At 39.8% G+C, this 144,179-nt stretch overlaps 1 protein-coding gene and 1 pseudogene across 8 annotated transcripts; one reads left to right on the top strand and one right to left on the bottom strand.

Annotated features, from left to right (window-relative positions):
- Window positions 1–30,448: 30,448 nt before the first annotated feature.
- MME (membrane metalloendopeptidase) lies at window positions 30,449–126,205 on the bottom strand. Of its 7 annotated transcripts, none has more exons than XM_080806735.1 (23): window positions 125,993–126,205; window positions 121,262–121,428; window positions 120,493–120,528; window positions 93,014–93,175; window positions 91,976–92,056; window positions 91,794–91,889; window positions 91,558–91,676; window positions 89,789–89,854; window positions 78,040–78,174; window positions 75,642–75,743; window positions 73,669–73,805; window positions 73,466–73,559; window positions 72,198–72,326; window positions 71,339–71,437; window positions 68,922–69,002; window positions 67,509–67,612; window positions 50,667–50,725; window positions 44,489–44,608; window positions 42,834–42,967; window positions 41,923–41,988; window positions 38,848–38,943; window positions 38,460–38,536; window positions 30,449–30,892 (listed from the first exon to the last, which is right to left on the bottom strand). In XM_080806735.1, the coding sequence occupies exons 2-23, from the start codon at window positions 121,416–121,418 to the stop codon at window positions 30,793–30,795; spliced, it is 2,250 nt and encodes a 749-aa protein (XP_080662861.1). In that variant the 5' UTR covers window positions 121,419–121,428; window positions 125,993–126,205; the 3' UTR covers window positions 30,449–30,792. The 7 variants fall into 7 exon arrangements, with proteins under 7 accessions (XP_080662861.1, XP_080662863.1, XP_080662865.1 ...); XM_080806737.1 differs by lacking the exon at window positions 125,993–126,205 and adding an exon at window positions 125,723–125,854; XM_080806739.1 differs by lacking the exon at window positions 125,993–126,205 and adding an exon at window positions 125,677–125,705.
- LOC308350544 (divergent paired-related homeobox-like) lies at window positions 64,472–65,043 on the top strand (annotated as a pseudogene). Its single transcript has one exon. The product of its transcript is annotated as a divergent paired-related homeobox-like (transcript).
- Window positions 126,206–144,179: the final 17,974 nt, after the last annotated feature.

Raw genomic sequence — 144,179 nt, 5'->3', positions numbered from 1 at the left:
TAGGAATTTCAAGCTTATGATTAGCTTCACTCGGGGCACCTGGGTGGCTCAGTGGGTTAAGCCTCTGCCTTCGGCTTAGGTCATGATCTCAGGGTCCTGGGATCGAGCCCCACATCGGGCTCTCTGCTCAGCGGGGAGACTGCTTCCCCTTCTCTCTCTGCCTGCTGCTCTGCCTACTTCTGATCTCTCTCTGTCAAACAAATAAGATCTTTAAAAAAAAAAAAAAAAAGATTAGCTTCACTCAACAAGGAGCAGTGGGATTTGCAGGTAGTGAAAGGTTGCATCTCCAGTTGAAGGATGCAAATCTAATTGAAAGATAAAACAAAACAGGCACATTTGTTTCAGTTTCAGCCTGGGGATTGCTAGTTTTCAATCTTTGGGTTAAAGATCAAAGGGCATGAGCCCACAGTCAACAAATTCCATCCATCACTTGGAACTTCAGCTCAGTTTTTTTTATTGCCTAAAAGGGAAACAGAAAAACAGGTACCTGAGGAAACTTAGTATAAATGACAAAGGCTAAAAAACACACAAAAAATAGACAACACGAGGAAACCGAACATGAGAACAGAGAAAGAAGAAAAGATATTGCATCTTTGAAGCATGGGCATGATGCTGTTATAACGGGAACATTAAAAAACCCAGCTCTCAGAAATTAAAAAACACGGGATGCCTGGGTGGCCCAGTTGGTTAAGAATCCGCCTTCAGCTCAGGTCATGATCCCAGGGTCCTGGGACTGAGTCCCAAATCAGGCCCCCTGCTCAGAGGGGAGCCTGCTTCTCTCTCTGCCTGCCAATTTCCCTGCTTGTGTGCTGTCTCTCCCTCTGACAAATACATAAATAAAATCTTTTTTCAAAAATTAGAAATTAAAAATACTATAGCAGATATAAGAAAATTTTAAGATTAATGTTATAAAATAGAGAAAAGCTCCTATGAAGCAGACTATTAGTTTTCTAGGGCTACCATAACAAAGTACCACAGTCTGGGTGGCTTAAACAACAGAAATTTATTTTCCCACACTTCTAGAGTCCAACAGTTGAAGGTCAAGTATCAGCAGGATTGGTTTCTTCTGCAACCTCTTTCCTCAGCTTGTAGATAACCACCTTCATGTTCACATGGCATTCTCCCTCTAGGTGTGCCTGTGTCCAGATTTCCTTTTCTAATAAATACCAGCCACATTGGATTAAAGCCCACCCTAATGACCTCATTTTAACTTAATTGTGTCTTTAAAGGCGGTATCTCCTTGAGGTACTGGCCAGGAGGACTTCAACATATGAATATTTGGGGAACACAATGCAGCTCATAACACAGACCAAAAAGACTTAGAAATAGAAAACTGGAGAGAAAAGTCAAGAATGGTAGAGAACTGGGAAAGAAGATCCAATATTTGAAAAATATGAGCTCCAGAATAAAAGAACAGAAGAGAAAGAAAGAAGAATAAGTCACCAATGAAGAAATTTAAGAAAAATTTTAAGATCCAAGTTACAAGATTAAAAGGTGCTTTATAGCAGGAAAATGGACGAAAATAAATCCACACCAAGATAATTATCAACAAATTTTAGAATGCCAAAGGCAAAGGGAAGACCCCATAAAAATGTAGATGGAAAAGTTCAGATCATAGATGAAAGACTAAGGATCAGAACGCTTTCAGCCTTCTCAAAAGTGATACTGAGAGCTAGAAGATAGTGGAGCAGCACCTTCAAAAATTTGGAGAAACAAAATATTTCCTAGTATGAATTCTGCATTAGGCAAGTTATAGTCAAATGGACAGCAGAATATAAACATGTTCATATAAGTCAAGTCTCAAATTTTAATCTTTTCAGTACTCTTTCCCAGAGTTTCTTGAGGGTGTATGTTCCACCAAAATTAGAAAGCAAACAAAGAAAACTACAGATAGAGTAGTTGTTCTCATTCTTGGCTATCCACTGGAATCAACTGGAATGCTTTAAGAAATACTGATTTTTGGGTCCCATCTCCAAAAGTTCTGAGTTAATTGGTCTTAGACAAGACAGAGGCATCAGGATTTCTTAAAGTTCTGCAGATGATTTTTATGTACACTCAAGGTAGAGAAGAAACAAGAAACAGGAAGGGACTCCCCATGGTGATAGAGAAGAGATTCTGAATCAGAGTTCTACACTGAGAGTAGAGTGCAAACCATCTATGATGGAGCAAGTAGGAAAACGCTAAGAGAAATTTCTTCAAATAGACAAATTTGAAATAGTATCTACTGTAAAGTATAGAAAGAAGGTTTGGATAACTGATGGAGAGTTTGGTGTTGAATTCGTGATATATAAGAAACTAAACAAATATAAAAACTAGAAAACTATTAACTTCACCAACACAAAAAATATTTAGGGAAGGAAAAGTTATCAGAGCCTACTACATGACTCAGTCATGGAAAAAACTTATGTAAGCTCAGAGTATTGGTAAGGAGAGAGGAGAGGAGGTGTACAGGTGTGCAATGGTATATGTGTGTGCAATACTTGTGCTTACCTCCTTTATGGTAAGAAATCAATATTTAATGGTTAAAAATAAAATATCAAAAAGCAGCCATACAAGTGTGCTATTTAGACAGGCAAAATTCTGAAAGTTCTCCTGGAGAGTGGGAAGTAGGTTGGGAGGCTAGAGGATTGTTTTTTCTCATAACAAGTTTTGTAAAACTATTTCATTCCTGAAACCACATACATTTTTAACTTTTATTAATGTAAAAATTAAAATATACAAACATCAGAAGGATGAAAAAAAAGGTGAGATAAACTACTGAGGGATGATAGAGACAAAGATGAGAGCAGACCAAAGCTAGATCATGCCTTGATTTAAAAATTGGTATCAGGGAGATCGACCAGATCTTTTTACAGAGAGCTCTTTGAGTTGAGATGCCAATAGGGAAGACTTATTTCAGAATGAAAGAACCTTAATTTCTTTCAAGGTATAGATCTGTTCGAGATTTCCTTTAAGGTCAAAGGATTTTACCAGAGATAAGAGCCATCTATGACTTTTTATTTAGATTCCACATATAAGTGAAACCATTGAGTATTTTTCTTTCTCTATCTGGCTTATGTCACTTAGCATAATGCCCTCAAAGTCCATCCACATTGTCAGAAGCTACAGGATTTCCTTCTTATGGCTAAATAAATATTCAATTGTATACATGTACCACATCTTTATTCATTCATCCATTGTTGGACACTTAGGTTGTTTTCATATCTTCTGTACTTTATCCAAAGAGAAACAGGGAGATATTAAGAATTATACACAGGACTGCTATGTATAGAATAGATTAGAAACGACAAGGAAGAATAAAGAAAGGCTCCTGCAACAACCATGTAACAGAGGCTTAAGCTAAGGAAGAGGGAGAGAAATGGTGAGCTGCAGACGATACAGGACATATTGGAAGGCAAAATCCATGGGACTTAGGACTTCATGAATGATTGAATGTGGGCAGTAAGGGAAAAGGAGGACAGATACAATGTGGTACAATGTGGGTGCAGCAACATGAATGTCAGCACCGTTCTCAAAGATATGAAGAGGGGCAGAGTCCAAGGGAAAAAAAAACCTTTAGTTCCATTTTGGGCATATTGGGTTTCATATGAGAATTTAATAGCCAAGTGAGAATGTATGCTCAAATTTATGTGATTAGACATCTAGAGAGAGAACTGTACAGGTGACATAAAACTGAGAGTCTTAGATAATAGTTGGAAGCATACATGTAGAAAAGGTTGTGAAAGGAAGGTATAGAGAGTAAGAAGAAAAGATACTCTTAGAACCATGAGAATCACCACAATTTAAGAAATAGAAAATTCAGTGGCTGAAAAAAGAAATGGAAAGAAGTAGTCCAATAGGCAGGAAGAAAACTACAAGACAAAGTATTTAGAAGGAAAGATCCAATTAAGAGGGACAGAAAAAATATAGAAGAGTGGGAATAATTAATAGAACAATATACTTGAGGAAATGAGACGAGAGCTTCAGATAGAGGAGAAGGCATGCAATTCTAAACTACTGTGCCACAAACTTTGCTGAATTCCAATATGTTCCCTATCTTGAAAGATCTGACTTAAACCACTTGACCTCAGACCCCACAGCCTATAAGTATCCCATCTCTTACTTTTCCATTGCTAAGATTCTGTTCATATTTGGGGGTGTTCAACTAGGGGAAATTTTAGAGATATAGCAGAAAACAAATCATTGAAATTTAGAACTTCTCAGCACTTCTTAGTTATAAAACCTCTCCCCTAAGGACGAGGTTAAACTATTTGCCATTTTCCAAACTCATTTTCACTCCTCTTTGATGGATGGCTCATTATAGAAGTTCCTTCCATCTAAGCAGTCTTTCTGCCGAAGTCATTGTTTTCCATCTTCACCTCCCACAAAAAACTCGCTTATCAACATCTGTTAATTCTGCCTCATAAAGAGCTCCCAAGTTCATGTACTCTTCACTATCACCACAGCCACACTCATCCAGCTCCCCTGGGCCTCTGCAATAGTATCGTAATCCTCTGCCAGCGCTTCCCACCACTGCCACAGAATGGCCACAACACTGATATCAAGAGAGAAGTTTACTTATGGCTGAAGATTATTGGACAGATACTCTTGCTATCCCAGTTTCCTCCTAGTTGCTCCCAAGACTGAAGAGATCAACATTTTGGTTTGAACAGAATTACTATGAGCAATGAAATTAAATCAGTAGTTTAAAAACTCCCAGTAAAAAAAAAAAAAATCCAGAATGAGACGCCTTCACAAATGTTCTACCAAACATTTGAAGAAGAGGTAGTACTTTTCTTCTCAAACTATTCCAAAAAATAGAAGAGGGGGGCACCTGGGTGGCTCAGTGGGTAAAGCCTCTGCCTTTGGCTCAGGTTATGATCCCAGGGTCCTGGGATAGAGGCCTGCATTGGGCTCTCTGCTCAGCAGGGAGCCTGCTTCCTCCTCTCTCTCTCTGCCTACCTCTCTGTCTACTTGTAGTCTCTAGAAAAAAAAAATAGAAGAGGAAGGAAAACTTCTAAACTTATTTTATGAGGCCAGAATTACCCTGATATTAAACCCAGAGAAGGACACTACAAAAAAGAGAACTATAGGTCAATATATCTGACTAACATAAATGTAAAAATCCTCAACAAAATATTAGCAAACTGAATCCAGCAATATGTTAAAAAATCACTCAACCACAGTCAAATGAGATTTATTCTCAGGATACAAGGGTGGTACAATATTTGCAAATTAATCAGGACGATACATCACATCTACAAAAGAAAAGATTAAAACCATATAATCATTTTAATAGATGCAGAGAAAGTACAACATCCATTCATAACAACCTTCAACAAAGTAGGTTCAGAGGGAACATGCCTCAACATAATAAAGGTCATATATGAAAAACCCATAGGTAATATCATCCTCAATGGGGAAAACTGAGAACTTTTCCTCTAAATTCAGGAACAAGACAAAGATGTCTACTCTCACCACTTCTATTCAACATAGTACTGGAAGTCCTAGCCCTAAAAGAAAAGAATAAAAGGCATCTAGACTGGTAAGGAAGAAGTAAGACTTTCACAATTTGCAGATGACATGATACTATATATAGAAAACCCTAAAGAGTCCACCAAAAAACTACTAGAAATGATATATGAAATCAGTAAGGTCACAGGATACAAAATCAATATACAGAAATTTGTAGCATTTCTATATACTAATAATGAAATAGCAGAAAGAGAAATTAAGACAGCAATCCTATTTACAATTACATCAAAAATAATAAACTACTTAGGAATAAACTTAAACAAGAAGGTGAAAGGCCTATATTCTGAAAACTATAAAACACTGATAAAAGAAATTAAAGGTGACACAAATGAAAATATATTCCATACTCATGGGCTAGAAGAATTAATATTGCTAAAAATATCCATACTACCCATGACCATCTACAACTTTAATGCAATCCTTATCAAAATACCAATAGCATTTTTCACAGAACTAGAATGAATAATACTAAAATTTGTATGGAACCACAAAAGACCCTGAACAGCAAAATAATCTTGAAAAAGAACAAAATGAGAGGTATCACAATCCCAGATTTCAAGATATATTACAAAGCTATAGTAACCAAAACAGTATGGTTCTGGCACAAAAACAGACACATAGATCAGAATAGAGAGCCAGAAATAAACCCACAATTATACGGTCAATTACTCTTTGCAAAGGAGGAAAGAATTTGTAATGGGAAAAAGATAGTCTCTTTAACAAATGGTGTTGGGAAAACTGGATAGCTACATGCAAAAGAAAGAAACTGGGCTACAATAGACAAAAACAAACTCAAAACGGATTAAGCACCTAAATGTGAGACCTGAAACCATAAAACTCCTAGAAGAGGGCATAGGCAGTGATTTCTCTGACATCGATTGTAGCAACATTTTCCTAAGTATGTCTCCTAAGGCAAAGGAAACAAAAGCAAAAATAAACTATTGGGACTACACTGAAATAAAAAGCTTCCCCACAGCAAAGGAAATAATCAACAAGAGTAAAAGAGAGCCTATTGAATGGGAGAAGATATTTGCAAACAACATATCCAACAAAAGGTTAGTATCCAAAATACATAAAGAACTTACACAACTCAAGACCAAAAAAGCCAAATAATCCAATTTAAAAATAGGCAGAAGTTATGAACAGATATTTCTTCAAAGAAGGCATCCAGATGGCTAACAGACAAGTGAAAAGATGCTCAACATCACTCATTATCAGGGAAATGCAAATCAAAACTACAATGAGATATTACCTCATACCTGTCAGAATGGCTAAAATCAAAAAGAAGAGACAACAGGTATTGGCAGGATGTGGAGAATAAAGAACCCTTCATATACTGTAGAGAATGCAAACTATTAAACAGTACGGATGTTCCTCAAAAAATTAAAATAGAACTACCATATTATCCAGTAATTATACTACTGGGTTTTAACCCAAATACAAAAACACTAATTCAGAAGGATACATGCACCCCTATATTTATTGCAGCATGATTTACAATAGCCAAATAATGGAAGTAGCACAAATGTCCATTGACAGATGAATGGATAAAGAGGATGTAGTATATATACACACAATGGAATATTACTCAGCCATAAAAAAGAGTGAAAGCTTGCTATTTGCAACAATATGGATGGAGATTGAGAGTATAATGCGAAGTGAAATAAGCCAGTCAGAAAAAGATGAATACCCGATGATGTCAGTGATACATGAAATTTAAGAAACAAAACCAAAGGGAAAAAGACAAATCAAAAAATAGGCTCTTAACCATAGAGAACAAACTGATGGTTACCAGAGGGGAGGTGGGTGGGGGGATGGGCAAAATAGGGGAACGACTCATGATGAGTATTGAGTAATGTACAGAAGCATTGAATCGCTATATTGCACACTTGATGCTAAGGTAACACTGTATGTCATCTATACTGGAATTAAAATTTATTTATTTATTTAAAATTTTTTTTAAAGATTTTATTTATTTGTCTGAGAGAGGGGGGAGTGGCAGGCAGAGGGAGAAGCTCAACTGGGAGCCCGACGAGGGACTCCATCCCAGGACCCTGGGATCACGACCTGCACTAAAGGCAGATGCCCAACCGACTGAGCCACCAAGGCGTCCCTGGAATTAAAATTTAAAAAAAGAGATCAATATTGTGATGCATTGCAGATGCAGATGGTGTGTTTCAGACACACCCTATAGGAAGCTCTGCACTAAATTCTCAGTATGTTAGCCTTTTAAGCATTTAATTTTCTTGAATCACCCATTCTTAGCCAGGTGTCTATCACATACTGAGTACCTTATAACTGTTGTTGAGTTGGTACAAACTCATTCCTAGAGCTGGTATCTTGAACCACAAATTACTCATGTTATGACAAGCAGAAGCTTTGGGGGAGATATAATAAAGCCTACTTCCAGAGACCATCTTTAGAGATCCTCTCTCTCTCTCTCTCACAAGGCACCTTTTCAATCTGACCTGGAATTTTACTTGTGAGTTACCCGGCATATCACCTAAGGCTTCTGGAACCTACTCTGTGTTCTTACACATGTCTATCCTTTCTTGTGTGATATCCTCAATGCAGGATCTCGTTCATCTCATTTTTGCCTTAGGAAATTTGCTGATGCTTTAAAATCCAACTAAATGTCACCTCTTCACTTAAAATCTTTTCCAAATGACTCTCTCCTTTTTATGTTTTTCTAAAGTACTTTGTTAATAGTCTGTAATGGAGACTTTTAAAAATCCTGTTTACAGCTGACAGTATTCTTCTTCTTCTTCTTCTTTTTTAAGATTTTTATTTATTTATGTATTTGAGAGAGAGCATGAGCAGGAAGGAGAGGAAGAAGTTGGCTCTCTGTGAGCAGGGAGCCCGGGGGGCTTGATCCCAGGACCCAAGGATCATGACCTAAGCTGAAGCCAGACGCTCAGCTGACTGAGCCACCAGGCGCCCTAACAGTATTCTTCTTACAGAAGAAATTGGTTTTCTTTAGGATAAGGTCTTGATAATCCCCCAAACGGGTAAAAGGAGAGCGAGAGATCCGGCAATTAAAAAAGTTGCCCAACTGCTGTGCATGAGACGTAAGCAAGAGTATGCTGAGTGCAGCGAGTAAGGGGTGGTATTGGGGGAAATGATAGAGTAACCGGCAGAGTAGCCTAAAGGGTTAGGATAGGGACTTCGATATTGCATTTTAGGATGTTGTATCATTATGATGCATTTCTGAGGATTTAAATATAAATAAAGATTTAAGATAAAGATTTATTATAACTAATTATTTTAATTATAAATTAATTATAAACATTTATAGTAACAAATCATAATAATTAAATTAATGATAAATTATTATTTTATAAATTAATTATAAATCATTATTATAAAATATATTATAATATATTATTATTTAAATATATCTTTAAAGGTAAAGATGAAAGGTAAAGATAAAGATTTAAAGATAAATAAAGATCAAGATTTAAGATAGGGCTTTTAGGGGCACCTGGGTGGCTCAGTGGGTTAAAGCCTCTGCCTTCAGCTTAGGTCGTGATCGCAGGGTCCTGGGATCGAGCCCCGCATCTGGCTCTCTGCTCAGCGGGGAGCCTGCTTCCTCCTCTCTCTCTCTCTGCCAGCCTCTCTGCCTACTTGTGATCTCCGTCTGTCAAATAAATAAATAAATAAATCTTAAAAAAAATTTTTTTTAAAAGATTTTAAATGTATACCACACATTTAAAAGCCTAATGGATGTAAGCTTCATTTTAGTCCATTTGTTTTTGGGGAGGCACATTTGGCTTGAAAGTTGTCAAAATAAAGATGCACTCAGAAGACAGAGTAAAAAATAAGGCGGCAGAGCAGAACACGGAGGCTGACGGTGTTATGAGTTACGGGACAAACATGGGGATTTAAGTCATCTTCTCTAGATCTCAAGGGACAGCAAAAGCCTTGGCTGCTCTCTGGGTTGCAACTCAATCACAAAAGTTATCTATAATCCATTTTAGATTATAGATGATTATAGGTGATGTGTATAGTCCCTGGAGGTCCCATTGAAAACTGCCTCTGCTATAGTCATGGATCTGAGACAACTCAGAGAAGGAGAGCTCTAGGCAGAAAAGCAGTGTATGTCTGTGATAGTAATTGTGAATGTCACCTACTGAGCTCTTACTCCCGTGCTATACATTGTACTGCTGTTTGAGAGAACTTACATAGGTCTAGCCATCACAATATTCCATAAACTTCTTGTAGGAATGTTACACTTCTGTGAAATCCCTTTGCCTCAAATGCAAGTTTACGAACAAGTTCAAGGGTAGGTTTTATGAGGGCAGAAATGGTACCTGTTCTGTTTAACACTGTATCCAAGGACAGTGCCTGGCCTGCTCTATAAATAAAAGAAATATTTGTTACAGTAATGAAAAAAAAATTAACAGTTGCTCAGTAAATTTTTAACTAGTTTCTTGAATAATGCATTCTAATGATCTGGAACTGGAAGAAATGTCATTGGCGGCTGATGAGAAATAAGACACAGAAAATACAGAATATGCTGATCTGTGTAACCTGTTTTTAAAGTTGCTTTTTCTTTTCTGGGTGCCAACTAACCTCACATGATACACAATGAAAGCATGGTTATCTTAAATCTGTGTTTGATACTTTTCCAATTAATTCACAAATGAATTTCAGTATTTGCTAACAGATTGAATTGGGTCCACTAAGACACAGCCTTGTTTTCTGTGCTATTTGAATTCTATTCCCTTTGTGCTTTAAACCAAACTAGAAATGCATATGAAAGTATGATCTGAGTTGGGTTGTTGGAGGCTACTCCTAAAGGCTCCAGGGAAAGGTATCTAGGAAGTGCGTCCTTGCCCGCTGCTTTTCATTCCCCAGGTTTTCAAAATCATAACCAGCCTGCACTTAGCTGAAACTTAGGACTGAGTTTCAGTAGTTAAACACCTTCCAGTTTCTGGGAAGGATCAATTTCCTCTGTGACTTGAAAACATGTGTGTTAATTTCACATGCATGAATCTTGAAGCACACAGTTCCAGAAGGCATTAACATTACTTACCAGACTAAAAGCTTTTATTTTTATGAGCAATTAATGTAATTAAATACTTGGTTACATCTGATGGCCTCATTTTCCAGATACACGATCAGAGTAGAATAAATACATATCGATCAAATATTGCATTACTTTTGCCCTCTGAGTTTTTGAGTTTTCCAAGTAATTTTGTGTTATATAATTTGCAGCTGTTCTCTCGTTGCCCTATATACTATTAGTGTTTACTGTTTTAGTTTCCAGGGACATCCGTAACAAAGTGTCATGAACTAAGGTTAGTTCCTTCTGAGGGCAGCGCAGGAGAATCCGCTCCATGCCTTTCTCCTGGCTTCTGGTGGATTGCTGACAAATGCTGGTGTTCCTGGCTCATAGATGTATCACCCCAATCTCTGCCTTCGTCTTCATGTGTCATTTTTCCTATGTGCATGTTTGTCTTGGCATCCAAATTTCCCCTTCTTCTAAGGCACCGGTCACATGGGATTAGGGCCCTCCCTAATGAACTCATCTTAACTTGATCATCAGCAAAGGCTCTATTTCCAAATAAGGTCACACTCACAGGACTGTGGGTCAGGACTTCAACATCTTTTGGGCGGACACAATCCAGCCCATCACGGTGGCACAGCATTGTCAGGGACTGTTGTAAGGCAAGGTGAGTAAGAACTAGAAATTTCTTTGAACCTTCAAGCTGGGCCCTGAAGGGGCAAAGTACAAGGCCTGGAGGGAGAGAGACAGAACACTTCACATGCTGTGGGAAAAGAGATTTACTGTGATTCCTTTGATTGCTGTCTAACACCTGAACCCAACACAAATAGAAAGGTTTTTCTGAAAGAGATAAGTAGTAAAAAGGAGCTGAATTTCAGTCCTATCTATGCTGTTTTCCCAGCTAAGTAACCTAGTATAAGCAAACCAACTTCTGGGAAAGCCTCTCTCTTGTTGTCTATAAATGGAAGATCTAATAGCTTGAAGCTTCAATGAGATACTCTATGTAAAGTACCCCAAATTGCATCTATAATTTAGCAGAGCTCAAAAATAAGTCCTCCCGGGGTGCCTGGGTAGCTCCGTGGGCTAAGTGTCCAACTCTTGATTTTAGATCAGGCCATGACATCAGGGTCATGAGAGGGAGCCCCACAGAGAGCTCAGCACTAGGCATGAAGCCTGCTTAAGATGCTCTCTCTCCTTCTCCCTCTGCTCCTGCCCCCGCGCAACCCCTACCCACTGCATGCCCTCTCCCCCACAGGTCTTCCTTATCCTTTTCCTGCCACGGGAAATGTGCTTCTGTGCCCTAGGACACGGCCGCCAGGCACAGTTCTGTATGTGAGGGCTGGCCAAGGCCAGAGGGAGGGTACTGAGGAAAGTGATGGGTGACAAGGGTAGGGCTCCAAGAACTTTACTTATGCCTTAGAACATTCCTGATGGGAGGGGAAAAAAAGATACAAGAAACTACACAAGACTAGACATAAGAATGTCTTATCGAGGAAATGAAGAGAGAACTTTGAATCTAGGTACAATGGACCTCATTCAGTGAGAAGAAATAAAGCAAGCCTGGGGCTCTGTTTGTTACGGTTCACAGTGATATACCATTCCCCTTATTTAGTCACACTGAGACTTCTCAAATTTCAGTGAAATACAGTGTTGGACTTTAACATCATCTAGCCAGCTCCCTCAATTTAGAAGAGAAATTAAAGCATGTAGAGACTAGGTACCATGCCTACGGTCACAGCCTCCTTCATGACAGGTTCCCTTACCTCCAGTCCCATTCTCTTTCCTTCTGGAGTTGTTAATAAGCAACAGCAATAAAATCATTTTAATTTTCTGATTGTCAATTTCTCTCTCTAGATGTATAAGTGGGATTTGATTTTCTGCTTTCTTTTCCCCACTTCTATCAAAATGGAGTTTTTTGTTGGTGCTGAGATGCTCTGTGGTTTAAGCTCAGATTATTTGAAATAGAATTCATTACCTTGGGAAGCTTGAATCTTTTCCTCTCCTTGCAATGACTCTTCTTTTTTTCTGTAAATAGTCTTCTTGACATGGTTTATTACTATGTATTCCAACCATTCCTCTAGCTATTCTTACCATTTGATTTTGATTTTCATTAACTACCAGGTGTTAGGCAGCTGCTCTGCTCATTTTGGGTTCATCCTAATTTTCGAGTTCCTTCTTTATTAGCCTGGACTGTTTTGTAGAGGCTATCTTTAATGGCTTGGCCCAATTTCAAATTACAAAATAGGTTTTAATTAGTTAGATGCTTGCCAAATCCAGTTGATTTCAGAATGAACCATGGTTTTAAAATATTTTTCATTATTTTTCATCACTGGCCTTATATGATGACTTTATTTGTAATCTTGGATTTAAAAAGAAGTTATCTCATAATGATCAAGGCTGGGAATGCCAAATAATTCTAAATTTGTTTTTCATGGTGCCTAAGACACAGGCATTCAAACAAAGGGATTATTATGTTAGTTTTGTATTTCCTAATGTAGCTGGTATCTTACAGGAATTTATTGTACACATAACCAGTTTTATTAGTTTCCAGAAAGCAACAGTCTTCCCCCAGTAGAACCAAGTAGAACCTTTTTAGCCACCAGGTCAACTTGTGGTGATAGACATTTTGGAAACCTATGTGGCCACAAATATTGTTTTATTTTGACTGTCGCATAGCATATTGGTAAGTCTATTAAAAATTTCTTGGACAGGGGCACCTGGGTGGCTCAGTGAGTTAAGTCACTGCCTTCCGCTCGGGTCATGATCTCAGGGTCCTGGGATCGAGCCCCACATCGGGCTCCCTGCTCAGCAGGGAGACTACTCCCCCCCGCCCCGCACCCCTCTGCTTGCCTCTCTGCCTACTTGTGATTTCTCTCTCTGTCAAATAAATAAATAAAATCTTTAAAAAAAATTTCTTGGATTGATGAAGTCTTCACCAGTCCACTTCATCTGCCCTGACCTTTCTACCTGACTTATCAAGGAAGATGTGGAATCCTAAGAAGTGAGCAGTGTAAATTGGTACCTGCCTTGCTGGCCTGAGTCTGGTTGAGGAGCCGTGTATTTTCCTGCTCTCTACTCAGATCCCTGGGCATAAAATCATTTGGAAGAAGTGCTATTCTTTTCACAAATCCCTCAGTAGTGTCTACAACTGTGTTGCCCTTACAGGTAATGGAGCAGATATATATACTTTAGTAACAGTTCTCTGTGGGGAGCTCATGAAGGATAGTGTGAAATATTGGTTGAGCAAACTCCCTGATGTTTTGTAGGAAGGGTTCAACCCACTGAATATCTTTGGATCAGAGACCAATTAGTCTGATAACCCATGTCATTTTTAAGGTATCTGCTTCCTCTTTTCTTGTACCTCAACTAGTATAATGTTTCCACATACCATTAAATCCCCTTTCAAATCTCTAGACACATTTAAATATGCTTCATTTGCTCCCATGATCCCATTCTGAGAACACTCAAGAACCAACAAGTTTGCTGGCCCGCATTGCTTAACTAGCTCTTGGTCTCCTCGTCATGTTAGACTACCCTTTCTACCAATCCTATTCTAGCCTCTACGATTTCCCAAGTGAGTGTAGTGACTCATAGGGTGACTATTTTTAAAGAATAGATTGTTCTAATATATGTTCCATTCCGTGGGAGCTCTGCATGATGGAACCCATAGAGCCATATTGGAATTTCTTTGGTGAGAATGTGTAGAACGATTCTTTGGAGGACCAATATTCTATCAATATAGTGTTAAGGTCAATAGGATATTTTAGACTTGAAAATGGCTTTGGCTCCAAACTTGAAACTCACATAAACTCACATAAATTATATTTCATGTGGAATCGAAGTGTATTTCAGTATGTTTGATATGAAGTAGGGTGGAGTTTCTGAAAGTAAGGATATCCAAAGTCTAGGAAGCTTTTAAAATGCCTTGGTTTTGCCCTGCATGGCTCCAGCAGCCCAGCCAAAGCTGAGAGGCCAAGCCTCACCTCTGTGCCATTCCATAGCCTGGCTATTATTGGTAATGCTGCTATAAACACCAGGTGCATGTGCTCCTTTGAATCTGTATTTTTGTATCTTTTGAGTAAATACCTAGCAGAGCAATTGCTGGGTCATAGGGTAGTTCTAGTTTTAACTTTTTGACAAATATCCATACTGTTTCCCAGAGTGGCTGTACCAGTTTGCATTCCCACCAACAGTGTAAGAAAGTTCCCCTTTCTCTGCATCCTCACCAACATCTGTTGTTTCCTGTGTTGTTAATTTTAACCATTCTGACAGGTGTGAGGTGTTATCTTATTGTGCTTTTGGTTTATATTTTCCTGATGTTGAGTGATATTGAGCACAGAAGCCCAAGTTTTGCAACTGTCTCCAAGGGGCCAACCCCAGATCACCTGGTCTGGAGGCCAGAAGGCTTTAAGATCAATTTGTGTGATATAGTACATCAACGAAATGAAAGATTAGGATCATACGATTATTTCAATAGATGGAGCAAAACTATTAGACAAAATTCAACAATGATTTATAATAAAAACTCTCAACAAAGTTGGTACTGATGGAAAGTACCTCAATACAATGAATGAAAAAGTCATATATATTAAGCCCACAGCGGACATCATACTCAACAATAAAAAGTGGAAAGCTTTCCCTTTATGATCAGGAGCAAGACAAGAATACCCACTTTTTCTACTTCTATTCGACATAGTATGGAAGTCCTGGTCACAGAAACTAAGCAGGAAAAAGAATAATAAAAGCCATCCAAATTGGAAAGGAAGAAGTAAAACTGTTACTATTTGCAGATGACATGATTTTATATTTACAAAACTCAGAGGACCTGAATAGATTTTTTTTTCAGAAAAGATCTACAGATGGACAACAAGCATATGAAAAAATACTCAATGTCACTCATTAGCAGGGAAATGCAAACCAAAACCATAATGAGATGTCACCTCACACCCGTTAGAATAGCTATTATCAGAAAAAAAGAAATAACAAGTGTTGATAAAGACGTGGAGCAAACAGAGCCCTCATGCATTGTTGGTGAGAATGTAAATTGGTGCAGGCACTGTAGAAAACGTGGAGGTTCCTCAAAGAATTAAAAAGAGAACTGCCATATGCCCTTGCAATTCCTCTTCCAGGAATTTATCCCCCCCAAAATGAAAACACTAATTCAAGAAAAATGTCTGCACCCCTATATCTATTGCAACATTATTTATAATAACCAAGATATGGAAACAACCAAAGTGCCCATCAATGGATGAATGGATAAAGATGTGGTGTACATACATACAACAGAATACTATTCAGCCATACACAGAATGAAATCTTGCTATTGGAGACAACGTGGATAGACCTTGATGGTATTACACTAAGGGTATTAAGTTAATCAGGGAATGACAAATAACATATAATTTCACTTAAATGTGGAATCTAAAAAACAAATAAAAATAAACAAAACGAAACTCGTAGATAAAGAGAACCGGTGGTTGCCAGAGGGGAGTGGAGTAGAGGGGTGGGCAAAAATGGATGAAGGGCATCAAGAGAAAAGAAATTTTAACCTCTTAACTTTCATAAAATTAGGACCAATATTGTAGAATGGTGGCTATCCTGAATCCTTCCTATCTGGCATATGCTACAGTTTATACTTCACGGCGTCTTTCACACAATTGCAGGGGACCAGGAGTTTCAGTGGACACCAGATTATAACTGATATGTTTAGGGCTGTTGCCTTCCAAAGCTCTCAAAATGATTGCCGTGGAAGAGACTGTGAATACTCATGAATAGGAATGAGCTCTCTACACTTGTCAGTCTTGTGACTAGTTCTGGTCAATAAAATGTGAGTGAAAATTTTGGCTTTCACTTCTAGCCTTGGGTGCTCTGTGTGATTTCCCCAGGAGCTCTCTCTATGTCCCCCCACCTAGTCCATCTGGTGCGAAGCAAAGAATTCCAAGATGGTGGATAAAAATGCTAGAAGGAGCCAGAAAACAGTCAAGAGTCAGAGAAGAACACCCAGGAAAAATGTCCAGCTGCACCATATATCAGGTGAAGGAGAACAAAACTTGGATTGTGCTTTCCAGTTTGGGAGAATCTTCATTACAGGAGCTAGCATTGATTACCAGGGCATGTTCAACTGTCCTTGGAATTTTATTTATTTATTCATCTGAGTATGAGCTCTGGGAGTTAATATGAGAGAAATGGCTGCCAAAGACAACAGCAAATTTCTTTATTTTACTCTAATTCTCTTTTGTCATATTAAAACCTGAATAGGACTGATTTCCATACTGTCATATGGTTTGTAGTGTATGACATCTCAAGTTTAAGCCCACAGTTTCCTTCTCGATAGATGTTAGTCTCACAGTGGCTGCAGGGTCCCTGACATTGTATCATATAGTTTCTCTGGGCACTCATATACAAATATTTAAATTTTGTTTCTTCCTTCCAGAGATGGACGACTTTCTAATGGCTCCTCCTATTTGTTAGTACATAGGCAGAGCTGCTGTAACAAGCAGACCCCATCCTCCTAATAAAATACACTCAGACTCAAGCCAGATAGAAGTTTCTTTCTCATTTAACAGTCCAGAATAGGCCCAGAGTGAGCCTTCCCACGGACCCAGAGTCTATCTCTCTTGTGACTTTACCTGCCCAGACTGAAACTAGCTCATCGACACATCCGTATGTTCCAGGATGTACTCTGGAGTGCAAGCAATCTCCTTAAATAATAAGATCCGGAAGCTGAATACTTCGCTTCTGTTCACATTCTATTTGCTGCAACATAATTACATGTCCAACCAGTCCTGACCGGAAAATACAGTCTCTAGCTGAGTAGCCATGTGCTCACAAAACTCAAAAATTCTGTCATAAAAAGGAAGAAAAAAAAAGGAGAATGGGCACTGGGACACAGCAGTTTTTACCTGACAAATCACACTGGGACATTAGGCTACATTTCAGTAGCCAGAAGGGATCTGATTGTTATATTCTGTACTACTGTATAGTAACTATCTTTGCAGAGGAAAAGCACGGACATTCCTTGAAATAATAATCAATACATTTGTTATCGTACAGCAACCTTATATTTTTCTCATTTATATTAAGCAACTAATGCACGGAAAATGCCCTTTCCTGCAATATGTTTAAAGTGCCCTTTTGTGAGCCTCCATTGTATTTACCCTAGGATTTGGGGAGCCTAAAATAATTTCTACCAACCAATCAGAGCGGGTCCCAGTGGTAAACAGATGGCACACACATACAGGCGCCAACCAGCTCAGTATCAGCCCTGTCTAGGGGTGGGGCATGCTCATCAAGAAGTTGTTTAGAGTGAAATGAAGAGCCTAATGAAAGGTAATTATCCTAAGGGAAGTGAGAGGTGAGATTTTAAAGTTTTTTGGCAAAAATAAAATAATACAAAAAACAAAGGGAAGAAAAGAGAGAGAGAGAGAGAGGGAGACAAACCAAGAAACAGACCCTTAACCATAGAGAACAAACTGCTGGTCATCAGAGGGAGGGTGGGTGGGGGGATGGGTAAAATAGGGGAAGGGGATTCAGGAGGGCACTTACTGTGATGAGCACAGGGTATGGCATGGAACTGCTGAATCACTATATTGTACAACTGAAATTAATGCAACAATGTGTGTTAACTATGCTGGAATTTAAGACAAAATACAATTTTTAAAAAGTTTGGTTTAGGAGAAAGGAGATCCTTTCGGTACACTATCACCGAGAATGTTGCCACTAGTTCTGATTTGAGTCTTATGTCAAGAGGTCCTCAATAACAAGGCAAGTAAACACTATCAATATATCTTTATTTATTGTATAATGAAAGCATGTATTCTTTATTTATATTTTCCCCCTTAAAAATAAAAGTCTTTGTGGGAGGTAGGAACATAAGGTGTCAATCACATGGTAGCTGCCGCGGTGGAAAGATTCTGCACCGGAATCTCTGGCAGTAACAAGAGAGAGAGCCTGCAGCTTGTATGCTCATGCCCTCGGTGTCCAGCATCAGCCCTCTGGGAGCCTTATCACTGGGAAAAGGTAGCCACGTCTGTCCCTTTCATGGGGATTAGCAGAGCAGTAGCCCCCTTTGTGGGTGCCGGAGCACAGCTAGTGCATTAGGAATTGGCCTGAACAGGAAAAGTTTTCGGAGAAACCTGGGGCCAGAGAGGAGGGAGTTCTTGAGTGGCCGAGCATGCTTGACTTGGTTTGACAAGGAACATGAGTGTGGTCCTCAGAGGACCACAGAGTACATTTGGGAGGCAGTTGAGATCAGGAATTTGTTCCTACATAATGAATGGAAGTTAAGACAAAGGGAAACTGGTGACACTTTCTGTCCCCCCCTCCCTGCTTTATAAATGGTTAATGTTCTTGATCTGTTGTGTCTAGTATTTGCGGCCTTACGTAACAGAGCTCCAAGCCTGCTGCCTCACTGCTCTTGGACTTGTCACTGATTTGCCCCGATTCCCCGAAGAGGGAGGAGCTCCCACACAGCATCCTTTCTCTTCAGGGAACAGGGGACGCTGAAGTTGAAATTAAATGAGCCTCCTCCCTAAAATATCTTCCCCCCCTTCCCTTCAACTCTGTTTCTTTCGTGTTTCCTTGACCTCCCTTTGAGTACCATTGGCTGCTTCTGATTCAAAGCTCCACAACAGACCGAGAACCACACTAATGAGCAAGTCTCCCTTGTTCTAGTCTTTTGTTACAATTTTCTATTCTAATGATGTCTGCTTAGCACTAGCCTTACCTCTTAACTTTAACCTGTTCATTTTATTTTCATTTAAATTCAGTTATTCAGTTATTCAACACGTAGTACATCATCAGTTTTTGATGTAGCGTTCAATGATTCATTAGTTAGTCACATATAACACGCACTGCCCATCACATCACGCGCCTGAATAATGTTAATCTGGCAAAATGTTATATAAGTCACTTCATAAAATGATTCAAAAGAGGGTTTGAGATTGACTTAGTTGGAATATATCGGAAATATTTTGACAGGCGTGTTTGGTGGTAGAAGGATTAGGTACAATGACATACACTTTACTCATGGTCTCCAAACAGGAAAGAACTTGATTGCTGCACTGTCTGGATACTGTACCAAGCCCAAAAGGTACTGTGGTGAAGAAAACAGACATGAACTCTCGTGTTGGTTCCTAAGTGGCTGGTGTCACATTAGCACAATCCCCTTTCTTGACAGAGAATCAGGCTTTAAATTTCAAATGCACTTACAATGTGTAAACTTTTTAGTCTGGAATTCTATGTCCCCACAATTGGGCTGCAAACTACTTTGAGAAGTGAATTTTCCTCTGGTTAATTTTAGACTCTTTAAATTTCGGCTCTTTGAAGAACTGTCCCATTTATCAACTTTGACTCAAGTTGTTCTCGTCTCTTGGAATTCTTGCCTTGCTATTTTCTCTTTAAAAATCTGTCTGTCTTGGGGCACCTGGGTGGCTCAGATTGTTAAACATCTGCCTACAGCTCAGGTCGTGATCTCCAGGTCCTGGGATCCAGCCCCACAAGGGGCTTTCTGCTCAGCAGAGAGTTTGCTTCTCCCTCTGCCTCCTCCTCTCCTGTCCCCCACCCACCCCACTCATGCTCTTTCTTTCCTTCTCAAATGAATAAAGAAAATCTTAAAGAAACCTGTCCATCTTTAAAACCTAGTTTAATGATGCATCTTACCAAAGACGTTGCTAATGATTGCAAATGGATGTAGTCTCATTCGAACTCCTTTATCATTTCTGTCACGACTAGACCCTATATCATAGTTAGTCTGATGTCAGTTAACCTCCCCATGTTGCCATTGCATAAATCAGAGGAAGGCACACCTTTCTCAACACACCTTACATTCATCGATTGGAAAACTGTGACATGTTAGAGTACTAAGAATATTAGAGCCATCAGTGAGAAAAGTTACAAATACACAAATCCGTTATATCTAAGACATATAAGAAGCCCCCTAGATTGTGTTACTTCAGAAGACCCCCCTGGTTTCACTTACTACATTTCACGTTGCCTTCAGTCATGGCCAGTGGGTGCTGGTAAACGATGAACAGCGGGATCTCTGGGAAGAATCCATCAACCACCCATCAACCGAACAGCCAATCCTGACTTGCAATGTTGGCTGATCTGAACCTTCCAAAATGGTATTTACCGGCTCACAAAATTCATAAAAATGTAAAAATCAGCTCTTACCAGCTGGTCATAGCTGGCTCCCGCATGCCACAGGCTGGGCTTTGTTCATCGATTTTTCTTTCTACAGAACTCAGCAAGAATGAGGAAGCCCTGAACAACACACATATGGAACTTACGGGTATTGGATGTTGAGAAATCAGGAACATTCTTGGTGTTGCTACCAAGGACAGCGTGCACTTGCCAGTGTGACTACCTCCTCTTTAATTTTAATGTTTGAGCACTGGGGCAATATGTCTTTTTTATGACATACTCCTGAGGCTGAAGTGTAGAAGTTTCTGAGAACGTAGCAATTCATTAGCTTGCCCTAAGGTAGAAATAATACCTATAAATAACCTTTCAGGAAAACCAATATGCCAAGTGCACTAAAATCTCAAGGCTGCTTTATGATTAGTACTTCCATGGTCCTGGGTTTCTATTTTCTCAAAGCTTTGCCTAAACAATTTCTATTTTAGTTACTTTAGTGGATAAAGCCATAAATATTTTCCCGACGTATTAGTGCTTATACAGGGAAGGCCCTGTTGGTAGTTAATTAGTTTGCATGCTGAGATGAAACGTGGGTGATAGGCAAGGCTTGTTAAGTGTCAAACACCTAATCTCTGTAAGGTGAATTATGTTTATTTTATAAAGGCCAGTGTTTCAGTCTTTGCATGAGTGAATCAGGTATGACATCATATTAGTGGGGAATAATGAAAATTTGTATCTAGTTATTTCAAACTGATGTCATACCATATACTTCACTACCTAGTAACAGAAATAGTTTAAGTATTCTTTGATTTTATAAAGTCGTGTGTATTTGCCATTAGAAGATAATATCTGAGCGTAGCACAATGTTAAAAAACGTTAATTATTGTGAGGTATCATGTAACTTGCAATATTTATTTCTACCGTATTTTCTACAGCTGCTATAACAAATTACAATCTGTTTGTGGTTGGAAACAACACAAATCTATCATTTTACATTTCTGTAGGTCAGAAATCTAACAGGGGTCTCCTGGGGCCCAAATAAATGTGAACACAGGACTGTGTTCCTTCTGGAGGCTCTAGAGGAGAGCCTGCTCCCCTACCTTTTCCACTTTCTAGAAGCTGACTGCATCCTTTCGTTTGTGTCCTTCTTCCTCCGCCTTCACAGTCAGCCACACCTGGTGGAACCCCCATCGCTTCCCTCTGGCCTTCGCTGCCTGTTTTTGTTTTTAAAGGCCCTTGTGATTACATTAGGCCTGTCTGGATAACCCAGGATAATCCCACCCTCCGAAGGTACGGTAACAACCTCTCGCAACTATGAATTCCCCTTTGCCCTGACATAGTCACAGGTTCTGGGGGTTAGGAAATAGACCCCTTTGGGGACACAGATGCATTTACATTTTTACGTTTACTTCGGAGTAAACGAAGTTTCGAAGGAGTTCAACAGCTTCCCCAAGGTCTCTGGGCCAACGCCATTTTCTGAGCAAAGTGAAGAGGACTTGCCTAAATCGTTTTCCCCCGAATTATCGTCTCACTCAAATCTCCAATTTTGTTTTGAGTGTGTTCTTGCTTTCACTCTTTACTTTTGAAGAAATCCTCTGCTATTTAAAGTTTGCAGGTTTTGTGCTTTTTCTGTTTCAGGAATGTCTAGTGAGGAAAATGGTTTAAAAGGGATCAAGTAAATGACTCACCTAGAGCAACATGAAAGACAACACAGGAAGAAGAAAAGACAAAATTCTAGTCTTTTAGCTAAAAGCCCTCATGTTTTTAAAGACCTACAGGCTTCATTAGTGTTAAGAAGTCAGAGGTAAACCATCAAGGTATTGGGGAGCCAAACGCTTGCTGTGTAGCCATTGGGCTGGTCTTTGCTTTGACCTTGTGTGTCCCTGGGTCTCTCTGGCTCTCTCTGGATTCAGATTTTTTCCATAACACTGTGCCCTAGTTCCTCTGCACGATGATATCTTTCAACATCTCCAAGGAGTTTGGTTTGCAAAATATTCCATCTGCCTGCCTTCTGGTTTTGAAAAGGCTTTGATCTCAACTCTGATTTTGACTCTTAGACAATGGAAATTCAGAGAAATAGTTATTTGTTAAGTGTGATTTAGCAACAGGACTGGAACTAAGAGTAGAATTCCAAGTTTCCAGGAGTGGGAGTAATATCCTGATCATACAACTTCTAGCAAATGCAAGAAATGCACAGGACTTCTTTCAAAGTGGAGTGATAATGAGAAAACTTTGAAAATAGTGTAAGATATCTGAAGCAATAAGGGAAGATTTCTTTCAAGAAATGCTTACAAGACATGTCAAAAAGTGAACGGTGAACAATGGATAGCTGTGTCAACAGTCTTACAGTGCACAGTCCCCCTAGCAGCGTCTGTCTTCGCTGGTGTCAATGTGGACTCCTTATTCGTTGGTTGGCTAATTTTCTGTAAGAGATACAATTACTTAGCCACTATACTTCCTTGCCTTCTTCTCCAACTGACAAAGTCCCATCCATCCTATCGAGTGTAAAATTTAAGTGTTACTTCTTCCAGAATGCCTGGCATGCTAGGAAAGAAAATGTTTCTGAATTCTCCGAGTTTGTTTTCTTATTATCTCTTGGCACATTCCACATTCAGCTGCATTTATTTGTGTACAGTTTCGATGTCTCTACTATATTAAAAGGCCAGCTGTCTTATTTATTTTTATCTTCTAGTGGGCCCAGCAAAAGATAAATAGGCCTTTTTCTGTGTGAAAAGGTGCATGATGCTTCATCAAGGAAGAAGTGAATGGATACAGCGAACAAGTGTAGGGCCAGCCAAAGACTATTACTTTGTCTTGTTCTTCTTTTCCAATTATTTTTATTTTTGTTTCTAACACAGTACCTTGAACAGCAGATGTTCCAGAAGTATCTATAGATATGACTTCAAAATACTTAATGCCCTTTTAAAAATCACAATGGCTTTTGTAAAGCCAGAAATAATTGGAAAAAAAACATTATTTTTCATTTATTTTTCTTAAAGGGTGTGTTTTGGGAATTACTAGCTACAAATGGGTTTATTTGGATGGGCTAAAATGCATTTTATAGTGATAGAGAGAGTTTTGATAGCAAATTTATGTAGATTTTGGACTTCCACATACCCTGGTTTGGTCCCTAGCCTTATCATTTACTACCTGTGTGAATTTGGGTAAATTAGTTAAACCTCTGTGAAACTCATAAATTCACCGTCTGTAAAGCAGGGGTACCAACATTACCTCACAGGTTAGTTATATTAAGTGGAAACTCTATACGTAACTTGCTCCCAATAAATGGTATTATTTCTCCTCCTTTCTACCCTTCTATTATTGACTTTAAGTCTGCTTAAATAGTAAATCTAACTAAAATGCATGTCTTTATTTTGATCACACAAAATTAAAGTTGGCACTTATTCAAAATTTAATATGTACAATCTAATCCAAACTGAGATGTCTTACAAAGCATTTAAGAAGCATCTAGTGTTACCAGTGTTGTGGACATCTGCTTCTTTTGCTTTCTCTCTTAGGAATGGTGATTTCTTTTCTTTTGGAAAGCTACCCTTCTCTGAGGATAGGGTAAGGGGATCAATGATCATAATTTCTACAACGTCACCACTTCCCCATGCCCTCTCTAGGGAGGTAGACATGTTTCCAAAATGGGCTTTTTCTCTAGGATTTTCATGGGGTTTTCTCTAGGATATTAGATGTGGCCTATAGTTCAATCCTGTGCTTCCCCTGTGAAGGAAGCAGAGAATTTTTGAGCCTGGGCATGGTTGACCATCATGGCTTTCTTCTGGAGAAAGGCAGCTGGCAACGATAAGGTAGGCACATGAAAGAAGGCTGATTACTCAGACGTCACCCCCATTTGGTTCTGCGGATCAAGAAAATCTCTAGGTTTTGAGATACCACCTCACACCAGTCAGAATGGCTAAAATTAACAAGTCAAGAAATGACAGATGCTGGCGAGGATGCAGAGAGAGGGGAACCCTCCTACACTGTTGGTGGGAATGCAAGCTGGTGCAACCACTCTGGAAAACAGTGTGGAGGTTCCTCAAAAAACTGAAAATAGAGCTACCCTAAGACCCAGCGATTGCACGACTGGGTATATATCCTAAAGATACAAACGTGGTGCTCCAAACGGGCACGTGCACCCGAATGTTTATAGCAGCCATGTCCACAATAGCCAAACTGTGGAAAGAGCCTAGATGTCCATCAACAGATGAATGGATAAAGAAGAGGTGGTATATATACACAATGGAATACTATGCAGCCATCAAAAGACATGAAATCTTGCCATTTGCGATGACGTGGATGGAACTAGAGGGTATTATGCTTAGCGAAATAAGTCAATCGGAGAAAGACAACTATCATATGATCTCTTTGATATGAGGAAGTGGAGATACAATGTGGGGGGGTTGGGGGGAGGTAGGAAAAGAAAAAATGAAAGAAGATGGGATCGGGAGGGAGACAAACTATAAAAGACTCAATCTCAAAAAACAGACTGAGGGTTGCTGGGGGGAGGGGGGACGGGAGAGGGTGGTAGGGATATGGACATTGGGGAGGGTATGGGCTATGATGAGTGCTGTGAAAGGTGTAAACCTGGCGATTCACAGACCTGTACCCCTGGGGATAAAAATACATTATATGTTTATTAAAATAAATAGATTAATTTAAAAAAAAAGAAAATCTCTAGGTTTGGCTAAACTAGCATGAGTGTGATCTTCATCTACAGCCAAAGTCAAAAAGAAACACATGTAAGCAGGGAGTTACCTCAGATTCATTGTATCCTGCTGTCTCCTCCCTGTTCAACCTCTAAATTTTATTATCTGACCCCCAGGTAAATCATGGCACCTCTCAGGTAGCATTTAGGTCCAATCCCTATATAATTTACTGGATACTGTTTCAGTCATAGGCTATAACCTTAACCTTGGCCAGGATTTGGTAGATGGAAGGGTGTTGTATGGCGGCAGACCTGGTGGGAGAGAATGGCAACATTAGCATCCTCAGGGGGAGTAAAGACCAAAAGATCTCTGAAGCACATGGTTTGTTCTCAGGGAGCCATTCTGAGCACAGTCAGTGGAAGGTCTGAAAATTCCCTTGCTCGGTGTCAAGCAGTGTATATCAAAGCCACCTTGGGAAACAGATCTGGCCTGTTGTGGGGGAAGGAGGCTCCTGACCAAAATCTACTTCACTGCATTCCTTGGGTCTAAGTTGCCCGAGCTACCAAACTGGACAGCTTCTTAAATAAATGAACACATCTTAAATTCAAAGGAATTTGGTTTCTTTTTTCCTCTCCCTTCCATCTTCTCTCCCTTACTTTTTCCTTTCTTCCAAGTAACATTTTTTTTAAGATGAATTTTAAGGTGTAATGTTTTCACCTTATAGAAATATGTAAAATGCAGAGGAAAAAGGAAATAAGAATCACCTATAATACTACCACTCAGATAGTCCCTATTAATTTCTGGCACATATTCTTCCAACTCTTTTCTATGCAACAATATTTTAACATAATTGAAATCATGATGCATTTCTCACATTGCATCCTCTTCATATTTTCTTTGAACAAATCTAAACATTTTCTCCTATTTTACTTTTTCCTTCCTATTGCTTTGATATTAAAGGTAGAGCTGCCATAAACATCTTAGCATCATGTCTTTGATGCCGTATTTCAGGAGACACAGAGCATTGATAGCATGTGTTTTGAAAGATTTACACCAAGGTAAACAGATAATCCAGATACTGTACTTTGTCCCATTTTTGTCTTCCTGCATATAGAGAAAACTTTTCAGATGCATTATAATTTGATATGATCAGATCAGAGATGACAACCAAGTGCATTTATAGGAGTTAACAGATGCTAACATGTCTGACACCTGAAAAAAGTATCATTAGTTTCTCGGGAAGAAGGAAATTCAGAAATATAAAACTCGGTCACAATTGCTAGACTTCCAGTCTTCCCGCACTGTTCAAGCCGAGAGCCCATCATTATTTCTGGCAAGAGTCTATGCTCATTTTTCTGCCAGGCTTCTCCCGCACAACCTAGAGGATCTGCTTTGTTGAACAACAAAATAGAAGCACAGTAGTTTGGCTACAAAGTGGAAAATAACAGTAGTATTTCTCATGTTTTAGAGGAAATGCAAAATACAATGGAGTTAAAATTAAGACAGTGTTAAAGAAGAGATAAGAATGCAATATACCTGTGCCACTTTGACAAGTCACAGGTGGCTCCTCTCTTCACCTGATTAATCAAGTCCAATCCTTCAGCCCAGGGATGGTACACAAAGACAACTTGCGTTTCTGCCTAAGCCATCATCTGGTTATGCCTGTGACTCTCTGTAACACTTGGCAACCTTTTCACTGAACTTTTGCAAAGAAATCAGACCAGAAAAGCATGGTATCTTTGGAAGAATGCAATGGTTTATGCAAGAAAACATTGGTGAAATAGTTTATATCCTTCATTTTTAAATGAAGCCTGCAGGAAGCGTAAGATGGCAGGGACGAAAGCTCCATTTTGGCCATAACATTTTTCAAGGGGAGGCTAGAATAGGCAGAAAAGCAATACTATGAAAAATGTTTGTTTTTATTTGTGTTTTTGAGACTGGAACTGATAAAACTTTCAGATTTTCCATCTTTGACGCGGGGAGTCTTATTTCCAAACTCACAGTTATCTTCTACTTCGAGAATTCCCTCTGTGACAACAGGAATAATAAAGGCGTTAGAGAAAACTAGTAAGAGCAGCGTGGACCCAAATGAGACCAAACTTTAGTCCTTGTCTTTGAGATACAATGTGGTCTAACTAGACTCAGGCATTTACATGAGAGTGCTGAAATTATCTTACGCAGTGGTTCTTCACTGGGGGACAGGTGACAAGGAAGGAAGTACTGGACACATTCTCCTCTTGTTGAGAACTACTGATAGACTCTTCTTTTATTTCATGTGGGAAAAGCAAAGGCCCAAGAGAAGGGATCAAATGCCCAAGGTCACTTTGCCATTAATGGCAGATAAGTCTAGAAGACTCTTCTCCCAGGATGGCATCCTTTCCACCTCACACCCAGAATCTACATGGACGCTGCAGCATGGAGGCAGATTCCTTACCAATGAGAACTTCTTTCTCTGCTCATTCCTGAGTTATATTGGCTCCCAACCCTTAATGTCTCAGCTTCTCAACTCTCTTCTTGACCAGGATTCAGCCACAGTGAAATGGATTTATGTGTGAGATTACAAATAGGCCTTACCTGATGGAACAACTCCAGGTGATTGGAACTGGTTGAGAGACCCACACAACTCAACAACGATGCCATATACAATTAGTAATATCCTCACGTGTGAGGGAGGGGGAGGTATTGGTCTTTTCACTTGGGTGTATCCCTTATTCCCAGGAAATCTGACATTTCTAGACACAGGAGATCCAGGCATTAGAAAGGCTTTTTCTTTCTTTTTTCCCCAGAAAATTTCACTCAAGTCCTTCCATAAAGGATGGGAGACTGACGTTTTAAAGAGTGGGGGAACTTGGTATCTTTTCGTAATTTGTACTAGTTGTTCTTCAGCTGCTCTGACAGGATAGAAATTGAATGATTCAAAGACAGTTGTTTTCTTCAGAATTGGACGCTCCTATTGCTGTAACCACCAGTCTTACTTGTGTTTTCAGTTTCTTTAAGGAAATACATCCATAAGTAGAATTTGAATTATCCATAATAATGGTGGCAGTGATATAAGAAGAAAAAGATAAGGCTATCCACGGCTAGTTTAAAACTGTATTTTCAATATTTATAATAACTTGATGAAATATTTGTGGAAATGAGTTCATTAAAATCTCAAGTTAAGAAAGATGGGGAAGTGCAAGTATGTAGGCTCATAATCGCACCATTTGTAACAGCCCCAAACCGGAAGCTTCTCACATGCCTATCAACAATGGAATGCTTCCATCAGAAAGGATGAATACCCAACTTTTGTAGCAACATGGACAGGACTGGAAGAGATTATGCTGAATGAAATAAATCAAGCAGAGAGAGTCAATTATCATATGGTTTCACTTATTTGTGGAGCATAACAAATAACATGGAGGACAAGGGGAGATGGAGAGGAGAAGAGAGTTGAGGGAAACTGGAAGGGGAGGTGAACCATGAGAGACTATGGACTCTGAAAAACAACCGGAGGGTTTTGAAGGGGCGGGGGGTGGGCAGCTGGGGGAACCAGGTTGTGGGTATTAGGGAGGGTGCGAATTACATGGAGCACTGGGTGTGGTGTAAAAACAATGAATACTGTTATGCTGAAAAGAAATAAAAAATTAAAAAAAAACCCCACAATGGAATGGATGAACTGTCCTATAATCACACAATAGGATAGTATTGAGTAATGACAATGAGAAATCCATAGTCGAATGCAACAATACAGATGAATCTCAAAATGTAACACTGAGTGAAAGAAGCCAGATACAAAAGAACACATGCTCATCGATTAAAACAAATGTATGAAATTAGGAGTCAGGACAGTAGTTGTCCTTGGAGGAAGGAAGTGGTGGTTGGAAGTACTAAGTACTAAGTACTAAGGCACTAGTAATGTTTTGTTTTTTAAAGGTGCTGGTTGCAGGGCTGTGTTCAGCCGGAGAAAGTTCACTGAGCTGTAACTTACGTTTAATGAAACTTTTGTGGATACATTATATTTTCATAACTTTTAAAAAAGGTAAATGGGCATTTTTCAAGAAGCAAGAAAACTAACCCATATTTTGAAGAATATGGGTTATTCTTGAAGGAAGTAATGAGGGAAGTAATGAGGGAAGTAATTCCCTCATTTTCATTTTTTTAGGAAAAACAGGGAAAATGCCTCGTTTGTAAATTATTAGTCAAGTAATGAAATTAACCAAACTAGCCAAAAGGACAGGGAAAGAGGAGGAGATAAAAGCCTCAAGAGATGAGTTCCTGTCAGGGACTAGACAGTGTCCTCCCCGAACTCTATGCGAGTTAGTGTTTCAGAAGCAGTCTGTGTGAGGTGGGGAAGCCTCTCATTTATATTCAGAAATGCACTTTCCAAAGCTGGACAGCTGGCACAACAGTCTTGGTGAGTAATGGGCTCACAATTTCAATTTATTATCAAAATATTTCCATCAGATGACACACCTGAAAAGATAAGGAGATGCAGAGCTACACAGACGCAGTGTTGTCCTTTTATCATAGCCCTCAGGGACAGAGTTTATTTTGAAAATCTCGCTTTAGACAACTGTCCAATGACAATTTTTAACCCAGAGTTTGTGCTTAAAGCTTTTTATCAATATGATTGATAAGTTTAAAAAGTCTCAAATCTTCCTTTGTACATCACTTTACAGATCTTGGTCCGTAACTATTCATCTGTCTGAAACGTCAATATTCCATGATTACTTATAATAATAATTACTTAGTCATAAATGTAGTTAATTATTAAATATAAAAATTATTATTTATACATTACTACAAATCTCTTAAAAAGATCAAGTTTTGAGAGAGAGAGAGAACAAGAAATTGCTTAGAAAATTGCAGGGAGCCCCAAGAATCTCAGTATCGGTGAAAGCAGGTACAATGAAAACCAGTTTCAGACATTCATTTTAGCCCTAAGAGTAGCTTAAAATAAAATGATCTCAGAATGAATAACTGATGATTGGCAAAATTGGTTTAAAATTACTTTAAGTCCCAAGGCCCCAAGATGTGTAAGAATTCTTTGGAAGAGTTCTGTAGGAGCGAAATGTTGCAAATAAAAGTAAAGATAAGTAGTTAGGCAATGTGTTTTTAACCCTCATGCCGCAGCTGTGCTGCTGGAGCCAACTGTATGCTTCAATCTCTTTAATCTCCCTTTGATTAGAAATCCCAGTTTACATCGAGTGTTTAACACTGTTTTCAAACTGGCAGATCATATGAGGAACGGAAATGAATGGTAATATCTTCAGAGATCAAGCATTATTTACACAGTGAAAAGTGATTGATTTGATAGACACTGGACCCCCTCTCCTCTCTCCACACCTTTTCCAGAATAACCTAACTTCATTTCTAATATGATGCTCTGTCATCTCTGTGAATTAACCCCATGTAATTACAGTGACCTCTGTGGACAGAGTTCCCCATTTCTGTGGTGTTGGCAAGTCTAGCCAAGGGCCACACCGCTTTTTCTGAAGATCACCAAACTCGGCATTTCTTTTCTGGATTCATGTATGAATTCTTGCGGCAGTGAAAGGCCTCTGAAAACTCAGGGGAGTTCTGCAAAGTCCCAATAATCCTGTGAAACAAATAAAAATCATCGTCAGCATTTGATACTTAGGCCTATGCCATGTAGGAGCTCTACAGAATTTCTTCATGTAGGCCTATCAAAGGAATTTGGAATTTACAGCCTGAGAGGAAAAAAAAGTTCTACTCATTAATAGAATTTTTAAATGGACAGGCAACAACGTACAGGAGCACAGATTTTGAAGACTGTGTGGCTTGAAGCCTGGTTATGAGTTGTATTTATTTAGTGCCTCTGTGCTTCAGTTTCCTTTCCTGTAGGATGCATATAATAGTAACCTGCATCTTAAGGTTGTCATGGGGGAGTTAATTTACAAACACCCTATGCATGTTGTAAAATAAATGAATAGTTGATATCCAGAATTGCAGTTATTAGAAGAAGAGTTTGGTCAAAAATAAAATCACGATTTTTCATTATGTCTTGGAAGGGCTCACATGATAACTTAAATATAATGGACTTTAAATAGATATTTGTTGATCTGATCTAATAAGGAAGATCATTCTTTTCTTTTTTTTTTTTTCCCAAAAGAACTTCATAGGTACCAGAAACTGGATTCAGCCTGAGTTAACTGGAAAGGACTGGCAAAAAGTCAACATCTTCTTATCTCTGACCTCAATGGGCAAAAACAACACTGCCTGACCCACTGTCGGCACCAAGCGGCATTTGAGGGGAGAGATAGGTCAGTACAATGATGCAGAAGTCATGTTTTCCCATCAACCCCAAGCAGCTCCCTTCCTTCTCTTCCCGCCGGGACCATCCCACCACACCCACCTTGGGTTGGGAGGAAGGGCAGGGAAGCAAATAGACGAGGTGGGGGGAAGACCTTGGGCAAGGGACAGGAGAGTATGTTCTAATTACTGAGCTCTCCATACATGGCAGGTGTGCTAAGTATAAATCTTTGCAGTCTTATCTCCTCTGACCCATTCTCCACACAGCAGAATGATCTTTAAAGTTTAGGTCAGATTCCCTAATTCCCTTACTTAAAACCTTGTAGGGGCTTGAATGAAATTCAACTCCTCTCCATGGTCTCCAATGTTCTGATGGCTCTAGCCTACCTTCCCGGCCTCCTCATAGTACGTTTCTTTTCCTGTTTCTCATCAGGCTCAAACGACACAGACCTAGTTTCCAGTCATCAAACCAGCCATTTCTTTCCCTCTTCAGGGCCTTCTGCTCCTATGGACCAATACTCTGGAAAGTTGCTGCCCAATGACTCCATGATCTACTCCTTCTCAGCTTTCATGCCTCTACTTAAATACCTCTCCGCAAAGGCTTTCTTCAAAGAATGTCCTAATTAGTTCCTCTCACCAGTAGTAGCCCTATCAGTTCACAGTGATTCGTTCTCCTTCTTGACTTTGTGACATCAGCTTACTCCGTAATCGGAGAGCAAAATCCTGTGCATCTCTGGCTCCCTGCTGCCCTCCCCACAAAGCCTCACACGGCGCTGTGTATATTGTAGGACTCAGCACATACTTCCTGAAGAAACGAGCCTGTCAGTTGGTCATGGTGATTACATATATAGGAGGAACAGGACATTACAAAGAAAAACACTGCTTAGCATTTTTGTGTTTATTTGCTACTATGGGCCAACCATGAGAAAAAGTAAGCATTTCTTTTCTTTATCCCCATTCCAGGAAAGACAGATCTGTATCTAATTTCTAAAAGTCAGACTTCTTAATGTGTCAACCATTACCACATCAACTATCTCTCCATCCCCAACATCACAACGTCCCTATCCTTCAGGGAGAATGTAAACTTTGTTGTTGCATGGGTTTTTGTTGTTGTTGTTGTTGTTGTTGTTGTTTTTAGTACTCCTAGAGGAGTCCTAAAGATTAACAGGAATCCTCCTGGTATGGGAGTGTTGAGGTAGAGTGGGGGTCAGATCTCTTAATCCCCTTGAGATGGAGAAGACAGACCTCCCCAAAGGTGAGGAGGGGCCCAGAATGGTGGGCTGTATGAATGACAAAGACATGCCTCCCACTGTGAGCAGGGCCCTGAGAAGACCTCTGAGAGGATGGCGTGTAATGTGGGGCAGACTGAACTTCAAGAGCAGTGGTTCCTGAGGCCCTTGCCCATGACCACCAGAAGGAAATGAAGCTCTTGAACTGCAGAAATATCAGCAGGGACCATCGCAGGCTGGAGATAACTGGAGGCTAATTCCCTAGTTTCTGGGTCTTCAGATTCCCGTACAACCCTAAAAAGGAACACACTGAAAACTACTGAAATTTCTTACCTCCAAGCTTAGGGTGGGAGCTTGGTTGAATTAATTTGCTATAATAATAATAATGATGATGATGATGTGTCAATTCTTATATCTGAAAGTCCAAGAACAAATTCACTTGATGCTTGGTCAAAAGTGGTCATATATGTAGGAACAAAAAGGCTTTTTTATTTTTAGTAATCTCTAAACCCTACATGGGGCTTGAACTCACAACCCCAAGATCAAGAGTCCCCCGTACTACCAACTGAGCCAGCCAGGCACCCCAAGGAATAAAAAGATTTTAGATATCAGGAATTTGTATTGGTCTTTAGTCTTTAAAGGTTCTGGGCTCATGGACTCCGAGACAGAGAGAAACTTTGTTTCTTTTAATTCAATCCCCTTCCCACTTCAGGAAGCCCTATATGCTGGCTGAGTGACAGCCATCACGGCGGCCTGACTTGTTCCTCAAATGGAGCAATAAGCTCCCTGATGGACAGGGAAAGCATCTGGGATCTACATACTGGCAGAAATGCTCTTTTCTGTTTTCATTTTATTAAACTTTTTTTTTTTTTAAAGGATTGTATGTTAGATATAATCACATGGGGTCAAGTACTTCAGTAAAATGTCCAAACCCATGATTTAATTCTACATTTGTTAAAAAAACATGAGGGGAATGGAAAAAACAAAACAACCCACACACCTCTAAGAAGGGAAGTCTTCACAAAGCACCCATGGCAGTTAGCCGTGTAGCAACATTCAACCTAATGCACACTGACCTCTCCATTTCCATTCTAGCTCTTCTCTTTCCATCCAAAGGCTTCACTTAAGATCGTTTGGTGCTGAATAATTAGGTCAACCATGTACCAGGACTTCACTGACCTTCCTAGGATTCTGATTAATGTCTTATTGTTTACATTAATTCTTTGCATGGATGACATAAATAATCTATTTCAGAAAGTGGATACATTATTAATCAAATGAATCCCTTCTCTTAAGAGTGAAGTCAAATTTCATTAATATTACATAAAAGACTTCCATGAATTTCATGCTATATGAAAACTATGCAGTGTTTGTGTTCATGATAACAAAAGATAAATGGCTTTTATTGGTTATTTCTTAAAGTGATTTACTTGAAATTTTGACTTTCTTATATAAAATGTTTTATTGTACTGTTGTTGTTTATTCCCTTGGCAAATAATCACTTGTTTTAAAAACATCTAAGGGATATGGAGCTGAACTTCAGCTGACCAAGAAGACTACTCCTGATTGTACTTAACTGGATTTTTAAATTACTGAAGGAGCTTTTTGCAATTATTTGGTCTTCTGACAACCCTTTGTTACTTCTTTTAAATGAATGGCTTGGTTACAAGGTTAACTAGCTGCATTCATAAATAAACTATCCAATCTTTATCCCTAACTGTCGTTCATGATTTTGTTAAAGGAAGGTCCCATTGATCAGCACATGCTCCACTATAAATTCACAAAGAAACAAATGCCTGAATAGATTCCCAGATGTGATCTGAAGATTAACAAGTGCTCCAAGGTTCACCAAAATTGAAACTGACATTTACAAAATATCAGAGACAATGTTAATATTTAAGGCAAATAGAGGAAACATGAGTGTTTCAAAGAGTAGATTTAGCATACACATACTAACTCATGGAATAATGGGGAACAAAATCACCATATGACCAGAAAATGTCTACATAAAACGCCAGAAAGAATATCTTACAAGTACTAGAACTTAAGCTGTGGAAAAAATATCTCGCTTTATCAGTGGTGTTAGTTCTATAAAGTCCCCTTTTATTCTGACTGGAAGATAATATTGAGCAACTTAAGCATCTCAATGAGCACTACTTTACTATTTAGTATACATTGGTATCACTTTGTCCCTTTGGACATGCTTTAAAAAATGTATCAGACCCTTATATAATGTTGAGAAGTATTACATCTGGATAACTTTAGAGACACATCTGTAGATTAGATGGTCAATGTGAGCATGACAACCATTCCAAGTGGGGATGGCGAACAGAAACTGAATTTCCAAAAAGAAGTCATTTAAATTGTGAGTTCAATTTCTAGCACATCAAGGAGAAACATTTTTATTTTAAACACTAAAGTTTTAGAAGTTTATCTGAAGTACGTAAGACTTTAGTTAGGAGGAATAAAACAATTACAGCTCAGACCTAACAAGTGGTTTTAGAGATTCAGCTTTATATCAAGTATAATTTGCCCTCTGTTTTCATACTGTGGTATTCAGGCATAAGGTTACAAAATCTCCCTTTAGTTCAGAAATGTTTCTACACAAACCACTATGCACAATTTCTCAATAGCAATTCAGCGTCTATTAGGTTTTAAGGCTCTTTAAAAAATATGTTTTACTTTGTACAGCCAGGAAGCAGCCTGTTTCCAAAACTAAATGTAACCTCAACCTTTTGCCAAGGAAATCCCTTTACCTCCAGAGAAAATAATAATTTCCTTGACAAAAGGTTGGCATTCCATTTACCCTTTTTAAAAAACAACACATACTTTTCTTACAATAAACAAAAAATAGTCAGAGGCATCTTTTGCACAAGAACAAAGAACATTACAAATAAAGCTGCGAATAATTTTACATATTTTATAATAAAATAATATGTATTTTTACAGAGAGCAAATTTTACATATTTATAATACAGTTGTTTTCAGTTTAAAACTGAGGGTAGAAAACAGTTACATATTTACCTATTTATCATTTAATCAGTGATCAGTTACTGACATTCTGAACTATCCAGATGTAAAAAATGGGCACAAAAAGCCCCTGACTCTCAGGTAATAAAAACTGTTGCAAACTCCATATATTTACTCCTGGGGATTCTTATTCTGTTCAGACCTTTTTTTTTCTAAGATTTTATTTATTTATTTGACAGACAGAGATCAGAAGTAGACAGAGAGGCAGGCAGAGAGAGAGGAGGAAGCCAGCTCCCCACTGAGCAGAGAGCCTGATGCGGGACTTGATCCCAGGACCCTGAGATCATGACCTGAGCTGAAGGGCTGAGGCTTTAAGCCACTGAGCTACCCATGCGCCCCTGTTCAGACCTTTCTTATCTAAAAACAATCCTAGCTCTAATTTCCAAACATATATATGTAATAAATATTTTTTCTATATTAACACTAATCCTCTTAACTCGTAGGATAATTTAATCCTAATGTAAAATATCTAGAAACTGAGACACAGAGGTAAAGCAACAGCTTATAAATGGCAGAGCCCTGGGTGGAACTCAAGTGTTACTTCAAAGCTTGCGTTCATTTTTCATCCACCATTCAATTATGAGGATCTGCCTCCTGAGCTAATCAGAATGAAGGAATGGGATGGCAAAAGGCAGGCTATGTAGTAACAGAAAAGAGAACGAGGGAAGAAACAAACAGGAAAACCCTAATAAAAAGCCAAAATGAAAAGTCAAAAAAGCATCACCATATCCCCACTGGTGGCTCTTTAGTGCAGAAATAAATAGCTCTCCATAGTCTAGCTTTTGAGGATTTCTCTAAGCTAATAAATACTAAAATACCAACTAATAGTCATAGCAATAGTCTGTGTCATTTAAGAAAAAAAGGCTAGGTTTTGTTCAGGATACAGTGTTAATAAGGTAATAAGGCAGAAAATGTATTTTAAACAGAGAAATTTTAATCCAGTGGTTAAGATAAAAATGTTAATACTCAAGGGACAAATTTATCAAAAACTTTCAATTTGCAAGCCCCATTCTCTCAGGATATGCCAGGTGCATCAGGTATTATAATAATATTACTTAAATTCATTAGGTTTTTGTGCATATATGTGCTTTAGTTCATGAGGCTATAAAGGGAAGAGCTCTGACCAATTAGACTGTTATCATGGTTTATGTGAGCTTATAATAATTGCCCTCTACTGCTTCAGAACTAGATTCCTCTATTTTCTCATCTGAAGACTTTAGTAAGGAAAAAGACAACTTCTAAAAATGAAAACAAAAAGTTACTTGGATAAACTGCAACGGGAATTGATCCAGTGACTTTTGCTGCTCATTATCTAGAAAGAAGTTAATTTGACTTTTCTAGCAAGACTGAATTTACCTTGGATCACATACTTAATGGGCGTACAATAAACAGTTGTTGAGTGAATAAAATTTGAAAGAACAGTTAAGGCAAATACTAAATGATGGTGATTACGATGGTGATACTAGAACAAGCTGAGTAAACTCTTTAATTTGTAAATGTGCTCTTTTATTGTTTCTTAATTGAATGTGGTTTTTCCCCAGGAGTGAATGATCCCTGCAGTATGTGTCCATTCATTTTAGGAAGGGCTTTTAAAACTCAGCCCATTAATTCTCTTTTATTCTCAAACTGTTTTCCAAACCACTCTACGAAATTTTAAGTTTGTTTTTTTAGAGTTCCTGCCTGAGAAATGTTGTTGATCAGTAAATCAGTGATGAAATGTTAATATTATGTGGGAAGGGGGAGCATTAATAATTCAGTCCTAAATTGGATACATGGGGATCCAGGATTTAACACTGGAACAGTGGTTAGAGTGATTGTCTTTCAATACAATGCTCTCTTAGATTTTCTCATCTCCAAAGGACTTTAGATCTCTTGTAACTCAATCGTTCACTCTACAGAGCATTTCACTCTACAGAGCATTTCTCTCTAGCATCCTTGATGGGCTGTCCTCTGACCTCTGCTTCAAGGTACTCTCTTCTGGAGTTCTGGGGACAACTATGTTATGTTGGACAACGTCTAATTAAACCACATTTCTCTTGGGACGCCTGGTGGCTCAGTGGGTTAAAGCCTCTGCCTTCGGCCCGGGTCATGATCCCATGGTCCTGGGATACAGCCCCGCATTGGGCTCTCTGCTTAGCGGGGAGCCTGCTTCCCCCTCTCTCTCTGCCCACCTCTCTGCCTACTTGTGATCTCTGTCTGTCAAATAAATAAATAAATAATCTTAAAAAGAAAAACAAAACACGTTTCTCTTTATATGTTGAATGGAAATCTTTCTTTGGAATGGCTACTCATTGGTGCTAGGCCTAAACTTTTCATAGGCTCTTAAAAATGTCTTTGTGCTAGCTTTAAATAGGGCCACTATTCTCAGGCAACGTCTTTATTGGAATCCATCAAGCACGAAGCATAGGTCACGTACATTCTGAGGCTAAGAGCAGCCAAGGCTCTGCTTATGTAAACATGACATTTATCCTGCTGTGTTCTGTTGATCCTATCTGTGACCCTCAAAAGGAAAAAAAGAAAACAAAACCCTGAATTTCTAAATTTTATAGTCAGAGTTACAAAAAGTCAATTTCAGAATGTGGAAGTAATGGAGTCAATGTCGGAGCAGCTGGACTGCTGCTCAAACCCACGCACCTGAAATTCCCTGGACTGTGAACATCTGTTTTAATGGAGTTGACAGCATATTCTGGCCTGTAGGTGCCACACCACACCTAGGGATAGGAACAGAAAAAGGAAAGTAGTGTGCTTGGGTTCCATCGACGAGTATTTGTGTGCAAAAATTAAATTGGAATTCTGCATTTCTCAACCATTTTCTCTTCAAATAATGTTCAGTGATAGGCAACCAGGAACATAATTACCATTACTACGAGCTGATAGTGTTTTATAAACAGTGAAAGTCAGTCACGTCAAATGCTCTGCCACAACTGATTAAAACAAGAAAACTCAGCATGCAATATCTAACTAACTATGAAATTGTAACTCAAAATGATTTCGTATCTATCAATCAAGAAAGATACAATACCTGGGCAAAGTTCAAGAAGAATAGTTGTTTGTGGTTTAGGTCAAGTCCAGGAAGTAATTTTTCTTCACCATTCTTTTTAACATAATTCTGATAGGCCTAGGCAGTTAATGAAATGGAAACATGATGTTTATAATTTTCTAAATTCATGTATAAATCTGTGCAAAAGACCATCCAACCCACTATAATAATCTATTTACATATGGCAACCTACAACTGGTTCATGGATTAGAAAGAAAACCAGAATTTATTTACAAATGCTCTGAAAATGTCAATGATCAGTCAGTGTCAGTTGAATGAATGGATGACTTATATAAATGATAAAAAACTTATCTAAACATCATTCTGTAGATAGATGGATAAGTCTTGCCAGGTGGAAGAATGAATTGCCAAGGGAGTCATTCTGTAATTGCCATATTTAGCTCAGTTACTACTCTTAGAAAAAAAAGATTTACTCCCGACTTTGAATGATTCATGCCAAAAATCAAGGGATTCCTTAAGATCTCTTAAAAATTAGTATCCTATGATTCTAAGCATGAAGATGAGTAATTGTGGTGGCACCCCTGAAGATAGGATAAAATGGACTAAACCTCAGTCACATTAGGAAGAAGGAATTTAGGTCACTTGGACGTCAGAAAGTGTCCTTAATTCTTAAGGCTCTATGAATATTATTGGAAAATGCAGTTTTCTTCTACTAAACATATTTAAGGAATTTACAATAAACTTTCTGAGATGTGTTACTTCCAATTTAATACAAAGGAAAGTGATCAATTTGATAAGCAGAAGATATACTTCATGTCCTCCGCCTTGCCATTAACACAGATTTATTGAGTCTCTATTATGTAAAGATACTAGGAACATGGGCAAGACTTGAGCCTGCTCCCTCCTGGGGAGCTCACAATCTAGCAAAGGGGACAGGGTATTAGATGCTATGATTTCATGTATAAAAAATTATAATTTGCAGGGCACCTGGGTTGCTTAGACGTTAAGCATCTGCCTTTGGCTCAGGTCATGATCCCAGGGTCCTGGGATGGAGCCCCCCATAAGACTCCCTGCTCAGTGGAGAGCCTGCTTCACCCTCTCCCACTCCCCCTGCTTGTGTTCCCTCTCTTGCTGTGTCTCTCTCTGTCAAATAAATAAATAAAATCTTAAAAAAATAAAATAAAATAAAAATTATAATTTGCTTCTATAGTAAGTCTGTACTTGTTTTAGGTGAAGATCATCATGGAAGTATCATCAAACTAGATTTTGGTTGCATTTACAGCAATGATTTTTAATCTGTCTGAATATTAGAAATAACTGCGGGAGAATGAACAGTGCCCATGCCTTCCACTTCCAGGCAAGATGGAGTGAGAGGGACTGGATTCACCTTTCTGCTGCAACAACAAATGATGGACAAAATATATGCGCATGACACTGGACATCAGGCATAAAAAAGAGTGATTGCTCTGAGATGGTAAACAAATAAGGTAAGCCCTATAAATGTCCCAGCTTATTGCCTTAAGCATTTCCAGGCTACAACACAGAGAAGGGAAACTCAACTGGAGCCCAAGGGACTGCCTGAGTTGAGAAGGAGCTGAGAGTTCAAGGACACCAAGGACAGGGTCCTAAAGAGAAAGCTGTACAGGAGAGGATCTCTACAGATCAGATGGGCCCCTCAAGATTCACAAAGTAGGTCTTGCCTCAGCAGTGGAGAATAATTATCCCTAGACTGAGCACTACCCTAGCCCCTCTAACAAGCTGTAAAAGCAAGGTCCGGAAGGATCAAACCATTTCTGAGGAATTTAATTGTGTCCAAGTATAAAGCTCAAGAATATTTGTAGGGAAACAAAAGTACCTAGCACCCATCGAGGTAAAATGCACATTGCCTGGCATTTAGTCAAAGTATTACCAACCATTCAAAGGAGCATCAGTCTACCACCCCCCCAGGATTCTGCTGGGACTCACTCTTGTCAACTTTGCAGGCAGCTGAATATCCCAAAACTCACACTTTGATCATCCATGGTCACTGCCAAGTTACGGGCTCTACCTGTCATCTCTCCCACAATGCTCTGAAGCTTACCCTTTCCTGGCCCAACCACTGCCTCCTCCCCTCTAATCCATACATTTCTATGGTGGACAAGTAATCTTATATCCTCATCCACTGCACAGAATACTCCATCCATCCTTGTCTTAGAGAAGCCTGGTTTTTCCTGGGGCACTTTGTCCCCTGTACCTTCTCAAGCAGATGGTGTTCATTATTCCAAATGTCAACTACCTCAGCATTGGAAGAAACACTCAAAACTACCCTCACTCCTTCTTGTTGCTTCCAACACCATTATTCCTCTACTCATTTGTGAAAATCCCTACTTTTTTTGTGCACATGGCATCAACTAGACCATCTTTTAATCCCTGCTCCAATTATCAAATAATGACATATTTTATGGAGGGTTCATAGCTGTGTCTCCAACACTGAGAATAGTGCCAAACACACAGTAAAGTCCTCAACAAGTATTTGTTGAATGCAAGAATGTATGGAAGGCTAAATGAGCTTCTAAGGGATGTTCCATCAATACACTCCTCTGGGTGTAACAGTTTGGATGACCACAAGGCCGTGCGTTGGAGCTCTATCACTTTAGTCTCTCACCAGGTCGTTGTAACTGAACTGTGGTTATGGTTTCCAAAGATTGTGTCACCTGCTGTGAAACTGAGTGTCCTATTTAATACACTGGTCAACAACTGAAAAAATCCTTTCGAGGAGGCCCCTTTTATTAAAAAAAAATTATTTTACAGCTCATTTCTTAGGAAAATGTTGCTTCCTCTGTGGAACTTGCATTGCCTCCTCATTTCTGCTGATATAACATTCCAGGTTTCCTCTTCTCAGCTTCTCAGAAGCCTAAACTGTTCAGCTCAATCATAATCATACTGCTCTTTCTGGCCAGCACACTTACAATCCCCTTTTCCCACATGTATTTTCTACTTTCTATTCATTGTTTACTACCTACATTATATGTGCCTTTTGCAAAAGGCTTTAAATGAATGAGTAAATAGGATATTATCACTCCAACCACCAAAATGGGAGAAAGCGTTATTACTCACTCTGTATGCTTGGCCAATACCTCCATTATCAGCAATATTTTCTCCCAGCGTATTAATTCCATTGAGCTGTTAAAAAACAAAAGATGCTTAAAGAACCTTACCTGTATTAGGATTGTTAAGAAGGCATCAATGATGCACTTAAGATTGGATATGTCCATTTTTTCAAAACATAAAAACAGAAATCCCATATGATCCAATAATTTCACTACTAGGTATTTACCCAGGGGAAATGTAACTACTGACTTGAGAAGATATATTTATTTACTGCAGCTTTACATTAGCCAAGTTATGGAAGCAACCTAAGTGTCTATGGATAGACAAATGGATAAGGAGGAAGTGAAACACGTGCACACATACACACAATGGAATGTTACTCAGCCATAAAAAGGATGAGATCATGCCGTTTGAGATAATGTGGATGGACCTAGAGGGTATTATGCTAAGTGAAATAAGTTAGACTGAGAAAGACAGATCCCATATAGCTCCACTCATAAATGGAATCTTAAAAAAAATGAATAAGCAAACAAAAAGCAGAATCAGAACTATACATAGAATATGTATAGAACTATACAGAGAATAAACTGAGGCTGCTGGAGGGGAAGGGCCGGGGTTGGGGGCGGGGAATGGGTGAAGAGCAGAGGGAGATACAGGCTTCCGGTTATGGAATGTTTAGGTCACCAGAATAAGAGCAGAGCATAAGGAATGCAGTCAACGATACAGTAATAGTGATGTATTGGGACAGATGGGAGCTACTTTTGTGAACATAACACAATGTATAAACTTGTCAAATCATTAAATTGTACACCTGAAACTAATGTAACATTATATGTCATCTATACTCCAGAAAAGAAAGCAAAAGCGATAACAAAGACTGAATATATCTGAAACTTTTCAAGAGAATTCTAACGTACGTGCTGTCCACCTGCTAGGTCCCAGGAGAAGTTTCCATACTGGTACACCATGCACTGGGATTGGGCTTTAAAATTATTTGCTGACTGTTGTGTCCACCAATCAACGAGGTCTCCATCCTTGTTAAAATTCCTGCCTGTAACAAAATGATTTAAGTAAAAGGGGAACTCATTACATCAAGAATTATGGTTAAGATATCTTTAATTCAAAAGGCATGGACTTAAGATTGGATACGTCCATTCTTTAAAAAGTTAAAAACAGAAATCCCATATGATCCCACTGTGTGAGAGAACACTCAAGCGGACAGGTAACAAAAGGAACTGTTCCCCTTTCTCATCCTGTGTTGATGAAACATGGACTGTGAGGGCCTGCGTTGCTTGTGGGCCCTAGTATTGATCCAGGGTTTGTACCCACGTGGTTCCTGATACCTCAGCCGAGGCCACCAGTTAAGCCACCCCTGAAATCGTGCCTTGTTTCTCTTGGATGGTTTTCATATGGACCAAGTCTGTTTAATTTGATATTTTGAGATTGAAAAATACTATTTTTATTCTGCATTCATTTCATGTCTCAAACCCCTCATGAGACACTGTGGACTCAGAGTTTCCATCTACTTCAAGCACAAAGAAAGAGTCACTTTTCCTCCTGGAGCATTCCTGCTAACCCTCCTCGATCTTTCCTTTTCTTGAACTACAGTGCCATTATCTGCCACGTTTTAACACTTCATTTTATCATCCTTTTAAATAGTTACTTACGATATAGTGAACGAGAAGAAGGCTACAAAGGCAAACTACTTGGCCTCACATCCTGATTCCACTAATTCCTAGGTTTGTAACTTTGAGCAAGTCTTTCATGTGCCTCTACTTTTTTCCATTTAAAAAAAAAATGGAAGTGGTATTAGTCCCTATCCACGAAAATTATTATATGCTTGAATTAACAGACACATAGTAAGTCCTTTCCAAAATTGTACCGTTCCTGTCACCTTTTCTTTTTATGGCTCTAAAGTTAAGTCTAGTTAAGGCTTAATTATTTTCTTTCTATTATTTTCTTCCTATCGTCTCTCCACTCGCAAACCAATTTTTGCCATAGCTTCAACTATCACTTCTCTATTTATCTCATGTTTTTTTACTTCTATGCCTCTCAAATTTCAATGAAATTCTAAATCTATTTTTGCCATTTGAGGCAGCATATAAACATTTACGCGCCCATGATTTGCAAAGTCCTGAACTAGGTAAAGGATGCAAAAAAAAAAAAAAAAGGTTCTTCCCATCCATGAGCAGTTTAAGTCTTACAGGCACCTTACTTTTTGATTTTACATCTGGTTTTAAGACATGGACCCTGTCCTCTAGAAGTCCAGATAGATAATATGTAATCATGAAATGAGAGCAAACATTATTGTTGGTGTTAACAAACACAAAGTTATCTTCTAAATGTGAATATTTGTGTTACTTTGTCAGAGTGCAACGCGCACACTGCTTATCTCACTACTAGACATTTCTGATCTTCCTAAGCAACAATTCAGAAGGGACACTGAGAGTATGATTATTAGCCAATGGTACCCTTTTGATTAAATGTGTTCTCGTACTGATCAAGTACAATAACGCTGTTCAAGTTTATCAGGGTGTGTCCCAGCCAAAGGAAAGGGTCCATGGTACTTTACCATTGTCATCGAAGCCATGGGTGATTTCATGTCCTATGACCATGCCGATACCCCCGTAGTTCAACGAGTTAGACTGATGGGCACTGAAGAAGGGGGGCTGCAGAATGCCTGCTGGGAAGACTACAAGGAAAGAAGATGGTTAAAGATGACTTGTGGCATTCCTCTCCGATGGCAGTGCTGGGCTGGGCTTTCTGCCTGCTAAGCTACTCTTCAGTTCGTCAGTTTCACTTAATTGTATACAAAAGTCTTCTTGTGATGAAACAAGAGTAGGGCTTTTATGATTGATGACAACAAAGAGTTCATCCCAAAGCAGCACCATGATCTATGATTTATAATCATGATTCACTTGTATAAGTGATACCGTATAATCACGATACAAACTCTGCTAAGATTGTTGTTTGCTCTAAGGAGTTTAGAGCTAGGGGAAATTACCATCTTCATTCAGAAGAACTTTTCCCCACTGCAAATATTTGGAAGGAACAGTTATTTAATAACACAAATACTGCTTTTTTTGGGGAAAAATAACACAAGTATTACTTTTAATGTCATCTCTAACATTTTATCCATCTATAATAGCTTGTTAAATAAACAGAACTATTCAATCGAAGGCATCTCCCAACCACATTGCCCTGTGTTATCTCCCCCAAGGCATCTATGGCTATTTATTTCCTTATTTTCAGTTGTTGTCTTTCATTTTCTTATCACCCTCACCTGCTCCAGCACCTCAAATACCAGTCCTCTGAGAACAGACACTTGTGTGCCTGTAAGTACACTTCTTTACTTGCTGAGTCCATTTTTTTTTTTTTTTTTTTTCACTCATTATCTCCAGCACCTAAAACTAGAACGGTGCCCGGAACAAAACAGGCGCTTAGGAAATACGTTGAATAGGTGAATTATCAATGATAAATGAGTGAGCCAATGAATTTACCGTGGTGTCCCAGAGACGACTAAATAAATGAATCACACTTTTTTAATGTCCACCTTGACATCTGCATTAACTTGGCTGGCCTTCTACACTTAGATGTCTCACAAACTTTACATTTCATGTGTCAAACATCAGACTCATTCTCTTCTAAGCCATCACTCTCTTGACTTTATGTCTGCTAGTGGCATTTGAAGAGTTTCAACCACCTGGCACGACATTTTCTACTTATCTTAGACACCTATTTTTTTTTTTTTTTTTTTACCAAGTCTTACACAGTCTACTTAGGAAAAGACCAGGTCATGCATCTTCCTTCCAGGAGCATCTCTTCTGTTTATTTCCTCCTATCAGCCTTATTGCCCTCATCCCACTTCATATTATCATTCCTCGTCTTAAGAATTACTTGAGGGGCACCTGGGTGGCTCAGTGGGTTGAAGCCTCTGCCTTCGGCTCAGGTCATGATCCCAGGGTCCTGGGATGGAGCCCCACATCGGGCTCTCTGCTCAGCAGGGAGCCTGCTTCCTCCTCTCTGCCTGCCTCTCTGCCTACTTGTGATCTCTGTCTGTCAAATAAATAAATAAATAAAATCTTAAAAAAAAAAGAAGAATTATTTGATTTCCTACATGATCTTTCCACTTCCTGTCTCACCCGACTATAACCTATCTTAAATCTAATCCATCCTGCATCCAGATTAAAGTGTAACTCTGGTCATTATCACTCCCCTGATTTAAAAAAAAAAAAAAAAAAAAAAAAAAGCCTTCCAAAGGATCGGTTTGGTGCTTTCTAATTAAATACAGCATCTTCTTCCTGGCCTTTGACTCCATGGTCTTCTACTTCGTCTCCCTCATGCCCTCTCCTCCCCTCATAATGCTCATACTTAGCAATTTCATCTTTCATGTTTCAAAATCCTAGTATCTACTGAATTATGTTCTTAGCACACACACAAAAAAAATCTTCAGTATCAACACCCATCCATGTAAAGCCCTAAGCAATCACTATTTGGGATTCCAAGAACACAAGAGAAGTCCCTGACCTTAAGAAATCTAAGATTTAGTTCAAATGGTAGCAAATATTGTTTCTTTGTCTTTCCAGTGGGGAGAATATGGCAGCGACTCGAATGGATTTCAAAGACAAATATTAGATGTTTACAGAAGAGACTTTAAAAACATGCTGGACAATTTAAGTGCTCTCCAGAAACTTAAAAAAAAAATTTGGAAAGTTGCCACAACATCCAAAATGACAAAATAGTTAGAAAATAAATACTGATGTCCTTGGAGAATTTTGATGAAAGTTATACCTCACATGTAGCTGCTTGAGTTATCAACAGTGCCAAGAAATTATTTTTAGCTTAAAGTATTAAAATTATGTGCAGTACTTTATTAAAGTGAATACTATCTCCCACACTATGTACTTTGATTAAAATCTACCCTTTATATAAAATGTTCTTATGAAATGTGCTATCAAGACTAAACATTAACTGTAAAGATCCTGCTGCTTAAATTATATCCTGATATGTCATTCTTCAGGCAAGTGATAAGATTTTTATGGCTCATATTAATTACGAGTCTTCAAGTTCAGCTCTGCAAATTATGATTTCCCCTTTTACACTGTCAGCTAAATCTCAGTGATGAGGACTTCCCCATAGCCTACTGCTATTACTAGTAGACTTCACAACTGTTGATAACAACAAGCTGCTTAGTTGCACATTTTTTATGTTCACAATTGTCAACAAGTTAGTTAATTGAATAAGTCATTGGTCCATGCCACAAAAAATTCTGTTCCTCCCTCCCTCCCGCGCCCTCGCTTCCCTGGTTTGGTTTGTTAAGGCTGCAAGCAATTCAATTTCAGAATCTTTGATATAAAGGTTGAAGACATTAGGTAAGATCAATATTGGGTGGAGAAAGTTAAATATTAATTTTTACGTTAAATGGAATAGCAATATGTTTTGAAACATTGGCTCTTGATTTTAAAGTCTGAAAATAAGACTCCTAAGAACGAGGAAGGTATCTTTAGAAAAAGTTGTTATTTCAAGGTAGTCAAACACCAACAGGCTGAATACACTAAATGATCCACGGAAGGTTTCTGGAGTCGATGGGGCAAATGTGTGGGGAATGAGAGACAGTGAATTCATCAAGTTCAGTATGCCTTTCCATCTGGGAAGGTTTTTGTTTGTTTTTTGTTTTTAAGACAAATTTTTTTTTAAAGATTTTATTTATTGATTTGAGAGAGAGAGAGAGAGAGCGAGCATGCACATGAGCCAGGGAAGACAAAGAAGGAGGGGGAAGCAGGCTCCCCGCCAAGCAGGGAGCCCAATGCAGGGCTCAAGCCCAGGACCCTGGTATCATGACCTGAGGCAAAGGCAGCCACTCAACAGACTGAGCCACCCAGGTGCCTCTGATTTTTTTTAATTGGCATGAAGTGGCAGGGGTGCATGAAGCTTAGAAAATAGTCTACTTGTGTGAGTTATAACAAAAAGTGATTGGAACTGAATTAAAAAGAAGAAATTATTAATATGAAGAACTCCCTATATGGCAATAAAACAACTTCTTTTTTTCACCATAGCATAGAAAAGCCAAGCCCATGAGAAATTGTATGTGATCTAATTTAAAGTATTTGTGTGCAGATGGAAGGGTCATTTATGAGACATATGCTATTCTTTTAAAAAAGATTTTATTTATTTATTTGAGAAAGAGAGCACAAGCTGGGGAGAGGGAGAACAGACTCCCCACCCGAGCAGGGAGCCTGATGTGGGGCTCGATCCCCTGACTCCAGGATCGTGACCTGCGCCAAGTGCAGATGCTTAACCAGCTGACCCACCCAGGTGCCCTGAGACATATGCTAGTCTATACCAGTTCTAATTCTGTAATGCACAATATCAAGATTAAAAGTTGTGTATCTATGTATGTAAACAGACAGGCAAGCACACACACACACACACACAGAGCTACAAACTCACTTCTATCAAGAAGAAAGATGGAGGTCGGGATCTTTAACTATTTTTTTGTAAGACAATCCCCACTTTGAAGATTTAAATGAATTGTCAAAGAGAAAACGTACACATGTCAAAGATTTCTCCTCTTGCATGACACTTTCCTTTCTTCTGAACCGCTGTTATTAGCACACAAGCATATGAAAAGACATTAACAGTTTTTCAGATTTCAAATTTCTATCTGATGATTTATCTTGAGAGTCTTTAAAAGGTCTTTCTTATTCAGAATGCTTATTGTAGCCAATTCTTGATTATTCAGAGGGTAACTATCTATTATGTGAAATGTTAGGCCACTTTTACCTTCTTTTTGCTTTTGCTGTGTGCTTCTATGGTTTGAGGGTGTTAAGTTCAAATTGAGAACATTCCCTGTCTTCTCTGATCAGGGAATCTCTGAGGCGAACCAGTTTCAAGTTGGCTCCAGGGATATGGGATCATTCAGAGCCAAACAAGGTACTGTCTTGACCTGAAGTGTGTGGATCTGCTCTAGAAAGGAGCTGAAGGCATGTGTAGGATCACATGCCAGGTGATCCTACAGAGGGTCTGTATGGGCCTTCTTGTTGGAATGAATCATCATCAGGTCTGATAGGATCCAGGGTCCTTCCTGAACTGGATTAAAATGAAGCTATATCCCTTAGTCTATCCTAATACAGAGCAAAGGCCAGGCTGTCTCACTTTGCCTTGGAATTTCACTAAAAGGTCATTCTGCTTAAGATTCTCTCTGTTACTGTCCCCCTCACCACCCCCACACACCTGCATGAACATGCATGCATGCTCTCTCTTTCTCAAAAAACAAAACAAAAAACAAAGTGAAGCCTCTTCAGAGAGAAAGGCACTTCTAAGAAAGGGTCTGAATGGTTTCTAGGAATACCTCACAAAAGGATAGACTGCATGGTTCTGAGTTGATCATTAAACAGGCTCTGGTTGGAGTTTAGGTTATCATTGTACTAACTATGAAATGTATTAGCCTAGACTTTGAGCTAATTAACAGGTGCACATGCCTTCTTTAGTATTTACACATTATATAAAGAAACTTTTCTGATTATTCATTTTCATGTTATCTACCAAAATCAATTCCAGATGGATTAAAGAGTTACTCCAAAAATAAAGACCATAAAAATACTAGAAGAAAATGTAGATAGTTTCTTACTTTAACTCTTCCTGGGTTTAAAAGCAATGGGGAAAGCTATAATCAATCTTTAAGATAAAATAAGGGTTATGATTTCATAAAATTTGTTTTTAGCCAATGATAAAAATCTTTCAGGATTTTTCATCATTTCTAATCTAATTAGTAACAGAGCTCAAGAAAAACAAGGCTCAGGGCAGACTCTAAAATAAATTCCGAGATGTTTATTTTAGAATAATGCTGAAATTATCTTCCCTTTTGATTCTTGACCGCACTTAGAAATGAAGAACTGGACTTCGTGTAACTGGAGAAATTGACTAAACAACTTCTGTTTAGTACACCTTTGGTAGTACTGAATCTGTTTGGTGCCTTTCTATGTATTTAAAATCCTTGGGGGGAAAATGGGTCCATCTATGTAATACTTAAGAAAGAATTAAAAAATCTCAAGGTCTTCCTAGGAAGAGAATCAACATACCTTTGTTATATAGTAAGCCATTTAGTTATATTATATCATTCACTCATTTATTAGTTTCTACACAGATTCCTATAATACTACTCTAACTGAACATTTTTTTTTCTTTTTTGATTAAAAGTTGTCAAGGAAATGTAATTTTACATAGTTCAACTTAATATAACCAACTTCTCAAATTTCTGAGAAATTTGGAGTTGTCTAAAGAAACAGGTGATACAGATCAGGACCATCCCCACCAGAGCCAGCGTACAAAATTGCCAGGAGAACCGGATCTCTGCAAAGCTGGTTCTTGGAACCTTAAACTCCTTAAAGATTCTGATGCTTAGAGAGTCCTACAGTCAATATAACTTTATGGAGCTATAAGAGATGTTTAAAAAGTTTTTAGAAATAAAATAAAAGCACTTAGACATCAGATAAACCACTTAGCCACAAATGAGAACATTGCAAATGAAAGAAAACCACTTATGTAATTTGTACTGACTTAAAATTTGCTATTATAGTGGAAAGAGGTACATGGATGCATTTACTTTCAAGGAGTACATTCAATAAAGCAATCTACTCAGCCTCAGCTGTGCTTTTATGGGGAGCACCAAAAACTGGTCATGCAATCAACGCACTACAACTTGGTAACAACAGAGAAATATTAAAGAATTACTTAGGAATAGGCCTTACCTATCTGATTTCTGCCTGAAGAATAAAATGCATTGACTACAGCTGCTCCGCTTATCCACCTATGGAAAACATAAGAACTCGTTACAAATTATACTAATAGTATCCAATTCAATCGGCTCACCACCATAAAAGCATTATTACTATTCCAAGACCAATCTTAACTTTCTGTTTGAAATATGATCAACAAATTAAAATTAGCTCACTAGGTGAGCCATCTTGTTCGAAAGTATTTCTACTTCTTGAAAAATCAGAATGTATCCACGTCTGCAGTCCGTCACCTCACTTGTATGAATTTTTCTGGAGGCATCTCATAGTATAAAACCCATTCAGATGCACCTTTTTGGAAACTGCAAATGGACTGACATCATATTGAAATATGTTTACCTTTATGTTCCTCATACTAGGTAACTATACCAACCATTCTGGAGTATTTAACAGGATATTGAACTATAAGTTGTTAAAACTTCAGATTCAAGTGTAATTTTTAAAAAAAAATTTCTTAGTTTATTTAGGCACTGAGATATCCCCTTTCAGGTAGTTAGGTTGTAGGTAATCTGCCTCTGACTACTGCCATCTTAAATTATTTTCTTTTAATGCAGCATTCCAGCTAATTAAGCAAAGGCATGCATTTGTATGATGACTGCAAAACGAAATCCAGGTGGTTCTGAAGTAGGTTTGTCTGTCTGTCTGTCTGTGTAGGTGCCAATGTTCCCATGTCTTTCTGCTCAGATGTTATGATGACTGGATAACAAGAATCATTGTTGGAATATTACTCAGCCTTAAAGAAGAGTTAGATCATGCTGTTTGTGGCAACATGGATGAAGCTAGAGAGTATTATGCTAAGTGAAAGATGTCAGGCAAAGAAAGGCAAATACCACATGATTTCACTTCCATGTGGAATCTAAAAAACAAAACAAATGAACAATCAAAAAGCAAAACAGACTCATAAATACAGAGAACAAACTGGTGATTGTCTGAGAGGAGGGGCGTGGGGGCATGAGCAAAATGGGTGAAGGAGAGTGAGAGGTACAGACTTCCAGTTATGGAATGAATAAGTCACTGGGATGAAAGGTAGAGCATAGGGAATCTAGTCAGTGCTATTATAATAGGGTTGTATAATGACCACACTTGTGATGTGCATAGACGGAGTTGCGAAATCACTATGTTGTACACCTGAAACTAATGTAACACTGTATGTCAACTGTACTTCAATAAAATAAAAAATGAAATAATTGTTAAGCCCTTTTTTTTTGCAACAGGAGTAATACCCCCATCTTAATAGAACATTACATATATCTCTATACAGTTATTGAAAAATGGACAATACGTGACTTCAGATAACCTCTTAAATGTCAGCACACATGCATACACTTAAAACAATCCTATATTATTAGCTAATGGCTTCATTGTACTTACATCACTTTCAGGACAACAATTAATGGGCAATTATTATCCTATTTATGGAAGGAGTTTACAGTAATCAGTACAATGAGATTAAATTAGAACTGTTTCCAGACCCTGCTTTGCAAGGTAAGCAAGACAAAGTCAGCTGCCCAAGTCAGCACTTTAGCTACAATTTCTGTAACTACTGTAGGATGTCAGATTTGAGTCCTATTTTGATTTCTTAAAAAGAACCAAGAGAGAGCCGTATATAACAACTGTCTGATAAATTCTAATTAAGTATTGGCTTTATTTCCAATAACATGATGAAGATGTTCATATAAAAAATTTGGGGAATTAATGGGGCGCCTGGGTGGCTCAGTGGGTTAAAGCCTCTGCCTTTGGCTCAGGTCAAGATCCCAGGGTCCTGGGATCAAGTCCCGCATCGGGCTCTCTGCTCAGCAGGGAACCTGCTTCCCCCACCTCCCTCTCTGCCTGCCTCTCTGCTGACTTGTGATCTCTGTCAAATAAATAAATAAAATCTTTCTTAAAAAATTGGGGAATTAAAAAATATCCAGGTAGCATTTCTGTAATTTTTTCTTCTGAAAGAAAGTAAATTTGACGACAGAGGGGAGATGGTCGATCAGTGCCGTTTCTTTAGTTCAACGTCACCGTCATTCTAAATAGAGAAAAACGTTTTCGAACAGGATGGTGTGACTGATGTATCATTTGTCCCAATTTCATCACCGCTGAGTCATCAGTATTGTAATTCCTTGCAAGTTGAGGATTACAAGAATATAACTGTATTTATTTTAATTCAACTCCGCTCGATTTCCACATGATTTGGGACAACTCACAATAAAAACATGCAAACCCGGGGGTGTTAAGACTAAAATCAAGAGATCTGGAACTATACAGAACAAGTAGATTCTGTTTGCATGACCAAAAAGTATTACAAAAGGAAATATTTATATAAGTAAGAATTATGCTAAGGAAGATTGATTTTTCAGAACTATGTTTACCTATATTCACACAGGTATCACAACTCAGGTTCAAGTATGGTTCTAAATTGTCTGGCACAGGGACAAAATGGACAATGGGCTCAGGCTACCCCTGAGGACAAAGAGCATTCCTTACAGGGACTCCTTAGAAAGGTATTTCTGATTGTCCTCAAACATTCTGATAGCAAATATGGCAGTAGATCTGATGCGTAAATAGCTTAAAATTATTAACTTTAATTGTTATAAAATTGATTTAATGTGTTTCCAGGTCTCAGTTGTTTTAAGGCTCAGTTTCCCAATTATGAACTGATTTAGTAACAATATACTCCTCATGGACTTTTGCGGTAATCACAAATAATATGCCAACTGTTTTGTTCTGAACTCAGGCACATGCTAAAAACGAAAGACAAAACGTGCCAATCCAAAATGTTTTCTCAAACTAAGTAGACTACAGAGGGAAGGAGTTAGATGTATGAAACTAATGTTTCAGACAGCGGCAGAACTCACAAGCAGGGCATGATGACGTTTATACACCCTTCTCATGTTTATTCCTCTTGTAAAAATAAATGTCATACCTTTGTTTTAGTGCTTTTCTGCTCTTCTGTTACATTACTGTGAGGGGTTTAAGATTGCATTTTGATTCATGTTTATAACTTTGCAGTGTTTTACATATTAAAATGTCCATGGTGAATTATATTTTAAGAAAATACGTAGTTATTTATGGCCACAGAGCTCTCAAATAAAATTAGAATTACGACGGTTAGTTTCATGGAGCACTAGTGTGTAGTGTTTGCTGTTTCTTCCTTGAGAACTTGCACAATGCACCATCAGACCACCCCTGGGTGATTACCCAGATTCAAAAGCACAGGGCATACTGTTCCTGGGAATGATAGGAGCCTGAATACTGTGTTCAGACCATTACATCTTTTTTTTTTTTTTCAGATTTATTTATTTGTGAGAGAGTGACTGAGCATGCATGTGAGCGAGGGGAGGGAGAGAGAGAATCCTTAAGCAGACTCCCTGCTGAGTGGGGAGCCAGGACACAGGGCTCGATCCCAGGACCCTGAGCTCATGACCTGAGCCAAAACCAAGAGTCGGATGCTTAATGGACTGATCCATCCAGGTGCCCCTGGATCATTACATCTTAAATAAAATGATGATAAGAGCTAGAGTTTCAATGTCTAATACATCTGGCTGTGGTGAAATATCTCACTATGTTAAAGTGAAAGCTAAATTAGGGCAAACAAAATATTTTTCAAGTTAAATGGTGATGTAACAAAAACTGCAAGTTACTCTGATTTGGATGCAACCTCAAAGTTTCAGGAGAAGCTTCCATTTAAGGGACACAGAAATTTGATTGGGGAATAGCAGCACAGAAAAGAGAAAATGCCCAGCAGAAGAGAGAACAAAATGGTGGTGATTCTTGCCTGAAAATGCCTTTCAAAGTCCAGACCAGAGCCAGACACTAGCAGCCTCCTGGAGCAGGAACTGGACCGGAGAGATGAAGTAGTACCCTGTTCTTTGATTTTTCTTCTAAATCTCTGTGTATAGGGGTTTGGGTGTGTGTGGTACTCAGTGCAGAGCAGGAAAGCAAGAAAGAGGAAAACTTAATTTTTAATTTTGGAGCCGTAACTTTGTCAGGTGACCTGATTCTTGTTCGGGGGCATTCCACAGAACAAAGCAGCAGCACGGCTCTCAAAGCCGAAAAGTGTGCATGGGAAACACAACCGAAGTATCCTTGAGAGGGGGACCAGGTGTTTCTCTTCTAACTCTTATTACCCTGAAGAAGCCAGGCGGTGAGGAAAGGAAAGCACAAAGACATCATTTTTATAGCAAGGAGGAAAGGCAGATGTGGACAGCCTGATCCTCAAGCCTTTTGAATGTAATAAACCCACCGGATTGCAAAAGCACCTGGAGTGAAACTCCTCTTTCACCCGCTCATGTGTAACTTTCAGACTTAAAACAACAAAACTGTTAATGCCCCTTTCCCTGAAAGTGTTCAGTTTCCCAGCATCTGGTGGTCCCAGAGCAACTCCTTCAAAATCAGCAGTACAAAACAATGGTTTCCTCTATTTTCCTCAAGAACTCCTGGAAAGGAGAATTCTCATTTTGAAACTGCAGTAACCACTTTACATTTATTCATTTTTTCATTTTTCATTTTTCATTTTTCATTTATTCATTTATTCATTTTCTCTGACCAAGCCTTCGGAGCTTACCGGATACCATCATTCATCTTTCAAAGCAGTCACAGAAGACAGATGACACTTCCAGTTTTCAGGTATAGAAACTAAGGCACAGCATGCTTTTCTGACCTTTTCCTAATACACTTACACGCAAAGTGATTCCACTCAGAAAGGAGTATGTAAGCTAAAGGGAAAGGGGAACTTCTCATCTTCCATTACAACCCCCTACTTCTGAGCTGTTAATCTGTGCGATATATAAAATTTCAGGACTATGATGAATGCCATTGCCAAAGTCTTTAAAAATGTAAGTGCTTTTCATTTACTTACCTTCAATATGCACAACTCACTTTTATTTATGTACACTAGCAATGAACAATCCAAAAAGGAATTAAGAAAACAATCCCATCTACAGTACTACTAAGAAGACTAAAACACTTTGGCATAAATTTTACAAAAGAGGTGCAAGAAGTGGATGCTGGAAACTACAAAACACCATGGAAAGAAATTAAGAATTTAAAACGTGGAAACGATATACTGCTTTCACGGGTCAGAAACCTTAATTTTTTTTTAATTGAGGAAAAATTAACATATAAAATTATATTAGTTTCAGGTATATAATGGAATGCTTTGATATTTGTATACACTGCAAAATGACCATTACAATAAATCCAGTTGCCAGTCACCATACAAAGTTATGAACTTTTCCCCCCCTTTTTCTTGTGGTGATTTTTACACTCTTGGCAACTTTCATATATGCACTACACACTATTGACTATAATCAGCATGCTGTACATTTTCCCTGTGACTAATTATCTTATAACTAGACATTTGTACCTCTTGATCCCTTTCTTTCTATTACCCATCTCCAGCCGTCCTCTGTGCTGGCAAGCACCGTTCTGTTCTATGTATCCATGAGTTTTCCTTGTGCATTTGTTTTTTAGATTTTGTATATAAGAGAAATCAAACAGTATTTGTTTTTCTCTGTCTGCCTCATTTCCCTTAGCATAATACCATCAAATTCCATCCATGTTGTCAGAAATGGCAAGATTTCGCTCGTTTTTATGGCTGAGTAATATTCCATTGTGTGTATGCATGTGTGTAGATGATGTATATGTATAAATATACACATTCATATACATATATGTACCACATCTTCTGTATCCACTCATCCATCAATGAACACTTAAGTTGCTTCCACATCTTAGCTCTTCTAAATAAAGCTGCAATACATACATGGGTGCATATATCTGTCTACACTAGCGTTATTATTTTCTTTGAATAAATACCCAAATTGGGATTTCTGTGTCATATGGTAGAGTTCCATTTGTATTTTTAGGAAGCTCCATACTGTCTTCCATAGTTGCTATACCAATTTACACTTCTACTAATTCCACTACTAGTGCATGAGAGTTCCCCTGCCAACACTTGTTGTTTTTTCATCATTTCATTTCCGTCATTTCAACATCAACAACTTATTGTTTTAATCATCATTCTAACAGGTGTGAGGTAATATCTCATTAGGATTGATTTGCATTTCCCTGGTTAGTAACATTGAGCGTCATTTCATGTGCCTGTTAGCCATCTTGTAGGTCTCGTTTGGGAAAATGTTTATTCAGATGCCCTGCCCACTTTTTTATTGGATTGTGTGTATATACATACACATACACAAACACATATAAATAATTGTGTATGTATTTTGGATATTAACCTCTTATTGGATATATGATTTGCAAATATATTCTCCCATTCAGTAGGTGACTTTTTGTTGTTTTAATGGTTTCCTTTGCAGAAGGTTTTAGTTTGATATTGTCTTTGCTTTTGGAGTCAGAGCCAAGAAAATCATTCCCAAGACCAATGTCAAGGAGCCTACTGCCTAGGCTTTTTGATAAGGATTGCACTGAACCTGTCAATTGCTTTCGTAATACAGACATCTTAACACCATTAATTCTTCCAATCCAAGAGCATGGAGTATCTTTCCACTTATTTGTGTCACCTTCAATTTCTGATATCCAAGTCTTTTCAGTATACAGGCCTTTCACCTCCATTTCTCTCCTGAGTTTGGTGAATGTCTTTATGACCACTACTTTTAACTCTTTATCAGATGAGTTACTTATCTCCATTTCAACTGAGATTTTTTTCCTGAGGTTTTAACTTGTTCTTTCACTTGGAACATATTTCTCTGATTTCTCATTCTGCTTGACGCTGTCTGTTTCTATGTATTAGGCAAAAAACTGTTGAAGGAGTGGCCTTGTGTAGGAGAGGAACCTTATCTTTCAACTTTGCCCTAGGTCTTTGTTGTCTTCCAACCTTTGTAATGATCAAAGCAACTCGATTTATTCTTCATAGATCCCAGTTGTTGATGGTGTGCCAAGACCTGTCAGTGCTCCAAAGGGAGGAATCTTATTTAGTATGCAGTTTCAGGTTGATGGGAAGACCCTCAGGCAGCAATTTCTAAAGTGTGCAAGTATATACAGTTTTGAGGGACAAATAATCATAAATCCTGCTGGCCTCCAGACCAAGTGATCTGCAGGTGTCTTTGGGCTACAGTTATAAAAACTGGGACTCCAGAAAAGTGTGTAAGCTCCTTTTGGGGAAGTACTGGGGAGATGCAGTAGAGGCGGAGGGAGAGCACAAAGATGGTGTCCCCCAGCCTACATTCTCTGTGAGCACCTCCACAGCCTCTAGATTTGTGGCAAACTTGAAGTCTGCCCCTCAGACTGAAGCTCCAGGATAAGAAAATGGGTCTTTTTCCATAGGAATACTGGAGGTGTGTTTCAATCTTTGGTCTGTGTAGTGCCCTGGGGGTGGTTGCCTACCAAAAACCATTTCTCAAACTGTTACAGTCCTGTGGAATCCAGAAACACAAGCCCCTTGGCCACCAGAGCCAGCTAATTAAGGAACACCTCTGTGTATACTGTGTCTGGCTTCGGCAAAGCAGCAGAATGGCACTCTGAGGTAGGCTAACAAGGCATAGCTGAGGCCCCTAGTGTATGCTATCAAGGTAGAGAGAGAGCAAAACTGGCACCAACCCACGCCTCTGTCCCCACAGAGTCCCAACAGGCCCATGCCCTCTGATAGATGTGGTAAGATTAGCAAATGAATTTCCTTCACATAGAGTCTAGGCCCTTTTCAAACTTCTACTATTGTGCTGATCCCTGGAGAGAACTGAGTTTGCAGGTGAGCCCTTTAAGGGTGTTATCTCCATTCCCTCCAGCCCTTTGCAACTCTTGGATTTGAATCCCATTAGTTTTCACAGCCACCATCTTTCCACTGCAGGTCCCACGGGCTGAGCTGCCTGATGTGGGGAACAAACCCCTCATTCCTCAGGAAGAAGCTCTGAATTTATGAGACGCCTCCTGATTGTGGGCCACTGTACCAGGGATGGGTTGCTGGCAAGATCACGTATCTCCCTCTCCCATCCATCTCAGTTTGGGCCTTTTACTGTTTGTCATGAAGAAGATGTCCAGCTAGTTTCCAGGTCCTCCGCATGCAGCTGTAGTTTCAGTGTGTCTATGGAAAGAGGGGAGTTTAGCAGGATCTTCCTATGCCACCATCTTGGACTGTCCCTTTGAAAGCGCTCCTTTTAAAACTGCTTCACATTTAGGTTTCCCCCTTACCCTAACACACTTCAGGATGCAACCTCTACACATAAAGTCATTCTAGAAGACCATCATGACCAGACTATAACAACAGCTACTTTTTAATGAGCATCTGACTTATATGCCAGGCACATTATATAAGATATAATACAACAACCCCATAAGGCAAAAATAGATGTTATTTTCCTCAGTTTATAAAGGAATCATTGATGCTCAGAGATATTATGCAGGTTGTCTAAATTTACACAGTAAGTGGATCTTAACCCACAGCCCCACTTCCCTCACTTGACTGCAAAGTACAAGCTCTTTCCACTGTTCCATAAAAGGCAATATTTTTTACCCAAAGGTAAAAGCACAGCAAGACCAAAGAACCCCATTAAACTAGTCACTGTTGCTGCATAAGAGCTGTTAACTGAAGTACTCTGATTGACGACCCATCTAATTATCTGAGAGGTGAGAGCCAGGACTCCTATTCTGACATGACACCGGGAGAATTCTTCACTCCTCTTTCAACCCAAGGCCATAGAAATCACTAACGTGGTTTTCTTCCGGGAAGTCAACCAATTGCATGTGGTTCTAAGTTTGGCAGCAAGGCACAGTCTTTTTAGTCTTCAATAACTGTATATGTGTATATGTACAAATGCGTGCTACCTCCACTTATGTGATATACCAAGTTTAGAGAAATTCCCAAATTGAAAAATACATGGGTGGGTGGATCATTTCTGTCAGAATTTTCTTTTGGTGATGATTTTCCTAATTTAGAATAATCTTGGGATCTTTCAGGAAAGAACTGAAACTTTTTCCTTCCCATATAACCCTTAGCAATACTATAATTTGACATTTTTGTCTGTCTAGCTCATTAGACAGTAACTCCATGAAGGTAGTGATGTTCTTTTTTTTTTTTAATTGTAGTAAGAACACTTACAAGAAAATTTATCTTTTTAACACATTTTACCACATTGAAGTCAACAATACATTACTGTAAACTGTAGATACAATGCTGTACAGAAGATCTCTAGAGGTTATTGATCTTGTTTAACCTAAACTTTATACCTGCTGATTGGAAACCACCCTCTTCTCTAGTCCCTGGTAATCACAATTCCATTCTTTGATTTTATGAATTTTCCTATTTTAGATACCTCATGTAAGTGGAATCATGTAGTATTTGTTTTTCTCTGTCTGGCTTATTCACTCATCCATGTTGTTGTATATCGCAGAATCTTCTTCTCTTTAAAGGCTAACTGGTGTTCCGTTGTTCACTATACCATCTTTTCTTTATTCATTTATCTGTCAATGGAAACAGGTTGTTTCCATGTCTAAGCTGTTGTGAATGGTGCTACAATGAACACGGGAAGGCAAATATCCCTTAGAGGTCCTGATTTCAAGTATTTTGGATGTACATTTAGAAGTGGGCTTGCTGGGTCATTCAGTAGTTCTATTTCTAACTTTCTGAGGAACCTCCATATGGTTTTCCATCGCAGCCACGCCATTTTGCATGCCTACCAATGGTGTGCAAGGGCTCCAATTTCTCCACACCCTTTACCAATACTTGTTGTCTTTTTTGTTTGTTTTATCGTAATCATCCTGACAGCAGTGATGTGTGAGCTCACTGTGGTTTTGATCCACATTTCGTTGATCCATCCCTGCTAAGACATGTTGAGCATCTTTTCATTTGTCTGTTGGCTGTTTGTATGTCTTCTTTGGAGAAATGTCTATTCAAGCCCTTAGCCCATTGTTAAATTGGCTTATTAGTTCTTTTGTTATTGAGTTTTAGAAGTTCCTTATGTACTTTCGAGATTAACATCTTTTTAGGGATATGATTTGTCCATATTTTCTCCCACTTCATAGGTTGTTTTTTCATTCTGTTGATTATTTCCTTTGCTATGCAGAAACTTTTTAGTTTAATATAGTCTTACTTGCTTGCAATTCTATCTCTAGGGCTTAGAATAGTGTTGGAAACATGAGAGGCACTCAATGCATCCTCCAAGAGAGAAGAGCCTCTCTTCTTGAGACTCTGGGGGCGGGGGGAAGCACTAGGCCTACGTGAGGCACTGGGGCTATGCAGGCTGTAGACAGCCATGACCACCAAGAACTATGACCAATGGAACATCATCCCCTCAAGATGGCAAACTAGTATAAAAGTTCCAGAATTCTTTTGCAAAATTTTCCGAGTTTAAGACGTCAACCTTTAAATTATTGAATTCCCTTATTTCCCCTCCCCCTCTAAAAACAAAACCAAACCAAACTTTCCTTGGATGCTAATTAAAAAGCAGAAATGTTTTACCCCTATCACAGTGAGCACCAAGTAATGTACAGAACGGCTGAATCACTACACAACCTGAAACGAATAGAACACCGTATGTTAACTCTACTGGAATTAAAATTTAAAAACTTAATTTTAAAAAAGCAGAAGTGTTTTTACCAATAAAATGTGTTTTGCTTATGGTCCTAAAGCACACTGGAAAAGCATAAAGCCTATCAGTTTAATGGGAACATACAAGATCGAAATCTAAAATTTTAATCTATTACAACATGTGTAGAACACGAGCATCTCAAGGCAGATACTGCCGTAGGGAACTAGAATGATTTGTTCAAGTTTGGTCTAGCTGTTATTCTCTTTCTGGCTCAGTAATACTTGATGAGCCAAATAATCCTTTTTGTAAATCTTCCCCACATATCTACACTCATGGAGATTCATTTGTGTCTCAAGTCTCTGGCACTCTGCACACCCACCCCAGACAGTTCCTACCAACTCCACCTCTGGACCACCTTATTTACCCATATATAATTTACATAATATATATAATGCCCACATACATAATATAATAGCCTTGCGTGCTATTTTTCTTTGGATAACCAAGCTCACTGATACAGGACTTCATGAAAAGAAGTTTGACTCTAGAAATAATTAGTGAAGGGGAAACATCAGAATAGAGTTTTTAAAAAAATTATTTATTAATTTATTTATTTTGTATTTTTTAAAAGATTTTATTTATTTATTTGTACAAAAGAGAGAGCACACACAGGGGGAATGGCAGGCACAGGGAGAAGCAGGCTTCCTGCTGAGCAGGGAGCCCAATGCCGGACTCGATCCCAGGACCCTGGGATCATGACCTGAGCCAAAGGCAGATGCTTAACTGACTGAACCACCCAGGCATCCCCAGAAGGGTTATTTTAGAAAGAAGTGAGTTACTTCCCTACCTCTGGAGACTATGTTCCTTTTCTCCTGAGTGTCTTGATGTATAAAAGCCAAGGAGGAAAACTTCTTGGCTCTTATCAAACCTTCACAGTTAGGGCCATAGAATTTTAATCCTGGGAAGAACCTTAGAAATGTTATACAGTCTAAATCAACCCGCTCGTTTTATAAATAAGGTAACTACATGCCTTTCAAAGGGCCACAGGTAGTAAATGGCAGCCCCGGGACACTGAGAGAGTTCATGACTCACCGCAGTGCCAAAACTACGGTGTTACTTCACAGGGTGCCAACCTCCCTGGAATTTTTGGTGGGGTTGGCCTTTCAGGAAAAACCACAGACAGACACAGCTGTTGGGCTGCCAGCCTCAGGAGGACCACCCACTTGTTTTAGGGACCGACACCACCCAACTAGTACAGACTAGAAAACAACAGCAGGCTTGAAGAAATAAAGGTGAAGACAAATGAACCAACCGTTTTGTTTTGTTTTGCTTCTTGTGACTCCTCTATTCTCATCCTTATTAACTTAAAAGCTGACACGTTGGGGGGCTTGGGTGGTTCAGTCGGTTAATCATCTGCCTTTGACTCAAGTCATGATCTCAGGGTCCTGGGATCGAGCCCCACGTGGAGCTCCCGGGTCAGTGGCGAGTCTGCATCTCCCTCTCCATCTGCCCCTCTCCCTCTGCTCCTGCTCTGTCTCTCGCTTTCTCTCTCAAATAAATAAGTAAAATCTTTTTAAAAAGTAAATAAATAAGTGCTGACATGTCTCTTCCAGAGAATGTTTCATTAATACTTGAAGGTTTAATTGTCATTTTAAAAAAGGTGCTGGGGTGCCTGGGTAGCTCAGTGGGTTAAGCCTCTGCCTTTGGCTCTGCCTTTTGCCCAGAGTCCTAGGATCAAGCCCTGCATCAGGCTCTCTGCTCAGCAGGGAGCCTGCTTCCCCCTCTCTCTCTGCCTGCCTCTCTGCCTGCTTGTGACCTCTCTCTGTCAAATAAATAAATAAAATCTTAAAAAAAAAAATGCTCTCCTAGCAGTTTGTTTCTCTGCAACAGCACCAACAAAACTCTGCCTTTTATCAGATTTAACTGTTACTCAGTTGCTTCTTTCCCTAGATGGTGAGGTCCGAGATGCAGGTCCACATTTTATTCCTCTGTATCCTTTACAGTGCTTAGCACAGTGCTTTGCACATGGCAGCTGCTCAATAAAATGCCTATTGAACTGGTTCCTGTCAATGTCTCTGTGTTTTTATTTTGATGCGTAACATTGGGAAAGATACAGCAATGAAATAAGTCTTAGTAGTTTATGGTAAGTAATTCCGTGGTTCAGTGGTCATGATTTACAAACACTGCCACAGAACAGTGATATCACAGAAAGTTCTGTCCTAGGAAATGAACAAAATAACATCAAGTCTAAAAACAAGAAAGGGAGTTCTTTTTTGTTGTTGTGCATTTTGTTTCTTTTTTGAGTTTTGCTAGTTCTATTGACTCTAATTGAATAATCATGTTACTGGAAGTAAATCATTAGAGATCATATCTAATTAACTTTGCCAGTAGATAGTATATTCTCAATTTAGCACTATTACTATCTGATAATATGACATATTTGAAATTCTTTACAAACTGGCACCAAAAACCCAGAGAACATAATGTTTCGGATAATTTTGGAAATACTAGTCACTCAGAAACCACATGAAGCAAGCTTTTTAAAATTTAAATCCATGCCCTTTGCAGTTGTCAGCTGCTCAAATGGGCAGAAGGCTATTTTAGCGAAATGATTAAATCAGGTATATCACAGACACACTTCCTGACTTTCTCAATTTTTTTGAATCTGTTAAACAGTGATAACAGCAGGAAGCTGTTGCTTAACTTCACTAACTATGATGGTGAAATGGTGGGATGCGACAATCTTTATCTTAGTGGCTGAGTCAACTTCATCAGCATGATCACAAACTGGCTATCGTATCATTTATGAACCCACAAATACCGAGGAAGGGTCTACATTCTGTTCATCAGTGTTCCACAAATATATGGTTTCTGCCTTCGACAAGGGCTAGCACAGGCACGAGGTGAAGAGAAGGGGGTACTATGAGTAAGGAAGGAATGTTCCAGTTGAGTCCAACAACGTGTAGGTTTCTGTTAGAGGAACAAGGGCTGAAAGGGTGGTCCCAGGTAAGGGACAAGGAGTTAGAAAACACGCAGCAATGACTGAAAGTAATTCCTATGGCTGGAGCTTTGGGCAACACTGGGCAGGGGTAGGGGGTGAATCTCAAGGGATTCTAGAGAACTAGTGAGAGGAATGCAGAGCCTTCCTTGTACCTGTTTTGTAAGACAGGCAACAGGTATATACTGAAAGGTTTTTATCAGGAAATAACAGGACTCGATCTGTGTCTTTGAAAAAATTCTCTGGGCTTGACACAGGACCAGAGCATGGGAACACATCCAGATCTCTGGATGTCAGGCTCAGGGGACCCTCCTAAAGGAAAGCTCCGGAAGCATTCCCAAAGGAAACGAACAATGTTCACTGAGTAACAGTTGGCAGATCTGGAATTTTTGTCCAGCAAGAACCCATACCCCGCTCCCAGCCTTCAGAAAGAAATGGCCTCAAAACTGGAGAACTATTCCACGGTATTGCAGGTTTGGTTCAAGACCCACAGAGCAAAACTCAAGAAAGCCAAACAACAGCAATTAGCTGGGGCGGAAGTCAAGACCAGCTCTTCTGGGAGAAACATGGATGCACCTCCAGTATCCCCCAATGGTGTCTACCCTGCATCCCTGCTTTACACAGATCACCGACTCCTTCCTACCAACTCAGCACATGCTCCAATTTTAACGCTCTCCCAGACCATTCTGTTGGCAACAAAATAGTCCATTTTGGCTGCTGCCAAGATCCTAACATCTACTCCCTTTGTCCCATTATGGAATCTCAAATTCTTTCCAGAAGCTTCACTGCTAATTCTCTTGGTTCTTCATCTCCACAAAGAACTTCAGGAGAGAAGCTAGACACAAAACGTCACATATTGTGATGATTTGCAATGATTCCCATACAAGAGACAGATATAAGATCTACATAATATGGATGCATTTCAAAATCATCTCTGTGAAAGAAAAAAGACACAAAAGGGCCCATGTGGTGGAACCGAGTGGAAAGAGGTGCCAAACAAACTTACTGGAATGGGGATGTTTCATGTTGTAATTAGGATGGCAGTAACCTGCACATATAAATTCATCCAAAGACATGGAACTATAACTTTATTATTATGTACACCACAAAAAAGAAACAATCAAGGGAAGGACCCAAAAGGTTCTACTGAGCTATGCATTCTGCAGATGCAACATTCACTGAAATAGTGTAAGGGCACCTGGGAGGCTCACTCAGTTAAACATCTGCCTTCAGCTCAGGTCGTGATCTCTGGGCCCTTGGATCAAGCCCCGCATCGGGCTCCCCATTCAGCAGGGAGTCTGCTTCTCCCTCTTCCTCTGCTGCTCCCCCTGCTCATGCTCTCTCTCTCCCAAATAAATAAGTAAAATCTTTTTTTTTTTTTTTAAGATTTTATTTATTTGTTTGACAGAGATCACAAGTAGGCAGAGAGGCAGGCAGAGAGAGACAGGGAAGCAGGCTCCCTGCTGAGCAGAGAACCCGATGAGGGGCTCGATCCCAGGATCCTGGGATCATGATCTGAGCTGAAAGCAGAGGCTTTAACCCACTGAGCCACCAAGGTGCCCCAATAAGTAAAATCTTTAAAAAAATATATTGTACAGGGGTTTCACTTGTGATTATTGTAGGGGAAGAGGACTCAGGAGAAAACCAACACATATGATGAAAGGGAATGAAAAATGCAAACTGTATTACCAAATGATTACAGAACTTTGGACTCCATTAACTTCAAAGGAAAATATCAAATAATAATTCAACCATTTTTAAAATTATGAAGCATTCTTCTGGTGTCATATGGGTGCAGGTTCTATTAGCTATTTTCAGAAACACTACCTGACAATATTTCTCTGTAGATATTTTATACAGTACTGGCAATTATTAATTGTAAGCATATGTATTTTAAAGAAATGAAAATCTCTAGACTTGTAAGAAATTTCTCAGATTGTCAATTTACCCACTGGATATTCTTTTTGGTGACTTTTTGTGGGTTTCCAGAAATAGGATTTCACAACCGATTATAACACAAACCATATGCGCCCATTCTCCTTCCTTCTTTGCTAGCTAGGGCATGACATTCTCCAGCCTCTGTAGCCCTATTTTTAGCACCAGACAATACAACATTTGCTGCACTATAAACTCCAAAGTCAGTAAAAGAAATCAGACTCTCTTTTGGGGTACCTGACAGATTCAAAATGCTCTGTAGGGATTGAAATGTATCGGCATTGTCATTTAGGAATTTTGTCCAACCTGTACTTGGTTTAACTGGGAACAGAACAGCCTGCCATCAAACAGTCCCCTATCACTTTGTACCTTTCCCAGCACATTTCCTTTCTGGTGGTGGAGCTTATTATATCATGTCTTTCTTACCCTCTGCTGTGATAATGTAATATAATATAATCAAAGTTCACCTGCGATCTCCTAGTTCCCAATGATACCTGGACTGAGTGTTCTAAAATATTAATTTAATAAATGAATAAGTGAAAAAATAAATGAACACATGAATAAACCAAGCACCTCACTGGCACATTATTTTTGTTCACTACCACACAAATCAAGTTAGTATGCTTATTTTTCATTTGCTAATCCATTCATTCATTCATTCATTCGGTTTTAACTGAAAACCTTCTATGCGTTCAGCACTGTGCTGAACAGGCAAAAGGAATGAGAGCCCCTGTTCTCCAAGAGCTAAGAGCCTAGCAAGAAAAAGTCAACATGAGCAGCTCTAGGGATCTAAGTGCAGAAACACATGTGGGTAAATATGTTAGCCACACCCATTTAGTTGAAAACTCAAGACTGAACTAATGTTAATGTTCATATGAAGCACGAGTGCCACTAATAAGCAGAGATGAAGAGCATTTGGAGGCGACTCCCATGATCTCCTATTTGGCTGCCACAAGGCTGAGGGTGTTACACAGAGCAGTCTAGGAAGGGGATGGGGCTGTGGATGACTGACCCAAGGAAAACAAGGGGGCTCTGGTCCAAGACCATTCTCATTACTGCAGGTGCGGCCTCACAGAAGGCTTGGAGCGCTGGGTTACCTAGGCTAAGGCATTCTTGAGAAACTTGTCGACAGAGTAGAGGAGATAGGCAGTAAACGAGAGGAAACCGAAGAAATAGGGTAGCCTGAGGACAACTTCATAAAAAAATTTTTAAATTTTCTTAAATCTTTGACCCATCTCTAGTATGATAGTCTTAGATGTGGAGGTACTCACTCCATTGACAGACGTTGCACTTTTTAAACATTATTTTAAGTTGACTTCTTTTTCTTAACCCAACAATGAGAGGGACAAAGCCCCTTTTCTGAATGAACATGTAAGAAATGAATATACATACTCGTCCTTGTCCACCTTTTCTCGGAGCTTCTTTAGTTGTTTATTTTGGCTGAACTTCAAGTTTTGAATTATGTTCTCAAAGTATTCATCTTCCCTGTAGTTCAACTATATTGCATAAAAGATTTTGGGAAAAGTAATCAAAATTTGTGCTAAAAGCATAGGGATATGTTCTTAAACTGTATCAGTTAATAAAGTTAACAGACAGCATTAAAACTTGCCAAAGAAGAACTGAGTTCTCATTAGCCTAGTTCTCTATCCCAGGTCACTGGTGCTTTAACTGAATCACTACTTTAGCCTATTCTTCTGGAACCAATCAATGAAACCAAGTGTCTGATAAGCTTTCCTATATTGACATTAACCCTCACATGACAGGCGAGACAAGAGTCCATTCTTAATTTAGCAGCTACTATGTACTGGGCACTGTTCTTAGCACTTTATATATTACATGTTTTTAATCCTTATAATCTTACGAAGATGGGCTATTAGCACCATTTTAAAGCTGAAGAAACTAAGGCAGACAATTAAGTCACTTGCCAAAGTTAGTGAGTGGAGGAGCTGGGATTTGGACCCAAGTAGTCGTCTGTGAGTCTTTGCTCTTAGCCACCTGACTCCTGAGACAAAGACCCCCCCAGGCCTCACATGCTGCAGCCTGTCCATCTACAAGAAGAAACAGTCAAGCTTTTCTACAAATGGAAATAGACGAGAGGACACTGTGGCTTGTAAACCCGCCCATGAGGCCAGTAATCACTGGATTAGTAATCACTGTCATCCCCAGGTCTGGGCAAGAATCACCTTACTGCCGCCAGGGTTTCGAAGGAGTTGCAGGGACCACCAGGTTAGCAACAGGACCCTCAACTGGGTCTGAAATCAACAGTGTTGTGACTTGAATTGATTCTGTTCTCTTTTCACTGTTACATTACCAGAGGGGAATAAAATTGCTTCTGGTTTTCAAACACTAGGTTTTTGTTTTGTTTCATTTTTTCAATTATTTTTTCAATTTTTGTTTATTTTTTCAGGCATGACCTGGTTTTTATCCCATGGAGGAATAATTGGAAAGTGGAGGAAAACGGAAGACTTGACTTTTTGGGCTTATACGAGAGGAGATAAGGAGCTCGAGTGCTGCCTGTTGCTCAACACTCTGATGTCTGCCCTTGATGCATTTCAAAGGACATGAGATTTTCCCACTACTCTTCAGTGGAATATATGGAAACCGAAATAACAAAACCCAAATATGAACCAGGCCGATGAAACAAAAGGCTAAAACTAAAACACAGTTTTGGCTTCAGCGTAAAAGGCTTTATATAACGAGACCTTCAGGTTTAGGCCATTCTGCATCATTTCTGGCACCCCACAGCTAGAAATGACATTCCCACCCGCCCCAGGTATCATCAGCACAGTCTTCGTAGAGACCTACCTCAGCGTATTCACTGTTCAGTTTATTTTCATTTGTAATAATGTCATCAGGATAGCCAATTCTTTCTTTAATGGCTAAAGCCTAGGAAAATTAAAACATTGAATGTAAGGGCGATTGTGTAACTTCCAAATGCAAACATTATAATTTGCCATGACTAGAGATTGAATAACTTGATCCATATTGCTTACAAAAATAGTATTTGACAACACTTAGATAGAGATCTTTGAAATGGTTCCTCCCTGGGGTCCAAAATAAACGAGAAACAGTTCCAAAATTTTGCGTCTAATACCCTATTCTCATAGGTTCCAGCTTTCCCAAGAAAACCAAAATGAAAACTGACAAGGCATCATTCCACATGTATTGTACTTCTATGAACTTTTTCTCTGAAAGGCTTTTTTCTTCAATTTTATAGGAGGGCTAATATTTAGAGCTTCCATTCTAGCAACTTATAATTATCTTTCCACTTCACTGACTTAGCTCAGAAAACAGATATGGGTTTACAGCTTTAGTGCTAATATTCCTTCTGAATATTGAGTCCTGGAGTCTGTATGTTCTCTTTTGGTCTCCAAACCCAGTGTACCTACCTTCCCACAGTTAAGTGAATGGCATTATTTAAACAAATAGAGAACAGGATTTTCCTTGTTATACGAGCTCATACTGACCACTTGCTTACTACATTTCTGATTGTTATTTTTATTATTTTAGAATTGTTTACTTTTGTTATTTCATTATTGCTATTTGTTTCCTATTATGATTTCTATTTCCATTTTTTTATTTCTCTCATTTTTCTCAAAGATATTTGACTTTTGATTCTATCATATTATATTGTTCTTAAATAATTTAATTATGTTACAAATCTGTTTCATAAGCACAGGATTTCCGCAGCGGATTAGACAGGATATGTGTCAATAAGTCAGGTTGGCCAAGTCTGTTTTCTTGTAGATTTCCACACCACTGCCCATTACAAACAGCCTCCTCTTGAAGGTTTTTTACTTTCTAGAAGCACTTCCCCAATGAGTGTTCTAAGAGGCACAAACTCTACAGAAACAGGTCTACATAAAAAGGATTTATTGTCAAATACTTTGGGTAAATACTGTGACAAAAACCTTAAGCAGACTTCTTTACTGCAGTCTAACATGTAATGAGTATTAGATATGGTACCTGAAAATCATACCCTAGGAGCATGTAACCTAGTCTAAGGTGGGAGCAGGGAAGCCTTCCTATAGGAAGTAATTTCCTAAATTCTTTGAGACAGGGACTCTTTTTTTATAGAACTACTTATGGGTCCAATGGCTTACAATACTACCTTGGGAAATGATGATCAAACTCAGTCCAGCTGGCCACATCAAACAGAACCATGTCAAGAGAGCCAGAACACGAAAGGAGTAAATCCAGCCTGAATGGATTGACTGAGGACCCAGTCAGTGATGGAAAGATGGGTATACTGCGGTGCATAAATTTTAGACCTAACCCAGCCACAGCTTTGGGATAGCCGAAAACGATAGTCCCTTCACATGATTTAATCCTGGAAAACAACTAGACTACAGCTTGGTTTTCATATTATAATAGCTTCATAAAATCTTTCCTTATCAGTTTGAAGAATGGTCTGTTCTTGCCTCCCCAACTAGAATGGAATTATCAGATTGTATGTGAATACTACTCCCAAAGCATATACAGTTTCCACTGGACATGTTTCTCTTAGTTTTATAGTTATCGAGACTAATGATCATAGTGAGTTTAAACCTAAGACTTTCTTAAACATCTGACACCTCTGTTCATATGCAAGGTATTAGGAGTCCCAATAACAGGTACACGATGGGGGTAGAGAGGAATAGTTATACGAAGGCTCCCTCAATATCTCTCTACCTGCAGATCACCATGTAATACTCAAGTAATACATCACCTTACCTTTGCTTGACAGAAATTTAGAATTTTTCTCCCTAGGTCATATAAAAATCTAAATAAGGCATGTTTTCAAAATTGAGCTGGAAATCTGTGATTAAAAATTGAAAGGATATTTTTAGGCTTTGGTAGAATCCTTGTGGCTATGTTTTATAAAAAGAGAAATAATATGAATCACTGATAGTATTTTTCAGATCTTTATTGTTCATACAAGATTTCCTCTTTTTTTCTGAAGAGTCCTTTAAAAAAAAAAGGAAAATTGGGGATCTTTCAAAATTTTAATTGAATATGGAGAGTAGGAGTTTTTATTATCTCAAGATAATAAAAGGTGAAAATCACAGAAACAAATCTTTATCCATGAAAACTGTTCCTGGAAATGACATCTTGAAGGAGATTGCTTTCATTTTATGCAATCCCTGAATTTTTTTTCCTAAACTTCCTTAAAAGTTCATCTTTTCATGTAAAGAAATTGTTTAATAGTTAGTGCTGCCTTTTAAAATTAATTAATAATTTACCTTTTCCTCAGCTTTCTTTTTTGTTTCAGCATCCATCCAAGTGAGGTCATCTAAAGTCTGAATAAAAACCTCACGGATCTGTGTAATCAAATCCTCAACCTTAAAACCACAGAAACAGAAGACAAATTTAGGACATGAATTACTTTTTTTGGTAACACAAATTTTAAAAAATAGGATTATAAGCTGTCTTTACAGAACTCAATAACATGTATTTATAGACAAACTGTGACATAAACACATGGATATATGGGGATCATTATATTTTTCAAGGAATCTTGCTACTACCAACACTAAGGATTAAACAGAGTCTTACACACACCTTAATTAAAAAATCACCTTTAGAATGTAATGGTTTCCACGATCATAAAAGAATTCACGTGAAACAGTAAGTGTCATCACTGTTAGTAGTTCAATTAAGCAAGAAGTAGTATTTCAAGAAGTTTCTTTCACTTTAAATTCCATCCTCTTCATTTCAGTAACAATGAAAAATGAAGTATATTTTTTTAATATTTCAAATAAACCCTGGCTTACTTTCAACATTTTTCAGAAAACACTAATTCTTGGTCAATCTTGCTAATAGAAGACTTTACAAATGTCTCTATCAACAGAACATGAGTGGGCACTGTGTAAACACTGCTTCCAGAAAATGGACACTTGGTTTTGGATCAGACAATATTAAAATTAGAAACATAACCAGACTCTTGGGAGAGGGAGGGGGAGATTCACGGAAAAATAACAACAAATCGTGATTCCGAGATTTTTCTGCCCATCAGTAAAACTTTAGCCAAATTATTAACTACTGTAACGGCACATTGATGCAAGCAACTAACTGATGGGAGTATCGTGCTGAAAACATTACCACATGTTTACTCTCTCCAGCAAATGCTGCTTCCACATACAGCCTTCCCACAGCATTTTCCATATTCCCATTGACATAGTTTGCACAACGTCTCCATGTTGCTGTTTCTGATGTCGTGCCATAAAGGGCCTATGGGTAAAAGAAAGGAAATGACATCTGACCACAAATAGATGGCCATGGCAAAGGCGAACACACATTCCACAGGACTCTGTTCTTTGTGTCCCCTAAGTTCTTGCAAATGTTCATTGCTTCTCCTCACAAAGCATGTTGTCCTCACCCATGACAAAATATAATCCAATTGGACTGTTTACTTATAAATAATCCAAAAATAAGGTATATTTTCGGTAGCATGGACCAGTAGAACTGTCGGCTATTACAGATGAATATCCTTCTAGACAGCTTTAGAAAACAACAACAAAATGCCCTCCCCTCAAAACCAAACAAACAAAATAGTTCCGACTGCATAAACATAAACATGAAGTAATGTTCAATTTATGTAACAGGGGAGAAATCTGGTATACAAGAAAACACATTCCTGTTTTTTAATGTTTTAGCTGAACTTCCAGTACTTAGAAGAACTGTACGTATATAAATTTAAGTACTAACGAGGGGATTAACTGAAGTAAGGGAAATTGCGCGAGACGCCATTTTTACATTCTTTAATTTTAAAAATTTGCCCACATTTTCTTTCAAAGAGTAAATGCTAAATATTTCAAACAAGCAGTTATTTCCTTTTCATAACACCAACCAGTACATTTGCCAAAATGTCTCCTTCTATCCCTCCTGTCATCTCCCCTCACCATAGGACTACTGGGATGATTGTTTAAACAGTGAAGTTACAGCCCAATACAAGGCCTTACGGTTGCCCCCAGGTAGGCGTACTCTCAGTGGATTGTCTACATCAACGTAGTCCATCTGTCTGTATGTCTAGTGTGCTACAAGCGCCTGACAGTCAAATTAACTGAAATATATACCCTTGCAATTACTCTCAACACAACAAAAAACCAAGCCAGTATTCTCTCACAAACTGCTCCAATAACCAAATGCATCTCCTTCCAGAGAAATTGAATCATGGTGCCAGAGCAGGACAAAGCCCATGAAAGCTGGCTTTGCTAGGCAACATAGCCAAAATACGGGCAAAGCAGCCAACACTTGGCATGTTGACTCCTGGCAAAGTTTACCACGTTCTAGCAGTGTACGTGGCAAGCCTTCATAACCATGTATCTCTTTATGCTTTAAGTCTTAAGAAAAGAGATTTTTTTCTTCACCTTGCGGAAAGCATTTCTGGACTCCTTGTAGGTTCGGCTGAGGCTGCTTACAAGATCCATTATGAACCGCCAGGACATTAAATTTTGAAGATCTCTGTATAAAAAAACCCACCACCCAGCAACAGAAAAGATGAGGCTGCAAAGCTTCTAAAGAGTGATCGTAAATGTAAATTTTGAGGACGTAAGTACTCTGACATACCTACCTGGCAGAATATTTGGTAAGAATGAGCTTAAGTTTGGTTAAATATTCTGGAGCATAAACCACCACATCTTCCTCATTTGCAATGTTAATATTCACAGTTGACATGATTTCATTTGTGAAATTTGACCAGCTGAATGGCTGGAAAAAAGCAGGCGTGAAACATTCAGTAATTTTGGATTTCTCTTCTTGGTTCTAAGACTCAGTTATGGTCATGGAGTCAGACATGGTTAGGGTGTCAGTCGCCTCATTACATAATTATCACAATGGTCAGTCTGATATTTGTTTGGAATTTTTCCTCCATTGTTCCAATCAGTTTCCGAATTAAAAAAAATTAGTTCTGTAGCATGATGATTCAGATAGCAGCATTAAACCGACCAACCATCTAAGAGCAAAAGCAAAGCCTCTAAGGATAGAGAATATACAGCTAGAAATTTAGCTCAGTGTCACCCATCTTGGTCTAACTCACACACACAGAAAGGACATTTAGCTTTTAAAACTAAAGCTTCCTGGGGCGCCCGGGGGGCTCAGTCGGTAAGCGTCTGCCTTCGGCTCGGGTCAGGGTCCTAAGGGTCCTGGGATCGAGCCCCACCCACATCGGGCTCCCTGCTCAGCGGGAAGCCTGCTCTTCTCCCTTTCCCACTCCCCTTGCTTGTGTCCCCTCTCTTGCTGTCTCTGTCAAATAAATAAATAAAAATCTTCAAAGACAAAAATAAAATAAAATAAAAATACAGCTTCCTTGGTTTACACAAAAATTTAAATGGGTATAAAGTGTTTATCTTTTAATAGTGGATATAACAATCCATTCAAACACTGTTAATACACCTCAGGGATGATCCAGCTACTATTGTCATAGGAGAGATACAGTAATGTTAGAGATACAACACAAATGGTCCAATGAAGCCAAACACCATATCTGAAACTATCAGTATTGGGTCGATAGGCATGCAATTTTTATACTTCGGAGCTGCTAAAAGATGAAATTTTATCTTTTATTCTTTAAATGGGAATTGTGGTTATTCAACCAACAGTAGATGGAAGAAAAATAACACAAACATGGCAATTATGCAAATCTTGCTAAAATGCCACATTTCAGTGTTTGAGAAGTTCATACATTTGTAAGTATATAAATATACTGATAACTCATTAAGTATTAAGGGCTATATGTTTTTCTAGATTTTCTTTGGTGGTTTGGGCCAATCTTTCGAAAACGGATTTATGAAGCCCTCATTATATTAAACAGTTCTATGTGACAAATTCCTAACAATAGGTCATGTCTTTACAAACCTCTCCAACTTTTTTTTACTGTAATTAGGGCCAGAGAGAATTCTATCACTGAATGTGATAGTTTGTAGATTTTCCCATGGCTCTTGCTTCATTTCCCAATCACATGCATCAACTAATACACAAGGACACATACATAGTCCCCCCAAAAGATTACTATATCCTAGCTAATGAATTACTACTATTCATAATGGAATTTATGAGCCAGATTTTTCTCCTTATTTCTCGTGTTCTATGTCTCTTCATCATTGCTCTGAACATCTAGGTTGATGGCCTTGATGAGAATATGGCAAGTTCTACATATAAATTATCCTTTTGGGGACTTAAAAAGAAATCTAGTGATTTTATTATTTGACTGTCCAAGTCCAATGGCTATATGATTGTCTCTCAGAAGGGTTTTCCACTTTAATGTTTTCCAAACCCTTTGCTACAACGGTTTCATTGCACAGCTGCCTTGAAAGGAATTTTACCTTTGAAATTCACTCTAACTTAATATAATACAATGACTTCACATAGGTCTGTGTTCTTTTTTCCAGTCTTGTCATGAAATCAAATGGTTGGTGTCATCTAAATTCATTTTGAAGTTCAATCTATTTCAATAAATAAGTAATCACTGAATTTTAACAAACTGTACCTCACTGTTATAATTTTGGAAATGGCACAATAACAGAGAACACGAAACTTGCTACTTACCTTCCCATCGATCTCTAGTGAGAAGTTATTCTGGATCTGGGCTAATGTCATTTTGTTATAAAGAAGCATGGGGTCATTTCGATCTTCAGGTTTAGTTGTAGCCTATGGATTTAATTTTTGATCCTTATTTTAGAACTAAGAATACTTCAGAAAAACATAACTCTCTATGAGGGGAAAAGAAATATGAAATAGGTACAATATAAGTTCTATTTTCTTTTTTTTTTAAGTTCTATTTTCTACACTTGTTTTATGGTTAAAATAAACTCATATCAAGGAGAAAAGTGAAATTTGGGAGATTTTAAGCATATTCAGTAACAATTATCAAGATTTGGCTGCCATGTCAAGTATAAGATGCTTCAAAAATCTTTTCATACTTTGACAACTGCTGAACCATACAGGCAGTGTCCACAGGCCTCCTTCCTTCTAAGGGTCATGGTCAGCTCAGTCGTTTCTGTGGTTGTTTTATATGGTGACTTCCTCAAATACAATCACCTGCAACGTATCTCTCAAATATCCTCTCCCACTTCCTCATTGCTACCATTCAGTATCGCAGTTAATATCCAGATTAGAAAAAAAAAAAAGAAAGAAAGAAAGAAAGAAAGCCATAATGATTTCTGCAAGAATTTCAAGCCAAGTAAGAGAAAAATTTCCTAGTACAAAGCATGGTTATCTGAGGAGAGTGCTAGCACCTCCTACCTTTGTGACTGTCCTCTTATCCTGCCTAGACAGTATACTCTGCACTCAACAGCTTAAGACTCAACAGTTTTTTTTACTTATTTTTCACAGAATCAAAAAAAAAAGCAATAACGACTCCCCAACTAGCAGCTGAAATTGAAAAAAAGCAATTTTAAAGTCAAGAGAGACCAAAGGTAGAAGCTTAACATGGGAGTTATTTCTGGGTTACAATGGCTCCACTGTCCCCTTTAGGTCATTTATTTATTCACTACTTTAAAAATTATTTATTGAACATCTGAATGGAATAAAAAGTTGGATAATTCCAGAGATACACAGGTCATTTAAAGAAGACAAAGACCTCACCACAACCTAAGTCTAAGAGAGGAGAAAAAAACATAGATGCAAATCATTTTGAGGTAGGATATGCCTATCAGAGAGCTAAGGCTGATCAAAGGAGAACATGGTCTGGGAAGGTGCAAGTGGCAGAAACCCAGGGCAATACACTGTTTTCCTCTAACACATTTCCAGCACAGAAACACATGTAACCCACCCAACCATCATTCATCCAACCATGGTTCCAAGCAAAGTCTGGTTCTGACTGGAGATTTGGGGTTTCACGTAGCTCCAGGAAAGCTGAAATTGCCCTCAAAGATCTTTGGTCTTCAAGATTCTGATGGCAGTGGCAAGCACCAGGGGGATTCAAGAGCACAGACTTGTCTGCAATGTCAGGGAGAGCCCTAAAGATTCTAGACTAAACCGACCGTGGGTTTAATCAGTAACCTTAACGCTGCTTAGACAGAGTTCAGTCCTCAAGACTGCAGACTCTGTCAGCGGAACCTCGGACAAAAAAGTGCCAATTCAGACTCCAAGGGTTCATCGGAACTAGAGGAAACTCAGGAAAACATTCTCTGGGCTTTGCTGTTCCTGTCAGAATCTCTGAGCCAGCCTGACAGTTGGAACTTGGTCACACTGCGTGGTCACGTGGCAGTGTTTGGGGACTAATATCAAGCAGAGGAAGAGCCAATCTCTGTGATCACCTTAAACTTTAAAGTAAAACAAAGCAGAACTATACACACCAAAACTAAAACAGCTTTGTGGAATAGTTAGCCATCGCATGTGCCCTGAGTCTCGAGGACATCCCAACAACCGTCTGATTAAGCTTTTGGTATAATCCACTTATCTTAGTTAAGATATCTAGTTAGATATCTTAGTTAAGATATCTAGTTAAGCTTTTGGTATAATCCACTCATCTTAGGTAATTAAGTGTATCTAGTTTAATATTTGTCGCACTTAGTTATGTCTCCTGGATGTCAGGAACTCAGTTTACTACAAAATTCTACAGTTTCAAAGGTTCTCTTAAAGTCAATGATTCATTTCTGAGCTATGCATTTTTACCAGTTGTTGAAAAAGTTGCACCTTTTTATCTTTCCAATATGTTAGAGAGGAAAAAGAAAGAAAAGAGTGGTAACACAGGATGCCTGGGTGGTTCAGTCAGTTGAGTGGCTCAGGTCACGATCTGGGGGTCCTGGGATCCAGCCCCACGTGTCTCACGTCTCGGGTTCCTGGCTCAGAGGGGAGCCTGCTTTTCCCTCTGCCTTCCCCCTACCTGCCAGCTTGTATACTCCCTCTCACCCACTCTCTCTCTCTCAGATAAATAAATAAAATCTTAAAAAAAACAAAAATTGGTAACATTATTCAATGTATCAGAGAAAATGTGTTTTACATTGGCAATTTCTTTTTCCAACTCCATAATTTTCTTCATTTCCAAAGAAAGCTGGTTTTCATCGATGGGCAGTCCTTTCTCCTTACGAATCAGTCTGGCCACAGAAATCATAAAATCTACATATGCTGTACAAGCCTGCAAAAAATAAATAGCAGTGAATTGCTGGAAAACATTCTAAATATTTATCGTGGTAATTTAACTTAAAATTTATTTATTACTTTTTGGTAATACTTAAAGCATAATAAAATAGAAGACCTTTAATAAATCCTAAAATAAATGACCTGCACAAATTCTTAGAAAGTCAACATGTGGGGCACCTGGGTGGCTCAGTGTGTTAATCCTCTGCCTTTGGCTCAGGTCATGATGTCAGAGCCCTAGGACTGAGCGCCACATCGGGCTCTCTGCTCAGCGGGGAGCCTGCTTCCTTCTCTCTCTCTGCCTGCCTCTCTGCATACTTGTGATCTCTCTCTCTCTCTCTGTGTCAAAAAAAAAAAAAAGTCATCATGCGTCTGAATTAAAGCAGAACAAAAAGTATCACTTAATCGTTATTTTAAATTGCTTTACTAAGAATACAGTTGCAAAAACACTTGATAAGTAATAACCTAGTAGTTTTTCTTAAATAATAATAAATTCCTTTCCTGAATTACATCTCCCAAGTTTTCTCTGCTTATATATATCTTATATATCTTTTTAAACTGTTCACGAAGAGAAGGCCACAAACTCACATACACGCAGGAAGGACATCTTTATATCTCTTCTGGCCAAGCAGTTGTTTTGTTTGTGTCTCAGGTTGTTGTTGTTGTTCTGTGTGTGTGTGTGTAAATAAGACTGTGTTCCCATGAGGTCCACAAACCTGGAGGTTTTAGTTAAGACTAGAGCTGGCTCACCTTAATATGTTAATGTAAAATTTCTAGATTTGGATATCGGCTCTTTCCTAAGGACCTAAATTCTTTCCATTTTATCTTCACATGCATTTTAACTTTGTGAGGTAAGCTATAAACTAGTTATATTATCAACCTCTTACAGAATATATAAGTGACTAACTCAAACTAAGAGTGGCATCAACACCAGGAAATGAAGACCACTTCCATAATCTCAATTGTTGCTGTTCAGCCATTATTATCCATCAGCAATTAAAATAAATTATGATCTCACCTTGTGAAAATTTACTCAAAATTCAAGTTTCTAGCACCAGCTTAATGACAAGACAGACAACCACAACTGGGGAAGTCATGCCACACAAGCGTGGGATTAACGGGCACATCTATGCTTCTAATACTCATTCCCAGGGTAAATACAAAGGAAGGTTATACAGTCCTTAACACCTTATAGTTTCAAGAGGGTTTATATTGATCATTATATTGATTATCAGTGAAAGGGCACACTTACATTCACTGTGAGTATGAAAGGCCCATCTGAATTTATAGCAACTATCAAGAGGATCAAACATAAAACTTATAGGGAAATAAATATTTTATCAAGCAAGACGTACAGGTATTATCAATTTGAAAACCAAGAAGACAGCTTAAGGTAACGTTTAGATACTGGCATTCCATGACCTTCAGTGACCTTCAGTAAATGCTAAGTAAATAGTTCCCCAGGGAGAGGGTTTCCTTATTCTCAGACACCCTGTAATGCTGGAACATCCAGCCAGCATCTCTATACATCCACCTGCTACTCAACTGAACTGACTGTTTTCAGCTGTGGGTCCATATTAAAACCCAATTACTGGGGTACCTGGGTGGCTCAGTGGGTTAAAGCCTCTGCCTTCGGCTCGGGTCATGATCCCAGAGTTCTGGGATCGAGCCCCACATCAGGCTCTCTGCTCTGCGGGGAGCCTGCTTCCTCCTCTCTCTCTGCCTACTTATGATCTCTATCTGTCAAATAAATAAATAAAATCTTAAAAAAGAAAACCCAATTACTAAGGTCACAGGGATAAAAGGATGTTTTTATGCATATTCTCACCACGTCCATTCTTTTCCTATTAAAAAGTAATCAGAATTCTTGTTTCACTTGGAAGTAAACAAAGCCGTCTGAGTTCTTATCTTCCAGGACCAACTATTCCAAACTATAAGCATGCGGTGTTTGGAATTAACTGTATTTCAAATTATATGAATTCATCTGCATTCAGCAGGGAATTACTACCATGAAGGAAACGGTAATTTGAATTTTCCAATATCAGTCTGCTGAGATTTTTGTTTTTCTCTTCTGTGGGCTGCTTTTTTGTTAACGAGGTAAGAAAGCAGTAACAAGAATGCTCTCCTGCATGCCACTGCCCCTGTGAACTGGTTCTACTCCAGTATCTTATCTTTACAGATACACTTCAAGACTATGCAATTTGGCAAAGGCAAGCACAAGAATTTCGGATGGTGCCTCTCGTCTGCCAAGCAGGTCCAGTTTCTCAGAAAACTGGAAGCACAGGCTATGACAGCAGCTTCTGGGATACTTGACTCTTTAACACAGCTACACGGAACACACCACTTCCTTTAATGAGCTCCATAACCTGGCAACTATTCCAATGTAACTGATTAAAACATGTGTCTTAGTATCTTGATTATCTTTCCTGGCTTCCAAATTTATGTCATAGCTGTCAGAACCCAGGCTTACTCCTGCTGTTAAATCTTTTTTACAAGGAATGATTCTCACCCTAAGGTTTTCATTTTCTTCCTTGAGATACTTTGTAGATATGCCTAATGATAGTAATTGTCATGATTTGGGGAGAAAGTAATCAACATATATTTTAACACCTGAATAGTAGGTTGGTTAGGATATTTTTAAAATTGAAATTCAATTTTTCTATTTTGTCACCGAGAGAGCAATTAGTTACTAGGACAAGGTCCGAGTCAACTACCTCGACAGTCATAAGGTAGTTTTTGTTGAAGCCTTCATATGGTGAATCCTTGGGGTGAAAAAGAATCCACCAAAATACCTACGTGGCCCTTTCAAAAATTAAGACATAGTAAATGCCAACTCTTATAACAGCACGTTCAAAGATGATCATTGGTTTTACATGGTTTTATGGGAAAATCCATAATATCAGTTTTGTGACTTTTTAAATTACATGCTATCAATGAGATGATATTTACTAATACCCAAGACCATGAATTGTCACTCTAAGTAGAACTATCTTCGCTTTGCAGGACAAAGCACTGATATTTATAAATTGGCTCTGTTCAGAAATTGGGCTTCTCCTGCTTGGAAAAAAGCTGGTATTTGTTGGTTGCCAAAGAGAAAGACAGCAATGATATTCGACTCCTGTCCTTTAAACTTCAATATCTTTGTTTATGAGTAACAGCAAGATCCAGGATGACAGGAAGCTTTCCAGTTCGACTGGCTGATTATTTGGTGCTTTGGTATGATAACCAACTAAGGACCAGGAGCTTCACTTCCAAAGATCCTGTTCCAGGACACCCTGCTCTTGCCGATTTTCTGCCTTCCTCTTTCTAGGGAAGACATATGGAGTGTGAGGTGCCTGAAAAGTCACAGAACTGTGCTCTTCTTAGCCACTGATGCTCAGGGATTTTTAATAATGTTACACAGAAAGTTTCCTGAAGGAACACACAGGGGACATCAAGCAGGAAAGATAGGTTTCCTACCAAAAAGGTCTATTTTTTTTTTCCCGTTTAAACATCATTTTCAGGGAGCACGCAGCTGCCAGCACGTGGAGACTTGCTCCCCAAAGAGGGATGGCAGAGATCCAGAATCACACAGCCATTTCTGGGGACCGGAAAACGTAAAGAGTCCCTGATCTGAGCAGGAGAAAAACACAGGAACAAGAAGATCTGTGACAGACCAGCCTGGGGACTCCTTGGAGCTTTCATCAGATTATTCATGAGGAGAACCTTATTGTGTAACTTCTGAGGTTTATTGCACATTCTTGGGAAGATGCGTGTAGTTCCTTTTACAAACCAGATTTAATCCATCTCAAAAAATTCTCTTGTTGATGCCACACAGCCAAAATGAGTCTTGTCATATTCACCAAGTCTCAAGTTTAAAAGCTCAGGTTTAAAAGTCTCAGCTTCCTGTGCAAATGATGAGGTAGTGGGCATTCTCAGGGGACGGGTGCCCTGACTCAGAGCTGGTGGGAATCAGGGGTTATTATCTTGCCTCACTCAGATCTGGGCTAGAAATCCTTTCCCTGCACTCGCGTAACATCTCATTTCTACTGCTGTTCCAGTTTGCTACTGCAGAAAAATGAAATCACTCCAAAACTCAGTGACTTACAACAAAAACACTTTTTTCTAAACACAATCATTATGAAAAATGACTGAGTATGAACTTATAATTTAATAAATTATATTAAAATAAAAAATAGGGGTGCCTGTGTGGCTCAGTCAATAAGTGTCTGCCTTCAGCTCAGGTCATGATCCCGGGGTCGTGGGATCGGGTCCCCCATTGGCCTCCCTAATTGGTGGGAAGCCTGCTTCCCCCTCTCCCACTCCCCCTGCTTGTGTTCCCTCTCTTGCTGTATCTCTCTCTGTCAAATCAATAAATAAAATCTTTGAAATGAAATGAAATAAAATAAAATAAAATAAAATAAAATAAAAGCTCCTTTATGTTTTGTTAAATACAGGTACATGGGCTAGGTAAAACCTCCTGACTGTTAGTCACCTGGTGCCCAGAAGGGACACAATGAGGTCAGCAGTTTCCCTTACAGTATCTGTGTTACCAAGTCAGCCAAGCAGCAGCCAGTGATCTTTTTAAAAATCAAATCAAAGTACATCTAAATTATCAACTCACCCATATCCCTAGTCATTCACCTTATATCATATCACCTTGTTCTCTTTCCTTTATCACACTACTATCTGCATTCATCTTATTTCCTTAAATTATTTATTTCTTTGTTTTCTATCTCCTCCCATCAGAAGGTGAGTTCCAGGTGAACGAGGACCTTTTTTGCCTTGTTTCCTCAGCATCTCTCCTGCCTACAAAACTATCTGTCACAGAGTAGAAGCTCAATAAATACCTACTGATTTTAAAAATGAAGTTAAATTTTAAGTATGTTAAGCAAGCTTCCCTCACTTCCCTCGTCAGATTCTCAGCCCAAGGCTGGAGCAGTTTCTTTCAGCGTGTGTTTTGGAAAAGCGGGCAAACAAAATCCTCTCTGGCTTGCACCCGCTCATCTAAAGGACTGCAAACCTCAGCCTTTGCTCCTTCCTTCTTTCCTGCTCTGCATTTTCTCTTATCAGACCCACAGACCCTGGATCATCTCTTTCGGGCTTCCAGCCATCCTGGCCATGTTCCAAGTTCTCTATCCTTGACCTTCAAACACCTCCATTCTTTAGAAACCCTCAGTTTTTCTAAGAATATTCAATTTCTTCATGCCTCTGAACTCCTTCTTCTCTATGCCTCATAGCACTCACTATCTTCCTGCCCCACCTTCTCTGGCTCCCATCCACTAGACCAGGGGTTCTCTCACTTTTCTTTTAGCCTGAAATGTTCTGTTCAAATAAATACCTTACTGATGTACAAGCAAGTAACAAATTGTGGTGGATAATCTTGAAGCATGTAGACATGAAGGTGTGGCCCCACAGAGCCCTGCCATGGACACGCACAAAGAGGTTAGGAAACCGCAACTCTGTCTGATTCTACTTTCTCAGACAAACAAACACAGAGCATAAACACATCTATAGCCCAGTTACACTCTGATATTTAGGGTTGCTAACCTATAGATTTCTTAACAAAAGAAGACAAGGTAACAATTAGCCTTGATAATCTAAAGAGGGAAAGAAAGGGAAGCTTTGAAAACAATTCCAATTTATCTCCAAATACAGAGTTCAGAGACTCTTCTGAAGGTGAGTGATTTCTTAAGAAAATTCAGGCCATGATTCCTTTTAGTGAATCAATCAATATACAAAAGAGCTTCTGCATATAAGGCTGATTTCATTGAAAAATTCCATGGATGGCATAATTATTTTTTATAGGTAGTGTGTATCTTTCATATTGTTTTCCTTGCATGAAATTTATACCCTTGGAAGGGATCAAACTGTTTCAAATCTTACTACTTCTGTCCTTTGACATAGTAGTGTGTCATTCAAATTAATCACAGTAGGTTTCTACTGCTTACAATTAGTGCTCTTAACTGATGCATGGATCTTTTAATCTGTGAGTTTAAGCAAGTCATTTTACTTCTTTGGGTCTCTGTTTCCTCATTTCTAAGATAAGGGTTTGGACAATTCCTCTAATGTCCCATTTAGCTCTTACAAGTCTGTGCATGGGTAACCTTAATTATTAAGAAAATACAGGATCCTGAGGTCCCTGAATAGTGCAGTCAGTTAAGCATCTGACTCTTGGTTTTGGCTCAGGTCATGATCTCAAGGTCATGAGATTGAGCCGTGTGTCAGACTCTGTGCTCAGTGCAGACTCTGCTTGAGTTTCTCTTTCCCTTTTTTCCTCCCTTCTGCTTTCTCTTTGTCTCTCAAATAAATAAATAAATCTTAAAAAAAAAAAAAGAAAGAAAGAAAACGTATGATCCTGTCATGTAAAAAATAAAAGAATATATATTTCTGGTTTCTATTGCCTGAGAGCACATTCCCTCTTTAAGGGAGAGGGAAAGTACAGAAAGTGAAAAGGAACAGAGGTGTTTAAAAGTTTAAAACAACCAGAGAAATACAATATGCATTTTTCAAAATGTAACACTTAAAACTGTCAGAATAAAAGCACACAGTAAGTCTGAAAGGCGGAAAGGTCTTTTAACTGGAGAAAAATAGGTTTTGTCTTTGAGGAAGAAGGTAAGGAATAGTCGTTGAAAATAAAAACGTATCATCTTTTTTCATTACTCAGTTGTGTAAAAAGACAAGGCATTTTACTGTTTTCAATGCCACATAATTACCACAAAACAAAAATTCCATTTGGAGGGTATCAAAAGCAAGAAAAACAAAACAAAAACAAAAACAACTAACGAAAAAACAAAAGACAAAACCAACCAAACAAAAAAACACCAAAAACATGAAGAAAACAAAAAAATCAAAAAAACCCATGCTTCTGTGAGACAGAACGGGTGGGCTTTCTTAGTAATCGTACTGTTTCCATTGTTCATAATAAGTTTGGCTTCATATGGAGGCAGACGCCCTGAAGCATCTGGATATCCCTGAAAGAGGGGTCAAGGAGGACCTGAGGAAATGGGCTTAGGTAATGATTTGATCAAAATCTATGACTAGGGTCCTTTTGATCAGAGGGGGTGTGACCCTCCCTCATCCCCAGCCCCTGAAGCGTATCCGCAGAGCCAGACACCACAGTAGAGTTTGAAAATCATTGGCTAGAGGCACAGGCAAAGAAACCAGGCTTCTCTAGTCAAAGATGCAACACCTTTCTTGGTAAACGTTTGGTCACCTCACGTTAATCCCCAAATTATTATTGCCAATAAAATAAATTGCCAAAATAAATTATTGCCAATAAAGTTATGCCACTAACATGACGTGGTATGCAAAGATAGGGGACCCACGGAGTGTGCGAACACATCTCAGGGAAGCTGAATGTAGCAGAGAAAGAACTGGAGATTAAGAACTGGAGAACTTGAGGAAAAGGGATGCACAGTTTGTGAGATGTGTGTGAGACGCTTAGGAAATACAGTTCATCAGCTACTGATGTTCTAGAGCTCACACCTGCCTGCAAATCAAGGTGAAGAACTAGGCAGGACCTCAAAGGATTGGGGGCTTCTGCCTTCCTTTTCTTTCCTCTCTTCCCTGCCATCCTCCCCTTCAACTGTTCATCCCCTGATTCATTTAGGAGTCACTCAATAATTCTTAAGGGTCAGAATCTGACCTGGATACTGGAAATAAAGCAAAGAATAATCGAGACATGCCACTGTTCATTACTTTTACAGTTTCCCAGGGGGAAAAAATGACTTTAAATAAAGAAGTATCCAGAAACCCATGTAGTACGGGAACATCAAGGTATCTTCATCTACTTAGAAGTTTCAGGGAAGGCCTTCATGAGTAAGTACAGTTTAAATGTCAATTTAAAAGGTGAGGAGAAAGGAAGGGGGCTGAGCAAGCAGTAGGTGTGTATGGAATGTTCCAGGCAAAGGGAAACAGCATATATAAAAGCCTGTAAGGGAGAAAATCAATGCAGACCAGTGATACATTGATACAATGATATTAAGACTTCTTCCAGCTTTATGACTTTCCCACTAGAAGTTATTTCGTTAGCCTATCCTTTTCACCATTTTTTTTTTCATGAAGCAATACAGCCCCAAGGAAAAAGTCTTTAAGGGGGTTAACTTTTTTCAAAGATAGCAAGGTAGTGGGAGAACTAGAATTAACTTTTACCTGATAGCTGGCTAGGGATGCAGAACAGAAACTAAGTGAGGGATGATGGGTGGAAGTGACTGGGAGATAGGAGCAAATATCATGGGGGCAGTAAGGAAAAAAGTGGAATTTCTTCCATGGCCACACATACTCTCCCTCCTCTCCCTGCAACCCTCTTCCCCAAATATGAGATTTTTTTTTAAAGGATTTTATTTATTTATTTGACAGAGAGAGAGACCACAAGTAGGCAGAGAGGCAGGTCTGTGGGGAAGAGCACGCTCCCTGCTGATCAGAGACCCCCCCCCCCCGCCATGGGGGGCTCCATCCCAGGACCCTGAGATCATGACCTGAGCCAAAGGCAGAGGCTGAACCCACTGAGCTACCCAGGCTGATATTTAAAAATATCAAATTTTAAAGGAAGGGGAGGGTCCAAAAATATTCTAGTAATTATCCATTTCCAGGATGACAGAGTTTATCCTATATGCCAACTTCCCTCAACTGGTTGCTTGAGCTGGAGCACCAAGTTGAGAAGTATTCCGGGGACTGAGGTTAGCAGGAATGGGCACAGTGACCAATAGCCCTATTTATGGAAGCAGGACAAGGCAACAAGCATGCTATGTGTTTATGAGCCTAATCCAGATCATCACAGGGCACCTAATTTGAACCGATGACTTCCAGGCTGTAAATGCCAGTGCTGCTGGGTTTTCTCTATCACTTGCTCATTTAAAGAACCCTACCAGCATAAATTACTATTTACAAAGTTGGAATGATGTAATGGAAGGAGCGATAGACAGGGACCAAAGTTCTAGCTCTGGTTTTACTACTGTTTTTCTGAGCGTTCTAGGGCAAACCTCGGAGCCTCAGATTTCTCTCCCATGAACTTTATAAATATATGACTCATTCCAGGTTTGATGACCAATGTGTTGTTTGACTATAGTTATAGTATCTCCCGGACCAGAAGATGCAAACGGTGGCAGGACTGCTACATGCCTTTGGTGCCCAAGATCCCCTTCTTTCTTTTAGTAACAGAACTTGGCTTCTCATCGACCAAATTTTAAAGAGACACATACAGGGCCTCCCAGCTGAAGACTAGATTTCCCAGCCTCCTGGACACTTAGTCGTAGTCACATGACAGTGTGCTAAGCAATGGAAAGCATGCAACTTCTGCATCATCTACACAAAGAGAAATCTCTTCTCTTTCCTGTGGCATGAAATGTGAGCATAGCATTGGTGAACCAACTCTGCACAAGTAGACTACTATCAAACACAAGAAGAGATAGATGTTCGAGCAATAAGATGGTCAAGGAAGCTGTGGCCCAGCCATCTCATGGAGCAGAGCTTCCTTCCTCACCTGGACTGCCTGCCTCCTACTGTACTACAGGGGACAGAAATAAACTTCTCTCTGGTTGCAGCTTCACTATTTTTAGGTCTCTGTTACCGTAGCTTGGCCAGAACCCAACTAACTTACAAACTCAAGGACATACAGGGACCAGGAAGGCAATACAAGTTAATGGCCATCTAAATAAAGACTGCTCAAATCTGGAGAACAAATGCCCAGTGGAAAGAAGCAAGCAGCTTTGTCCAACTGCTGCCACATGGAAATGCAAGCTGAGGGTTTCCAATCCTACTAATTTGTCAAGAAATCTGGATTCTCGAGTAAAATCTTACAAGTTTAAAAAAATTGGCAACTAATCCAAAATTTTAAAAAACACAAAGAGGGACGCCTGAGTAGCTCAGCTGGTTAAGCATCTGCCTTCAGCTCAGATCATGATCCCAGGGTCCTGGGATTGAGCCCCACATCTGGCTCCCTGCTCAGCAGGGACCCTGCTTCTCCCTCTGCCAGCTGCTTCCCCTGCTTTTGCATTCTCTCTTTGACAAAATAAATAAATAAATAAAATCTTTAAAAAGAAAAAAAAAATGCCACAAAACTTCAGGTTAAACAAAAATGCCTCTATATAGACTCAAGCCTCTGATGGCCAGTGTGTGACCTGTTCTAGATGATGAGATAGCACTGAATTTATAAAACACATAGACAGGAGCACCTGGGTGGCTCAGTCAGTTAAGCCTCTGCCTTCGACTCAGGTAATGATCCCAGAGTCCTGGGATCGAGCCCCACATCAGGCTCCCTGCTCAGCAGGGAGTCTGCTTCTCTCTCTCTCTGCTGCTCCCCCATTTGTGCTCACTCTCTCTCTGTCAAATAAATAAATAAAATCTTAAAATAAATAAAATGCACAAAGACATCCCTCATCTCAAGAGAGCTTTTTTTGAGGCGGGGGGCGGAAGTAGGAAACTTTATCACACTGATATCAGAGACGTTAAAGTACCAAAAAACATATATTTTTAGAATTGGAAAAATCTGAATGTTTTTAGGGCACAATCTTAAATATGAAAAACATGCCAGTTGATGATGATGACAATGTAATATAATGATTCAAAAATTTCTCAATCACCCTCAACTCTGGAATAGGAAGTAGCTTGAAAAGCCTATAATAGCTGCAACCCACACAGTAACTAGATTATCATAAACTCTAACACCCCACCTCCCTTTGACTGTCTGTGCTACTAATTGTGGCCTTTTATAATACACCTTCTTCTTCATTTCAGTGTTGGTTAGCCACTCAAGAAGATACTTTACAGTGAATTTAGTCCCTGTCATTTGAACTTAATAATAAGGCAAACTAAATTTTAGCATAATCATATTTAGCTAATCATTTTTGATAATTGGTAAGTTCAGCCATAACCCGTACATTGTAACCTACCAGGATCATCAAATACAGACTTACCTTACTTCTGAGTTACAAAATAATCACGAGGAAAACATTTAGAGAACTAAGATCTTTCGCAAGTATCTGATAATGCATCACACAGCTGAGTGTATCTTGTGTTGTTTTTTACACCAGTAAGCATAGGCACATGGGTGTAGTGGGAGCACAGCAAGGCTCGGAGACAATACGAAATACCCGAGGTGTCCAGCAGGTTTCTGTGGTGTAGGAAGCCCCTTGACTCACTGAACAGCGTCAGAGGCAGAAAGCTGTGAAGGTTTGTCTGAACCCAAAGCGATCGATCTAAGTAGTTCCCTAAAAATCCCATCCAAGAGATCTGAACAGGTACTCGGTTGCAAATTGAGTCTCACCACGGACCACTCCCCGATCCTGGCTTGGGACCGCCCTAGATCATGATTCATCTGCTCAGTTCTCAAACAACTCAATTTATAGAGGAAATGAAACACTTAAAATTCACTTTTCAAAATGGGTCATCTGACTTCAATAGCAAGAATCGAGACACAAATCTGGAATTGCAAGATTCCTTATTTCTCAAGAGACGTTCATTCAGTCTGCTGAGAATATTCATTCAGTCAAAGGAAGCTCGCTATTGTATGTAATATTATCTGTTCAGAGTGAGGAACACAGAGGGTGAAGTTCCCATCTGGCCTTAAGTCTTTTCATTATTTGTAAGTTTACACCAATTGTTCCTGTAGTTTTCTGTGTTTGTTTGTTTACCTCTTCATATATCCCAGTGCACTCATAGTAGTCTCTGGAGGGGAGGCCAAGCCGAGGCTGGTCAATCTATAAAAAATAGACAAAGAAGAAAATAAGCCGTTCAGTTGATGTCGGACAGTTGGGCAACATAAGCATGTCTATCTATGTATGAACAAGATCCTAGTGTTCTCCCTGTTTATAAGGGTAACAATCAGACAATGAGCGACTCCAAATTAGGCAATGGTTTCCACACCACCTGGAAGTGTTACTCTGATGGGCGGTTAGGTCATCTGGAAGATTATGCTGCAGGTATTTGAGGAAAACCAAAGAAAACTTGCATGAAAATACACTGAGAAGGATTTTTTTAAATGCAAAACGGATGGGGCAGGTGGACAAAAAAATGTTACAATCTAGGAATCGCAAGTTTCTAAATTACACATTTACAGGACATTTGGCTTCCTGAGATCCTAATATGCTCTCCTGGGGGAACATTCTCTTCTACTCTCACCCTTAATGGGGATGGAAAAAAAAAACAAAACAAAAAGTGGAAACCTCTATAGTAACCCTAGAACGGTTTGGCTAGGGGAAATTGTGCCAGAGATTTCTTTTTTTGACACTCCCTACACTAGGAGGATAGAGGAGACTCCTCCTCAGTTCTCTCCTGCTCTGCTCAAATCCTGGCAGCTCTGTGTGTGAAAGAGGAAACAAGGCTCGGCTCTGGTGTGCCTGGTCCACTGTCTTCCAGTACGAGCCACCGGAACACACACGCAGTTCTGTGAGATTGCTTCCGACGCACTGCATGGTTAGATAACCGCGGGGCAAGTGAGAGCATGGATGGATTAGAGTGAGGAAGCCAGCAGCTGAAAGAGCGCAGGACAATACGAAAGAAACAGAACCCAGAGGATTGGTATGGAAAGAACTAGAAGGTTCTTTCCACAGAGAGAGCTCAGCCCCTTTTCCAAACTCCAAACTCCCCCTAGGGAATCTCTTCATGGTGATCTTGGGGGATGCTGGCACTTAAGAGTCAAAGGAGTGAATTCTAGAAGGAGAAAGAGGTCCACTATAGAAAAGAGTTGCATTCAATCCCTTTTTTGATTTTGATAAAAATGGCCATAAAGATTTATGCAATAGCGACATAAATATGAATCTATGACTTGCAACTTTTGGGGTACTTTCTTTTAAAGGAAACCAAATAAAAGTTCTGTAAATGTTTCAGTCCATTCCAGACATGCTCATTAAGCGTTAATCTCATCTTAGGTGGAACCTTAAGTAAATGTAAATGAATGACTTACATGAGAAAAAAAATTTAATAAATCCATTTTAAAAGAATATTTTATTTACCTTCACCGAAAGAAAGTTCAGATACTTTTTAGTAACAACTAAAATTATATTCAAAAACTGCTTTCTATGTTCTTTTTGGAAGCAATTAGAAATTTTTGGTTTCTAGACTTGCATTACTTATGTAAACCAAACCATGCTTCTTTCATAAACACACAGAGAAATCAGATGTTTTTTCTAAATAGGAGCCCCTTTCATTTCTTTATTTTATGAAGAAAGCAGTGTCTAGACCTACAGTAGCAGAAGGGAGAGATGAATGTCTGAAACACAGCATTGAGAAAATACTTTCAAAATTGGGAATCCAGGTCCTGGGGACAGAGCACAAATTTATTACTATCTTGTTCATGCAGATCAAATGAGAATATTCATTATTCCTAAATATCAGTAACAACGTATATAGATGTTTTGTTACAATTTAAAGATAACTTTGGCTGTCTGCCACACAGACTTACATGAATTATGTGGTTCACAGAGTTCTTATCATCAGTGCCAACAAAAAAATTAAGAATGACTTTTTTCCCATATTTAGAATTTAGTTGTGCAATAGCTTTCTCAGCTGTCCAAGAAGTACCTAAAGCAACGAAAGGTGAAGTATATTTTAGAAGCTTTAATGCATTAATATGATACTATAATAACACAGATTTGACATGGAAATTATTTTTTTTAAAAAGAAGGAAAATTGCCTTACCATACGTTTGCTCCCAGTTTTCTGTTGCTACCGGCCAATCATATATATCTGGTAACAGACTAAGTAGAGGTTTTCCGCCTCTACTATCAATGGCAGCTTTTGAAAACAATGAAAATAAATTCATTATGAAATCTTTGCATTTTGGGGCACACTGTTAGGGTGATAAAATGGAGAGTACTTACATTCATTTATACAAGATCTGTACAATGTTTTTGCTTTCTGTACTGCTACTATATCTTCAGTTTTGGGTTCCTGAAGAACATCTGAAATAGAGCATTTAATAAACCACATTAATATAATTGCTCATTTGCAGCTGTAATTAACATTTGCAGTGCAAATGTACAGGAAAGAAGCTTGCTTTTGTGTATGTTCCCTCCTTCCCCATTCTAAACCCTATAGGAAAAGCTAAACCCCTTACCAGATCATTATTCCTAGTGCAGAACTGGGAGTTGATTTCATTAGCCAAGTTAGATGAAAGTCTTTTTGACGAGATTATCTTTTTTTGTGAACAGTGATGTGTACTGCTTTGCCATACATAAGTTACTTTTTTTTGAAATTGAGATTAAAAAGAAATAATAATGCAGAGGAATATGGAATTCAATGCAATAGTCTTCCTGATGGCTGGAAATAATTATCTTTGTGTGATTGTACTGTTCATGCTCCAAATAAACTGACTGAATTATTCTACTTGTTTGGATGTTTGAAAATAGCAAAAATTGTGTTTCTATGGAGTAACTTCTAGAAGAGGGGAACAGAAGGTGGAGGAGAACAGAAGACCAGACGAGACTTCCTCAGCTTACTGGGGAGAAGGTCTTAGCTGGGTTAGAATAAATATACCTACTCTGGGATGCAAACACAGTAATTCAACACAGTAATGACTCAATATTGACTTCAACCAGGGCCAGCATGGAAAAACAATGGAGATGGCGTTTAGTGGCAATCAACTTCTTGTAATGTGAAATGGCATAAGATACCATCTCTAGGGATGACAGGGCTTCATCGTACGCATACCCACACATGAAAGCAGGAATGTGGAGCTGCCAACATATCCATTTCAGTGTTACCACCCTCAGAGCGACTTAGTGGTGAGCCACAGAACTTGGAGGGATTATCGACTTTAATCTTCTGTGACATTCTCCATAATGGCTAAGAGCCGTAGCTTTAAGATATGGATATATTAAGAGAGAAATCTTTGATGCATAGACATAAACTCCACTAACCTTTCAAAACGACTTCTAGTTCATCTCTTAAAATGTCAAAGTTACTGTAACGGGAGCTGGTCTCAGGAATGACGTTGCGTTTCAACCAGCCTCCACAGGCATATTTGAAAAAGTCTGTACAAGGCTCAGCAGTGGCATCCATGTTCTGGATCAGTCGAGCGGCTGGAAGACCAGAGAAAGAACGAGATAAAATGAAGGGTGTATTTCTTAAGTATTTTGGAAGGGGGAATAAGAGCTGTGCCGTTTCTCCTTCATCATCAGGTCAACTGGACTGATGATCCTTTTTCTTACTTATGTAACTGTCACTTGAAGAGGAATGGTGACTATCTATGTAGAGTCCTCTTTTCCTTTATTATAGTTGTTCGGGTTTCTTTCTGAGAGGTCTCGGTCCTCTCATCCTACATCTCACCCCCACCTCCAAATAACTGGGGTTCTTGCTAGTTCCTATCTCGGATGAAAAAAAGAATACCAGTCTGCCTCAGCCAACCCAAGCCTGGGGCTGACACAAGGTGGTTCTTCACTCTAATAACTGAAGCTGTTGCCTCTACTCCGCAGGTTTCTATGTCTCTGAGACTCCAAGGGATGTGGGATTGTTTTTTGTTTTTAAGTAATACCAACACCCCATGTGGGGCTCAAATGCACAACCCTGAGATCAAGAGTCGAATGCCCCACCGACTGAGCCAGTCCGGTGCCCCTGTGGGACTGCTCATGGGTTTCATCATTTTAGTGAGGATATAAATCTGCGGTTATTACTTCTTGGACCTTGCTTACAAAATTTTTGCAATTCAAATCTCACATCTGATTTGCATTTGTTTATGTAGAGTCTGTCATTATAAAATTGGTTTTTAACTAAGCTTGTTAGCTTTTCTTATGTCCACTCTTTCATCTTGGAGAACCTCGATGAAAATGCAAATGAGCCAACAGTGAGTATGAACAGTGTGCAAAACACTGACTGTGCTCTGTGCCCCAGTTAGAAGGATGTATAAAATACAAATTACGGCTTGAAGAGGGTATGACGTACAGGAGGCCCAACGCCCACAGTTTCTAACACCTGAATAGTGAGAAAACCTTCCCACGGTCCTCCCCACGTTCCTTCTCCTACAAGATGAACTGTTCTGAGGGACGCCTGGGTGGCTCAGTTGGTTAAGTGGCTGCCTTCGGCTCAGGTCATGATCCTGGCGTCCTGGGATCGAGTCCCACATCGGGCTCCTTGCTCGGCAGGGAGCCTGCTTCTCCCTCTGCCTCTGCCTGCCTCTCTGTCTGCCTGTGCTCAATCTCTCTGACAAATAAATAAATAAAATCTTAAAAAAAAAAAAAAAAAAAAAAAAAAAGATGAACTGTTCTGCGGTGAAAACAAAAGAGCAATTGAGAACGCAGTGGTATCGAGAGAGCGTTAAGCTCTCCAAGGAGCTTTTGAAAATACTGCGCTTTCTGAAGAAATTAATTAATTAATTAAAAACCTCCAACAATCGCTGAGGTGTGCAGATTCTTTCCAACCGGGAATGGTTCAGTCTATCTTCCAGCTGAACGTCAAGCCCACCCCCCTCCCGTTCTCACCACCTTCTGGGTGTGTTTGCTTGGTGGCCCCCTTGGGCTCCATGTCTCTGACGCCAAGCCCTGGGTCATCTCCAGACCAGTCCTCTCCTGGACTCTTGCGCTCTGCTGTACAACATGACCCCCATCGCGGCCTCCCAGACTGGAGCCTTGGGGAAAACTCGGTTATTTCCCCCTGCCCTTTAGGCTTCTTGGTAACCCCTCAGCCTCTTTTCTGTACTCTTGCCATGATCAGTTTCTATTTTCATTCGAAGTCCCCCAACTACTCATCTTGCTAGTACCGTCCCTCCTTGGATATATTCCCCACGTCCTTCACAGATGAAACTTCCCCAAATATACTTTCGCTAGTCACTCTCTCACTGGAAAATGTCAGTGGCTTGACACTGTCCAGGTTAAATTACAAAACTCTTTAAGCTGGCCTCTAAATCTTTCGGAGACTCATCAAAAGTCTCTCTCCGCCTTCTCTCTTTTCCTCCCCTTCTCTGTGTTTTCACACAAACTCTCTGCTCCAGCCAGACAGGCTCGCTCCGTGTGCCACAAACACTCCTGTGTTTCTCCACCTGGTGCTGTTGTTTCTTCCGCACTGCCCCCCTCTAACTTCTCTTCCCTTTCTTCCCAAACGCTACCCACTATTCAGGGTTCAGCGTATGTCCCATCTTTTCCCTGGAGTTCCCATGACTCCACACTTGAGGGATTATTTCTCTCTCAGGACTCCTGAGAGCTCATGGCCTCACTCAGTCCTGAATGCTCAGATGAGGTTTCTCACTCCTACTCCGTCTTCCTGACCAAGTTGATGAACTTAGCCTCTTTGTATTCCCATCATCCGGCACCTCATAAAAGACGCGCACAAATGGCTGTGTGTGACCACCCTACTGAGTCATTGTGAGCCCCACTCCCTCCTCCTACACACCTCCTCCCCTGCCCCTGCAGGTCAGACCAGTTCTCATCTCATGGCCTCCAGTCTGCCCCATCCTTGCAATGTCCACTGTTTCTGCTCTGTTTCCGGCCCTCCTTCTCTTAGGCTCTACCCAGGCCCTTTCAACCAACTTACGGCCCCAGGCCTCTCCCCACTCCAATCCACCCTGTGCACCAGTCCAATCATTGCGGTAAGATTTTCGCATGTCATTTCCGCTCCGAGGTTTTCAATATGTCCTGTCTGCATTTATAATGAAATCCAGAGAAACACATAAATATATACAAAGATATGATAAAATCCACACCTGAAACTAATGTAACACTGTATGTTAATTACACATGAATAAAAAGAAAACAAGTAAAATCACAGATGGAATAAATGACTCAGAGAAATTTTAAAAAAGAAAAAAATCCAGATCCCACAGCACATTCTCACTCTGACCCGTCCAGGGAGGCTTCTCTCTCCGCACTTCCTCACACGTGCCACGTGCCCCAATTAAATGACCCTGCTCCGTTTCTGCTGTGAACACCTTACAGTTTTCTGCTTTTGTAACTTAGACCGCGTGGTGCTTCAAGCCCTATTAAAACATCCTTTTTAATTTTTTCATGTTTAGAGATTTGAGGCGTTTTCAAGGCTCAGTTCAAACCGTCCTTCTTCACCAAGGACTGTCCTTACAAAATCCGTATCAGCTGCCATAGTACTCATTTTTGTTGTCAGAAAAACCACGATCCCCTCCCCTAGACTGTGTGATTCTGGGAAAGAAGGGAAAGTGCTTTCCAGGTCTCTCACAGAGCCTCAGGTCGCATTCAGTCAAGATCTGTCAGTAAAAAACAACTCTAACCTGAAACGTCAGGTAGAGATTAGGAAATTGACTTTAAAAAGGTAGAAAAAAGTAATTCCCTTAAACATTGAAGGAAATGAAGAGATGACAACAGGGGAAGTGAAAATAAAGGCCCTAAACACCCATCGAATTATCCTGTTAAAAAGTGAAAAAACCAGAAAACTGAACCTGAAAGAAGTGCTAACCAGGGGTGTTCTAAGCATACATTTTTAGCAATTTTATGTAACTCTTGTCTTTTAAAATACTTTTAAGTATTTAAACTGAATGTTGGAGAGGCAAGTGCCATTTTGCGAGCACCCCATCTCTTCCCCGCCGGGGAAACGGCTGGTTTATGTCCTAACACCTTCAGGAGCAATGAACTCGGAGGGTGGGAGAGCCGTGAACAGGTAATGAGCGAGCCGAATGAACAAGGACAGTAACGAGCAAGTCTTCCTGCCTGTTTGGAAATACCTCACACTCTTTTAAACACCTTGAAGGTGTTTAATAGGAGGAGCTGTGGCCCCCCCTAGGTAGGTTCCTGAGCCTGATCCGCTGCCCTGTGAAAAACCTCTACACGTCTCCAGTCTCCCACAAGGGACACAAGTGCTCCTTCCCCACTTAGGGGGAATTCGTCCTTGACACCCAGTTAAACGACTCATATCTGGAAAACAAACCAAAGAAAGCAGTGTTCCGGCAATTTGTGAGGGCTGGTGCAGGCCAGAGGTAGGAAGGGGCAACTTTGCCAACTCCTTCCTGTGGCACTTTTTAAATTTCCCTTTGACCAGAGAGCTCATCTGGGCATGGGCGCTTCCAATCACTTCAAAGAGCGCTCTCTGTTCTGGCGAGTATTTGGGGGCCGTGGGCCAAGGCAAGTCATGGGCTAGCACTTTTATGCCGGGGCTTTGATCAAGCTTCCTTTAATCTCTTATCGTGGGTTTGATTCTCAGTTTGCACCGTATCCTCCGGACCTCCTCTGGGCTGACTTTTCTTTGAAGTCAGCGGCAGACCTGTGGGTAGAAGGACTGACTGTAGGAAACAGACACACAACTGTCAAACTGGTTGTAATTGTTTCTAGATTTTGCACTTTGTTTTGAATTACTCAGCCTCTCCCCAGAGCCACACCTGGGCTCTTCAGATGTTTCCTTATCTGTGTGTTTCTGACTTCTGAGTAAACAAATGGGGTTTAAAAACAAATAAAATTATTCACCTTCCTCATCAGACATAGAAAATGATGTAGTAAAGGCAAATGTATGGACACGGAATGGTGCTGACCAGATGTCTGTATAAAAGCACAGAAAAGTCTAAAAGACATTTGCAGCAGTAATATCTGGGTTGGCAGATTATGCGTGTGTTTAATTTTGTCTTAGTTGCTTATCTTTATTTTCCAATTTGTATTAGATGAACATGCATTGCTTTTGCATAAGAAAAAGAAGCATTTTTAATTTAAGAAAATAGTCACATAAAGACAAGAGAAGTAATCTTCTATTAATAATGAGCTTATTTCTTATGAATGACAATTCCAAATGTTCTAGGCTGATAATATATGACACACCATTTTTTTCCCTAACTAATCTTCTTGTTACATTCTCCCAACTTCCTTGACTATAGAATTTTTAAAACCAGCTCAACTACCATCTGGGAAGTTGTTAATTACTGTATTCATTACCAAGAGTCCATTGTGTGGGTATGGATTAGAAGATGCTGTACAAGCTGGGAAAATGTTTGGGGTCCTTAAATCGGGCAGACCTGTTTTGACTCCCCGAGCTTCACCATTTTTCAGTTGTACAAGCTTAAGTAATTTCCCCAAGGTCAAGAAGCCAGTAAATGATGGAGCCCCAGGCCTTGCACTTAGGCTCGCATGGCTCTGAGTGCCCCACCCACTTCCCTCCATATTTTGGGTAGACCAGATGGGGCTGTGTGAGAAGCAGTGATTTGCATTCTCTCCCTTTCTTCTTTTCCACTCTTTCTCAGTTGCCCTTTATTTCCCCCTTGCCCTCTACTTCCTCCCCTCCCTGGCACTCAGTAAGCATGGCTTCCCTCTTTCCCTAATGTCAGCCTTATCACCAGCACCTAGCCCTGGGTCTAAGGTAGGAGAAAGCATCAGGACAACAACAGTAAAAACAACAACTGATGAATTCTTCACAGCAGGGCAAGCAGACAGGCGAGTGGTGTGGAGCCCATTTGTACATCTTCTTGAAGTGGACATGTAGCAGATTCCTGCCTAACTTATCTTTGGATATAATCCACCGGGCTCTGGAGAGTGAAAATTCTCAGGGATGTAAGTTTCAGAGCAGAGTTTTCAACTCTGGCTAATCATGTGAATCACCTTAGAAGCCTTTTAAGCATCCAAATGCCCAGGATTCACCCCGATCAATGAAATCAGAATCTTCTGGGTGGTCTAGGCATTTTTTTAAAGGCTTCCCCAGTGGTTCTAATAAGCAGCCAGGGGAAAATCATCAGATTAGAGAATAGAGACACATGGAAAATGAGGACAAGAGAATCCAATATCCAATACTGGATTCAATATCCAATCCAGTATCCAATCCAACATCTGAAAGTAAAGATGGTCTCATACTTGGATGAATCAGGCATATCTCTTCTTGCTTTTCCAGTCTGTGTGAATGGGCTCCCTCGTGACAACCTATTATGTCTAAGTGCACTTCAGTCCCTTATAAATCCCTGGCCCAGTAGTGCAGGAAGCCACACATGAGTCTCCTGGGTACAAGCCCACTGCTCCTACCCTCCAGGCCTCCACTCTACTCTATTGCCTTTGGCCTGCACAACCTTTCACCCCAGACCCCATCCATGACCGAGCTCCTGGTGCAGGGGCTCTGTGAAACTGCCTTTCATCTGTCATTGTCCGGAAGGAGTCCCAAAGAGACTCCTGGTGCCTCCAGGTAAATAGCTGACTTATATTTTACCTCCATGCTGCCCTCTCCCAAGAACCACAAGGACCGATAGGCCTGGCTTAGAGGAGACTATAACAGCAAAGCCTGCACTCCATTCAGAACTATTCCTCTTCTCTGATTGGACAAGGCTTTGTTCAAGGGACGTTTTTGCTGAGTTTGACTTTATTCCTCTACGGTGAGTCCTCGCTTATCTCAGGAGGTTCCTGGGCCTCTCAGGTGACAGAGCTGGGCACAACCACTGCAGCAGTGGCCAGACATGATTAGAAATGATGAAACGCCAGTTACACTAGAATTTCTCTACCTGTTACCTCAAGAAGAGGAGATCCTTGGTCTGCTTTGGATGCCAGTGGCTTCCATGCCATACGGTCCCCTTTCCTACCTATATACCCCGCTTTTTTTAATTAAAAGATTTTATTTATTTATTTATTTATTTATTTAAGAGAGAGAGAGAGAGAGAGAGAGAGAACATGCCCATGCACACATGGGGGCAGGGGCAGGAAGGGGCAGGGGGAAATGGAGAAGCAGGCCCTGGGAACATGACCTGAGCAGAAGGCAGACGTTTAACTGACTGAGCTGCCCAATGCCCAAGACCCTGCTTTCCAACAACATCAATAGTTTGTTAACTGAAAACAGGATTTTTGGCACTATGCACAAGAAATATTTCAATGTTTATACACATACATACCCTAGAGGTTAGTTTTCTGGTCCTGTGTGTGTTTTATTTTATTTTCCTTTTTAACGTGTGTGTGTTTTAAAGAAATTTCTGCATGTGTCAGGTGCTCCTGGGGAAACCGTCAGTAAAATAAAGGAAATCTAAAATAAATGCAATTGTCACAAGTAGCAAATAAATAAACTGGATAACATATAGCTTTGTGCTATGAAACTTTATTATGGACTTAACCTTATTTAATGTTGGTTCCTACTTAATAGATCACAGATGCTTTTCCATGAGAATGAATTCGTAGGAATCATGAATATGGTCAATTCTTTTTATTTAATGCAGTTTGTTGTAAAGTCACAACCAACACTGAATTAGCAAGTACAGACTCATTGACCCTTGGGGAAATACAGGGTTAGGTTCTTAAGAGCCTTGGATTATACAGCATTTTCATCAACTGATCAATACATAATCTTATTTTATGTGTGTTTTTATTTAATTGAGAGACATGTTATTTAATATATATCATTGGCTCATTAATACTGAACTCACAGCCAATAACGCTATAACTCATGATGGAACAAAGCTTATCTAACACAGGTTTTTTTCCTTATAAGGCATAACACATCTTTCTGGTGCTTGGAAACACTAACAGCCCTTCACCACTATGTCTGGGAGCCATTTTAAACCAGGAAATTACCAACAAAAAGCACAACAAATACGAAAAATACAGCACTAAATAGACTGAGAGAAGGACCCTTGCTTACAGTCCTTGTTGGGGACACACGTGGAGGGCGACTCACGTATTTCACCAATGTGCTCAGGTCTGCAAACGACCTCAAAAACACCACAAGTATTGATTCTGGGGTTACAAATAAATTTTAGCCAGTAGGTGAGTTAGCAAACAGGAAATTTGCAAAAAATTAGGACCAACTATACTTCTATTTTTTCTTTGAGGCTTTTGAACTATCCAGGAAATGTACAAAACAGGCAACAATATTAAGTGGGAATGGATTCAATGAACTTCATCCTCAATTATTAAAGTTATATTTTAGGGTCAAACATTTTAAATAGGTTAGGCATCTTACAACGTAAGTGACACACATCTGATTCTACGAAAACATTTCTTTCATGACCCTCTTACTCTGCGTGGGGCTAAGGTTTAGGAAATGGTACATGAACAAAACTGTTTTCAGCTTGTTCTCTCCAAATCAGCTCAAACTCTTGGCTTTTTGACTCCCACCACATTAACATTTTCATTTCATTACCTTAAAATGACTATAATCAGCCTGGCTTATAACTGTCCTGGAAGTGTCCAGAAGAGGTCAGAGAAATGTTGGGGAACCCAGGAACAAATGCTCTTATAAAGACCTCAGGACACCCATTTCTGACCCAACCTTCTGTCCTAAATGTTTGCTTTATTAATAGACACTATGCCTGATATTACTTACTAGGCAAATTTGACAAGTTAAAAATCTTTTTTGACAACATGCTGAAAGTATTGCTGACCTCATCCCCCTGCTGCTACCCTCCTCCCACCATCCCCCAGCCAAAATTAAGGCAAAGTCAGAACGTTTTGAAAGAACACAAGGAAAATGCAATGTAATCACAACGGGTCACAAAGGACTCCATTCAAAAGGCAGTAATGTGGAAACTAGAATCTAGGGGACCATTCCTGAAGGGAAAATGACTGAAAATTAGCAAGCACACAGAGTAACGCTAATAAAAACCAAATGGTTTTCATTACAAACATTCTGGATTCTTCCACAGTCCACTCCTCACTTTTAAATGAAATCCTTGTCCCCAAATTGCTTTTGTGATACCTTGGTTAAAGAAAGGTTGGGGGTGGGGTGGGTGAGTACCTCATGCTGCATGTAATCTAGACTGCTAGTTTATCATTTAATCAACCACTCCCTACCAACCACTAGCTGTGTTCCAGCTAAGCCAAGGTCAAGTCTTACACCAGTCTAAACGGTCAGCACCAAGAAAAGCCATCACTATACATTTGTTCAGAAACTGTCTGTGGATTTATACAGGTAGAGGGAATCACAGTGAATTTACTGAGAGCTGCAACTCTCAAGAAAGGAGACCAACCGGGGCACATGGCTGGTTCAGTTGATAGAGCATACAACTCTTGATCTCAGGGTTGTGAGTTCAAGCCCCATGTTGGGTGGAGAGATTACTTTAAAAAAAAAAAAAAAGAAAGAAAGAAAAAAAGAAAAGAAAGGAGACCTATTATTTTGTGTTTTAGCTTGAGGAATAATTAGTTTATAACTATTTTATGTATGCATGTGACTGATTTACCTTAAATACATAGATAAAAACACACACGTGTACATGTGCACACTTCTAAACGCTTAACCTGGAATCCATCTGTATCAGATTTACAGACAACCTCACTATCGGATTCATATATAGAGTGTAAAATATAGGATCTTCTTTTGGGTTCGGCCAAAGATGCTCAGGTAATACTACTATTACTATTACTAATAATAGTCAATGCTTGACATGTGTTAGGCACCAAGCACTTACTGCTCCGGAAGCACTTTTCTAAATTCTTTAAAATTTGTTTTCCTTAAACTGTATATGGTAACTCTAATTTTTTCCCATTTTAGAGCTGTAGAAATTGAGGACCGTTGTTGAGCAACAAAACCAAGGTTTTGACCTCAAGCAGTGGTGGACAGAGTCTGAGTTCTTCTGTGATGTTAAATTGTCTCTCTGGATTTAAATTGTTTTTCCTTATTAATTGCTCTGCACAGTAAGATGTATTATCCCTTTTTCAAAGAAATCTAGGCACAGAGCGGTTACGTGTTCAAGATCACCGATACGACTTTAGATAGAGCATAGGTCTAAACTTAAGCTGATGTTTTTAATGTAGTATCATTCTTCCATGTCCAAATAACATTAAAGAAATTTCAGAAGCTACACAGAGAGCGGAAGAGAAGCCAAGTTAAATTATATGGCAACCAGTTTTGGGGGGTGGGGTCTGATGCCCAATTAAGGCTTTAATTGCTCTATAACATGAGTAGAGCTATATGAATTCTTTTCACCTCATTTGGCCCTGAATTTTAGAATTTGTTGAGATAATCACAGAAATCTCAAGTCTAATGGACCCACAATAATAATCCTTTTTTGGCTCTCCTCAAATTAGTGAAATTCTTCAGCCTTATCTTACAGCCTATTTCAATGAATGGCTCACAGCCAAGAGACGACAGTCAATAATTTGCCAATAGGGATTCCTCCAAAATTCACAACCCAAAACATATTCTGTTAATAACAGAAAGCCCTGAAGCTGTGTTACAGTTAAGTTAAAGTGCCATATGTCTAAAAATAATTTTTCTTTTCCAGGTCCAATTTGCATTTTGAATCCTAAAAGATTCTTTGCTAGCAAAAAGCTATTAGTGATTCTACTGCAATTTAAATACAATATATCACTTAAAATAAGTTATCAGGGCTGCATGTTGATTATAATGCTAACGAATAAAAATGCTCTTTTTTGAAGAAAGATATTGAAGGTGATGAGACAGTCTAAGCTGTTCCCTCAGTAACTCCCGGTAGATCCCAAGCTCCCTGGACGTTGGCAGGTTTGTCCGAAGAGGAAGCAGGGAGTTTCTGCTCCCAGGTTTCTCCCATGTAAGCATTTTGTTATCTCAAGTCATGTTATTGAACAAGAATGATCAGAGCAACTTCACTAATAGGTAATTACTAAGAACAACTCAAAACATTCTGCCTTTGCCATCAAATTTGGTTAGACAGGGGTGCAAAAAATCGCAGCAGCAGGATAAGCTGGGTCATCGGTGCTTTTAGAATAATGAAGTCAGGGGTGCCTGAGTGGCTCAGTTATTAAGTAAGCAACTGCCTTCAGCTCAGGTCATGATCCTAGGATCTAGTCCTGCATCAGTCTCCCTGCTCAGTGGGAAGCCCGTTTCTCCCTCTCCCACTCCTTCTGCTTGTGTTCCTTCTCTGGCTGTGTCTTTCTCTACCAAATTAAAAAAAAAAAAGAATACTGAAGTCAAAATCAGTTATGAAGGCTCTTCTCTAGTAAGCACTATTCAATTATGAATATGAAGGCTCTTCTCTAGTAAGCACTATTCAATTCAGTATGTGTAACAAACAGCGCTCAGGTGACGTCAGGTTGTGTTTGGCTCCACATCAGTTTTTTAATGAATAAATAGCCCTTTTTATTTTATAGAAGACACAGAGGATTATGCTCAATCATTTGCCTTCTCAAAAAAAATTTTTCTCCTCGTGGAGCATGAAAAGACTCGGAAACTCTTCATTTCATCTTGACAAATATTTTTGAGTCCCCCTATATATCAAACACTATTCGGAACTAAATACACCACGGTGAATAAGCAGGTGTAATCCCCGCCCTCAGAGCTTGCAGATTTTCTTCTGAAACAAGACTGTTTCTTTCATAATGTACATGAACTCCTCTAGTGGAACTGTAGCCTTGTCCTGCGAAGGGGGGGGATGTGATTGCGAGAAAACATTGACTTGTGTGGAGCCTGCAGGAAATAGCCAGCCTTGTCCTGTAAGTCCTCATCATGGCATGTCATGGAGAGAGCTTTCCTTTTATTTTCAATCTCCATGGCTGGTCACAAAGTTGTAAAGCATCTCTCGGACACATGCCCTGCCAAATCAGCTCAGGCTTCTCTGAGCCCTCGCTTGGATGGTTCTTCTCCATGAATCCAGAGATCTTGTGGACCACAGACATTAAGCTGCTGGCTGGCCACCTCTGTGTTTCATACGTCATGACATCATTTGTATGACACATGGTGAGGTGAGAGATGGAGCCTCAGATCATCAATGATGACAAGATAACTCAAAGTATATTTCACAGAATATAAAAGCAATAAAAATTGTAGGTACGCTCCCCACCCAAAGCAAGGGATCTAATCCCAATACTTTGCACGATGTGTAGATAATGGACATTCCAAAAGAATCCTTCCTTCTCAGTTAAGTAAGTCTTCTCATAGTAAATTACCCATCTGTTATTTAAAAGCTTTGAAAAGCACACGTTCTCTATCAGCATCTTAAAACATTTTGATATGGCTTCTTTTTTCTGTTACTAAGTTTGAAGTAAAAATGACTTTTATTGTTCATTTAAAGTCAGGCCATATCTGAAAAAATTTTTTAACTTTTCACACATAAATTAGATTTTCTTATATTAAATAAAACAAGATAAAAACCTGATTCCTTCAAGATTTTAAAATTAATAGGTGTGGTAGTTGATGGTCGAGGGAAAAGGAGGATCCTTGGCTTTCTGTGCTGACATCCAAGATTAGTGAGCTGTGCCTCCCTCGGTAAATGAAGAAATATTTTCTTCCATGTAAACTGTTAGACACGTACATAACGTGGGCTCAGGTAGAGAAGTCTGGGCCAGTCCACTGAGACTGAGTCTTATTTTAGGTAGATTACAAGGGTCAGCAACAGAGGGAATTCCCAGCAAAGTGCAACGGAGGGATGGAAACCCACAGCCAGTTGTGGCAAAGGAGCCATAACCAGCAGTGTGATCCAAGAAAGTCCGGCAAGTTCTGGCAAAAGGTAATGAGATTAAGAGCTAAGCTATGTTTCAGTCCCAGAAGACAGGGAAGGAAAAGCAGAAACTTGGCATCCCAAGCTGGGGAATGAACCAGAAGTGAGGTCCCAAGGGACAAGGTTAAGAACCCATGTAACTGGAGCTGGGGTCAGAGGCAGCTCAAGAGGCATGAGACAGAGCAAATTTGGAGTCAGAGCCACTGACTGTGACCTTAGTGAGTGTCTGGGCCTGAAACGGGTCTGACCCTGCCACACTGGCCCTGCATGGAACCCAGCCAGTTGGTAAACCTTGCAAATGTTCTCACTTGTTTTCTTGGTTTTAATTTTACTACCACAGTTAAAATATATCGTGTCAAGTTTCATAGTGTCCATTTCTACTATCTTATAGTCCCTTTTAAAAGATTCATATTTGCATGGATATGAGTTTATGGGGGCTTTCAAGGTATCACTCATGCCATTTCTTCTCAACATATTGTTATATCCTTGCTACAGAATAATATAGATAGTGCTCTGAGAAGTTTTCTGTTCAGTTAATGACTTTTTATATATTGCTTCCTTTACTTGATCCACTCAAATATAATTAAATATTAATTCTCTGAACAAATACAACTATTAATATTTTGCTCCTTGGCTTCCAAGTTAGTGAAACCATTAATTGCTATATACATATGTTTGGGGATAATGAATTCATCTGGTTTCAGACTAGCAGAGGTATCAAAATATCCTAATTTCACTCAGGTAATTTCATTATACCAGAAAATTAAGTCCATGGATTTAACAAAAGCTTTCTTTTCTGGAAGTATTTTTAAGTAACTACTGGATCCTCAAGCACATCTTATTATAAGTGTATAACGATTTGGGAGTTCTTTAAATAAGAATTTCTTTGAAGTTCAGGAAAGCCTTGATTAACCCAAGAAACTATTTAAAGATATGGCTTGGGCCATATCCATCATTTTATAGTTGACTTGCTTGTTTCTGCTTTAAGAATCAAGCACAGAGAAACAGATGCAGGGCTGGCCATTGGTTGCCTGCTAATTGATTTCAATTTAACTGACCAATGATCTACTCCATCCTGTGGACTAAACCTCCTCCCTCCTTTTTTTAGCTTCACGGCTAAGGTCCTACTACTGTTAGACTCCTCTGGACTGAAGTAGGGTTTTCTTTTTTGTTTTCTTTTTGTTTTTGTTTTATTCATTTGTTTGTCAGAGAGAGAGAGAGAGAGAGAGAGAGAGAGAGCACAACCAGGGAGAGCAGCAGGCAGAGGGAGAAGCAGGCTTCCTGCTGAGCAGGGAGCCTGATGTGGGAATCGATCCCAGGACCCTGGGATCATGACCTGAGCCAAAGGCAGGTGCTGAACCAACTGAGCCACCCAGGCACCCCAGGACCAAAGTTTTTTTAAAAAGATATTTTTGGGGTGCCTGGTTGGCTCATTTGGTAGAGAATACGACTCTTGAACTCAAGGTTGTAAGCTTGAGCCCCACACTGGGTATAGAGATTACTTAAATATAAAATTTTTAAATAAGTAGATAAGGGGTGTCTAGGTGGTTCAGTCAGTTAAGCATCTGCATTGGGCTCAGGTCATGATCCTAGGGTTCCAGGGTCCTGAGATCGAGCCCCATGTCAGACTCCTTGCTCAACGGAGAACCTGCTTCTCCCTCTGCCACTCCCTCTGCTTGTGCTCTCTCTCAAATAAATAAATAAATAAAATCTTTAAAAATAAAATAAAATAAATAAGATTTTTTAAAGATATTTTGATTTCTAAAATGTGACAAATCTGTTTTGGGTTGTTTTCTTTTTTTTTAATTTGGAAGGAAGACCGTGCCTGTGAGAAACGTTTAAACAAACATCTTGTTTTAAGATAAGAACTCACAGATTCACTTGGAGTGAAAAGATAAGTAAACATGAATTCATTAGTAATTTTGTCAAGTGGAGCTCAACAGCATCAGGCCAAACAGGTGGCCTCCAGCATTTCCTCTTGCTGGTTGCTACTTACCCACTTGAATTACGTAATTACATATGACAACACATGAGCCCAAAGCCCTAACCTGTGCGAACTAACTTCTAGATCATCTGGCACATCCTAAGACTCTAGAATATTCCTCTTGTCAGCAAACATTTACCTCCATTCAGAAAGAAATCTCCTGCAAACTCTTCTCTGGAGTAGGAAAGATACGGGTCTGGGATGTGAGAGGAAACGGGATTAAAGGAGCATTTTAAGTGTTTAAGTAATAAATAAGTATTAAATGAAGTATTTAAGTATCCAGCTCTAAGCCCGCTCACTGAGTGCTGCCACCAGCTCTCTGCTTTAACCAAAACCCCTCCTCCTGAAGCTCCCAGGCCCTCCAGCATTTCAAGACCTGGAAAGGCACAACGAGCCTTCTACTGTCACTCCGAGTGGCATCCAAATCATCACTCTTCACGGGCTTTATTTAGGCTTCTGCCAGATGGACCATTCCAACCTCAGCTACCGTATTTCTTTAACTTTCTAGACATTAGAAAGATGGACACCTCACTCGGTCTTCCCCTCCATGAAAGTTCGGCCATCTTCCCAGGTAACATCAGGCCTATGGAAACCACCTCCACTCCTCCTCAGCTAGAGCACTTCTGAACCTTCTGAACTGCCGTGACCTTCCCCTCCACTCCACATCAGTACATGCATTTTTTATGGTACCCTTCTGATGCTGCCATCACCCAGAATAGTTCTACCTTCGAGCTCTTCGACTTGAGTAACCTATGCTCTGACCTTCTGACCTGTAGAACTGTTTCCCTTTCTTTATTCCCTCTATACCTGCCCTTGAACTTCACTGAGAACTCGCATCCCACTCTATTTTCCCTTTGCCTTCATCTTCTACCCAGCCCACATCCTGTAGTGCCATCATTTAAACCATCATCTCATCAAAGTATTTCATTCCCCTGCCCTCTGCAGGGAAGCCGACCCAGAATCCATCCAGCTGCCCTCCTTACCCCTCCAAGTCTAGGCTGAGATATTTACTAATGTATTTCATATATTGATGGATTGGCTGTCTCCTTTTTTATTGTGAGTGTCTTGTGAGCAGGGATTTTGTATTATTCACTTCTACATCCTCAGCAACTAGAGCAGTGCTCAATAAATATCTGTTGGAGATATTATCAGTGATGCTGGGAAAACCCCATAACTACCTGGTTTCATGCCATTTCAAATAATGGCCTTCAGTTTCAATAGGGTTATCAGTCCTGTGCACAGCCTTGCTACATACTTGGCCCTGGTTAGCCTTCCCTTCCCCTCTATACACTGCCCCTTTCCAGCTTTCAATACTCCTGCTTTCTTCCTCCAGCTTTTGCTTCTTTCTTTGCAGCGGAAAGTGAAGTAACGGGATCGTGGGTGACATGTCTTCCTATCCTTTCCAGCTTCCAGATGTATTTGCATTCAGACCACCACTGCCTCTTTCCCCCTGGCAAGAGAGGAAGAGGGGGCCCTCCTCTGTCTGACAGGAGTCCTGCCATCTTTCCCCTGGATGTGTCCTCCCTTATGTCCCCAGGAACAAGACATAACAAGTTTCCTACCTTCCACCTGAAACTCCAACTTCTTCCTCTCTGCTTTCATTTCTCATCTTATCAACCTTGTAGCTGCACTTAACTCCAGCAATCTGATTTTTAACATACTCTTTTCCTTTTGCCTTGGTGATTTTATGCTTCACTGCTTTTCCTCCTACCTCTCTGACTCCTCCCCCTCCATCCTTTTAAAAGGAAATCTTCATTTCCTTTCTGGCAAATCTCAACCACATCATGCATATGCTGATGGTTCCTGAATCCTCATATCCAACCCGAACTTTGCCACATGGAAGACTAGTATCTCAAGTCTACACTGTCTCAAAGGGGACTTTTTACTGCATGTTAAAATCTGTCCATTTTCTTCACCCTGTTACCATTCAAACCCAGGCAACGATTAGCTCTCATCCCAAAAGTGGGCAGTGGAATAATTTCCTGCCCACGGACATTCCTGAGTTATAGTCAGTGATCCTTCTCAACAGTTCTGATCAAGTCATGCTTCATTTAAAACCCTTCCTTCTGTAACTTCTTGGAGCTATTAGTAGAAGATCCAAACACTTTAACACACACTACGAGATCCTACACCTGCTCATCTCCGTGCCAGCACTCAACACTCCTCCTTCCTATCCCCACTTTCACATCCCCATACACACCCTCTATGACATAGCCCTACAGCTATCCCTTCGGTTCCTCCATCTTGCCAGTCTCCCCCTCACACTTGGGACATGGAAATGATATTCCCTCATATGGGTAAGTCTTCGCCTCCACTTTCGCAGGTGTGAGCTAGCCAGCAGGCAAGCTTGAGAATGCTACACCTCCGCTTAAAATCCTCCAGATTCTCCCTGTGAGATATTTCTTTATTTTCTGTAGACTTTAGGAGGAATCACAACCCATGTGGTACACGATCAAGCCGCCATTTACTTTTCTAGTACCATGACTTGCTAGCCTAGTGAATCCTTACTGCCATCATGAACCACATTCAGGACCTAAACTCACCAAGCCTTCCCTGGTGTGCTGCATCTAGCCTGTGTACGTGCTCCACGGGTCTGCCAATCTCTGACTATCCTTCAGCACTTAGTCGGTGACATTTCCTCTTGAGAATGCTTTCCCGGCCCATTACAATCACTCTAGCTGCCCACTCCCACGACTAATCTGGTTCAGGTGCTCCCCTCTCTCCTTGCCTCTGCGATAATGCTTATCCAAACCATATGGTCATTTTGTTTCTTGGTCTGTCATACTGAGTGGACTACTATTTTCCTAAGGACAAGGTATATCTGAGTTCATGTTCCCGGGTGTCTAGAAATCAACAAATGAATGGACAGATGAATGAGTAAATGAATGAGCAGATGAGGAAAGATGTGGTTCTGGTGTCTCTGTGAAAACATTCCCACCCACATTATTCCCAGGACACTCAGAAGGACGTGCTGGTTCAACTTCAACATTACTAGTGAACAGGCCCAGTGCCTCAGCCACTCTGAGTTTTCACAGGGTAGCACAGATTGAAATGTACCTGTTAAAGGAATTCGTTGGTTAATATACCCCTCCTTTTAAAAACACGAACATTTGCATAAATCTTATGTACCTTAATGTCAACTGATTTAAAATGTTAAAGTGTTTTTCTTCCTGACACCTAACAGAGACCACTCCATTGAAGGAACAGGAACTTCGTGTGTCACAGATGGTTTGGCCTGGGTATAATTTTAAGTTTCCCAAATCATCCTAATAAGCACCCTGAGTTGAGAATTGCTATTTTTCAGCGTGTCTCAGACGTTATTGCACACACTCTTCTGCTGGTTCCTGATGGTTCCTGAATCCTCATATCCAACCCTAACTTTGCCACATATATTAAAACTGAAGCTGCAGACTCAGTAGGTCTGAGGTAGGCACTGAGAATGTGCCCTTTTGCAAGTTTCCCGGCTGATGACGATGCTGATGCTCTCGGTCTATGGACCAGACTTTGAAGAGCAAGGATCTAGTTATTCTCCTACTGCAAAATGTCTCTGGCTTATTTACTTTTAGGGGGTCGATCCATGGCAAGGGAAGGGCTAACGGGGAGAGTGTGCCAAGGTAAGCGTGGAGTAACTATGTATTCAAATCAGTGTACCTGCAGGTAGGTCTTGCTTTATAGGAAACTTGGATCTAAGCTCCCATTTCTGACAGCGCTTGTTTTAACTTCTTTACAGGCTGACCTGTCAACCACTGAGCTAAGATAGAGCACAGAAGTCAAGGAAAATGTTAATAAGGGATGACGAATCTTACCTGAGAATATATAGAATGTACTACCTTTTCTCCGTCTCCCTCCCCCTCCCTCTCTCTTGACCACACTTTCATCTTTAAAAATATATTGACTGCAGGGGCACCTGGGTGGCTCAGTGGGTTAAAGCCTCTGCCTTCGGCTCAGGTCGTGATCTCAGGGTCCTGGGATAGAGCCCTGAGTCGGGCTCTCTGCTTAGCGGGGAGTTTTCTTCCCCCTCTCTTTCTCTGCCTGCCTCCCTGCCTACTTGTGATCTCTGTCAAATAAATAAATAAAATCTTTAAAAAAAAATACTGACCGCTTTTTGACTCTCAATAAGTAGCTTTAAACAGTGTATCTGTAACTTGCATGAAAAAAAACCACATTGAATGGAATATATCTGTGCCTTATACCTACGGGGCACCTCCCCAAAGGATGTATAATGTGAAATGGGCTGTCATTAGTCTTTGCTGTTTCTCTGTGAAATGAGACACTATAATTTCAATTTTGTAGATAAGGAAAATAAAACGCAGAAAGCTAAACTTACTTAATTAAGATCACATGCTAACAACACAGGATGTGGCCAAAAGCTGCATTCTAGTTCCCCCACACTATGTTGGCTTTCATGGAAAAAAAGGAAGTAATCTTTCAAGAGATTGTGCCTTAATTATTCATAACACTTGCATCTCTTTGAAATAAAGCTTACTATTTAACACCTTTCTTCTATACATATCTATGGCTGGAATTTGTCTATTTTCTATTCATCTAATTATTAACATATTGAAATGAATACAAAGTGGCCTTAGAAGGCCACATAAATTAATTCCCATACAATGGATGAAAAAGAAAAAGGAGGATAAGAATAATGCTAATGTATCAGATGGCGTACAAAGAAGTCCTATAATTACAGGGTAAAAACAAATTTGACTCTTAGTAGCAGTCAAGGGGAAAATGGAAACATTTCATAGAACCCGTATGTGAAACCAACACATTTGAAAGCAGGACTATCCAGGGGAACTGCTCCACGGCAGACCCCGTATTCTGACCTTGATTCAGAAATGGCTGGTCCACTGAGCCCTCTGATCCCACATGCATCCCTCACTCCCTCTGAAAGCGAAACCCCGGCTCATGCAAACAACGCTTCCAAAGGCCAATGCTGAAGTAATTTTAACTTCCTACTTGATTTTCTGTTTCCCAAGACTTTCATCAACATTACCCTCATAAAATCCAAGAATAGATACTCGCTCAAACAGAGAAGCTTGAGTTAGGTTTTTAGAAAAATTTGGTAGCCCCTGAAAATGACCCATAATCATTCTGAATTGCAGAAATGGGACTACACATTTAATAGCAATCAGGACATCAAAATAAAATTACCTATAGATGGACACTGGGGAGATGACAAAAAGGGATGAGGGTAGTTTTGGTTTTTTTTTTTTAAGATTTTATTTATTTATTTGACAGAGAGAGAGATGACAAGTAGGCAGAGCAGCAGGCAGAGAGAGAGAGAGAGAGAGAGAGAGAGAAGGAAGCAGGCTCCCTGGTCAGCAGGGAGCCCGATGTGGGGCTCGATCCCAGGACCCTGAGATCATGACCTGAGCCGAAGGCAGAGGCTTAACCCACTGAGCCACCCAGGCACCCTTGGTTTTGTTTCTTAATGGTTATATTAAGTTACAACTTGTATACCATAAAATTCAACCAAGACTTTTTAATAAATTTATACAGTTGTACAAAACCATCACCACGATCCAACTTTAGCACACTTCCACCTCCCAAAAGGTTCCCCTGACCCATTTGCAGCAATCCCTGCCCCACTCCCAGCCCCAGGCAATAGCTATCCTTGCCTTGTGCCTTTTGTAATTTTGCCTTCTCTGGAAATTTCATATAAAAGGAAATGTATAATATGCCTGCTTCTGTGTCTGACTTATTTCACTTAACATAATGACTCTGAGGTTCACACGTACTGTTGTATGTGTCAACTTTTTATTGTTGTGTGGTATTCCCATTTACGGCTGTACCATATTTTGTTTATTCACCTGTTGATAGACATTTGGGTCGTTTCCAGTTTGGGCTATTATGAATAACGCCATAATGAACAATCACATAAAAGTTCTTGTGAGGACATGTGTTTTCATTTCTCTTAGGTAAACACCTAGGTGTGGAATTGCTAGGTCGTATACAAAGAGTGTGTTTAAGTTTTTATGACAATCTCCAAATGTTTTCCAAAATGATGTTTACATATTTAGCTGTGACGTCCTGAGGTATTTTCCATTCACACCAATATGTATGATTGCTCCAGTCTCTACAACCTCACTAACACTTCATACTGGTTTTGTTTTTTGTTTTTTATTTATTTATTTTTTATTAAGCCTTTCTAGTGAGTATGAGGTGAGGTTGCGTTGAATTGAGAGACTACATTCCAGTTTTTAGTCAGTCAGAAATAGGCTCAAAAGTAGTCTCCTCCACTCCACCATTATACTGTATCTCCTTTCCTAAATGATCAGAGGAAATGAAATCGTTCAGGATTCAAAGGTTTGGGAATTTTCCCCTCATGATTTTTTAATTCTATTTTTAAATTTCCCTTAAATAATCTATGAATATTACCAATTTGATCTTCCTATTATATCAAAGGGTTACTGGAAAGCACCTTGCTAGCCTATGGATTTGGTGATGAACGGAACAAAGGAAGACCCTCGAACCACACAGGGGTCTTCCCACACTTCTCACTCTACAATGTTAAGTGTAAAGCTAGGGTCCTCATCCCAGCCTAAGCTACAGTTTACAGCCACTCTCCTTCCCACATAGGTAATTTTCACAGCAGTAAAACAAACCTTAGGATTCCAAATAAGCTTCCCAGGCATTGCTAATTTTCTTCCCCTTTAGCCATTTCATTCAACTTACCTATGTTTTCCATGCCTTGGCCATGCATTAAGGGGGGAAAAATGGCAGTGCACTCCTGTTTAAATTCTACCCAGCAGGTAAGAAAAATATGTTACGTATGTTTGTACTTATAACATAATTGATTCCCTTCTTGGAAAGGATTTGACCGACAGATGCTAATTATAACTGGAGAATTTTTAAAGCGAGTATTGCTACACAATTGTCAGGAGAATGATGTCAGGAAAGCTGCCCAAAGCAAACTGTCACATGCCACATTTAAATTAACAAGGCAGCTTCAGCTGGCTTTCCACTAAGATACCTGCCGTGGATACCTGCTGTGTTCTTACTGCCCAGAGGATTTTTTTTCCACCTTAATTACATAATGAAATAGCCTCATCTCCTACTCTGAAAGGCTGCCATGCACCAGGTAGCCCTCCAGAGTCTGTCTGAGGTCTTTCCTGAACTGATCTAGTTGTGCCATTTTTCTTCATGGAGACTTCCAGGCTGTTAACAGGCAAGAAAGGAGAGAGACCATGGCCAACGGTGAGCCAGGGAGTCCCTGTTGCTTCCAGGAAAAGGCCAGCTGGTGCCAAGATACCGCACCTAGGGCATTACCAGATTCTGACCCTTGCAAAAATGATCAGGAATTTGAAGGTTCATATTCAGAATAGGAACCCATTATCTCACCATGCTGAATCTATCTTTCAAGTGAGCAGAATGCCTCTTTTCTTTCTATTAATAATTAAACACTCATCAAAAGTTTGCTTGGTAGGAAAAAAAAAAAAGTTTGCCTGGTGAGTAGAGAATTAAAGAGGAAAGGAAATGAACAGTTCTGAAATGTTTCAGCCAGGTCTCCATGCTCTGTGAACCAATCTCTCGGGTCTACCATAATTATGCAGTATACAACCTGCACAACCGTACGGACAATCTTTTTCTCTCTCGTGCATCATATTGCTCATGTATCTTAACTTGGCTTCTCTATCCCCTGGAGATTCTAAGACAACACTGTTAATATTTGCTTCTTTAGACCCCTCAATTCCAGGTTGTGTTTGATGTGCTAAAAATCACTGATGAAGATGCTCAATGTTCTCAGTAAAATAGCTGGTTTCTGGATTGAAGAGAGATTTATTTACTCTCCTCCTTCTCAGTGTGGATTTAATTATTTCAATGCTCAGAGAGTCTTCTTATGCCTCTGAGCATTAGTTTCTAGCAGGAGGGGAGGAAATCTGCTTTCATATGTACAGACATAGGGTATTAAAAGTTGGAGAGACTCCTTGTCTCCTTTGAGACAACATGGAGAAGTGGTCATGAGTATGAATTCTGGAACCAGGTGCCTGGGTTGGAATCCTAGCCCAGGTTCGAACATCTGTAAAAATAAGATGTAATGGTACCTACCTCACCGGGTCATTGTGAGAATCAAAGGTGTTAATACATAAAAACTGCTTACAGTAGTGCTAGACACATAAATAATCAGTGGTAGCTATTATTATTTTATTGTATTATATTCTAGTATTATTCACCTGTATTCTATTATTATATTCCTCTACAAATCCATGTAACATAACATTCCTTCCCTACATCTCTGTATTACATTCCTCAATTTATTTTTTTAATTTTTTTTAAAGATTTTATTTATTTATTTGACAGAGAGAGAGATCACAAGTAGGCAGAGAGGCAGGTGGAGGGAGAGGGGGAAGCAGACTCCCTGCTTAGCAGACAGCCTGATGCGGGGCTAGATCCCAGGACCCTGAGACCATGACCTGAGCTGAAGGCAGAGGCTTAACCCATTGAGCCACCCAGGCGCCCCTACATTCCTCAGTTTAGTAATGAAGAGGCAGCTTGGTGGGAAACATCTATGTGTGTATGTGGGCGCGTGTCTGAATTCTTCAGAGATAGCCTTAAAATAAGTAGCTATGGAGGATGTCTTGGTTCCCTCTGATTGCTATGACAAATTACCACACACCTAATGGCTTAAAACAGCACAAATTTACTATCCTGCAATTCTAAAAAGGGGTATCAATGCAGCATTCCTTCTGGATGCTGTAAGGGAGAACCATTCCTTTCCCTTTCCAGCTTCTCAAGATGGCACACATCCTTTGGCTTGTGGCTGCTTCACTCCAACCTCTGCTTCCTGCACATCTGGGTTCCTATCTCCTTCTTTGTTTCTAATGCTCCTCCTGCTCCCTTCCCCTTGAAAGAATGCTTGTGATTACACAAGGCCACCCAAATAATTCAGGTTAATCTCCCTACTACAAGATCCTGAACCCAATCTGCAAAGTCCCTTTTTTCCAAATAAGGTAACATATTCACAGGATCTGGGGACAGGAAGTGGCTATTTTAGGGAGGCATTACTCCACCTACCACAAAGGGAAACGCACTGGATGATCTCCGGAGATCCTTCAAGCCAATGGGACCTACTCGGAAGTGACTCTACCGTCCCAAGGGGACCATGGCAATGTCTGGAGGCATTTTGTGGCTGTCTCAAATTTTTGGCTGGGAGGGGAATGGTACTAGACATCTAGTGGATAAAAGGCCAGGAGTGCTGCTAAACATCCTGTAATGCATGGGACAGCCCCCTCCCCCAACAAAGAATTATCCAGGCCAAAATGTCAACAGTGATGAAGCTGAGAAGCCTTGATTTAAAGCATGTGATTCCTTGAAATCTTCTGAGTCAGTAAGGCTTCAGCTCAAAGGAAGCCAGTTTCAGGACTTAGAGTCACATGGAGAAGTGTGAGAGATCACAAGCAAGCTCGTAACTCCATGTTTTTGACCATCTTAGATGGTAAATAAGAGATGAATAATATTACTCATGCTTTAATGGTAGGGTTTTGAACACTGCCTTAACTTGTTATTTGTTCAGTAGTGTTTGTTTTATTTTGGGTTTGGTGTAATCTTTCATACTGATACATTTCATACACACACAAATTATCTTTAGGTATGCATTATAAACATCATTTGTGTCTATTATAGATATTTAAATTTGCAGATGCTCAGATTTAACATACCTAACACCAAATACATTTCAAGATATCCATGGCCTTCTGCAATATTTCATTTTTGCCTTAGTATGACTTGACTTCTATCCCTTGACTTCAAAGGATCGAAGAGTTTGTTTTTTTGTTTTGTTTTGTTTTGTTTTCCCCCTGGCTTGTCATTTACTTATTAATTTTTTTTAAGTCAACTCTATGCCCAGTGGGAGCTCAAACAACCCCGAGATCAAGAGTCACACGCCCTACCAACTGAGCCAGCCAGGCACCCCTTGGCTTGTAATTTAAAAGTGTTCAGTGATCCTTCTGAGTGGCTCAGAGAGCAACAGCCACAGCCACTGTCTACATGTGAGCTGTTGTGGTGATGTCCCATCGGGTCATTCCTTTTCAGTTTATAGAGCTGGTTAACCTGCGAGGAATCTTATAAGCAAAGTATCAGCTGTCTTCCAAGAGCTTTATTGGCTTCATAAAGTCAACCTTAGCTCCTTTAAAGATGTCTGGTCATATCTGAGTCTATGCATGTTTCTCTCAAATGCAACATTTCAGTCAAACCCTGGGCGTTATAACCAATGTTTCCAATTATGGCTGCATCAGCTCTTTGAGGGCAACGGGGGCTCTGGGAGCCCGTGCAGCACACTGGTCACTTGCCCTGACACCTTCATCCACCCAGAGAAAGATTTAAGCTAGAACCAACTTCCACTGAAAGTGAGCACCTTGTCTAGCAATACCTACTTTTCCAATTCTCTAGAATGCCATGCTTGCGTTTGAATTCTCCCAGTCTTTTAAAGTTATCTAGAACCATCAAGAGGAGACTTTATATTCTTTTCAACATCTTTTTTTCCCCCATCTTTCTCTTCCTTTCCGTCCACTGGACTCTGCTCATTCCCTTTCTTTAATACTTTCTTCTGCCCAAGAATTCCCGTAGAATTTTGTTAATTTGCAGCAACTTCTAAAAACAGGAGTTGTATCTTCTATGGCAGAAAAGGTTTACTAACTAGCAGGGGACTGTGGGCGTGTGAGCAGGCATGAGTGTGAATACCGTATCTACGAGAGTGTGTTTCACCTTCATTTCTTCTCTCAGGAATAATAGTAACTATAAACCTGGAAGTATTCTAACAGTTTGTAAACAAACAGAGCTGAATAAAAACAGAGTTATTCAGCAACTGACGCTATGTCTACTGTATATGTTTCTCTGCCAAGGAACAGTTTTGGAGCTGTTTTACATCTGGTATGATTTCTAACCTCCCATTAAAGGACACATGTCAAATATGTCTTAATGAATGGAGGTTTGCTAAACACTATTTTAAAAAGCCAAAGCCCCACCCCTAAGCAGTAAGTCACATCTAAGAGTCCAGATTCCAGATATCACATTGTTAATTGGGGTAGGTACCCCGAGGGGAATCTGCCCAGATCTCTATGCCTCCCTAGTGAAAGGACACCATTTCTTCAAAAACAAAATAAAAAAGAAAGAGAAAAATGGAATAAGAAAGAGAGAAAGTGTGAGAGAATCTATAGCTTAAGAGACTTAAAAGACATGTCAAGTGTATTAAGGACAGAGAAACTTGGAGACAGAGGTTCACAGGAGACAGAGGTTGACAGATAAGCAGGAGGTTCTCGAAGCAGGAAGGTAATGAGCTTATAGTAAAAGCAGCTGGTAAAGAGAAAAGTGGGGCAGGGTTTGGAGGAGGAGCAAATGGTAACATTGACAAGTTGAGCACACACCAACTCTGGAACAGTGACCCTGGACATCTCCCAGCCAGAGTATCTGTGCAGCCATTTCCTGGGGAATAAAGAAACTTCTTTGGTTTCTGGTAAAGCCCTTGGATGGGCAAGTCCCTATTAGTATGTTGAGCAGCCAGTGGCTAATGTCCAGATCAGGCCTCCCTCCAGTCACACAACCACATCTTAGGTGTCCTGCCAGGGCACATGAGTTCCAGAACGACTACAGCACTGAAAATCTCAAAAAACAATACAGAAAAGCAAAGGGCAAATATCCAGAACATTAGACTATCACCTAAAATCCTGAGACAGTTTCTCATCATTATTTTGCAAAGGACAATGAAGATCAAAAACCCAGATAAAACCATCTAACAGCAAATGGTTCAAAATCATTTGGGATAGGTTATTTCTCGGAGGAAATGTAAACATTAGAAAGGAGGTTTAGAATCTCCTGCCAAAGGAGACAAGAGGTAAATGCCGTGTTCATATCTCAGGGTGTGGTGCTCAGCTGCGACCTTTCTTCTCCTTGTCAAAATGTTTTTCTTTTTTGCACCACAGTCTAACCGATGTGATATCTCATAACTCCACACGCTTTCTCTGTTCCCTTCTCTGACTTTTCTTTTCCGTCCCCTCTAGTTCTCGATGTCTTCTTAAGTCTGGCCCTTATAGCTCATCTCCATTTTGGGAACTCAAATACTCCCAGGGCTTCACCCATCGCCCCCTGGACAGATCCTAAATGCACCACCTGAGAGACCTTTCACTCCATCTCTGCCTCTCTGCTGTCTCTCTCCACTTGGGTGTAACCCCTGAGTCAGCCCCCACATGTCCAAATCCATATTAATCACATCTTTCCCTAAGACAGACTTAACTTCCTAAAGTCTCTGTCTCTGTGCCCACTGCCACCATCCTCTCGAGTCCTTCGGTTTTAAAACTTAGCCTCATTTTCAAGTCCTTCACGTCCTTCATTGAGCAAGTCCATTCCACTGAGCCATCCCAACCTCCCTTCACGTTGTCACATAGCTCTCATCCCAGCACAGTCCGGCTCCTCCACGCAGACCAGCATGAGAGCAGCAGCCCCCACGTGCCCACCCTCTCTGGCACACGGCTTCTCACTCAGCACACCCAACCCGCATTCCTGGAATCATCTTTCAGCTTCTGCCTTACGGAACCATCAGTCCTGTAAAACACCCATTTCTCCTTCATTACGGCATCAAGGCTAACATGTGGATTTTCAAAGCTCTCCATCACGTGTCCCTATTTATCAAGCCTGCATGTGCTGCTTCTCAACCTCCACTTCCACACCCAGCCCTGTTTCAAAGGCCCTCCCAAATCTCCACTTCTCCACCTAGCTTTACAGACTACATCTCACTCCCTTCTTGGTTCTCACCCACTCACAACCTGCATCGAGAAATTAACATTCACGATAAGACCACATTCACCAGTTCAATGTGTTGATTTTCTTTCTCCAACTACGGGGTAAGCTCCATTAAGCTAGAGATACAGTTCTCTATCACCCTACCAAATACTCCAGGTATGAAAAGAGTAAATTCTTTTTTGGAATAAACTAGCTAATTAATCTACTACTTATATTTAGATTTTCCTTGACTACAAATAAATGAGGTATAAGGGATAAAAGTATAAACAAAGACAATGTAGGGACGCTTGTCCATTAGCATTTGATTTTTAAATGCCATACATTATTTGCAAAACTTTTAAATTTAAAACCCATCTTCTTACCTGATTTTATGCAGTCTGATGACTTACAAATACCATCTAGAAAAAGAAGGAAACATGCATAAATATTTCCAATACGGTTTTCTAATTTCTCACTACCTTTTGTTCTTTTAAAAACTGCCAACTAAATAATCAATTCCAACAAGCAAGAGCTAAGAAACCCGAGTATTTATATCATTGTCAATAGCTAGAAATAAATATACAGAAATAAAATAGGCAAATCGTAAATTTAAAATTTTGATAATGAAAACAGTGCATTAATTTTATCATCTCTACCCACTAAGACCTAGGTCTATCAGATTGAAATAATCAGCCCTTTTAGTCTGATAATCTTTTTTTTCTTCCTATTAAGGAACAGACCTTTTCTAACCCTTTTTGTGAAAAACTTCTAAGACTCAAATTAGACCTCTTAGATTCCTGTGAGCTCCCTTATACTTTCAATGACACGACAAATTTCACTAATTGAAGTTGGCCATAAACTTGTGCACACCTTAATTAAATAAAATTATACATTAGAATCCTTCTAAAATAAGCATGAGTACACTAAATATACTTGGCAATTAGTAACTTAGCTCAAACATGACAGACATTGTACTTTAGTCCGAGTTAATTGTTTTGACATGTCGATGTGCCCTTTTATAAAGGAATCTTTATACCACCACTCTTCAGTGTCCCTCTCCTTAACACATTCATGTGGCAGATGAAAAAAGCATCAGATGAAGATCCCACTCTCGTGTGCAGGTATGTGCACACAATTGTGGGAGTAACTCACCATCATAGGTTGCATAGAGTGCGATCATCGTTGCAGCAATGACAGTAAGGAGCAGGACAAGGACCGAGAGACTGATCTCCAGGGAGGTCCATCGTTGTTTCTTTGGCCTTGGAGTACTGATATCCGTTATATCCATCTGACTTTCTGATCTGCCCATCACCTAAAATCTGTAAATAAAAAAAAAAGTCTTTGAATGCCACTAATAACAAATTAATAAATAGAGAAAAAGAAGAGGAAATGTATGTACAATTTTCCAAAGGCTTAATGAGGCTAAATAAAAGTAAAGGGTTAATTCATTTTAAATAGAAATAAATTGTTGTTGTTGTTGAAAGTCAGAATTTTGATTCTGAAAACAAAGGGTACAGAGCCAATGAATCTGACATGACAGGTCATAATCAATCCACCTTTCTCTCTTTCTTTTTCTTTTTTAAAAATATATTTATATGTATCCCTGATGATCCAAGCAAAATTAGACAAGAAGTCTTGGCTAAATACTCACACAGGACTCCTTTGGCAGTTCATAAGCAAATAACTGCTGCACCATCATAAAGCAAAGTTTTAAACTCACCCTTCTGAACTTTGGACAACATCAAAGGTGAATTTTGTATCTTGCGCCAGTGGCTTCTTTATAAGCATGGAAATCAATGACTAATACTTTGAGGTTTTGACTAAGCAATAATTTGAAACATGAATACAGTTTTTAAAAAAAAGGAACAAACACTTGTGATAGTTAATTTTTAGTCTTAAAAACAACTTTTATTTTTACAGTTCAAAATTACAGCTACTGCTGATGTGGGTATCTATTAACTGGTTAGGCAACATTCTGAAAATGGTCACTTGTTAAGCCCAAAGTCAGTGGTTTACACCCAGGGATGAAAGATGTTACCCTTAATCAATGTTTCTTTGTGCGACTGAAGAAGAAAAAAATACATATAATTTTTAAAAATTCTACCCTGGAGGTCAGGGTAACTGTTGTTAAGATACTTATTTAATTTGTATTTAAATTAATATGAATACTTCTACTAAGAGCTGACATTTATTGAGTACGTCCCATGTGTCAGTCACTAGTTCTTAGTGCTTTATACGTACTAACTGATTTCATCTTCGTAAGGTAGCCACTAATATTCCAATTTTGTACTTAGAAAACCGAAGCACAGAAAATTCAGGTAATTTGCCCAACTACACAACTAGACAAGTCCTTTACAAACAACACATTTGGTCACTGCTTGAAACAGAAATATATCATCACACAATAAAAGCTATTTTAGATCTTAGTGCAGAAGTTTTTGGGGGGGGGGAAGGGAAATCAAGGGCATATAAGCCGAAATATTAAATTTCATTATGTTTCTCTTAGAGGCCTTGTGATTTTTTACTCACCATCCACCAAAGCCCAGACTTCAATTTTTCTGCATGACTGTAGAAAAGAGCATCATAAACTAACAGACTAGCTGTTTATAGTTTGATACAAATTAAGTGTATAATTTAGTTCCTAGATGAAGTGACTGCTCAGAAATACCCCTAGAGTTAAAGAGCTTTGTTGAATACCCATAATCTCCTGTGAGTGTGTTTTGTGGAAACTGAGGCACAGGATAAAGTTGAAATGGAGTCTATATTTGAAGTGTGGCCTGGAAGATCCCGCTGATAACTAGGAATTTAATCTCCCCAGTGAGTTATTAATAAGTGAACAACAAATGGACTTTAGAGTTCTGGATACAAAGTCTTAAGCATGCTGTTCTCTTGATTACACGAGGCTATAACCAAGGACAGACTATCAAATAAAAATATTTTATTAGATCATGAAAACTGTGTCTGCTCAATAAAAGTGGAATGTAATGTACCTGAATGTTAAAATGTCTTACTTAATGGTTATGTAACTCATGTTGGCTTAGTCTCACAGCCCCTGGGGTTATGATATGGAATTGCATTGATCGTGGTCCTTGGAGTTTTAATAGGAATGGTGACTGGGGAAAGAAAAGATGGGACCAAATTTAGTACTTGGACACCATAAGGAGAGATTCATAATAAAAAGAATAATTTTCCCAGTTTCCCCAGAAGAATTCAAGAGCAACCCAAAGAGCATCTGAATATTAATCACATTTCCCTTTCTGGAGCATGTGTCTTCCTGTTCTAATATTTCAGAAGACAATCTACGGAAGAGTATTTCTCAAACATGATCCACTTCTCCTTTTGGTTCTTAGAAACAGCAATCAGTTTCTCTAGGGCTGGAACCAGGGCAGCCACAGGGTTAAATTAAAGTTGCTCTTTGGCACCACCAGGCTTCCAACTAGCGAGAAAACTAGTAGGCAGGCATGTCTGTCTTTCTCTCTGTTGTGTGACTTTTTCTTCACATCTCCTCCTTACCCTGGAGATTGGGGTAAGAGGTAGCTGGGCTCCCAATGGTTGTGCACCTAAGGCCACAGAAACTGTTATAGGGAAATAAAGGCAGTGGCCAAAACTGTTAGTCCTTTTACTGGCATCAAAAGGGTATCATCTTTGAATCACCTGCAAACTCTCCATCTGCCCCTCTTGGAAACGCTCTGCGAAGTGTTTTTTGCTCCTAAGGAACACTTCTGAACAGCACTGAGCAAAAACAGAAATGAGGCCAGTGTAACTGCCTAGTTAACCTTGTCACTCATGTTCAGATACCTGTGGTGGATTCACTATTTTCTTGTAAGAAAACAGGGGTCAGAATCTCAAACATCAGGATGGAAGATATCACCAACTCCCAGTCACGGAAGAGCCACCTCAACCACACCCAACCGCATTTTAGGGGAGGGAGGGTTGGGGGCAATTGCACAAAAGAATACAAAAAAAAATTATAAAGTTGACACTTACAGTTCCATATAGAGTAGGATATGCCAAAAAATACCTAACACGTTTAAAACACTGCCTCTCAATGTAGTGATATGGTCAGAAAAACTTAAACCAAAAAGTAGACACATCCCCAGGAAAGGATAGAGATCTAGGAGATCTAACGCAAAAAGAATCTGTGAACTTCAGCTTAATAACATCCCCCAAAGAATAAATGATTATTTTGCTTAAGTAGAAACTGCATTTCAAAGCAATATAACACAGCAATTCCTTTATCAATTGAGAACAGGCATCACTTCATGGCAGAGTCCAATCAAAGACCCTACAGGATAATAGTTTTGTTAAAGGGAAGCCTATAAACCAAAGTGATTTTCCTCTTCACAGCACTTTACCACTCTATCATTTCTGCAAGCCCCTGAGGGTACACTACTGAAACAGTTTGTAAGATGGAAACTGAGGCACAGGAAGCAGGAGAAACAGGTTCCATATTTACGCTGTGCCTGCAGAAGCTGAGCAGGCTCAAGAGAAATCATTTCCTTTTTTTTTTGCCAGGACATTAATTTGTGGGTGTTCCCAGGGCCTGGGGTACCGAGTTCCGGACACCAAGTACCAAGCACATCACTCCCATATGCAGTGTAGCTACTCAACAGAAGTCACAGCTTGGAGTTCAAGAAAGTCTCGGACAGATTTCTGTCTGCGCTGGAACCCAGAAAGAACGCAAGAGAGTGAAGACGCTGCAAGCCTTCCAAGCCGATCTGCCGATTAGCAGGTTCTAAACGCTGACACCGCAAGTCAGGTTAACTACTTTTCAGTTTAATAAAATTACCATTTGCATCACCTATGGGGGAGGAACAGGCTCGATCAAGTGGCTAAAGAGGAATGTTTGGTTGCAATTACCCTCGTCTTCAATACAAATAGCATGAGACCGATCAGGTGCGGAAACTTTCATCTACAAAAGAACTCCCCTCTGCTCCCGCCAACCAACCCTCGCTGACACAAGCACGCTATCGGTATAAATTATGTAAGAGGAAACTAAGGTTAAGGCAAGATGAAGAGGGGGGATAACGGAAGGATCTTCAGGTTAGGAAAAGTAAAAACAGAAAAGTGAGTTACAAATGAAAGGAGAATCCGATAGAAACCAAAGTGAAAACAAACCTTCCCTTAAAGAAAAAAAAAAAAAGAAAGAAAAGAAAAATAAATCAGTGTCTCTGCAGCCGAATGGCAAATTCCCAGCCCCCAAATCCGTCCCCCTGCAATTCGGCAAAGCTGATCTCGACACCCGAACAGAACTCTCCGAGGCAGAGGCTGCAGGGAGCTACGGCAAGGAACCTGAGGAGTCGCCCCGACATCACTCGCAGAGCCCTCCTCCCAGGTTACCCTCTTTGCCCCTTTGCCTCACTCTTCAGGTCCTAGTTGCGGCTCCTTCCCAGGGCACGCCTCCCTCGCCCACGGCCGCAGGGTCCCGGGCGCTCGGTGGCACCTGACCCGAGCCGCCGACCCTGCTCCGCGCGCCTCCCGGGCAGCCGCTCCCCTGGGTCGGCTGTGCCCGCCCCGTGCCCGTCCCGCCGGCTCCCACCGCCCGCGCGCTCTCGCGCCCTTCGGACCCTTCTCCCCAGCTCCCAGGTGCTGGCTCGCTCTCCCGGGACTCACCAGTGGGATTCGGGAGAAGTTGGAGGCGGCTGAGCAGACACATCCCGACCAATGAGCGCGCGGGGCCGGGCGTGGGGAGCCCCGCCGAGCGCCGGTCGGTCAGTGCGTCCGCCCCAGCGCGCCCCGAGCGGCGCGGGCTCCGGGCTGCGGGCGGCGGCGGCGCCGAGCCAAGGCCGGACTCCGGGGAGGTTCCGGGCCCGGCGGCGGCCGGGGCCCGGGGGAGCGACGGGGAACCGGGCATCCCTCGGACCCGCGCCCGGAGAGACTCACCGTGGCCTCTCAGCAGATCCCGCGCCGGGAGTTGGGCGGCTGCTCCCGCCTGCGCTCGGTCCAGCTTCGCCACTTGCACATCTCCGCGCCCCGCGCGTCTCGGCGCTCTCACCCCCCCTCCGCCTCACCGCCGCAGGACGAGCGAGAGGAGCAGTTCCCTGGGTGACCTGAAGGTTTCCGCTAGGTCTCCCGAACCCTCTCACATCTTGTGTGGGGGCCGGGCGTGCGAGTGTGCGAGAAAGCACCCCCCTCACCCCCCACCTCACCCTTCCCAAAAGGGCTTTGCCAAATATTCTTGGAATTGCTCAGCTTCGGGGCTTTCAAGAAAACAATACATTGCCTCTACGAGATTGTGTAGTGCTGATGAAGGTTCTGTTGCTCTCCCTAGTCAACCTGAGACAAAAATGATTCTCTTCTCGCAGTCTTCTTTCGCTCTCTTTCTCGCTCCTTCTCCTCCCTCTATCCAAGCTTCCTTCCTTTCTCGTTTTTTATGTTCTCTCCCTTCCTCTTTTTTGTTTTCTTTCTTTCTTCCCTTTCTTTCGTTACCCCCTCTCTCCCTTCTCGTCCTTCTGTCTTTCTCCTCCTCTCTTTGCTTTCTCTCTCTTTTCCTTCTCTTCCTTTCTTTTTCTTTTTTTTTTTTTTTTGTCACCCCAAAATGATGTCAAGAGCTATATTCTGTACTGAAACTCCCCACTCCCCTCCTGACTCTTGGGAATCCAGTGATGTGTATATCTGAAGGCTTGGGGATGGGGAGTGGGAGAGTCACAGGAAAAATAGGCTACAGTGTGTCTGTTGTACCTACTAAAATTAGTTATGTGTCTGGACCCTTGTCATTTTAGTGGAGCCAAGCAGCACACCATTTTCATGTAAGACATGCAATTCCTTCTCAAGGAAGTTTTAAGAAAAAGAAAATACTTTTTGCACAGAGGCGATTCCTTTATAAAAGCTGCCTTTAGCAGTTTTAAGTGTCAAGGAGCTCAGAAGAACTAGACCTCCCCTATTGGTTTTGTTGTTGTTTTGCTTACATGATTTTTAGTTCAGTTATTCAATGCCAAGCACATATGAGTAGCTTTAACAGTGATCCCTTTCCTTTTTCATGATTTTTCAAATCATGTCTAATTGCAAACACAGAGAAACACACACACACACACCCCCTGGGAAAGTCCTACTGAAATACAGGTGACTTTTCTGAACTTGCAATTATCTATTTTTAACGTCAGTTTTACATTTTTTACATGGTAGAGCTGAAAAGCAGGGAGAAAAAGCAGTACTTGCTAACAGTAAATGGAATACAATGGAGAGACATTTTTTCAAAAAGTTAAAGTAATCATTAAATAATTGGATTAATCTAGGTTAATCTAATATATAGGCTTCAAGAGTACCCTCTCCATATCTCTATGCTTTACTCTTTCTTGGTGCATGTGTTAGATGCTACTTAATCCATATGCAATCCTAAAATACAGATAAAATTGCCCTACAAATGAGCATAAGGAGCTTGGCTAAGTAAAAATCATCCAGAACTGTTTCAACTGGAAATGTGAACCCAGTTCATTCTTTTTTCTTTTTTTTTTTTTTTTTAAGATTTTAGTTATTTATTTGACAGGCAGAGATCACAAGTAGGCAGAGAGGCAGGCAGAGAGAAGGGGAAGCAGGCTCCCTGCTGAGCGGGGAGCCAGATATGGGGCTGGATTCCAGGACCCTGAGATCATGAACTGAGCTGAAGGCAGAGGCTTAACCTACGGAGCCATCCAGGTGCCCCTCTTTTTTTTTTTTTTAAGATTTTATTTTTAAGTAATCTCTACACCCAATGTGGGGCTTGAACTTACAAATCCCAAGATCAAGATTTCTGTGCTCTACCGACTGAGCCAGCCATGTACCCCTAAACCTTGTTTATTTTGATTCAAATGCTGAGTTGCTGGTATCCTCATTATACAGAAAGGCCTGAAGCATAGATAGGTGAGCTACTAAAATTCACTGCGTGAAAACCTAGATCTTCTAACACTCCAATACTTAATTTTTATTACCATCCAGTATAATTACCAAAATGTTATTTCAACCTTACATAATCAACAGTGAACTAAAAGGAGTTCAAAAAGTCCTCTCTTACAACTCCTCCCCCCCCCCCAGTCAGTCCTCAGTTCCTTCATAGGGATCTCCATGTATTAAAAATGTAATACATTTCTTCTGATTAACATAATAATGAATGTTGGGGGGCTGCAAGGGCCAGAATAATCCCCAAATTTGCATATCAACAGGAAATGCAAGTCAAACTCATGCCTGATCTTAAGATTTCTATTTAAGCTTTTCAAGCTACATTTTGTTTTCCAATTTGCACAAAAATTTTAAACAGGAAAAGTTCTTTTGGAAGGTAATAGAATATCCTTGCAGTTCATGAATATCTTATTACCAGTAGAAAATAAGGCAGTCTGATTTGTGTATAGTGCCTCTAAACTTATAGCTGAAAGTTGAAAATAAAGGTGATTCATTTAAATTCTTTTAAAAATTAAAGATTTGTTAATGAGAACTTTTCAGACTGTTCTGTTATAGCATATATCATAGTTTTAGTCCTGTCTTGTGGCTTGAAGAAAAACCTACAGGAAGCCAATTCAAAGATCCACTCTTGGTAAGGGTATTTTACAGGAAAAAAAGAGTGGATACAGAGTACACAGCAAAGGAAAAATGGCATGGTTAGTTATCTTTAGATTGTCTTTCGGCTGATAGTCAAGTGTGTTTCCCACAAGAAATCTAATCTCATTAAAGTTTACCAGAAATTTAAGGATTTTATCAAATATGCTAAATCCCTTCCCAGAAGGAGGTTATGCAAGTCTGAGAAGATTTCTCTTTTAAGGGATCTAATAAAAAGCCCCCAGGTTTGATGAAACTCAGAAAACTGAGATTTACAGAGGTTTTCCAAGGTCATGCAATTTGGGGAGTTATAAAAATGGAGGAGAAAGAAGTCTGCCGGGCTACCACACCTAAGTTATTAAGAGTGGAATGCTTTGGTTCAGGCAAGTTGCAGAATAGATCCTTAAAAGCTGATCTTATATGCAACACTTATAAATGCTTGATAAAAGTCTTTCTTTTAAAGGCCCTCTAAATGCACCACTGAGCCAGCAAGAGAGTGAAGGAAAAGCCAAAATCATAGAATTCAGCCAGGAATTCAGCAAGGCTTGTAAGCACTAAAAATGGCACTGCCCAGGGGCATCAACCTGTCTCTGTAGGCCTCACCAAACCTAGAGCTGCAGCTTTAACAGGACTTAGAAGTGCCAGGGACTTCTTAGGGAGCAGGTGAAAAGTCAGGTCCGAGACTCCTACATAAAGCTGAGTCCACTGAAAAGAAACATGTGTAGTGCAAAGGTGAACTAGAAAACAGAAAAAAACAGAACTCGAACTCCATTCCCACTTCCTCCCTTGCCTCCCCACGCCAAACATAAGTGTTTGCTTTTTTCAGCTTGACTTAGGTAGGTGTATTTAGGCCAAAAAGCTTTTGGTGAAAATTCATAACCAGACTTCAGACGGACAGTAGGGCTAGGATTTATACTAATTATGTGGCATGAAAATTCCCAAGTTAAAAATCTATGATAGGGGTGCCTGGGTGGCTCAGTGGGTTAAAGCCTCTGCTTTCGGCTCAGGTCGTGATCCCAGGGTCCTGGGATCAAGCCCCGCATCGGGCTCTCTGCTCAGCAGGGAGCCTCCTTCCTCCTCTCTCTCTGCCTGCCTCTCTGCCTACTTGTGATCTCTGTCTGTCAGATAAATAAATAAAATCTTAAAAAAAAAAAATCTATGATAAAGTGGTTCCAGCGAGACTATGCCAAACAAAAATGGAGAGAATTGTTATTACTTAACTTCACTAAAGGAACTTACTGAGAATGAGTTTATGAAACAAAATGATACTGAAGTAGGGAAGCTGAAGGGTCGCCATTTTAGAGCGGCCCCATCCGTCTCTGCTGTTGGTCTGCTAGGCCCCATTTACTCACGTTCCGTATTTTGCCTCTGAGTCAGTCAAAGAATCTATATTCCCACTTCAAGGGGGAAGCAAGAATGTGAACCGTTCTCTGAATTTTGTCCGTTCTCTGAATTTTGTCCCCAAACACCTGATAACACCTAAGAGGAGCCAGATCCCAAATATTTTCCAAACAAATCTCAGCTCACGCTAGCATCAATACCCCTATCTTCAGTAATTTATGGAATGACACCTACTGTTCACCTGCCACTCACCTTTGATGGGAGCCAACCACGGATTCCTGAAAAAACACGTACCCTAGACCCTTTTCCAATATAAACCCCTAGTCCCAAGCAGTATGAGACTCATTCTCCTTTCCTTTCTGAGTCTCCCAGGTGTTCCATCTGCCATTCTCTGTCAGTCATCCTATTCAGTAAACTGTTTTCACTTTCTCGGGTGCACATTTGATTTCTATTCTGTGTGAAGCTGAGAACCTTCTTGATAGGTCCTGTGGACCCTCCCCTGGGTTTGTCGACTCAGCCTGCCTGAGTTAATACTAGATAGATCAGATATTAAAGAAGGAGTGGTAAGCAAAGAGTATAATAGCAACATAAGTAAATCTAAGCAAACATTTGACTAACAAAAAAGTCTGGGCGTACAGATGGTCAACAGACACATGAAAAGATGCTCAGCATCACTCATCATCAGGGAAATACAATTCAAAACGGCAATGAGATAAATACCCAGTAGTGCATTTGCTGGGTCAAAGGGAACTCCATTTTCAACTTTTTGAGGAACCTCCATAACTGTTTTCCAGAGTGGCTGCACCAGCTTGCATTCCCACCAAGAGTGTAGGAGAGCTCCCTTTTGGGGTATTTACTCCCAAAGATACCAAGTTAGTGATCCAAAGGGACACCTGCACCCCAGTGTTTGTAGCAGCAATGTCCACAATAGCCAAACTATGGAAAGAGCCCAGATGTCCACTGACAGATGAATGGATAAAGAAGGTATAGTATACACACACACACACACACACACACACACACACGCACACACACAATGGAATACTATGCAGCCATCAAAAATGAAATCTTGGCAATTGCAATGACATGGATGGAACTAGAGGGTGTTATGCTACGTGAAGTAAGTCAATCAGAGAAAGACAATTATCATATGGCCTCACTGATGTGTGGAATTTGAGAAACAAAGCATAGGATCATAGTTGAAAAAAGAGAAAATGAAACAAGATGAAACCAGAGAGGGAGACAGGGGTAACTGGGTGATGGACAGTGGGCAGGGTATGTGTTGTAATGAGCACTGAGTATTATATAAGACTGATGAATCACAGACCTGTACCCCTGAAGCAAATAATACATTATATGCTAATTAATTGAATGTAAATTTTAAAAAAATGAAAAAAAAAAACAACAAACCTATGGTGAGATATCACCTCAGACCTGTCAGAATGGCTAAAATCAACAACACAAGAAACTACAGGTGTTGGCGAGGATGTGGAGAAAAAGGAACACTAGTGCACTGTTGGGGGAATGAAAACTGATGCAGAGCCATACTCTGGGAAAAAGTATGGAGTTTTTCCTCAAAAAGTTAAAAATAGAACTACCCTCTAATTCAGCCATTGCACTACTAGGTATTTACCCAAACACTACAAAAATACTAATTCAAAGGGATTTATGCACCCCAATGTTTATAGCAGCATTATCCCAATATGAAAAAAACCCAAATGTCCATCGATTGATGAATGGATAAAGAAGATGTGACATATGTATACAGTGGAAAATTACTCAGCCATCAAAAAGAAAGAGATACCTAAAGGGGTGCCTGGGTGGCTCAGTTGGTTAAGCGTCTGCCTTCGGCTCAGGTCATGATCCTGGAGTCCTGGGATGGAGTCCCACATCGGGTTCCCTGCTCGGCCGGGAGTCTGGTTCTCCCACTGACCTCTCTCCTCTCATGCTCTCTTTCTCTCTCAAATAAATAAATGAAATCTTAAAAAAAAAAAAAGAAACAAACCTAAAACATAAGACTATAGAACGGTTAAAAGCAAAATGATGGATAAAGGTACATCAAAGAAATATTAACCAAACGAGAACTAGTGTGGAAATATTATGATCAGAAAAAATAGACTTAACTTTGACCCCCCCCCCCGCCAAAAAGAATAATCAGTTCAGCAGGGTAATACAACTCTAAACTTGATTACATCGGGGAGCATGCATTTTTAAATTAAACAAAAATTACAGAACTACAAATGAAAACTAAAAATTCACCATGATAAGGATGTTTTAATATACTTTTCTCAATATTTGATAACTCCCATGCACAAATCAGAAAGGACATAGAAGATATGAATAACAATACTAACAACGTGTCTAATAGAAACGCTTTGATCATTTCACCCAAGAATTGGAGAATACCCGCTTGTCCTTGATAAGTAATCTTATGGAAGCTGTGGGCTAGATTTTGGGCAAGGGAGTTTCTACAGCAGTTTGTATCTTAAGGCCTCTTTCCCTTTTTTTTTCTGTTGAGAATTACCTCCCTGAAGTTTGCATTTCAAGGAGATGGCCTAGATAAGAAGGTTAGAGTTAGTTTAGCTTAGGGGAGAAGACCAAAAAAAAAAAAAAAAAAAAAAAAAAATCCTATCAGGTTCTGAATATCAACTTCCTTGAACAACAATTCAAAAAAAATCATTGTTTTTTGTTTTTTTTTTTTTATTTGTCAGAGAGAGAGTGCGCACAAGCAGGCAGAGGCCAGAGGCCGAGAGAGAAGCAGACTCCCTGCTGAGCAAGGAGCCCGATGGGGGACTCTTTCCCAGGACCCTGTGATCATAACCTGAGCCTAAGGCATCGGCTTAACCAACTGAGCCACCCAGGTGGCCCAACAAAAGAAATTGTTTTAAATATCCTTCAGTTTCAGCTGGGAAACAGTAAGTATTTCTGGCAGTACTAAACAGCACCTTGGACTTCAGAAACATCCACAAATTGAGCGCAAAAGCTATTTTATTTTTCTCTCTTTTGCAGGTACTACAGATAGAGATAGGGGAGAGCTAACTCTGGTGAGAATCCTCGCCCTTAGCGGGCTTCTGCCAGTTTTCCTAAGATTTCATCTGCAGGCTACATGTGGGGTTTAAAGCAGAGGGTGTAGCTCTGGTATCTACCAGAATTTGGCAAGGTTTTCATTAGTTTTAATTTTAGTTTCCCTGAGCTGTTTAAGGGGATAACGTAGCAGTTTACTGGATAATTCGCAAGAGTGTCATCAACTCTGGGAGGGGTCCATATGAAGGTCCTCCTCTGACAGTACGCACAGGGGCATCTGTGAGACCCATGACTTGTTGAACTTTCGTTTACAGTCTTAGAGTCTCTTTAGAGTGGAAGGATGACTTAGAGGATAAATGATAGAAAGAGTGCTATAAAGGAGGAAGGGGGGGAGCAGAAGGAGTGGAGTCCATCTTTCGTTTTAGGTACTTCTTGTGTCATTTTTGTGTGGGTGATTTTTTTTTTTTCAACGCAGCTATTTTGGAATCTCGAAGCCTTTTGAAGCCTTCTGCATACCAATTAAAATAGGTATCTCATTCTGTTTGTTTAATTTGGGAACACTATTTTTAAGTGTGCTTCTTAAATGATCTTATCTAATTGGAACATTTCTCATAATGGCCATTGTAATTTCCCTCCCTGAGGGCTGGCCACAAGTTTTTAGACCCTGACCACAAATGGAATTCAACCCCCACTTTTGTCCAGCCGTATTTTGGAAATCCCAACCTGACAAGTTACTATGTTCTCAGGAGACAAAAGGTTTTTTGGCAAGATTCTGTCATTATTGTAGATATTTCTAAGTTCCAGGACCACAGCAATTAAACATCAAATAAGCAGGTGTGCTGGAAGGTGGCACACTTAACCTCCTTAGAATATAAGGTTCCCATTCTTCTTCGGCTAAGCCTTTGGGTCTCTTGGAGCCAAACTAACGTTAATGAGGATGTGCCACTGGGATGGAGATTGGGTGGTGTTTCAGAGTGAGCCCCATTGCTCAGAGATTTTCTTAAGGTTGGCAGATGACTCTAACCTGTCCTGGGACCGACTTATCCTAACCTGGGAGTCTTTAGCGTTAAGGGGCAACCACTCTAACAGCTTTTAAGTGCTCAAGCTATGCCCATCAAATTTGTGGCTTTTTATCTTCCAAGAGTCTCATGAACACTAGCCTTTACTTAGTGGACCCAATCTGATCACAGATCCAGTCCAGTTCTTAAGTTGGACCAGTCTGATCTTGGACCCAGTCCAGTGTTTAAGTTGAACGCAGTCCAACTACCAGGATTTCCCAATGTGGAATCTAGGGGTTGGGGAGGGGACTGAACCAATGGACCCCAAAGAATGGGGATTGCAGACTGATTGCAAACAAATGGGGAAATCCAGCTGCCACTAGCAGTTCCCAATATGGCATCTGGGGAAGGATTCCAAACAAATGTAGAACTGCCAACTAAGCCACCAGCAGTTCCCAATGTAGAATCTGGGGACAGAACCAAGGGCTGGGGTTTCTAGTCAAATAGGGAACTAACTGGAAAGTCAATCAGATAGGGAGTTTCACATAAAGAGAGTGGAGCCCAGAACTGAGAAGAACTTACCCATAGGCCTCGGAAACCACAGAAATGGTGAGAAAAACTGAACTTAAAGGGCTCTCAGGTTACCACTCCTGTTTTCCTTGTTGTCTCTGAAGCTATCGGGAGTTTGCTTCTGATGTTTGCCACTGCTGCCGCCAAATCTGTTTTTAAAAAGTCGGCTGTGGAAAGTTGAAGATCTAACTGGCTTTATTTGATGAGTCATGAATCAGGCAGCATCCCAGCTAGCAAAGGGAGAGGAGCTTCAAAGAGCAGTACAAAATGGGAGATCTTTATAGGCAAAGGGGGCAGGGACAATGGAAGAGTGGTTATGACATCTTCCTTTGGGGACTGGAAGGATCTATCAGGTGGATTACTTCACGACTGCTTAAACCAGATCGACTGGTTTAAGATTACATACCTGGGGGAGGTTGAAATTGTAATTACATTAGGTATTAAGTCTTGGTTTGCTGAAGTGGGGATTAGCACAAGTGACTCGATTTGGGGACCTATTTCTTCTTCTTCCTCCTCTTTTTTTTTTTTTTTTAGCAGTATATATAAGAGAATGTCTTTATGACCTTGCAATAAGGAATGATTTCAAACCCCAAAAGGCTCAAAACATAAAGAGTTGGATATGTTTAATTACAAATTAAATTCTATCTGTTTGCCAAAAAACTTTGTAAAGAAAATAAAAAACAGTGCACTAAGGAAAGATCTACAACATATTAAAGTGGAAAATTATTGAAATATTAAAGCCAGACAATCCCCCCCAATGGATAAAATACAGACATGAGAACAAAAGCTAAGTAAAAATGACCATAGCCTATAAGAAGGTACACAATCTCATTAATAGGCAAATGCCAATTAAAACTCCAAAATAAACCCAAGTTTTATCCAACCTGACTTCTTACACATCACTGGGAAGAGTATTACTTTGTACAATCTGCCAGAAGGAAAAAAAAATTAAAAGTTGTCCTTTCGGCGCCTGGGGGGCACAGTTGGTTAAGCATCTGACTCTTGGTTTCAGCTCAGGCTGTGATGTCAGGATCCTGGGATCCTGCCCTGCATTGGGCCTCCACGCTGAGTGTGGAGTCTGCTTAAGATTCTCTCTCTCCCTTTCCCTCTAACCCTCCTGTTCATGCTCTCTCTCTCTGTTTCTCTCTCAAATAAATACATAAATCTTAAAAAAAAAAAAAGTTGTTCTTATAAAGAGCAAATGATATTATTGGCTGTCTTTTCAATGGGATTTTGGGCATTGCCTAGCACAGAAGTAGGAAAATTTGCTCTGTAAAGGGCCAGATAGTTAATATTTTAGACTTTGTCCACATAACATTTCTATAGCATATCCTTTTTTTCCCCCCTTTAGAACTCCTTACAAATGTAAAAAAAAAAAAAAGTATCATAGTTTATGGGCTCCATAACAACAGACTACTGACCACTATTGGATTTGGCCAGGCAGCTACAGTTTGGAGATCCCTGGCTAACAGATCCCCCAGGATAAATCTGATTTATTGGGGTGTATACCTTGGGTGGCTTCCTACTGACCTTGCTATTTTGCAACTGTAAAAAGGTGGCCTTTAGTGGAAACCAATAGTAACACAAATGCATTTGTTTGGGAATTTGTAGGGAAATGATAGCACTGGAAATGATTCTTATTTAAAACAATGCCAATAAATATTTTCTGGCAAAGACACTAATGATTTCCATTGAAAAGATAACCCCAAACATTACATTTTATTGGCTTAGGCCAATAAAAGTTTGACAGGCCAATATAGATTTGGAAAAACAAACAAACAAACAAACAAACACACTTTAGCAAAGAATTTTGGAAAACATTTGCATTATCTGGAAAGTCAAAAAAGCACATGATTTACAATCCAGCAATTCTACCTGCAGATACATATTCCAGAAAAAGCCTGCACATGTGCACCTGGAGATATGAGCAAGACTTCATCACAACATCATCTATAATAATAATAATAATAAAAACCCCTAGAAACAACACAAAAGTCCATTGATGGGAGAGTGGGTAAAATATTGTAATACATTCATAAAATGGAATACTAGGATATTACACAGAATGCGAAATGAGCAACTGCAGCCAAACAAATCAGTACGGATGGTTCAGAAAAATAATGTTGAGTGAAAAAGCAAGCGAATCCCGTGCAGGATTGTATAGATACAATGAAAACAAAAGATATGATGATTTTGTCATCAGGGAAGCCATGGATTAGTGGGTAAGAGAAATGCAAACAAGCGTTTACAACAGAACATGGTAATTTTCATAATTGAGTTACATACAAAGTTTATCTGATATGTGATAGGCAACCTTTTACCACTGGGCATATCAGAATACTTCATCACTTAACACATTTTTTATTCGATTTAAGGAATTTGCTAGATAGAAGAGAGGATAAACACATTCAAGACAGAGAGAACATAGAGAACATTCTCTCTGCCTTGAATATTATATGAGATACATTGTAGTATTTTGATGATTTCAAATGGTTTAGTATTGCTGAAACACAAAAGGCATGGGGAGGGAGAACAGATTGGGGGTGGGGGTGTGTCTAGAGAGAAGGCTGAAGAGGTAGGGACCAGATAATGAAGAAATTTGTACGTGCTGCAAACTGTGTACACTTTGTTGCAGGTGATAGAAAGCCATAGTGGAATTTGAGCGAGGGATCAGGAAGGTCAAAATTGTACATGAGAACGCCCAGGCTGTACTGCTGGGCATGGAAAACATGGACAGAGGAAGCAAAAATGTAGGCAGAGATATCTATTAAAAAGCTAGTGCAATGATTCTTATATAAAATGTTTTTGAGGGCACCTGGGTGGCTCAGATGGTCAAATGTCTGCCTTCGGCTCGGGTCATGATCCCAGGGTCCTGGGATGGAGTCTCCCATTTGGGGGGAGAATGACCCTCCCTGCTCCGAGGGGAGTCTGCCTCTCCTCCCTCTACCCCTACCACTCCCCCCCATGATCTCTCAGTCTTTCTCTCAGATAAATAAATAAAACCTTAAAAAAAAATGTTTTTGAGATAACTGAATGATCTAAGGTGATTAAAGATTTTTAAGGATGTGGAATCCACAGGATTTGTGTTTTTTTAATATTGAAGGTAAAGAAGCAGGAATCTGGATTGACTCCTGCAGTTTGGGGCAGTGAGGTGAATCTGCCATGTCCTGAGATGGGGAACAGTTAGTAGTGAGCAGTGATAGGATGTTAGACCTCTTGTTGAAATCGTAGCACTTCTATCATGTGCTAGAATATAACAATGGGATGTTTACTGCTTCTGGCAGGTCAGCAAAATGTCTAAATATTTGTTATGGGCCGAGTGCAATAATTAACTGTGACGATGGGACCCAGAAACATTGTAACTTCAAGTCTCAGTCACCAAACAGTTTTCTGATTGATCAGAACTGATGGACTGAAAATTAAATTTCAAAACATGGAATTGAGCCTATTCCCTGCCTAAACTGTTCCATGTGCTCTGATTCTGCAGGGCAGGAAAGTCCCTCCAGGGACACTTTGCACTTTTCCCTCACATGAGGACGTGACTAAGCTCAATTACAGAGCTGCGCTCATCCCCCCACATTCCCAAGCAGCTCTGGAATTCCTTTATTGACAAGGTATAGAGAAAGGGGAAGAGTGGGGATTTGGCTTGTGTGATGCTCTGCATTCTCAAGCCTGGAACCAATTCTAGCTGGGAGGGAGGGTTGTCTGTGGCGGGCACTTTGAGGATGCCCATCACCACATACTGAGGAACATGTGTGTCTGATTCCCTCCCATTAGACCTCTCTGATGCATTTCCTGTGGACATCTGTGGCAAAAGCGAGGAGTTGAGTACTACACAACAGCGGCGACAGGAAGAACCCAGATTGGGGACAGCTGTTCATCCTTGGCACAGTCTACCTTTAAATCTCTGGTTCTTTCTGACTCTGACCTTGAACGGGTGTCTGTGGGGGGGGTGCTGATTACAAATAGTCGAAACTAGGACAAGCAAGATGAAGAAAAGAGATGAGGCTTCCAAGCAACCTCTGAGTGGGAAGGTTTGCATCTTACCTTGATATAATTACATGGTAAACGTAATCAATTCCCAGCTGCTCTTGGATCCGCAGTTTCCAGGAAAAGGGCTAAATGAAATAGAAGTATCCTGATTTTAGACTTTGACGGTTTCTACTTTATGCCCCTTAGCAATTCATTTGCAAAGATAAAGCTTATCTTTAACCCTGTCATTCTTAATCCTTTCCAGCAGACAGTCAGCCATTCTTACCAGTCCAGATTATTGCATTTACCTACATTCTTTAAGTCCAAATGAAAAGTTTTTTAAAATTCACCCTGATCTGTACAGGCAGGTATATACACAGAGTGGCTTTTAGTGTCCATTTTTAGTATAATGTTTAAAATAACTGAATGCGAAAGCCTAAGCAAAACTCGCTGCTGTCACTAATTGTTCTAAAATCTTTTCCAGTAGAGTGATTTGGGAATACTGTTTCACAAGTTGGTTCAGTGTGCATTGATACATAATAACTTTCGAAATTGGGCCAGAAAAATGAAAGAAATGAAAGTATTAATAGGATCCATTTGACTAGGGCAAAATTTATGTCATTGAAAGCTCCAAAAATATTGAACATTGTGCTCTGTCTTGTTTGTGCTCCTATCAAACTAGTTGTATTATTACAGAAGAGTTATTGTTCGTTCCCCTAGCCCACCTGTGATATCTATGGTTATTGGTGGAGGCGGCAATTACATTCCCGAGGGAAACTTATCTCTTCCTGTTCCCTCTGGTTATGCCCATTTCCTGCTGCTTCTGGAGCTAGAGAGGGAGGCAGGTCCCAATAAGGTATTTCTGCTGGGACAGTCTGACATCACAAAGATAAGGGATAGGTTTAGTCACATTCTTTGTAAACTGAGCCACCATCAGGGTATTAAAATAGCTAAAGGTAATGGAGCCTATCCCTAGTCTGTTAAACGGACAGTATAGCTTTTTACTCATTTGAAACTCAATGAATTTCTTTCAGCTCAGGAATTCAGGGTCAGATTAATTTCTCCAGTAACTCTTTGAAGTAGGTGTTAATAAAATTAAAAAAGGTTTCTCCATAAAGTACAATTTTTCTCCCCCTTTAATAGCTCGGATAAATTGCTAAGGCACAATTTCACATCTAGCAGGGAGTGATTAATATTATGCTAAAGTCTCAAAGAAAAAGGGTCAGGTTAGTATTCCTCAATGACAAGGATGCTCATAGGCCATCCAAATCACTCCTTGCCGGTTTAGCCTTATCCTGGGCGTGGACAAGCCTCTCACCTCTGAGCTGTCCCGCTCTAATCCTCTCCCCTTGTTACGGAAAACCCTCTTGAATTTTTGCCATTATTTCTAGCCCTGTGATTTAAAAAAAATCTCTAATACATGTATTTCCTGAACTTTCACTTCTCAGTTCCACAGCACTGTGCTAATACTGGTCTCTCCCATCCTTTTTTCCCTCCGTGTGTCTACCGAACAAGGCATCTTTTCTCCTCTTTTCATCTCCCTACCATTTCTTCCTTGATTGTGCTTACCCATCCTTCTTTATAATTTCATGAGGCTTCTGGTCTCATGGCACACAACTAACAAATCTTCGTCAATTAGTCCATTGCGTTTCTTCAGTGGTAGACCCACTTTTCCCTCCATTTGTGGGACACTCCACATACTCATGCTACTGGGACCCAACAAATTTTATGGAATCAGCATTGCCCAAGTTCATCTAGGCTTGCCACATCCAAATGGTCTTTAATGACTTCTTTATTACTGTCCGTATAGTAAGTTCTCACGTCCTAACGTTTTTTTCTGTCCAGGATCTCTTGCATTCTTTCCCTACATTCCATTCCCAAAGCCAACATTAGCCAGCATGAATTCTTTTCTCTTATTTTTCCAGGATTATTATATCAATATTTTAACTATTATCCTTACAAAACCCCCCCACAATTTCATCTTTTCGTCGTCTCAATTCATTGTTTACTATCTATCGTCCCTGGTTATCACTAGATGAAACAAGGAAGAATTCTCCCCTACAAGTTTAAGAAGAAGCATGGCCTTTCTGACACCTTGCTTTTGGACTTCAGGCCTGGAGCTGTGGGACAAGAAATTTCTGTTGTTTTAATAGACCAGAGGTGGTATTTTGTTAAAGCAGTCCTAGGAAACTAATACTGATATCTAGGAGCTCATTAAGTACATTGGAGGGAAAAAAATCATCCAGATATAGGTAACAGTGTATTCAAAGGCATAGGGAAGTGGAGAATTACCCAGAGGCATCCTACCAAAGCAATTGAGTTGCTCACAGGATCTGTGTAGGTCAATGAATAATAAATACACAAACAAACAGTGTGTGCTGTTCCTTATTGTTCCGCACAATGAGTATGTGCCTGAGAATGAACAAAAGAAATGAAACACAAAGCTTAGCCTCTTTTTTACTTTTCCTGAGCCTGTCTCCTGTGCCTCTCCTCATTGACTGTTTTGCCAACTGGAGGATTAATACAGTTGTGAAGCATACTTTTTTTTTTTTAAGATTTTATTTATTTATTTGACAGAGAGAGATTACAAGTAGGCAGAGAGGCAGGCAGAGAGAGAGGAAGAAGCAGGCTCCCTGCCAAGCAGAGAGCCCGATGCGGGACTCGATCCCAGGACCCTGAGATCATGACCTGAGCCAAAGGCAAAGGCTTAACCCACTGAGCCACCCAGGCGCCCGTGAAGCATACTTTAAAAAAAAAAAAAAAACAAAACAAAACAACCCAACATGGTCTCTAAACATGAACCGAACACCTTATCTGGTTCTCAACTAAAGAAACAGGAATCTAGGGGCGCCTGGGTGGCTCAGTGGGTTAAGCCTCTGCTTTCAGCTTGGGTCATGGTCTCAGGGTCCTGAGATCGAGCCTTGCATTGGGCTCTCTGTTCAGCGGGGAGCCTGCTTCCCCTCTCTCTGCCTGCCTCTCTGCCTACTTGTGATCTCTCTCTCTGTCAAATAAATAAATAAAATCTGAAAAAAAAAAAAAAAAAAGAAACAGGAATCTATTCCAATATGGACAAAACACTGGATATATTTTAATTTATTTAATTTATTAATCAACTTATTATTAATTTATATACTTACTAATTTATTACAATTATATATAATTAATTAATATATATTTATTGCATCATTATTTATAATAGCCAAATTATGAAAACAGCCAAGGTATCCATCGGTAATAAATGCATAAAGAACAGGTGGTGTATATATACAATAGGATATTATTCATCCATAAAAATTAATGAAATCTTGCCGTTTACAACAACAGGGATGGAGCAGAGTATAATGTTAAATGAAAAAGAATTAGTCAGAGAAAGACAAATAACATATGATTTGACTCATTGTGGAATTTAAGAAACAAAACAAATGAGCAAAGGGGGAAAAAGAGAGGGAGAGAGAAACCAGGTTCTTAACTGCAGAGAACAACTGTAACCGTAACTGTGGGTGAGGAGATGGGCGAAATAGGTGATGGGGATTAAGGAGGGCTCTTGCTGTGATGAACACTGGGTGATGTATGGAATTAAAAAAAAAAAAAGGCCTCAAAGTTGGAGGGGAGGGTGTAGTCATCAACAGACCAGTAATTTTTATTTTTTTACCATGCCAGTGTAATTCTGATACAGCTTAACAGAGTTTTTTTTTTTTTTTTAACAGTTTATTCATGTATGGTACTTTTAAGTATAAAAAGAACTGTCACATATATTAAATAGCTACATATATTCACTCAAATCATATAACATGTACGTGTGTGTGTATATGTGTGTTTTGTATGTGTGTGTGTGTCTGTATACCTACAGTGGGGAAACTGAGATAAGGAGAAATCAAGGAATTCTCTGAAGTCATAACTAATAAAGGGAAAACCAGGATATGAATTCATATATTCTAACTTCAAATTTAGCATTTTTCCAATTTGAGTATGATGACTGTCCTATATATATGTGATTTGCCAGCACAGAGTTCCTCTACAGGGAAAATTTTGCTTTCCAGGCAACATTTGACAATGTCTGAAGACATTTTATTTGAGGGGGTACAGGTGGCATCTGGTGGACAGAGGTCAAGATCTGAACATCTTACAATATACAGGACATCCTTTCAGAAAAAGAGTTATCTAGCCCAAAAATGTCAGTAGAACCAGGATTAGAAAATCGTGATCAAGCCTAATGACTAATAATGAATATGATTACTACTATATACTAAGAAATAATTATTCCAAAGCAGTGTTTTCTTTACCCTTGAAATATTCCTGATTAAGTACATAGTAACTCTCATTTAACCAATGAGGAAACTAAAAGGGAGAGATTAATTTGCCTCAGACAGTGGCAGGGCTAAAACTCAAACATGGGTATTTGTTGTTAAAGGGTTTACTTTTAACAGTGCATTCTAACTATCTCACTGACAGGAAGGTCATCACATGATAAAATGGGATTCTAAATAACTTTCTGTTAAGGATTATTTTATGCTTTGGTTGCCTTTGCCTGACAATAACTATTGTATCCTTTATAAGACAATGATGTGGTATAAAATTTATGGAGATCAATTTTAGTTGGCAGAACAAAATCAATCATATAATGAACACAGGATCATGTTATCCTGCCTGAAAAATAAACGTTTCTGCCTGATTTATACCTGGGAGAACTAGAAATGTAATTTTAAAATCCTTTTACCTCTTTTAAGATAAAATTTGTAAGGGACTTCTGTGATCACTCAACAGATTTTATCCACCTATATCATTGTTGAGAATTTTTTTTTTAAATGACAGAGAGACCTTAGGAGTTTGAATTAAAAAGTGGCCATCAAAAAGAGCAGGCTGTATAATTCGAAACAAAATTTCCACTGTGACAACAGAAAAACAAAGAAAGAGAATGTGATATAATAGTGAAGAACCATGGGGCCAAGATCCAGGAGAAAGGTAACTTAGAAAAGGAGCCCTCAGTTTGGGGCACTTTTCCCCTAGGATCACGTATCAGTTCTTGATCAGGTTTGAGAGCGTGAGATGGGCAGTGTTTCCACAAATACTACAGCAAGAAAAGAATAGAAGTGGCTAGAGCCTACCAAAAGAAGGAAACTAGTAAATTCCTCAGTGCTTTGGGTTGGAACACTGAAAGGATATACCTTAAGGAGCAGGGTTTACTGAAGAAAATCAGTGCCTTCTAGCATACTTTTTTTAATTTTCTTGAGATATTATTTGTCTGTCAGAGAGAGAGAGATAGAGCAAGTACACAAGTAGGGGGAGCAGCAGGCAGCGAGAGAAGCAGACTCCCTGCTGAGCAAGGAGCCCAGTGTGGGACTCGATCCCAGTATCCTGGGATCATGACCTGGCCAAAGGCAGATGCCCAACTGACTGAGCCACTCAGGCATCCCATACTTTTTATTTATACAGCTGTTTTCCACCTTGGCACATATGTTTCACATATTATATGCAAAGATACTTTTATAAGGCATATCTCAGACAAAGTTGTGAAAGATTTGTAGTTCGTCTTTAGCTCTCCCTGCGTCAGGTCCCCTCCCCAACCCACCACCATTCTGCTCCTTAGGACCTCCCCTCCAGAGCAGCCATTGGTGCTGGCTCTCTGGGAAGGATCTCTAATGTCATGGGACGTTAGA

This window comes from Martes martes (genome assembly GCF_963455335.1).
Source record: "Martes martes genome assembly, chromosome: 1".
Lineage (NCBI taxonomy): Eukaryota > Metazoa > Chordata > Mammalia > Carnivora > Mustelidae > Martes > Martes martes.
The sequence above is the reverse complement of the archived record's forward strand: the minus strand, read 5'-3'. Positions and strand labels throughout refer to the sequence as shown.

Bases quoted from the DNA above. Each gene is read 5' to 3' on its own strand.
- MME (XM_080806735.1), bottom strand. From the start codon at position 121,418: ATGGGCAGATCAGAAAGTCAGATGGATATAACGGATATCAGTACTCCA. The intron at 44,609-50,666 runs GTAAGGCCTATT...CTTTCCTTGTAG, and splicing joins TTCAGGCAGAAATCAGATAG to TCTTCCCAGCAGGCATTCTG. The intron at 30,893-38,459 runs GTGCGTGGGTTT...TTTGTTTCACAG, and splicing joins CACAGTCCAGGGAATTTCAG to GATTATTGGGACTTTGCAGA.